This window comes from Castor canadensis, chromosome 3 (genome assembly GCF_047511655.1).
Source record: "Castor canadensis chromosome 3, mCasCan1.hap1v2, whole genome shotgun sequence".
Classification (NCBI taxonomy): domain Eukaryota; kingdom Metazoa; phylum Chordata; class Mammalia; order Rodentia; family Castoridae; genus Castor; species Castor canadensis.
This window is the reverse complement of record NC_133388.1, coordinates 29,777,814-29,899,709: the sequence shown is the minus strand read 5'-3', so window position 1 is coordinate 29,899,709 and position 121,896 is coordinate 29,777,814. Positions and strand designations below refer to the sequence as shown.

Sequence of the window (121,896 nt, the reverse complement as noted above, 5' to 3'; positions counted from 1 at the left end):
CAATTGATTTTTCTTTCCCAGTATGGAAGAAACCATATTCATTTCAATATTCATTTTTTTCACTTGCATATTCATTTTTAATATTGGTCACCTGTAAATTTCTGTTTTTATCTCCTTTGAATTGGTTCTATCTCCCTCACCAGTTTCCTCATTAATGAATTAAATAGAATCTTCAGCATGTGTACATTCTTATTTCCTCAACTCTTGATTTTATGTTTTGATAATTATCTTTTCACAATCTCTTTGTATAGTTAATTCCCACCCTCTAACCTTGGCTCCTGGCAACAAAGATCCCACTCTCTCACCATAGGTTAGTTTTGTCTTTTCTAGAATTTCCTATCAAATGAAATCAGTTATGTATCCTTTTATGTAGACTTCTCTGTCTTAGCAAGTTTTTGAGATTCATCCATCTTAAAGATGTTGCAGAGATCAATAATTTGTTCCTAAGTAATACTGTACCGCATGGGCATATTAAATTTATTTAGTTTTGATGGTACTGGGTTTTGAATTCAGGGCCTCACACTTGCTGGGCAGGCACTCTACCACTTGAGCCACTCCATCAGCCTCCCTAAATTTGTTTATCCACCTACCTTGATGGCTTTGGGCTGTTTTGGGGGCTATTATGAAAAGTAGCTATGAAAGTACAAAGTGTACTTCTTTGTGTGGACATGACTTAATTTTGCTTGAGTAAATAAATACCTATGAGTAGAATTGCTTTCAAAACAACATTAAATTAGCTTTTTGTGTCTGTATCTACTGGCAACTTACGCAAACTGCAGTTGGGCCATATTTTTGCTCACACTTAATATTCTAATTCTTTTTAATTTTAGCCATTCTGGTGTGTGTGGGGAAATGGGAATTTATTGTAGTTTTCATGTTTCCTTGATGAGCAATTTTTCCTGTTCTAATTGGCCATTAGTATACCTCCTTTTTTCTTTGGTGGTACTGGGTTTGAGCTCAGGGCTTCACACTTGCTAGGCAGGTGCTCTACCACTTGAGCTACTCTGCCACCCCAGTATACATTTTTTTGTGAAGTATTTGCTCAAAATTTTTTATATTCTTATTGAGTTTATGGGAGATATGTGTGTGTGTGTGTGTGTGTGTGTGTGTGTGTATAAAGTCTTTAGCAACTGGGCACCAGTGGCTCACGCCTATAATCCTAGCTACTCAGGAGGCAAAGATCAGGAGGATTGCAGTTCGAAGCCAGCCCCGGCAAATAGTTCCGAGAGACCCTATCTTGAAAACCCTTCACGAAAATAGGGCTGGTGGAGTGGCTCAAGGTGAAGGTCATGAGTTCAAGCCCCAGTACCGCAAGAAAAGAAAAAAAAAAAGTCTTTAACAAATACATGTATTGTGACTATCTTATCTCAGTCTGACATTTGCTTCTTTTTGAGTGGTGGTGGTGTACTGGAGTTTAAACTCAGGGCTTCACACTTACTAGGCCTGTGCTATGCCTCCAGCCCTGGGATTTGGTTTTAAATCTTGACTTTAACTATGTTCAACTGACCAGTTTTTTCTCGTAAGTCATGTTTTCTTTGCTTTCTTTTTTTTTTGGGGGGGACTGGAGTTTGAACTCAAGGCTTCACGCTTACAAAGCAGGCACTCTACCACTTGAGCCACACCTCCAGTCCATTTTGCTCTGGTTTTTTTGGAGATGGGATCTCATGAACTGTTTGCCCAGGCTGGCCCTGAACCTTGATCCTCCTGAACTCAGCTTCCCAAGTAGCTAGGATTATAGGTGTGAGCCACTGGCACCCAGCAGTAAGTCATATTTTCTGTCTTAAGAAATCATTGCCTAATACAAAGTCAGATTTTCTATTTCCTTACAGATGTTTTTGGTTTTTGCAGTGCCAGGGACCAAACCCAGGGCTTGCACATGCTAGGCAAGTGCTCTACTACTGAGTTGCATCCCCCAGCCCTCCTGATTCCATTTTTATGTTCAGATCCATGACTTAATTATTGTGTATAGGGGTTGAAGGTCATTTCCCTGTGTATCTACTTGTTCCAGCACCACTAGCTGAAACTGCATTTCCTCCACTGAACTACCTTGGAACCTTTGTTGAAAATCAACTGGTCATATATGTGTGGGTCTAGTTGGACTCTGTTTTGTTTTACTGATCCACAAGACCACGCTAATGCCAAGGGCACCCTGTCATGATTGTTGTAACTTTCTACAAAATCATCAGGTAGTCAAAATTGTTTTGAATATTCTAAGTTCTTGGCATTTCCATATAAATTTTATCAACTTGCCAATGTCTATTAAAAAAGCATGCTAGTGGTTATCTTTTTCAGTCCTTAAAGCTCTTCAGTGGCTTCCCCTGCAGTAAGAGAAAACACCTCTGACCTGTGGAGCCAGGTGGCTGGCCTCTCTCTTGTTGCTACCTTATCACCTTACCACTCTCCCCTTGCTTGCTGAGCTTGCTAGCTCTTCACTGGAACTTCCGTTCAGAACACCATTTCCTCAGACAAGTTTTCTCTGTCACCTCTGTGTAAACCAGAGACTGGGTACAATCTCTTATTACTCATTTCACTTTTCCTCCACTGCCCTTAGCAGCTTATAAGAGGATATGCATGTTCCTGTGCTTGTTTACTAGACAACAGGAAACACATCTATTTACTCATTACTGTTATTGGTAATGTTGGGTGCACTTGCTGGCACAGAGACAGCACTCAATATTTACTGGTTGAATGAGTCAAGGCAGATGTATCTTTCTGAATATTTTATTAGAGCAAAACAATATTTGCATGGGAATGATTCTCAAGTCTCAAGAAGTTCCCCTTTAGCTCTTCACATGCATTCTCAAAACTGATACACCTACTCCAATCCACTATTTATAGCTTCACAGTCATCCAGTATAAAATAAAATAAATCATCTTGCAAAAAGGGTAAAAGAGTGACATTTTAACACATTTCTAAACTTTAAAAAATGCTTTTATTTACACTTCCCCTTCTCTCACTTTCCCAGAATATATGAAACTATAGCAATGGAAAGGGGTTATCAACACAGCACACCTTGCAAATTCCAGTTTACAGTAACTTGGTCAGTGGGAAAATACAGACCAATAAAGTAAGACAGCTCTCTTTCCCCCTTCTCTTATTGTTAGCTGCCTTTATACAGAGAGGAATCATCAAGACCGTGTGGGCATGCTGGCAGTACTGTCAGGGTTATTTCTAGTGTCCTGTGAAGAACCAGCAAGGAAGCTTTCACCAATTCCAACTCTTGGCTAATCAATCCCTGGTGAAGACAGGTCACCACTCCACCCTAGTTGGTAATAGGTCTCCCAATAGCTTGGAAGGCCTACACCAAGCAACCATGCTTTACATAAGAAACCTGGAAATTGTGTTGGAAAATGCAGACTTTGAGTTGGCTACAATTCTCCTTATGCATGGAAGGATTTACTTATTCATGCAGATGGCAACAATGCAGACACTGAGAAAAAACATCAGGGTACTGCCCTTGTTTGCACCTTTCATTCAACCTGCCCTCAAATGCTCTAACAGAACTGAGCTTTGGGTATTGCTTAAGAATACAGTAAACTGCAGTGTAAGATCCACTGTATTCTTTAGGGTCAGTTTATTATAATTCATCATACCACAAAGAATAATAGTTTAAGGCCATTTATCATGTGTCCTATATAGTAAACAAAGCCTTTTCCACAGCAACCCACACCAAGCCACCCCCGAAGGATGAACTGTGAATGTGAAACCTCCAGACTCACCAGAGAAGACAAGAATAATTATTTGCATTAGCTAGCTCTGTTTCCTCCCTAGCAGAGATTCAATCTATAGCAAAAAGCTACAGATTCTGTTTGGAAAACAGTCACTGGAAATGACAAAAGGGTTTTGCATACAAATAAAGCAAAAACTCGTTGGCAGGGCTTCCATGTCTTCTGTGTGATCAGGGAGGAAGCAAGCCCTCTAATTCTATCTGGCTGGACACAGGGTAATTGGCTAGGAGCCCGAGCACACATTTCATGTGGATAAAGTAGAGGAGGAAAGGGCAAGCTATTCTCTACATGGAAGGCATTCTGATTAACCTGCTTAATGGATTAAGATGCCAGCTGGGCACTGAACTTCTGTGTTAAGCAGGTAGCAGCAATCGATAGGTTCTGAGAACGAAAAAACAAAACAAATAACTATATTCTCTGCTAAGCAGATGAGGAATCCTTGATTTTTCATACCCTTCTTTTCACAACCCTAGACTAAGTTGATTTTACCTCTGTGAAACACTCAGTAATTCTTGATCTTCATGTGTTTAGGCAGTTAGAAAGGAAAACTACTACTTTCTCTTTTTCTAACCACACACTTGAAGCAAACAGACATTAAAATACATTGTAGCTTACTTAAAACACCAGGAGAGAAGGGTACCTTGAGAATTGTGTCATAGCAATTCTTTTCTTTTTGGTTTGTTTTTGAGACAGGGTCTTCCTATGTACAGCCCAGGCTGGCCTTGAACCCAAGATCCTCCTGCCTTAGCCTCTTGAGTGCTTGGGATTACAGGTGTGTACCAACACACCTGGCTCACAGGAATTCTTTATTTAGACTTTTCTAGGTGGTTTTGCCATAATGCTACAAATCTTTACAAAATAATGAGACTTCTTTCTTCACTGATTTAGAAAAGACAAAATCAGGGAGGTAATGGAAGATAATCATAATTTTTCCTCTCCTATTAAGTCAGAAAAACTCTAACCATTCTTCCTCCTGGTTTTCACTAATAGGTGTATTATACACTAGATAATTCAGCTGGACTGTACCATTTATGAGAAACTTAGATACAGGCTGCCTTAATTAAGCAGGGAAGAAATGAATTATTCTGCCTTTTTCTGAAATGTACAGCTGAGTGTACAAGGACACCAGGCTGAATTACTGATCCCAAAAACCCAGCACTATCATATTTCAGTTTTCTTCAGAGCTGGACTTCTAAAAAAAATCAAGGACTGGAAGATACATACGGAAACAAAGGCCAAATGAAGGAGGGAGAAATACAGAGGGACAAATCACTGAATGTTCAACTCCCTGACCTCTGAAAGGGGCACTGGGCAAACACAAAACCCTAAGTATTTGTGTAGGATATTTCTGTTCGTCTCCCTGGCTACTTGAGGAAGAAGCTTGTTTTGATCATTTGAAATCCTGACCCAATCATGATAGTTTAAGGTACTGACTAAAGGACAAAGATGGCTAGCTTTTTCAAATAAACAGTACTTATGGGTTCCAGAGACTCGAACCTTTTTTTCTAAGGGACTTTTTTTTTTTAAATCTAAAGCAAAGAAAAAAAGTGGTAAAAAGTGCTCCAAAGTCCCTGTTGTGCTAAGTTAAAGCTTTTAAAATAAATATAGGAGAAACTGCCATTAATACTTGATCTACTCTTTGTGATTTTGATGTCTCCTAGCTATGCATTTCATGGCTTCTGATGTGATCTGCTGAAAGAAGTCTTATAAACATGAAATGAATAAAGGCAATGCCAAATAAAAAGAAGGATGAGCAAAAGTATAAGGATTAGTCACAACCCTATCTACTGACTCGTTATCAGCTTCAGTAGCAATGGTTAACTGACATCTGTTGGAATCCCTCAGGTCATATTATACTTTGGACTAAACAATACTTGTATATCCCAGGTTTCTATTCATTCTCAATGACTATATTTATATACACTTCTATTTCCCCAAGAACGTGGACAAATAATACCTATGATATGACAGGACCCTAGATGTATATTACAGTTTTAAGAAGAGACAAACAGCCATATATAAAGTATATATAACATTTTGTCCTTTAACATGCACAGATCCTTAATAGATCACAAGCATTTTGTCTCTTTGAAATAAATTTGTTACTTCATTACATTTATCCTGAAATAACTCTGCACTAGCAAAAGTGATATATATCATACATATAATGATCAATCTATATATAAATTTTTGAATGCCCATACTAACTGACATTTTTATTTGCAGTGAGTTCATGCAAGCCAAAATGAAAGAAGAGCAGGTAAGTTCAATACTTAAAGTTTGTGACTTATATAAACCCTACACCTACTCCATTAAATAGCAACTGCAGTGCAAAAGTGACCTGGTATTGTAGTGGATTCTACAGCAGGGAACTAAATGTGCAGGAAAGATTAGCAGTGTACTTGAGTTTATAGGACTTAGTTACCACAATGTTTTAATTTAACTTGTGAGTGCTAAATATAGTTCTTGCATTTCTCCTTCGTTCTTTTATTTGCCCTTTTCAGTTCTGTAATTAAAAATTGACAAAAACTTGAAATATCTCAAGGGCTTAAAGCTCTCAGATGCTGAGAGTGATCAAAGCTAAGTTATACTCAGGACATGAAAACAAAACTTCACAAACAACAATACTGCTTATATCCTCTATTCCATGTATCTATGCAGATATACCACAACTGATGACAAGATGCCCAGGATATTAGGATTGGGAGTTTTTACAAAGAAAAGGAACAAGTAGACATGTGCAAAACCACTTTCACACAGTTTTTTTTTTCATTCTGTTCCCAATCCTTTCCCTGTAATATTTGATGCTACTAAAAGACAAGTTGATCATGGTTTTTAAAGTTAAATGTTGTCTTTACTTAAACTTTGGTCAAAAGAAAAACTAAGAACTTTAAAATGGTGATCTTCAGATATATTCTTTGGTCAAGCAGTACAAAGTTCTCTGAAAGAAGTTTCTTTGCCTGGTTATAGTATGAAAACAGAGTTAAAACAAAGGATATCATTCCAGTTTAGGAAAGAAGTATGTGATCAACATTTCTCACAAAAAAAAAAAAAAAAGAAAAAAATATATAATGTAAGCACAGGAAGAACCTACTCCAGATGCTAAGTTAAAATGCCTTAGTATAAACCAGGTGCTGGTGGTTCATGCCTATAATCCTAACTACTCAAGAGGATGGTATTTCAAAGCCAGCTCAGGCAAATAGTTTGTGAGACCCTATCGAAAAAAACCCATCACAAAAAAAAAAAAAAAGGGCTAGTGGAGTGGCTCAAGGGGTAGGCCCTAAGTTCAAACCCCAGTTACACACACACACACACACACACACACACACACACACACACACACAGAGCTTAGGACACCAAGAGTAGAAGAACTAGCATTCAGAAGAGTAATGTTTAAGTGGTCAGCTTCTGAAAGGGCTAAGTTAATAACTTTCATGCTGAAACAGGAACATGGTAAATGTTTTCTGAGCAGATTGACCAACATTCTCTTTTACCAAGTTAAATCCTAATCTGGATTCAGACCCAGTGAGAGGCTGTTGTAATTTTGAAAAGTAGAGAACAGTGAGAAATCCAACCCCAGCCATTCTGTAAGTCAGTGATTTATCCCACACTGCCCCTGTCTCTCCCCCTCCAGGAGTGCCTGTTACTTATAGAGCAGATTTAACACTGACTGGTAATGGTGACAGGTATGCTGCTTCACCACCAAGGTCTGAGCAGGATGGGATGTAGGTGCTTCTAAAACAGTGAGTTTTAAGCAGGAGTTTGGAAGAATCAAGGTTAGTGCTTGGGAAGAACTGTAATTTGGACATATCCTCAGACTGTGACCACATAAAGAAGTATTTGACAGTGAAGGAAGAAATCTTTTGGTGACAGAACAAAAAATGGAATAAAACCAAAGCTTTGGGAGGTCCTTGGTCAGGGAGCGTTATACAGTAAGTCTTTCAGCATTGTTACCATTTACTGTTTTTCTTAAAAGGCTAAAATTAATACTAATGGGAGAATACTTTGGTTGATAAATTGACTGGTAAAATAAGGATTTCAAGTTGGGCAACCTCTGAGACCTGGATGGGAAGTAAGCAAAAGGCACTTGCTCGCTAGGGAGCATCTCGAGGCTAGAGATGAAAATGCCTGTGTGCTTAGCCAGACAGGCTGGGGTCAGTGTGATTTCCCGAGTAGAATAGTTATAAAATAAAACGTTTTTTAATGGACAAAATAAGTCACCTCATTTTTTAAAGGTGAGACTTAGCAAATGAAGGATGTGAAGCAGGTTTTTTTTGTTTTTTTTTTTACTATTTACAAAATGCCATTTAGAGTGGAGGTGACCACCTTCAGTAGTTGAGGAAATGTCCTTCACATGAGGTGGTTGAAGAAGTGTGGTTCCTGGAACTGGCTCAGAAAGGCCACACACTGCCCGGGATGGGAAAGTCCCTCTAGGGAGCACCAGAAAGGCTCAGTCTTCTGTCTCTTCATATGTAGTCTCATCAAAGGGCCTGTCCAGTAGAGGCACCAACCGATGACGGGAATACTTCAGCTGCAGCAGGTCCCCAACTTCATCTATTTCCTTTAAAGCCTAAAATGCACAAAGCAAGGCAGAGGTCAGTCTGGGCCAGCAGGAAGCAGATATGCCTGATGCTTTATTGGGCTGAAACATCATGGCAAGATTCTCTGATGATGGCATGTGTGCATGTACGCAGATCAGACTTCATACAGCTGTAAGAAGAACTGCTTCTGAATAAGGCTTCAGGCTGATCATGACCAATGGGCTATGCAAGTAGCCAAGATACAGGATAAAGGGTATAATTCACCAAAGAATGAGTGATATGTTTGGTAGAAAAGGGAACATGTTGCTTGAGTGTGTGGCTCTCTGAATCTTCCTGACATTACACCAACCTGATCAGTCTTCTATTTGTAATCCTGTTTGAAAATGTACATCTTATATTTCAGAATTGATTATGAGTGTAAAGACATATTCACCTGTTCTTAAATTTAATGTGTAAATATCAATGTTTGGAGAGAGAGAGAGAAAAAAAAAAAAAGAACTGGATGTGAATACACTGTCAGACAGTGGTGGCTTTGAGAAGAAATTTAATTGAAAACTTCATATAGAAACAAGCTGAATTTCAGCTGGAAGAACCCATTATCCATTTATTCCCCTAACTCTGGTATAGGATTTATTCATTTAAAACAAAAGTCCATATGACTTATTAAGATCACAGAAGAAAGGACATTTATGAACTAGATGAGCCTAATTTTTTTTTAATCAATGTAAAAAAGAAAATGATTATAGAGATAGAAAGCGAGCCTATAGTGGCCCAAGGGGGCCTAGATTATGAGTTCTTAGATTATGAGTTCTTTTGATCTCATACTAAATATTTCAGCTAACTTTTTTTGTTTGTTTTTTGAGATGGGGGTCTCACTATGTTGCCCAGACTGGTCTTGGGGAGTCCTGGGCTCCTGAGTCGTTTGGACTATAGGCATGTGCCTGGTTCAGACAATTAAATTATATTTATTGATGGCTCTTTTGTGGAATTATTTGATTAGATTAGGAACACATGTTAGTGGTCATTATATGTATCACCATTTATTAACAAATAGTTTACACTGAACTTCTGGATCACAGGATAAGATGGGCTCCTGGGGGGGAATATATTAATTATAGGGTTGAATAAGGAAATATTCTAGGCTGGAGCCGTGGCTCAAAAGGTAGAGTACCTGCCCAGCAAATGTGAAGCTCTGACTTCAAACCCCTGTACCATCACAAAAAAGATGAAAGAAATATTCTAGGATAGCTGCCCTCACTCCAGCCAATATCCTTACTGTCTCCATTTCTCAAAACAATAACTTTATTGAGATATAATTCATATTCTACAATTTACCTTTTTAAAAGTATACATTTCAGTGCTTTGTAGTATATTCCCAGAGTTGCATGACTTTCACCACTAATTGTACAGTATTTTTATTACCCCAGAAAGAAACTTTGAACTCATTATATCACTCTTCACTCCTCCCTTCCTTCAGGTCTGGCAACTACCAATCTATTTTCTGAGCCGATGGAGTTGCCTATTTCTGGACATTTCTTATAAATGAGATCATGAAATATGTGGTCTGTGTTGGGCTTTGTTCAGTGCGTACTGTTTTCAGTGTTTCTCTGTGATGCAGGGTCACCACTTCATTCAGCACCTAGTTATTCTAGCACCATTTGCTGAAGAAACTGTTCTTTGGTCATTGGTCCTGGCTTTCTTGTTGAAAATCAGTTGACCACAGACGCTTGTTGGGTCTATTCTGAATTCACAGTTTTATTTCATTGGTTTAAATGGTTTTTTTTTTTGTTTGTTTTGCAGTACTGGGGTTTGAACTCAGGGCCTTCACCTTGAGCCACTCCACCAGCCCTGTTTTTGTGAAGGGTTTTTCAAGATAGGGTCTTGCAGAACTATTTGCCTGGGCTGGCTTTAAACCACAATTCTCCTGATCTCCGCCTCCTGAGTAGCTAGGTTTACAGGCCTGAGTCATTGGCACCCAGCTAAATGTCTATTCTTATGGTAGTACCCCGCTCTTAATTACTATAGTTTTTTAATGAGTTTTGCAATTGAGAAGTATAATTCTTCCAATTTTGATTTTTTGCTTTTCAATACTGTTTTGGCTCTTTGAGGCCCTTCTAGTTCCAAACAAATTTGATGATCAGCTTTTCCATTTCTGCAAAAAAGATCACCTGAACTTTGAAAGGGATTGCACTGGATTCTGTAGATCACTGAACTGACATCTTAACAATAAATCTCTTAATCCACGAATATGAGCTGTCCTTCCATTTATTTAATTCTTCAGCCATGCTTTGTAGCTTTCAGTAAATAAATCTTTATAAATGTACAATGTGTAAATGTAATTTTTCTTTGCTTATAAGTGTAAATTTAACCAGTGCACAAGTGAAAGACTTCGTGGGTTAAATTTATTTTTAGGTATAAACACTGCCTATAATGACACAGGTATTTTGAAAAAAGCATATTAAGCTCCTAAATATTCAAATAGAGTACAATGGAAAGAAAAGCTGAAACCACTGAATTAAAAAGAAAAAAACCTGTAGAAATTCATCAGTAAAATTTCTGAAAAATGGGAAAACATACTGAAATATATCAGAAGCCAGGAGAAGTGGCTCATGCCTGTAAATCCAGTTACTTAGGAGGTAGAGACTGGGAAGATCAAGGTTTGAGGTTAGTGAGACCCTCTCATAACAAAGCTGGATGTGGTGGGGCACATATGTAATCCCAGTTACATGGGGAGGCATCGGTAGGAGGATCTCAGTTCAAGGCTGGCCCAGGCAAAAGTGAGACTCTACCTGAAAACTAAAAAAGCAAAAAGGGCTGAGTGTGTGGCTCAAGAAGCAGAAAGTTTGCCTAGCAAGCTCAAGTCCCTGAGTTCAAATCCCAGTACCACAAAGTAAAAGAGCAAAAGCAAAGACCAAAAATATTTGAAAGGAATAATTAAAATAGAGAAAAAGAAAAGGATATGCTATCAGTAAACTGAATGAATTTGGTAATGTTAGAATGTGATTTAAGAACACACTCAAAGCCAGATGTGGTAGAACACTCCTATAATCTCAACAGTCAGGAGGCTGAGGCTGAAGGATTGTTGAGTTTGAGGCCAGCCTGGACTAAATAGCAAGACTCTGTCCCTACCCACAGAAACAAAAAATACAGTCATACACAATATCATGCCTATAGTTAACAATACTATAGTACTGTACTGTGCACTTAAAAATTGAGATTTGATCTCAAATTAAGTGTTTTACCACAATTAATAAAAAAATTTAAAGGAAGAATCTATTTATTTATTATTTATTTATAGACAGGGTCTTGATATGTATTTATGTATCTATCCATCTATAGACAGTGTCTTTATATGTAGCCATGCCAGACTCAAATCACTGATCCTCTGGTCTCATGGCCCAGCCTCCTTAGTGCTGGGATTATAGATCTGTATTATTTTTTTTGGTCATACTGGGGTTTGAACTCTGCCTCACGCTTGCTAGACAGGTTCTCTACCACTTAAACCACTCTGGCAGTCCTTTTTTGTGTTGGGTTTTTTCTTTTATTTTTTTGGTGGTATTGGGGTTTGAACTCAGGGCCTATACCTTGAGTTACTCCACCAGTACTTTTCTGTGATGGGTTTTTTTGAGATAGGATTTTGAGAACTATGTGCCTGGGGCTGGCTTTGAACCTCAATCCTTCTGATCTCTGCCTCCTGAGTAGTTAACATTATAGGCGTGAGCCCCCAGTGCCTGGCTGTGTTGGGTATTTTCAAGATATAGTCTCGAGAACTATTTGCCTGGGCTGGCTTTGAACAAAGATCCTCGTGCTCTCTGCCTCCCAAGTGGCTAGGATTACAGGCATGGGCCACTGGCGACTGGCTTGATGGCAGTTTTAAGTAGCACTGTGCACTTTTCTGTCTTATCACCAAATATTCTAGGTGCTCAAAGAACATCAGGATAAATGATGATTCATTTTATCTGATATTACAGCCCCTTTTTGTGAGTTTTTATTTTTGGTAGTACTAGAGCTTGAACTTTAGGGCCTTACCTTGCTAGGCAGGAGCTCTACCACTTGAACCATGTCCCCAGCTCAGCCTCTTTTTTGTAGAAGGCATATGAATCCCAAAGTGAGAAGTGTCTACTTACTGTATCAAGTATTTCTCTGGTATGAGCTGCTGACAGGCAAAACCTGGCTCTGGACTCAATAATTGGGGTAGCAGGAAATCCCACCACAACTACACCAATGTTCCGCTTCAGCATCTCCCGTCCAAAGGCGCTGCAAAGGGAAACCGAAGAAACCAGGAATTGTAACAAAGCACACAATACATGATTTTGCTGCCCCAAATGATTTAAACTCTGTGATGGGATATCGGAGATTTCTAATGGGAGTGCCCTCTGTCTTCTGAAGTTAAAACCAACAGTTCACAGAAACAGTTTATTCAGTACTACAATGGTCTTCTCCCGTATGGTTTCCTTCACAATTGTGAAGGAATATAATTGGTGGAGACCAATTTTAATAGTTTCCCTGAAGGGAATTGTAAACATAGCCTTAAAAATTGTCCCTGATGTCAGGCATGGTGGTACAAGTCTGTAATCTTGGCTACTCAGAAGGTAGAGGCAGGTGGATTGCAAGTTCAAGGTCAGCCCCAACAAAGATAGCAGTGAGAGCCTGTCTCAAAAGTGAAATGAAAACCCGAAGGGTTAGATGTGTAGCTCAAGTGATAGTATGTGTACCTAGCATACGCAAGGCCCTGGGTTCAATCCCTAGCTTGAAAGAAAGGGAAGTTAGGGAGGAAGAAAAAAGAAAAGAAAAAAAAAAATTACTGGGTCCCAGAGGGCTCACACCTGTAATCCTAGCTATTCAGGAGGCAGAGATCAGGAGGATCGAGGTTCAAAGCCAGTTCAGGCAAATAGTTCTTAAGACCCTATCTTGAAAAAAACCCATCACAAAAATAGGGCTGGTGGAGTGGCTCAAGGTGTAGGACCTGAGTTCAAACCCCAGTACCACAAAAAAAAAAAAAAAAAAGAAAGAAAGAAAAAGAGTTCCCGTTATGCAGTAAGTGGTTCAGAAGCTTCAAAATGAAACTGAGTTAAAATCTTAGTCCTCAAAACAATAAGCATGGCAATTTAAAAAAATCTTAAGATTTTAAGGACAGAGAATTTGCTATAATGTGGACATTTTCTGCTGGCAGAGTGGCTGACTAGCAATGGCCCTCCAGATCAGGCATTTCTTTACTGACTTGGGGGTAAAGATGCTTTTGGTCTTTGTCAGACCACCTGGTACCCTGGCTTTACCTGACTACCCAGACTATACAATTCTTTTTTAACAAACACTTTGCCCCAAGCCAGCTGTTCTGTGGCCTTACTCCACATCTGTATCTTGTTTATGGCATTACTCTACATCTGAATCTTGACTAAATAACAAATTTTCTTTTAATTTTGTTTACCAAATCATGCTGTTTTGTGTCTTTTCTTAAGTTGCTCTACCATATTTCTTTTTTACTTTTCCCTTGATTTGTTTACAGTACTTATTTAGGAATAAAAATTCCTGCACATTTGGTACTATATTAATGGCAGTCTTTTCAGCCTCTTCCCACTCTCCCTAGTACCAGGTTTTCCTGTGTCAGGATGGGGCCAAGTACCCTGTATCAGTGGCTCAAGTTCCCAAACTGTTGAGTGCTTTACACCAATTCTTCTCCTTCCTCTCTAGATCTTTACTTAACAAAAAACGCACACCATCACTTTCACATGGGTACACAGATTAGATAGTTCTCTCTAAAGAAAAGGTCTTGACCAAGTCTTCCAGATCTGATAACTTTCAAGTTTATCTATGACAATTCCATTGAAAGAAGAATAAAGAAAATCTCCCACCACCTACTTTGGAAGCCATAATGCCAACTGCCCAATGACTTGGTGTTAAAAACCAATCTTCTCGGCCTGGCTCACACCTATAATCCTAGCTACTCAGGAGGATCTCGGTTGGAATCCAGCCCAGGAAAATAGTTCCGAAAGACCCTATCTTGAAAAACCCTTCACAAAAATAGGGCTGGTGGAGTGGCTCAAGATGAAGGCCCTGAGTTCAAACTTCAGTACTGCAAAACAAAAAAACAATCTTCTCTTTCGCCTTAGTGAAATTCTTTTTCACTATCTTTGGGATCACCATTATTTCCAGGCTCCCCAATTTAATTTCCCATATTCACTTCAACAAACATTTACTGGGTGTCCTCTGAGTGCCAGGACACTCTTCTGAGTGTGGTGGACACTGGAGCGTTGAAGATGAGTAAAAATATTTGCTTCTTTAATGAGCCCAATCAAGCCTAAGAAATAATTCTTATTCAATCTCCTATTTGAGATTCAGCTCAAACCTCACTCATCACAAAGGTGCCTTGGACTGGGGCGTACATCAAGCGGCAGAGCACTAGTCCAGCAAGGGCAAGGTCCTGAATTCAATCTCCAGTATCAAAAAAGAAAGAAAAGAGATTTGGATATATTAAAAAAAAAAATAGTGTGCCTTCAGCACTTGGGAGGCTGAGGCTGAGGCAGAAGAATTGCTTGAGCCCAGGAGTTTGAGAGTAGTGTGGTCAATGTAGTTAGATCCCATTTCAAAAAAGGAATGCAAAACAAAACCCCCAATAAACAAACAAGAAAAGATAAGCCTTTTTTTTAACTGATCCTACACTAAATGATCACTATTCTACAACTCGGGTACAAATTTGCATACAAATTATATTTGTTCAATATAATTACTCAATATAATTATTGTTCATTTGCTCTTTAAAGAGTCTTCTGATTTCACCTGGATTTCTCAAACACATTGAAAGCTATTCCAGGGCAAGGCCCTCCACTATGCATGCCATGAACAAACCAAAGAAGCTGGCATAATTAGGACACCTGGTAAATATTCAGTAATGTGTCCTGCTGCAAGTTCTCTGACCTTGTGGCCCACTGCTCCCCGCTGCTCTTGGTCCTCCAGCTCCAGTCACCATGTGGCTGTTCTTCCCGACTAAGCATGTTCCTGCATGTGGCCTTTGCACAGATGCTTCTGTCTCCAAATGGCTGACTCTCAGCTCCTTCCTATCTCTGCTCAGACTTCATCCTCCCTTCCCACTGAGGCTTTCCCTGATGCACTATTTCATACTGTTATCTGCCCACCCACCAGACACTCGCAATCCCTATATAGTCTGTTTTGTTTTTTTCCCACAGCTTCTAGCATACTACATAAGTTACTTATGTTTATCTGACTCTTGCCCCCCTAGAATGTAAGCTCCACAAAGAGAGATATTTGTGTTTTGTTCACTGAACTATCTCAAGCACCTGGAACTCAAATATTTGTTTAATGAAAGAATAACAAGTTAACACATCTTGCAATATGGAATCCACTATGTCAACTATGGCATATCTAGCAAATAAAGGTCAACACAATGAGGGTAGGACAATTTTTCCCAAGGAAATATGTAACCCACAGTCTCATACCATAGATGCTTGAGTCTGATGAGAGAGCAAAAGTTTGTGAGCTGTAACAAAACCTACCCGATTTTGGCTGGCATGTAGAGCATCAAAGGCACCACTGGAGAGTCTTCATTTCCATAGATGATAAAGCCCATTTCCTTCAGGCGTCTCCTAAAATACCGGGTGTTTTCAGCTAACTGCTGCACACACTCTTTGCCTAGAAAATTGTGGAGAAAGAGAACAAAATAATACTAAGAAACATGCAGTGGGGGAAAAAAAGGACAGCAATCTCCTCTATCTCTAATCTCTCTCATCAGGCCTACATTTTGTTTCTTCCATTCCAACAAAAATATTTTTGCATAGTAAACTGAATGAAATATAAATAAAAATAAATGTCTTACTTTTTATTCTGATAGCAGGTTTTTTTGTTGTTGTTAGTGTTTTGGGTGCTGGGAATCTAACCCAGAACCTCATGTATACTAAGCAAGTGCTCTACCACTAAGCTACACTCCCAGTCTAATAGCAAATTTTATACTAACATAAAAAATATAAAAGTTTAATGACTCTCGTTTCCATGGATGGCACGATAATATTCCCAAAGAATTTCAGCCATACCACCCCATTTAGCATTCCACAAACCATTCACAGTAGGTAGGTTATCTTCATTTTTTAGGTTAGAAAATCATTGTGTTATATTCTCCACCCACCTTTATATTATTTATAGCAGGAAGGTAAATCTGGTCTAGTACTTCATCATAGCTGGAAGCGGGAGTCTCTTCTAAAAGTAGAGTAAGCATGTATTGATATTTCTTGGGAGAAATTAAGGTATGGGCTCATCAGTTCTCAACAAATTTAAATATAAAACACTTTAAGCCTGCTCTTATTCTTTACAAGATGTATGGCCTAACTTAAGTGGAGTTCACAGTAATTACGCTAATCTCACAAAGGTGGTGACTTGCTTACAGCCACACAATAGGAAGGGGTACAGCTGAGAATACAATCTAGGTATCCAAGCTTTAAACTCATCCCCATAACTATGCTGCAAATAATTTTACATGGAAGCCAAGAGGTAGAGTCATTTTGATCTCAAAAATCCCCTTTTAAGAGTTTAATTTTTTTATTACTATTGCCTTTAAACGCTTACCAGACAGCAATAGCCTATTTGTGCATTAAACTCAAATGTTTGTTTAATGAAAGAATAACAAGTTAACACGTTAACACATCTTGCAATATGGAACAATGTGAAACCATATTTCAATCCTTTTTTTGGGTGGTACTGGGGTTTGAAGTCAGGGCCTCATGCTTGCTAGGCAGATGCTCTAGTACTTGAGTCACTCTGCCAGCCCTTTTTTGTGTTGGGTATTTTTGAGATAGGGTCTTGTGAACTATTTGCTGTGGCTGGCTTCGAATATCGATCCTCTTGATCTTTGCCTTTTGAGTAGACAGGTCTGAGCCATTAGTGCCTTGCCAATTTAATCCTATTTTGTTCATTTTCCCTAAAACATTAAAATTTACAGCAATGCTGTTGGACTTGGGTCACATGACAAGAGGAGAGCACATACGGGAGGTATGGGGATAGATAGAAAACCCAAAACATGAACACATTTGATGTCCCCACTCCAGAGGAACTGATACAGAAACCCTAAAGTGACAGAGGTCAACATGAGAAGGGGATCAGGAACCAGTGTAAAGAACAACTTGGGTTGTAACACATTTGTACATGAAAGCAATGCTAGGAATATCTTTGTATAGCTATCCTTAACTCAACTAGCAAAAACGCTTTGTCTTTCTTATTACTGCTTATGTCTTCTCTTCAACAAAATTAGAGATAAGTGAGGGGGATTGGGGGACAGAGGGTGGGAGATGGGGGGAGAAATGACCCAAACAATGTACGCACATGTGAATAAATGAATAAAAACATTAAAATTTATGATTCTCTGTTTGCTAACTGGCCTAAATATCTGGCCAAGTGTTGACAGTAGGTTAGGTCAATCTATATACAGATGCCTAAAACAATTGCTCTGTTATGCAGAGCAAGGAGGTAAATTCAAAAGATTAGCTTGCAAAGCACTAAGCACTGTTTTGTGGTTTTCTCAGCAACGAATACAAGTAATTTTCTTATGTATATTAGAAAGTCAGCAAATTCCTATTTTTAAAATCCAAGCAGAATACATTTAACAAATTAATCAGATACAGATGACTAACAAACATCCTTAGAATCAGAACACTAGCATATTCATCATTCGTGAGAAGTTACACTGTACATTGGCCACAAATAATCCCAAATTAATACTTTTTAATTGTATTGTAATTATATTGTACATAGTTTAAGGAACATCACTTAAGTTATGCCAAATATCTTACAAAGAATAAGAGCAGACTTAATTAAAATGTTTTACATTTAAGTGTGTTGAGAATTGAAGCTGATACCTTAATTCCTCCCAAGAAGTATCAATACCATGCTTACTCTACTTTGAGAAAAGACTCTCATTTCCAGCTATGATGGAGTACCAGACCAGATATGCCTTTCTGCTGTGAACAATATAAAGCTGGGCAGAGTATACAGCACAATGATTTTCTGACAATGGGCCCCAAGCAATATAGGACATGATGCCTGGGAGAATGAAAACTAAGGGTGAGCCTCCAGGTTACTCCATGCTACCTAGAGACAGGTTCCAGACTGCTGCTTAGGGAAGGGAGACTCAGTCTTGTTTAAGGGAAGTTGAGATCAGAGCTGGGGTGGGGGCAAGTAGTTAGACTTTGTTGGGCAGTCAGTGTACAGAAGAGGGAGGTGCAAAGAGTGCATGCTGGGCATCTGCAGAGGGCTGGGGAAAGATCCAACAGTAAGCAGGGCAATTTCTGGCACTCATGCAGAGTTCAGAATAGTTTGTGTTTTCATCCACCAAAAGGGGGACACCTTATAATGCACCCAAGAGAGTCCCCAGAAGAGCATCACCTTACTAGCCTAACTAAATTAACCCTACAGTAAAAATTGGGCTTGACCTACCCTAACAAATCTCAAAGCAAGTCTCAAAAGGATACAATTGATTCCAAGAACAAAGTTCAAAATTACCTATAGAAATATAACAAAACACAGCATTCCAACAATGTAAAATTTACAATGCACGAGAAAATTTCAGGCATTCAAAGAAACAGGAAAATATGACCTTATAACCAGGGGAAAAGTCAATCAATAGCAACAGACCAGAAATGGCAGGTTGCTAACAGAAAAGGATATAAAAATACTATTATAATTATACACTGTATGTTCAAAAAGGTAGAGGTGCTGAGTATGGTAATCCTAGTACGAGGAAGGCTAAGGCAGGAGGATTGTGAGTTCAAGGCCAGCCTGGACTACATAGCAAATCCCAGGCCAACTGGGGCTACATAGCAAGATCCTGCCTCAAACAACAACAAAAAAGGTAGAGGAAACATGATGAGGAAAGAAAAGAAATATATAGAAAGGAGTAATAATCGATATATAAAACAATGCTGATGAATCCAAAAGTATACAAAATGAAATAAACCAGACACACAAAAAATAATATTCTGTATGAATCAATATGAAATCCTAAAAAAGACATAATTGTAGTGACAGAAAGCAGATCAGTAGGTGCCAGGGAGTGGGAAGGAGATTCACAGCAAATGGACATAGGGAGACGTTTGAAGATGATGAAAATATTCTCTACCTTGATTATGGCATGGATATAAGACTGTATATATTTGTCAAAACTCATGGAATCATATAGTTAAAATTGATGAATTTATTATGTATATAAATAATATGCCATTAAAGCTGGTTTAAAACATCGACATACTTGCATATTAGTATATATTAGCTGTTTACTGTATCTGCTACCTTTTTCTTATTATAAGCCTATAAGCCTAATTATCACAAATCAACTAGTCTCAGTTAAGAATTTTTTTCCATTTCAAAGAAATCAAGAAAAATTATCTAGCAAAAAAGTTAAGTCTAGATCTTAACTTTTTCAATCCATTCACCATCATCTAGTCTCTAATAAGAGTTCCAGAAGAACATACATGAAAAATAATATTCATATACACGTGAAAATACTGAGGACAGGTACTTAAAAATCTCCAACTCATATATCCTTACTGTTGCTGAATAGTATTCTAGGGTGAGGATATACCACAATTTTGTTTATTCATTTATGTTTTGATGGACCTAAGAGTTGAGATTATCAATCTTCATTTTGGCAGCTATAAAGTTCACATAAAAAGGAACTGTCTCCTACATATATATTTAAACATTCCAGTTACATCTACATAAGAGAAGAATTACTACAGTTACTAATTAGCACCTCATTTTCATTTATTCCTAACTGCTTTACATTGATGGCAAAGAATGTACTATTTATACTTTACATAAAAAGAAACAGGCCCAGAGATGTCAAATTACTTTCTTCAAGATCTTTTATTCAGCAGGAGGCAGATCAAGTTCTTCTGACACCAGACCAGCGTTTTTTTGTTCCCCATACCACACAAAGAAATTATCTATTTTTCAAAATTTAAAGTGTAACCATTTATTGGGTAACAATACTCATGCTTTATTTTGTACCCAGCACTTGCCGGCAAATGCAGGGGTAGTGATGAATAAATGGGTAAAGATGCCTAAGGAGATTGTGAGATAAGTAAAAAGTAGGTGTTCTAAACTATTTATTTTGAACAGCAAAACTGTTATCATCACTGATGAGTAGAGGAATAAAGGCTGAGTGGAAAAGTGAAGACCAATGCTGGAGAAGCAAGTCAACTAGTTTTTGACAGATCAGAAATAAAGTGGTCTGATTTATCCTTCAAATCTATGAGGTTAAGCCAACAAACTGTCACTATTTTGCCCTTTAACAGGCCATTTCTTATGACTTGATCCAATAATTTCAAAGAAACTAACAGGAAAATAAAGTAATCAAATAAATGTAGCCACATCAGTAAGCTCCAGCATGCACACATGTTGTTCTCTCTTATTCTTGAATTGACACTGAATGTTAACATTTAACATAGACAGCACAGTTACCCATTTTAAATTAAATACCATGTGAAATACCAGTTATTTCAAGTAAGCCAATTACTATTTAAGTCTAATCTGCTGGCTCAGTTTTAAGGGATTTTCTTACTGCAGAATTTGAGCAATATCTGGTCTATCACAGACTGAAGTGGAGAAGAAAGTTCATTATTGCTAAAATAATTACTAACTCTTAAAAGGTTTTTATCCTTGTCTCAAAGAAAGAACACATATGGTAACATAAGAAGTTCAAATTCTTCCTACTTTTCAAAAACAAATCTTTACTATTAAGGGTAATAAAAAACATAAATACAATTTGGAGAAAAAAATCTGTACCGATTCTCCTGAATTTTACAAATGAATCTCATTTGTGGCTGTACTTCTGAATTTCTTCAGTACGGTTTGTTAGAATAAAGCTATTTTTAGAACCTTTAACTATAAAATATCTACAGCTTGGCATGGAAGAGAGAGAAAAAACTAAATGTGTGCATTTAATTCCTTAGAGAATTTAGTAGAACTTATTTAGGCCACTTTTAGTCCTCAATTTCTTTGCAATAAATTTTGTGCTCATGATGGAAATAACAAATATGAAGCATCAGTGAGTTAGATTTCATTCTTTTAAACACTTAGAAAGCCTAAAAAGAATAGAGGGTTGAGATGGAAGGAATATCACAATTATCTACCTCCTAGTAACCACTAGATGTTGATAATCTTAAATCACTTTTCCAAAATAGAATGAGACTTATAGAACTCTAAAAACTTTATTCAACATACATGCATGCATACATACATACATACATACAGTCCTGGGGATTGAACCCAGAGCCCCATATATGCTAAACAAACCCTCTACTGACCTACACCTCCAGCTGCACAGAAGTCAAATAGATTTTGAAGTTATATCAACTTAATTTTCACCATTTTAAAAAGGAGTATTTTTTAAATCAAGTCTTAATACAGATTTCTCAGGATTCTCAGCTATGCAATCTTTATGTTGGAAGGAACTACTGTATTATTATTCACATAAACTTCATAAGCCCACCAGACAAGGATTATTACTCATTACAGATAGCTACACGTTTTCTGAAGTCTCAAGACTGGGTAAGACAACAGCACAAAGCCAGGGTCATAAAGGCAGCACTGGTCTAATTATACAGTTATGCTTTGAAGAATATAGCGTGTCATCACCTGCTCAAAAAGCAATATGATTTTCAAATTAGTTATTATATAACTTATAACCAATACAATGTGTTTGACTCTACAGCTTCAAAAAAGAAGATTTCTGGTATTAGCTGTAATCTTTCAAAATAAAGGGCTAGGGCTCAAGGTGTGGCTCCAGCGGAAGAACACCTGCTTCACAAGCTTGAAGCACTGCGTTCAAACTCCAATCCCACCACCAAACAAAGCAAGATTGGAAGGAGGGGCTCAAATACAAAGGATGCTCAGGCAGAGTTGATACCCTAACTCACATTATACTACATTGCACAGTTCCTAATGGTCTGAGATTTCTCTGAGTGTATGCTGGTATAATCTCCCTTCTGGGAAAAATAAAACAATTGCTATTCCTCAGACTTACACTTTCCAACTAATTATAGTGGGCTGGAAGAATCTAAAGTTGATGAACATCCCTACCCACATTTTCTTCTTAAAGGTTGTAACCTCAGAGAAGAAAAAAAAAAAGAAGGATTTTCTTAGTTGAGGGTCCCTCAAATAGAACAGGTAACTCCAAGGATGGTTTCAGTTAGTTTTTAGCATTAAATTAAAGGGGCATGTAAAACAGAGAAAAACACTACTTGTCATCTTGCTCTAAATTATACTATTGAAAACATTATATCGTAAATATTTTATATATCTTATACTTAATATTTTATGCTTAAGAACTGAATTTAACTGCTTAATTATCTGTCCTGAAGTTCCAATTTTTGCTATTTGGAAGTCTGCTTTTTCTAATATGTTACTTTGGTTGGATTATACTGCACAGAGAAAAGCAATACATTTTATTGCTGTGGTTTTCCTCTTCAGTTCTGTATGTGTGTGTGTGTATGTGTCTGGGGTTTGAACTCAGTGATTCGTGCCAGAAGCATTTTTTTTAATGCCTTTGCAAGAACATTTTAAATCAGAACATGACCAAGTATATTCTCCACTGACAGAAGAAATAAATTTAGATATTCTCAAAATTTCCTCCACCTATGTTAAGAATGTGTATCCATGGAAATGTAAACAGAGCTTAATTCTTAAAGACAAGTAAAACAACAGGTAAGTCAAAGCACATGCAAATTAGGTTTTCAAAGGCTATTACCACAGGGATTATGGAAACTCTTAGTACCAATTCCCTTTAAGGCAAAAGAAGTAAGCATAAACACAATAAATGTTTGTTCCCTTTCTTTTTTTCCAGCAAAGCAACTTCTGATAAGAGAGAGATTATATTTTGCTTTACATCTCTAACTCCTACCATGTCAGCTACTAACCTGTCTACCTCCTGAGAAGATGCTGCTATAAAGTTTACCATAAACGAAGGGAAGAATATTGAAATTAATTTAGCACTCTCTAGCATTTGTGGCACTACAGCTAACTCCAATCTTAGGACAACACCTCAGTTTCTTCTTGCCTGGAAGTATCTTGGAGGAATCAGGTGTAACTGAACTGTTGCTATTATATCAGTTCTAGAAATAGTAAATAATCTGTGTAGTATAAAATCTCAGATGCAATCAAGAGGACACTTTCAGAAGAGACAAGTAAATTGGGCTAAGAAAATTTCACATTCTTTTTGTGCTGGACACTTAAACTACAGCATCTTTCATATACCATATCACTATTTTTTTTTTTTAAATAAAGGTCAGCCTGAGCTGACCTTTAACTCCTGATCCTCTTGCCTCAGCACCACCCCCAACCCAGTGGTGGGATTACAGATGTGCACCACATATCCAGCACATACCAATAATTTCTGAGAGGAATAATACACTTAACAACCTTTTCCACCTCTCTCTTTTAGAAGCAAGGCAATTTTAAGAGTTATTTTATAGCTAAAAACTAACCTGATGCCCACAGAATTTAAGTAATTTAGAGTGGGGGGACCAAATCCCCATTTTTCTGGTTTCAAAGACTGGACTCTTAATCATGACTCACTGATCTACTCCAGCTCTGGTATTGAATAGGACTGATGAAAAGGAATGTTAGCTCACACTACCTCTACCACATCACACAAATGCCACTACACCATGTCTCCATTCTCTGACTCTATCTACTCCATTTGTTCAGTGTTGCTGGGAAAGAGGCAGCATCACCAGACTTTCTTTTTGTCTTGCATTCTCCATTCCAACTTGTACTCTAAAATATTTGCCATATCCCATCTTCTACAGGAGCACCCTATAAAGTTTCAGATAAACCATGTCCAGTGTTTCTCAATAAGGCTGCTACTAGCATTTAGGGGAGAACAACTTCTGGTTGTTAAAACTGTCCAGTGTCCTGCAGAACATTTAGAATCGCTGGCTCATATGCAATAAATGCCAATAGCACCTCCTCACAATCAATCCTGTGACAAACAACTCACCCTAGACTTTTCCATATGCTTCTTAGAAAGATGGTACTGTCCACGGTTGGTTGACAACTGCTATTCGCCCTAAAGGTTGTTTTCTCATATGCACCATGGGTTTCTTTTCTCTTTAACCTTAAACCTGAATTGGAGACTTACTGCCACTCATTAGCTGTAAGACCAGGATATATTTTTACCTCTTTAGATTCAATGATCATATTTGCTCTAGAAGAAGACATAAATGTGGGGCAGTCTGATACTTAGAATACCTAACTACATGTGAGAAAATCCAAGAAAAAATATGAGCTAATTGACTAATGGTATATCTAAAAGGCAATACTTTATGACTAGGTAAAGCCTCTCTTTTTTAAAAACTTTTTTGGGTGCTGGGGCTTAAACCCAGGACCTTATACATGCTAGGTACCCTTATCACTGATTTAAACTCCAGCCCTGGAGCATCTCTTCAGGAGGTGCTGGCAGTTTTCTACATTTCTTTCTGGAATTTTATTTTGGTTACATTATTTTGTTACAAATTATAACTCAGATAATAACTTTTATTTCCCCATTACTCAAATTTTTGTTGACATAATCTACACTCCATAAAATTCATCCTTATGAAGTTAGGGACATTTTTTTGGCAGTACTGTTTTTGCTTGTTTTTAGTGGTACTATGGCTTGGAATTGGACCTCATGCTTGCTAGGCAGGTGCTCTAACACGAGCCATTCTATAAGCCATGTTTTAGTTATTTCTGAGTTAGGGTTTCACAAACTATTTTCCTAGGCTTGTCTCAAACCACAGTCCTCCAGATCTCTGCCTCCTGAATAGTCAGGATTATAAGCACGAGTCACTGCATTCAGCAAGTTTTTAATATACTTGGTTATGTAACCATCACTACTACCTAATTCATCTTCACTGAAAGAAACTCTATGCATTACTAGTCACTCTCATTCCCCTCTTGCCAATACCTTTGCCTTGCTGTACCTACAATTTGCCTATTCTGGACATTTCAAATAAAAAGAATCATATAATATTATCTTTTGTGTCTGCCATCTTTCACTTAGCATAATGTTTTTAAGGTCCATTACATTGTAGCATTCATCAGGAATTCATTCTTTTCTTGTGGTGAAATATTAGGTATATAGACATTCCACTTTATTTATTCACTCATTAGCTGATGCACATTTAGGGTGATGCACAGTAAGGCTATGCTGCTATGAACATTCATGTACAAGTTGTTGTTTGGACATATGTTTATAATTCTGCTGAGTATATAACTTAGGAATGGATGTACTTTTTGACAACCTAGAAACTGTTTTTTTCAAATGGCTATACCAGTTTTAATTCCTACAACAATACAGGAGGGTTCCAATTTCTCTCATCCTCACCATCTTGTTATTGTCTATCTTTTTTATGTTAACCATGCTAGTAACTGTGCTTTAGTAACCATCCAAGTAACTGTTAGTATCTTGTTTTTTTGGGGGTGGTACTAGGGTTTGAATTGAGGGCCTCCCACTTGCTAGACAGGTACTCTTGTCACTTGAGCTATTCCTCCAGCCCAATATCTTATGTTTTTTTTTTTTTCTTCTTCTTCTTTAGCTGACACAGAAGAGATGGTTTATGGTACACGCATCACATTCGGCCACAACTGAGAACAGAACTAGTCCAGAATGCCACAGGTCCAGGGCAAAGGACCAACAGGACAATTTGGTTATGAGCAAGGAGGGTAATAGGCTCTCAGAGCTGGTCTTGGTGATCGGATGGCCATGGAAGCTCCAGATCCACTGAGACAAATTCTAGACAGAAGCATGCAGTCCAACAACTTGTACCAGCGTCCCCTCCCGGCCTCCGGCATTCCTTATTCCTGCTCTTCTGGCCTCTGTGGTTGCACAAGCTGTTTACTTGGACCTCTGCCTCATCTTTCTTCTTTTGCACTTCAGTCTGTGCATTCACTTCTTTCTCCACTTGGCTCTCATTGTGCAGAGGTGTTTAGGAAGTTGGCACTAGGGCTGAGAGTATCTTATGGTTTTGAGTTGCACTTCCCTAATGATTAATAGGTTCAATTCTTCTCTCCTATGCTTATTTACCAACTGTGTATCTTCTTTGGAGAAATGTCTATCCAAATCATTTACCAACTGTATATCTTCTTTGGAGAAATGTCTACCCAAATCCATTGTCCATTTTTAAACTGGATTATTTGACCTTTTATTGAATTATATAAGCTCTTTACATATCCCGAGAACTACACATTTATCAGATACGTGATCTGCAAAATCTCCTCCCATTCTCTTCACTTTCTTAATTGGGTGTCCTTTGAAGTACAAAAGCTTTACATTTATCTATCCAATTTAGCTATTTTTTCCTTGGTTGTTTGTTCTTTTTGGTATCAAAACAGAAAAACCACTGTCTAGTCCACAGTGATGGAGACTTTTTTCCTGGGGTGGAATTTACTAAATATTCATTCTCAAAATGTTGTGTTGGAAAGGTAGGACAAAAGAAAGAAATAGATAAATATATGGTTGATTATTTGGAGTAAAAGTAAGTAATACTTCTTTTCTCTATTTCTACCTTTAATTTCCCCTAGTAGAAATTTGTTCTAGAGTTGGATGCAGTGGCACACATGCCTAATCCCAGCTACTAAGGAGGTGGAAAATGGGAGGACAGAGGTTCAAGGCCAGTTCTTGACAAAAAGTTGGTGAGATCCCAGTCCATCCCATTCCATTCTATCTTAACCAACAAGCCAGGTGAGGTGGTGCACCTGTAATCCCAACTATGTAAGAAACACAGGAATATGACGGTTCAAGGCTGGCCCCAAGGAAAAAACAAAAAACCTTATAAAAAAAATAATGACAGCAGAAAATGGCGGGGGATCTAGGGATGTGGTTCGACTGGAAGAGTACCTGCCTAGCAAGCACAAGACTCTGAGTTCAAACCCTAGTACCACCAAAGGAAAAAAAAAAAAAGAAAAAAAAGGAAAGACAAAAGAAGGGGGTGGGGGCAGGGAGTAGAAATGACCCAAGCGTTGTATGCACATATGAATAATAAAACAATAAAAAAATTAAATTAAATTAAAGTCAAGGAAAAAGAAAAAAGAAATTTGTTTTAAAAGTAGTTGGAGGAAGACTGGGTGTGGTGGTGTACACCTGAAATGCCAGCATTTAGGAGGCTAAGGCAGGAGGATCATGAGCTTGAAGTCAGCTTGAGCTACATAGTGAGACCCTGTCTCAATAAACAAAAAATAGTTGGAGGGGGTAGAGGTATAGATCAGTGGTAAAGCACATCCTTAGTATGCATGAGACCCCAGCACTGAGGTGAGGGGGAAGAAGAATGGAGAAAACTAATATAGTAGAATACCAGAAGTAAAAATAGTGGTTATCTCTGGCAAGGAGCAATGGACTGGGAAGAGACAGTCTGAGATACTTCTGGGAGAACGGAAATGTTCTACTCTGTGATCTGGATGGGAAGTTTGATGGTAGATACTTATTTATAGGATGTTACACCTAAGATTCTCAATACTGCAATAAGAATTGGAATATTTGGAAAAGCACCTGAAGTTAAAAACAAAACAGAAACACCTAGAATGGAGGTTAAATCTGATCTCTCTATTTGTAATCTTAAATATAGTCAATTATTACTTAATAATCACCTTTTTTACTAGAAACAAAACAAAAAACCTGAAGCAACTGAATATTCTAGATATGGGCTTAGATTTAGTCTTTGTGCTTAAGATAAACCTGAAAAAAAACTTTGGTGCTGGGTTTTCTAAGAGTGTGTAAGACAGGGGCAATATTACAAAAATAGTACTTCAGAGTTAAAGCCCTTGTCCTGAGGCAGGAAATGAAAACATAAAGGGGCTGGCCCTTCTTTTCTTTCCCCTTTCACTTTTAGAACAATCCTATGAATGATACACAGATCAGACAATACTGGCTATTAAATTTATTTTCTATCTGTGCATCTACTTTCATTCCATAATGACATCCTAGTATTAGGTTTTTCTTCTGCATACTCTGACAAGAGGGAGAGGCTGATGGAAGGCTGGCATAAAGAATTAGTAACTTAACACAAACCTGCTTTAGAATGCCTTTTAGGAGAGTGATGGGACAATACAATTGAAATTGTAAGAGTGGAATGAGGTACAAAACTAGCAAAGAAAAAGTTAAAATGACACGTGTACAGTGAACAAATGTTTCATGTTTACTGAAAAGGTCAACTGGGCATTACAAAAAATTAAAACAACTCTGGGTGAGCATAGTATCTGCGTATAACAAAAGGCCACCTGAAACAGGTTTTGTAGGAAAAATATGCTCTCTAGGATGACTGGAACCTGAAATTCAAACACCAAATATGGCAATAGCGACAATGTAATAATTTCTCAAAAATAACACCTTTTATTGAATTACAGCCTTAGCTTCCATTTTAAAATGGGTGAAGCTGAGCAGGGATGTGCACACAGGGAGACAATATGAGGAAGGCTGAACTTGTACCAGGGCTTAGGATGTTCCTGAACTTAAGTAAACGTTAGGTAAACAGGACATTCTTTACATGTACAGCATATCCTTCAATAGTGAGAACTGCAAGGAATTCTTGACTCTGCTTATTCAGGAAATCAGATTTCCAAAAATAACTTTTACTTCTTCCAAGAAAGGGAAAGAGGATTAGGCAAGTAAACATTTAGATTTGATACCAAAAGTAACAAAAACTACTTCCAAGTCTCTGAAGTTTTCTAGTACCCACAGAAAGCCAACTGAATTTTGTATTCTCATTATAACTGTAATCTCTTTCTTTTACAGATAACTATGCATGCCTACAAAACTCAACAGAACATGTAAATTTGTTCCACTTCATATTATTTACTCCATATAATGAAATAATTCATCAAACTTGGTAATGTCAATTAAAGACAAAGTGCTCAATTCAGGTATGGAGGAACATGCCTGTAATCTCAGCACTTGGGAGGCTGAAGCAGAAGGATCAAGAATTTGAGGTCAGCCTGGGGTACATAGCAAGACCCTGTCTCAAAAGAAAAAAAAAAAAACACCACAAAACAAAAAAGTGCTTATTTTTGAGAAAGATTACAAGTTTGTATTAATAAGGTCACCAAATAAGAGTTAAAAGAAACTGTACACATACAGTTGCAAATATGCTTCAAGATTTCTGAGAGAAACTTAAAAACACCAAAAAAGTTGAACTTGCAAGTTTTAGAGCCTCAGGGAACTATTTTTTTATTTTCAGTACTGGGGTTTGAACTCGGGTCTTCACCTTGAGCCACTCCACCAGCACTTTTTTGTGATTTTTTTAAAATAAATTTTTTATTAGGATATATTCATTATACGGGGGAATTCATAGTGACAATTCCGATTAGACTTATTTTGTACATTTACATTGCCCCATCGTCTCTGCCCCCATAAGTCCTCCCCACCCCACTTAAAGCAATTGAAGAGGTTTCTTAGTTCTGTTTCATATAGGTATATGAAGTCCATCTACCATATACTGTCACCTTAATCTCCTTTCTTCACCCTCCCCTTCTCATTAGTACCCTCCCCCCACACACACTGTACCTATTTTACAGTCCTGGTTTTTGCTATTAATATTTAAGTTGATGTTCAAAGGGGTGTCTCAATGTATGCCCACTGTGGGTGTACTCTAATTTGGTCCATTCAACCCCTTCCATTATTCTCCCTTACTCCTTTACTTTCCATCTTCTATTTTTCAACAGCTTTCAATTCATGTCCTTATATCCTCTATCTTCACATCTTATGTTATGCGGTATTACTAATACTCTTTTGATGGGTTTTTTTCAAGATAGGGTTTCAAGAAGTATTTGTCCGGGGTTGGCTTTAAACCATGATCTCTGCCTCCTGAGTAGCTAAGATTACAAGAGGCGTGAGCCACCAGCAAGCGGAGGAACTCTGACTCATAAGGTATAAAACTATTAAAACAAATAAACAGGAATCTTGTAGCTAAAATTAAACCATAAAAATTTTCAATTATTTGAGAACATATGTGCTCAAATACAAAGAAGTAGTATCACTGTTATACAAAGGCAAAAATCTCACCAAGAAGCCTACTCAGAAAGTGGAGAATATTTGTGTGGCGGGGAAGCAAACATCATTAGACACATTTATCCTTAGTACCCACTATGTGCCAGACACTGTTAGAAGCTCTGAATATATTATAGCAAAAAAAGGAGACCAAATCTGCCTGTAGAGGGCTTAATTCCACTATGGGAGATAGACAACAAATAAAGAGAAATACCTAACTGAAGTGGTGTTTCAGAAAACACTTATATCAAGGGATGGTGAAGTGGCTCAAGTGGTAAGATGACCTGCCTAGCAAATCTGAGGCCTTGAGTTCAAACCTCAGTTCTGCAAAAAAAGAAAAAAAAAAGATATGAGAAAAGACTTAAATTAGTCAAGTGCTATTTCTATTAACTGCAAGGTCCAGAAACAAAAAGCACACCTGGCATCTCCAAGATCTAAGTAAGTGTAGTTGGAGTGAGACAGTGAAGGAGCAGAACGGGACAGAGGTCCGAAGAGGGCCAGATCACTGAGGCGTCCAGGTCTTTGCTATGTGGTATGGGAAGCTCCTAGGAGAATCTTAAACAGAAGACTGATATGGTAAGTAAATATAAAAATGATAAAATAAAAGGAGAGAAAAAAAGACTGATAAGATTTCCTATCAGGATCACAGTGAGTGTTATATTTAGAGTAGACTCAAAGGTTGAATCAGAGATCACAAGAGAGAAGATGGTGGCTTAGAACAGGATGATACTAAAAGGTAAAAAGTGGATTGAGGCCAGATTTCAAAGGCAGACCAAGTGCTACAAACCTTTGGAGCTCAAAGTATATACTATACAAATATTTAATAAATGAATGAATCCTGAATTGAAGGGAATAGACCAACATGGACTACAGCATTCAGGAAAGGTACCAGTGTTATGGTTTGAATCTGAACTGTCCTCCCTGCAAAGGGCCTTTTATTTTTTGGTGGTACTGGGGCTTGAACTCAGGGCCTACAACTTGAGCCACTCCACCAGCCCTTTTTTGTGATGGGTTTTTTTGAGATAGGGTCTCTCAAACTATTTGCCTGGGCTGGCTTTGAACCATGACTTCCTATTTTAACCTCTCAAGTAGCTAGGATTACAGATGTGAGTTACCATACTTGGCCCAGATCATTTTTTGCTTGACAGAACCCAGAGCCCTCTACTATTATAACTGGCAATTAAATCCAGGGGAAAGTGGACAGAAGTCTAGGTCAAGTAAATAACAGTGGGGATACAGAGAAGTGGACAAGTTCAAAGACAGTAAGCAGGCACAATACATAGGCACTGGCGATTAAATACAGGGAACAAAGAGAAAATATGATAGGAACCTCATGAATAGTGATGCCACTACGCTGAGGAAACAAGCAGAAAAGGCTACAACTTTAGCGATTAAAAAACTCAAATTGGGGAAAGCAAATATTTTCGGAGTCCAGAAGTTTGAAAGACTATTGCTTCCAACTTTAAACTGACATACTAAAAATTAACTATTATTTGGAATGATGAAAAGGTGGCCACATTTAGGCAAAACTTGGGGCAGTTAAGGTTAACACAATTTATTTTAAAAAAAATTACTTTTTTCTATTTAAACAAAAGACAAGTGATAAATTGTGAAACAACAAACCAGCAAATGAATAAAAACAAATCTCTTTTAGAGCTATAAGTTTCTCTCCAACATTTGCTCACAGTGGTAAAAATGAAAGACTACTAATAAAAATTCTTATGGACAATTTTCTGCAACTTAGATGAAAACCATGCAAGTCAGTAAATACAATTTTTAAAATATTTTTGTTATTTTCTACTGATGTTTATATATTTCTAATCTTTAAAAACTTTAATGAGTAGAAGTGTGGCTCAAGGAGTAGAGTGCCTGCCTAGCAAGCACAAAGCCCTGAGTTCAAACCCCAGCACCCCCAAAATCAAACAAACGAACACACAAACAAAAACGCTAAAGGAAGCTAGGTATGGTGTTTACACCTGCAACCCCAGCACTGAGGATAGGAAGTAGGAAGATTGTGATTTAGAGGTCAACGTAGATTCTATAGGGAGACACTACCTCAAAACCAAAACACCAGGGCTGAGGTTGTAGGTGAGTGTTAGAGCGCTTACCTACCACATGCAAATCAACCAAACAAAAAACACTAAAGAAACCAAAGAGCACTGTGAAAGAAGGACAGAAGTAAAATAATAATAACAGTTAGTGAAAATTTTCTTTTGCAAGTTTTAGAACATACCTCTACTTTGTTCTTCATTAATTTGCTCTTGTTTATAAGTTTCTACTACTGTTTTATGCCTTTCATGTGTGGTCTTGTATCATCAAAACAAACTGCTTTAAGGACAATGTGTTGTTTTTATTTTCCTAGTCCCTTCTGCAAGAATGCACAGCAGATATATTCAACTTGAAATATTCTGAGAAAATGAAAACCCTTCTATGTATTAAAACTGACTTAAATTACAAAGCAGAATTACCTACATTCAATTACACTATGGCAAATAATAAACTAGAATATTTGTAAACATCTAGTACACAAAAAGCATTCTGTATAGACATAAGAGTTCAAATCATGATGCTACCACTTTTGGACAGGTGACTTAATCTGTTTCTTTAATCTCTTTGCATCCCCATTTTGTAAGAGGGAGAATGTTTCATACTTGTTCTGGGAATTCAAGTAATTCAAGGAAAAGCATTTAGAACAGTGCTCAGTATATAGGAAAACATACAACAAATGGTCATTATTATTTCCCTCACTTGTATATTCTTCCCTTAAAATTACACCATTCATATCTTCTACCTCACACTACACACTGACCTTTGACTGAGCCTTAACTCTCAAAGACAATCTGAAGGACTATCTGACTTATCCCCTTCCACCCCATATCTCTTCCCATTCACAATATAGACCAGGCGCAGGGCCTAGGCTGAGGTGCATATGGGGTAGGTTTACTTTCCCTCCTCTTCCTATACAGTCAGTGTAAGAACACACACCAGGAGGCATGTCCTTGTGATTTCTAGTTCTCCTTTTTCTAATTCTTTGGCACACCCTTAATTTTAACATGTAACACACGGACACAGCCAACTTGACTAACATATATTCACGTATTTAATTTTCTGACACTCTGATTTACAATTTATAAATAAACTTCACATATTTTACCCTCAACCATGCTACCTTTCCAAAGCTAGTTTTAACCAGTTTCCTTTATTCTTCAATTTAGACCATCTCTACCATCACTTCATCCATTAATTATCATCCAGGGAGACAAACTACCTTTGTAAGTGGAGTATTTGGGATGGTAAGCACATGCATTCCTTTCCTGAAAATGACCCATCACCATAACATAGATGGGACCTAAGTATCTGGAATAGGCACAGAGAGATGCTTGCAGTAAGGTCATTTTAAAAGCTGAAGTCATGAGAAAGATACTTTGAACATAATCAAAGCAGATGAGAGATAGACAGATAGAAACACTAATAATTCCACTGTCTTCTGAAGTTTCATTTATTAGTCCCAGTGTGGTTTTTGCTGGTATATGTGGCTGTGACCAACTAAAACTCTCTGAACCTAGTTTCCTCATATGTAAAAGGGGGTTGAAGATAAGGTTGTTTTAAGAAAATGAGGTGGTCAGACGTGGTACCTCAAGCCTGTAATCCTAGTTACTTGGATGTAGAGACTGGGAGGATTGTGATTCGAGGTCAGCCTGGACAAAAAGTTTGCAAGACCCTATCTCAATCAATAAAAGTTGGGTGGGGTGGCATGTGCCCATCACTCTAGCTACACAGGAAGCATAAACAGGAGGATAGAGGTCAGGCTGACCTTGATTTAAAGAGACTCTATCTCAAAAATAACCAAAGCAAAAACAGGCTGGGGGGGGTGCCTCAAGTGGTACAGCACCTGCCCAACAGATGCAAGGCCCTGAGTTCACCCTCAGTACCACCACAAAAAAAAAAAAAAAAAGAGAGAGAGAGAGATAATGCGTGGAAATCACTTAATAAAATGTCTAATGCATGTTTAAAAATTATCTTTGTTATTTTACATTTATATGTGTAAGATCATTTATGTAGCCATTTTTGAGCACTAGCTAGCTTTGAGCTCCACAATCTTCCTGCCTCAGCCTGAGGGCTGAGATTATAGGCATCCGCCCAGCTAACATAATTATTTTTACTTTCAATTTTTGTTATTTTACCAGTGTAATAAGGCCTACAAATTATCTTATGGCCTTATTCTAACTTCAAATTGGGGGGAAAACCCCCAGGAATATGTGGGTATATATTTTTTGGTTTCTAAGGCAAAAGGTAAAAGATCCTGAAGAAAAGAGAAAAGGCAAGTCAACAGAGGACAGTTTTTTCTAACTCTAAAGCTCAGTCATATATCAAAAAGGAGAGAAGAAAAATTAATAACCTAAGACAAAATACAGAAGGATCTAAGAAGTATTAAGAAAAACGTTACACGTTAGTACTATGAAACTGTTGCTTATGCTTCAAATTCAATGTGAGTCAATGCCCTGTATAGCTATCCTTATCTCAACCAGTAAAAACCCTTGTTCCTTCCTATTATTGCTTATAATCTCTCTACAACAAAATTAGAAATAAGGGCAAAATAGTTTCTGCTGGGTATTGGGGGGGGGGAGGGAGGGGGAGAGTGGGTGGTAAGGGAGGGGGGTGGGGGCAGGGGGGAGAAATGAACCAAGCCTTGTATGCACATATGAATAATAAAAGAAAAAAAAATCAATGTTTTACATTAAGAACATTTTGTTACTGTCATTTTTCATAGCTGGCATATGGCAAACAGTCAATGTATGATTCCTGAATAAATGGCTTTTGGGTTTTTTTTTTTTGATGCTGGGATTGAAGCCAGGACTTCTCTCATGGTAAAGCATACATTCTACCACTGGAGAATACCCTCAGCTTCATGAATGAAATCCTTAGTGTGGCTTGAGCTAATAAAACTCAGAAAACAATAGATGAGGTAGTAAGAAGGTCCCTCTGAATATACTTTGAAAATCAAATATTAAATAAAGGAATACTATCCCCTAAAAAAAGGCTAAAAAACATAAAAGTATAATGGGAATAATTCAAATCTGCTAATAATATTAATTCAACAACATATTCCCAGGTAACTGTGGATGTGGGAAAAGGGGAAGATGCAGCAAGAATGGCGATGAGCAGATAATTAAGAAATGGTCTCCATATGAATTTGAAATAATTTTATTTTTTAAAAAGCACATTTATCAGGCTGGCAGTGTGGCTCAAGTGGTAGAGCATCAGCCTAGCAGGTGTGAGCCCCTGAGTTCAAATCTCAGTACTGCCAAAAAAAAAAGCAGATTTATGTTATTGTCAACGTTTAATTTTGACATAAGTTCAAATATATCAGCTCCATGAGAGGGAAAATGACTGATATATATTTGGTGGCATATACATATAATCTCTTCATAGGGCCAAAAACATGTATAACATACAAAATTCAAGATTAAATACAAGTATAAATGCACTGAAAAATTATATTTACAAAATGTTTCAAGTATACAGAACAAATCAATTTGACCAAAAGCAGCATATTCATCTATGAAAAGTAACCCCTCCCTGGCAATGCCTCTTGATGGCCTACTTTTTTTTTTTCCAATTCCAGTTTAACTTAGAAATGCAGATTCTATGTACAAGGACTGGATGGTCTGGATATTCATGCAGACTTCATTTAGGAGGGGTGTGGTTCATGTGGAAATGTGTCCTAACATAATCCCCAGGGAGATTACTTTCAGAAAGAAACAAGTGACTACCTCTCCTGATCCTTTGTAGTCCTGACATGCTGTTGGTGTAAGAGGCATTCAAATTGCTTTTGCTGAAAAGCACTGACTCATTACTTGGGCACACATTAAAAATAGGAGAAGTCTGGCATCCCTGCCTCCATTTTGTATCTGTCTTTTCATTAAGACATTCTTTTTGTAGTCACTTTGTAATCACCTTGGATTCCAGAAAGAATAAAACTGATAACATCTTTATGACAAGGGACTGAAACTTCCCATAAGGAACAGTGGAGGCTTGCAGGACAGACCACCCCTCCAAATGAGGACAATTGCCTACAATGATGGGCTATACCCTGGAGGAGTAATCATCACATGGGAACCAGATTGCTCCCCTCAAGTGATGACAGCAGTAACATCTTCTCTGAAATCCTACTGGGAACCCTTGGACAGAGATAATGGTCAACCAGCACACATCAGTGACTGGGACTGTTTAACAATGCACACCTTTGTTCCCTGCCCCTAGATCTTTTGTCTACTTAAAGCTATAGCTCATGTCTGTACCCTGAAGATGGCTGAAGATGAGCTGAGTGCTTACTCTGCCTCTTCCCACAGCATGTCCCAAGCCATGTAATAAACCTCCTTTCTCTGCCTTCACCCTGCCTCTTTATTTGGCATTGAGGAGCAGGTGACCAGACTTGGCATATAGAATCTCAGGAGTTTGGGCCTAGAGTCCAAAGCTCGTGTTTCATTGGCAATGCCTGTTTCTTAGATCTACTACTCTTACAAGAATTGGTCAATACTCCTAGGCTGCAGTGACATTTATGATGTCTTATGCAACAGTATTAGACTTTAATTCTATTTTCTCACTAATCACTGTTAGCTACGGCCTCAACTATTTCCTTGAAGAAACCTTCAGAAGTGTGCACTTGAACACAGCATAATCCATTCTTTATTTCTATAAATAGTTCTATCACTTGCACAAATTTGTTAGTCATTGCATATGTATCAAAACTGTGCCAGAGGTTGGTGGAGTGGCTTGTGTGGTACAGCACTTACCTAGCAAGTATGTAAGGAAGGAGCTGAGTTCAAACCCCAGTACCACAGGAAAAAAAAAACAAAACTGAGCGAGAACATAAAGTACATGATGGAAAGAGAAGCTAGTCTGAGTATACCAATACCTGCTTCAGAATAGAGAAACAGCCTAATGCCCAAAAGCATGGGTGTTGTTATAGAGTAACTCCCAGAACAAAAGCCTAAGAGGACAACTGGCTAGACCCACCTCTCACTAGCAAACCACTCTTGAAAAATTTGAGAAAAATTAGCAAAGAATAATAATAGAATGTTTTGTTTTGTTTTATAAAGAAAAATGCTCCAGAAAAGAATTATCACGGTAACACATCAGCATTATATGGGGTGTTAGCATGAGGCATGTATATAAAATGCAGGAACAATACTCAATACTTCACTTGCTACAATGACAGTTAAGAGTCCCAATTTTAAGAGAGCTTATATATTTAACACTTGGTCAGGAAGTGCTAGTTTCTCCACGTATGGGGAATTCATAGCTGACTATACTCTCACAATGTGCTTTCCTTCTGTTTTGTTATTCTTTTTTTTTTCTTTTGTTATTCATATGTGCATACAAGGCTTGGGTCATTTCTCCCCCCTGCCCCCACCCCCTCCCTTACCACCCACCTGTTTTGTTATTCTTAAGCACAACTAAATGCTGGGAGGGAGAGAGGGAGGTCCCAGTGCTGGAATTACATGCATGCACCACCGTGTCTGGCCGTCTAAAAACATCTAACAGCATCAAATGGAGAAGGAGGTAGGTAGGAAAGAGAACAGAATATGTAATGAAGAAAAAAATCAACAAAGCTATTTTAAAAACCAAAGTATATTGGTATTTGAAGTTATCTGTTCTTTTTTCTCCATACTATCTCAGAGAAAGAAAAATGAAGAATCTTATCTAAAAATCTTAGTCAATACAAAAACAAAAGAAATGTTAACTAAAAGACAGCAGAGACTGCTGTTAATAAGACATTCCCCACCCCTTAAGGCCCAGATGAATTCATTAAAAAATCTTTCTTAGGTTCTTAAGAGAACCAAAGAAAAAGGAAATAAAAGTGTTTTCCACAGGCTCCTTACAAGCCAAGATATTTTAGTGCCCCATTGGAAGACTCTCATAAAAGGGATATTTATAAGAGGCTCGGGGGAAGCAATAGCTCCATAATCTTGTAACACTGAAGCAAAGGAATGGGACTCAGGCTTACCATCTCAGAGACACAAACCCCAATTTTGCTAGATTGGCAACAAGCTTCAAAGAGCTCAGTTTGGGCCACTTTTGGGCTAATGAACATCAAAGCAGTAGATCTGCTTCTCCATGCCCTGGAAGACCTTTCCAAAGTAGCACCTTGGTCTTCTATCTCCACATTAGAATGACAGCAGCTTTTGCTAACACTTGAGCACTGCACAGTAAATTCCTCCCACAAGCAGGGTTTATCACTCCCTCCCTAGTAGTGCCTTAATCCTTTAATTCATTTCAATGCCAAAAATTAGGATTTCCTGAGATTGCCACAGGATGTGCAACAAGCAGCAGAGACCAAGGCTTAACGTTGTTGATTCAATATAATCAAAAGTTTAAAAGAATGGTTGCTAATGCACAGCCAGAAAGAGAGGACCTAAACAAAAGGAAGAAAAAAGGCCAGTGCCTTTGAAAAATTAAGGATCTGAGTTTTAAGTGGTACCAATTTAAAGTTTTTATTTATTTATTTTTATTACTATTATCTTTTACAGTGCTGGAGACAGAACCCAGGGCCTCTAACATACTAGGAAAGTCTCTACCAGTGAGCTACATTCCAAGCCCAGGACAGATAGCCTTAATTTGTCCAAAGACTATTATATATTCCAGCCCCACCAGAGGGGCTGTGCATGCTGTGGTCAAGCATTTACCTATACAAGCAGAAAGCTACCAAATAAAGGCAATCACTGGAAATGGTTTGCTTGGATTTAAGCTAATAGTTTCAGAAGCAGAAGGCGAGACAGCAAGTTAGTTTACAAACTGATTAATATGAACATTTAAAATTAAAACCTACAGACAAAGCTATTTGAAGGTTATGTATGAAAGGATTTGGGATTATGAGTTAATAAACTATAAAAAAATATAAGGAACCAAAAAAATGGAAAACAAAACAAAAAATAATAATTTCAAGCAGTCTCTTGAATACTGACCAGGTCTCCTTCCCCTAGTTGTTTTCTAATTTTCCCACCTATTCCACTGATTCATCCAGCAAGGGGGTCATCAGCTATTCAGAAGGAAGCATTAGGACCCCAGGCATTTAGACTTCCACAAATGATGAAAACTGTCAACCTTAGCTTCTCTACTGAACTCTTGTTCCACAAGTCAAACATTTCCCTCATTTCTTGCCCTCCCATTTCTGTTCCTTTCCAACTGCCAGCAATCAGTAGAGTTGCTTTTGGTTCTCTTTGATGTAAATAAGCTTTAAATATTCCTACATATTTTATTTTTGAGGCTATTGTGAATGTGATTGTTTTACTGATTTCTTTCTCAACATGTTTTTCCTTTTTTTTGTGATACTAGGGATTTTTTTTTGATACTAGCCTTGAGAGAGCCACACCCCCAGTCCCTTTCTCAGAATATTTGTTATTGATGTGTAGAAACGCTGCTGACTTTTTATATGTTGATTTTGTATCCAGCTACTTTGCTGAAAGTGTTTTGCTTTTTGACTAGGTTGTTCTTTAAAACGAATGGAATGGTTCTCCTGGATTCAGTGGTCTGGGGGGAGCAGGTGAGAATCCTCATTTTTAACAAGCTTCACAGCAGTGGTGCCCAAGGTGCTTCCAGTGAACATCTGGGATGCTTTCAAATAATACCATGTGGGAGATCTCACTCCCAAATACTTAATAGGTCTGCACAAGACCTCTACAATTGGACTAATTTTAAAATTTTTCTTCACATGTGGACAAGGTTAAGAACCCCATACTAAAAATGCCTCTTGGGCTGGCAGAATAACTCAAGTGGTAGAGTACCTTCCTAGCAGCAAGTGGTAGTGGTGGTGGTGGGGTGTGTGGGGGAGGTAAGTTTAATCTACAGCACTGCCAAAAAAACAAAAACAAAAATCTCTAATGCTGGAAGTCCATGGATAGTTTGCACACAGGGGCTTAAGAGTCCACCTTGATGAGGTCCTTCTGAAGCTCTGACGAAGATTCCTCTTGGACCAAGCTGGAGTCAAAAGCTGTCCTGAGACATCTGCCTAGATCAGACTGTGGGTTTCCCTCTGTCCTTACAGAGTCCAGTTTGAGTAAGAATCTTGATAAATCACTTTAGAGAAAAACCCCTACAATTGGTATCTTACCACCCTTGATATCTTATCTCCTGGCCTGCTTCCATCAAGAATTCTGAAGGCAAGGAGCTCCTTTAACCCTAGTGTTTCCTTTTAGTAATTTTCCACCCACTGACTTGCGACCTGCTAATTGGCCATAAACCCCACTTGTCCTTGTTAAAAGTCAGAAATGAGCCCCATCTCGCTCTCATCTTGTGCAAGACCCCATTATACTGGCCCCTCTATCTATCACCATGGCCAACTCTTGGATACAGTCTTTACTGTATTTAAGAAGTGTCATGGGGCTGGAGTAGCTCAGTGGTAGAGTACTTCCCTAGCATGGGCAAGGCCATGTGATTGATCTCCAGCACTGCAAAAATTTAAAAAAAAAAAGGAAATGTCATGAATAGTTTTTTCTCTCTAACATCTCATTCCACTGTGAAAGTAGATGGCAGGGAAATACAAATTAAGAAACTGAGATAATCAGAAAAACCATAGTGAACAATTTAAAAAAAAAAAACACAAAAAACTCAATCCCCTTTTCTGAAAGCTGGCCTATCTGGCAAAATGTCAGAAGTGTATTTATCAGGTTCTTAATTGAGAGTAGAGTCCATCTATCTTGTTCTTGCTTATAGATGTTAAGTATGTGTGTAGCAATAAACAGCTATAAAGCTGCAGAACAGCTGTGTTCAAATTCCTTGGACAAAGCCTTTAACGCCAATCATGCTAAGGCCTGCAAAGTCAGATTTGTTCTTCAACAAGAGAGACTGGGCCATAAAGGCCACCGATCAGTAGCAGTATGCCTCAGTTCAACAGTAACTGAACACAGAAAATCACAGGGGAAAACAATCTTTAAAAATAAATTTCATTATGAAATAAAAGTAAAGCAATTCAACTACTTCAATGATAAAAAAGAGAGAAAAATCTGATTAGATAATTAAGAGTTTCCTCATATCATGTGACCACATCTGCAAAAGAGGGGCATCTAGTTCAGGACTCCTAACCTGTCCCAGAGGAATACACTCAAAATCCTAATTTATGTTCTGTACTAAGAACAATGTTCTACTCAAAGGCCAGGCTACATTTGTTCAAAGGTTAGCTTCTAGCCTGCTGCTTGTGGGCATCTTAATATTTAGCTTCAAACTAAATGAAACAAGACACAAAAAGGAGTTTCTTAATTGAAAGAAACTTTTTATGGGCACTTGGATTTAGAAGAATGAGATGAGAGCAGAATAGACTGCAAAAGCTCTTAAGTGTTCAGAAGAGATTTCTGAACAGAGAGGGAGGTAAAGGGGTTGCTGATCCATGGAGAAGAAATAGATAGACAAATGATCAAAAACACTATTCTTTGTCAGGCTGATTACTCACAGAGAAACCTAGCTATTCTTTGGAAAATTAGCAGATCAGAAATAAGAAAATTAGAAATAGATTATAAAATAGTCTGTTTTTTAAAAATGTTAAGTATTGTTAATGCAACTTCAGAAGTAGAAATGGATGGAGTTGGAAAAGCCACATGCTATTTGTAGGCAGGTATCAAGAAAACTTGTCTCACACGTGAGCTTAAAAATTTCTCCACCTGTACAGTGGTCTTATTGCTGGCTGATTTCAAAAGCCACTGGTTAGAAGGCCCTTTGTGCTACACAATGAAGAAGCTAATATATAAAAAGGAATTTTTTTCTTTTTGATTGCTGGTAAATTACCAGAGTGACAATGTCCAGAGAAATTTCACTTATGTAGAAAGTTCGATAAGGGATATAAGATCTGATTTTGCTTCAGATAATAAGCTAGCTTTAAGCTTAAGGTTTCTGCAGGGTGAGTGATTGAGAAGGTTGTCAGGGAGAAGCACGAAATCTTGAAAAGAGGAAGCTCAGCAAAGGAGGAATTTTTCTATGATCGGTAGACCAGTTCTTTCAGGGAATCTTACCCAACCACCACACAGTACGTTTTTCAAAGCAAGTATTAAATCTTGTTCAACTCTATGTCCCTCATATGGCATACCCACCATAGGGTAAAGGGTAGTTGCCTGATAACAGGTTTGACAAATGTTGAAACAAATATTTCTTTAATGGCAGTGCTCTGGGCAGTAAGTGTTTTAACAACTAATCAAAAGCTGCAAAAACAGCTTGGGTCCCTACTTGGGTCCACGAATTAACTGAAAGCAGGACAAAAGTTTGGTATCCAGCTTCCACTTTGTATCTGTCTTCTTGCCTCTGAGCCATTCTCTCCTTCACAAGCTTTGCAGCCATCAGAACTCAAGAAGGACAGGACTGATAGATAAACATCCTGTGACAGTAGACAAAGCTCAGCCCTGCCAGGCTCCACCTGATCACTCTGAGACAATGAGCTGCCAGACCACCTGTAGCTGCCACCTATGATCACCCACCTGCAACTGGAACTGTTTAATAGTTAGTTATGCATACTACCACCTCACTCCCAATTCTTCCTCCTCTATTTAAACGTAAAGCAAATGTCTGTAAGGGGAAGATGGGTTGAAATGCTTACTTCTTCCCATGGTGTTCCAGGGAATCTTTCTTTGACCTCCACCATTACTTATCTATTTGACATATTGGGGGAGTGGCCATGAAATAGATGAGGAGACAAGAAAATTATATTATTTTAATAAATACTGAAAGGGCCAGACTCAGACAGTGGAACAAGGAAGTGAAACCTGAAAAGCCAGAACAGCTAGCCCTCTCCCATCTCCTTTTAGATGTTAAGTTACAAGAACAGGGAGACTTAAAGGGGCTACTTGCATGACCTTCCTCTTTGAGGTGTTACCAAGCTGCTAGACTAGCTGTGTTTTGGGTGGCCCTAGGTAACATCTCCGTATTTTAAAATAATAAACAGTATTCATTTTGAGCATTCAGAACCATTGTCTAAACATTCTGATAATGTGTATCCCCCAGCTCAGAAAACCTAAGACCACAGATACAAACCACCATTTTGAGTATTTACTCCTATTTCCTGCATGGGGAATGGGAAATAGTTTCCCCCCAAAACCATTTCTCCCTACTTTATTCTGTTATACTAAAATAAATCCTTGCTAAAACTTCTACCTTGTGAAACTCTTTGTTATGAGACACCTTGAAATGCTTTTCATGTTTGTGGATCTCAAGAATCTGTGATTTTGTGGGAAACTTCATGTAGTTTTGATTTGATTTCTTTATGGCCAGAGATGGTGAGCATTTTTTCATGTGTTTTTTGGCCATTTGGACTTCCTCCACTGAAAAAGTTCCCTTTAGTTCAGTTGTCCCAACCGGAGATGGTCATATATCCTCCAAAAAGCATGGTGGACCCTCCAACTCTGCATCTCATGCCTTCTGCTCATCTGGTAACAGCCAGACCTGATTTATGAAACCTAAGAGTTTGGGTCTGGGGCCTAAAACTCCTGTAACAGTGTCAAGACAAGAGGAGCCTGACCTGATATCAGGGATATGCTGCTCAAATGCACTGAAGGTAAGAATAATACTACACCAGAAAATTTAGTTTTTATTTAGATGAATTTCTAATGATGAGATAACAAATTAAAGAAGAATAAAGAAGAAAAAAAAAAAGCAGAGGCCAAAAACATTCTAGGGCTCAGAAAGCAGACTGTTTGGAGGGAGGGTTAAAAACTGTCAGCCACTGAAAAGAAAAGAGTATTTCTCTTAGAATCCTTCCTTCCAAGACTGTTTGTTCAACAGTTCTGCGCCCCCTCCCCACAAGCATAGGAATCCTGAGCTACTTCTTTAAAGAGTGTCTCCAGTCTCCTAAATTAGTTGTTGACAGTTCTCAGATTCTAGAGGTGATCATTTAACACCTCATTAGTAGTCTATTACTGGAATTAATTCAAATGGGCCAAACCTAATTATAATTAAACCTTAGTCTACTCAAGTATTCCTTTTTTTTCCTCTACATCAATAACCAAATGAGGACAATTCCTTTCAAAACTAAGTACAAAAAACCAGTTCCCTATATAGACAGTGATTTCTGTCATCACAAATTTATCTATTAAAATGTACCTAATCTAGTTTATTCTGGTTCATGATTTGGCCATTTTGGTTTAACGTTCAACTTTAAGAACCCCTCATATTTTAATAATTCTGGATTACGTATGCATCCATTCAACATTTAGGAATTAGAGGGGGAAGGAAAGGAGTAAGGGATGCTTAGGAAGTGGATCTTCCCTTGCCTCCTGTAGCTCTCCTGAGAGCTCAACTGCTCACCACAGATTAGCCCATCTTCCCACAAAAAAGGTGAAGATATTTATTAATAATTAGCTGCATACTATTTGTGTGTATACCTTACTTTCAATCTCATTTCAAGCAGGATTTATTTCCATGTAAGTATTTAATATACTCTGCAACCTAATAAGTTTTAATTATAAAAGTAATATATTCACATGGTAAAGTACAGTTTTGTTTTTGTGGCAGTGGAGTTTGACCTAAGGGCTTTGAGCTTGCTAGGCAGGCGTTCTACTACTTAAGCCATGCCTTCAGTCCCTGAACTACAGTTCTAATAATATTAAATAAAGAACAGATACTTATTAAATAGAGAATATTATTAAGTAAGGAATAGGTATTTTCTCCTCTTCCCCCAGCTACCTCCATTTCCATTCCCCAAAAGTAGCAGCAGGTTCTGTATCTGGCTTTTCTGGTAGTTACGGTTACAATGTTGAAAACCTCTGCTTCTTGTTCCAACAATACTAGATGGTTTTTAGGTAAGAATGTCATATTTTTATTACATTCCATGTTTCCTCTATGAACCACCACCAATTCTGTGATATTACAATTTTTAATTTTTCTAGTGGCATCTGGAGGAGTGGCTCAAGTGGAAGAGCGCCTGCCTAGCAAACACGATGTCCTGAGTTCAAACCCCAATACTGTCAAAAAAAAAAAAGGAAAAAAATCCACCAAATTTTTCTAGTGGCTAGCTTACCTTCATAAATTTAAAAACTTAAACACCAAAGTTGATTTTAAACTTTAGATAAAATCTATTGTTTCTTGCCAGGTAATCTAGCTACTCAGGAGGCGAAGATCAGGAGGTTAACAGTTTGAAGCCAACCCCAGGCAAATCATTTGAGAGACTCTACCTCAAAAATACCCATCACAAAAAGGGCTGGTGGAGTGGCAATCTAGAGCACTGTAGAAACAATTTGGATGACTAAAGATGTCCACGAATGTCACTGCAAGGTATATATGCCCTAAAGAATCTCTCATACACATAAAGGAGACATGTAAGAAGATCACTGTTAACGGTATTATGTAACATTTAAAAGTAGCTAACAACCTAAACAGTTGTTGTGGTTGTGTTAATACTGTGTGGAAAATTATACAACAGTGAATGAGACTCTCACACTCAATATGGATAACTCAAACAGATGATACAAAGCAAATAAAGCAAGGTGCAGTAAGATTTGCACATAACTAATTTATGTAACATTTAAAAAGAAACAATACTGACAGCCCTCATTGTTGGAATTCAGTTTGTCCCTACGTGTGCGTTAATAAGAGTATAAATTTTCAGAACCTGTATGACATTACTAAAAATAGAAAAAACTATAACGTGTTCCTGGTTCATCCAAAAATTCCAGTCCTGCTGGGGGCATTGCTCAAGTGTTAGAGTGCTCGAGTGTAAAGCCCTGAGTTCAAACCCCAGTACTGACAAAAAGAGTACAGAACAAAAACTTCAAATGCCCCCCGCCACCCCGCAATTGCCTAAAACATTATTTAAATATCTATGTAACAACCCACCATGAGTTTCTGAAAAATATAAAACATCTAAAATACTAACTACCTATTTTAAACCCCCCAAAATCGAGAACACTTGCATGTATTACTCAGTGACTGGGTACAGTATGGAATCCATTATAATTCCCACTTGTGCATTCACAGGTCTCACCAAGCTTTAGCACTGCATTTCCTTCAAATGTAGAGACTTAGTTAGATTCACCACTTTCTTCACAGGGGTTTCCACTCGTTACAGGACATTTTCAGCAATTATGCGGGGAAGATGAGTGAGATATGGCACAACAAATTCAAAGAGCTCAAGCTGACAAAAGACATGGCCCCTTCAGGAAGAGCTGAAATATGTCTCAAGTGTCCTACACAGCCTTTTCCCCAGAGTCATGCATAACTGACATTGGTATGCTTATGAAAGCTTATGACAATGGGATTTTGATTTGGATAATTAAATCTCATAAGCATTTCTGCAAATTATTATAGCAAGTACAGTAAGCCTTCCAACAGTAAGGAATACTTAACACTATGCACTATTTATAGACAGATACATAAGAAAAGCTTAAAAACACAGGGAATAAATGAGTAAGAGAAACAGGATCAGGAAAAGATAATGGAAGAGTCTTCTAGATCTTCATTTCTTTTCAAAAAGTAGGATAAATAGGGTGAAACATTAACATTATAAAATACAGGTACAGGGTACATTAGTTTTCCCACCTTTTCATGAACTCTGAAGCACCAATAAAATTCTTAACCTAATGAAATAGGCACAAGTTTACCAATATTAAAGAACCCACAAAAACTACTCAAGAATTTGAACTTGAAATTACACAGGGTCAGGGAACTAGAATGTGTTTTTTGTTTTTTGTTTTTTTTTTTAACGTAAACACAACACCCTTAAAAAACTGCCTCCTGTGAGAACTTCTACCCTCCACATAGCCTCTGCCCTCACCTTGTGAAATAATCCTGTGGTTTTTATCTTCTGGTGGTATTAGGGTCTGAACTCAGGCTTTGCTTTTGCTAGACAGGTACTCTACAGCTTGAGTTACATCTGCAACCCTTACCTTCTGTTTTAACAGAGAAACCAAGCAGCCACCAGAAGTTTATCACACTAATTAAAAGTTTTAGGAAATAATTTTTGAAATGCATTATTTAAAAGCTTGTAGAATACTTTAAAAATAGCTACAAATTCTCTCCCACTGGGGAAATGGTATCTTAATTCTCCATCCCTTTCAATCTGGCCTGGCCTTAGAGACTAGCTTGTTAACAACAGAATAGAAAAGGCCATGGAGTTTCAGCTTGGCTCTCTGGAATGCCTGCTCTCTAAAAGTGCCCTTTCTGGATATCCAGCTACCATGTTACATGGAGAGGACACATGAAAGTGCTCTGGTCAGCAGTCATGGCTGAATCTGGCTTACAAGTCATGCCAGCCAAGATGACATGTAAGTGAAGAAGTCCCAGATAATCCCAGCCCCCAACCATCTGAGTCTTCTCAGAACCTGAGTCTTCCAAGCTAGCCCCAGACACTGTGGAGCAGATAAGCTATCCCTGCCGTGCCTTGACCACAGAACCTGTGAGCATAATGAGATAGTTGTTGTGTCATGCCACTAAGCTTCAGCAGTGACTAGAGAGGCAAAAACTGGAAGCCAGTACTAAACCAAGCCTTTATCTAATTACCATATTTCAATTTCTCACCAGAGAGCTTCAATGGGTACAGATAAGTCATTTATCCAGACATAATGCATCACACAAATCCATGCTCTAGGACAGGGTGAAGAAATTATGCAACATTAACTTCCATAGGTATTGGCCTTTTCCTAGTCACCTAAATCTTTGTTTTGAGCCAAATAAGGTGAAGTACCTGTGAAGTAACTCAGTAAACAACAGTTCAACCATTTTGTGTCTGTTTCTCTCTATATCTATGTACATATGTCTATACATTCACATTTATCTCAGATTGAAGCATACTCTTTCCAATAATACCATATCAAAAAGGAGATAAAGTTGCAGCCATTGTTAACAGAGAGCTACTTGTAAGACTCCAATGCTATATGTGCAACATTAATGATATGAAGAAATAAATTCACAAAACTGACATTGCTCACACTTAGCTATTTCCAAAAATCTCTCCTTAGAGATCACAATGATCTATGCTGGATCAGAAACAATACTAAGATGATTTAAGAAAACCATTTTAATCAAAATCAGGCATACTATTATTTTATTCTTATTTTTCAATGCAAATCAAATCAACTCTACAATAAGTATTACAAACTCTAGAGTAGAGAGCTCAAGGCTGATAATGTAAAATTTTTCCTAAGAGCCAAGCTGACTATAGACGCATTAAAAGAGCAACAAGCAAAATTAAATGCATGTACCTTACTGGAAATGGAAATACTTTTTAAAGAAACAGCAACAAAATTTCAATTGCCCTCCTTCTATTATAATTGGTCTGCAGTCAACACTGCCCTCTGGTGATGCAAAATAAAAGTCAAAGTATGTAGTTTGGATACAAATCCCACCAAAGAAAAACATTTCAGATGACCTTCATTAACTACTTTTTTTTTCCTCAGTCTTTTAAATCAAGGATACTTATTCATACAAATAGCAGTTCTTAAATATGCTATTAATGAAACATCACTACATGGTGAATTACAACTTCATATGAAATTATACAATTCAAGAAAGACCTTGAAGGCCTATTTCCTACAAGAGGGCATGTATGAGAATAAGAGGAGAACCTCACTATCTGTAAATAAGAAAATTCCACAGGAAGGAAGCCAGTGTAGTTCTCAGAGTGTATGTATTTAACACACTGAGAAGTATCCATGGAAACCAGAGCCACACAAGCCTGCAGCCCTGTCCATCAGGAAGCCTGACTCCTTATGTTAGGAAAAAAAGCTCAACAAAAAAAGAGTACATTTGGCTGCTAAGTAGCTTAGGAAATGATTCATGAAAAAAAAAAAAAGACTCACCAAGGCTGGTGCCATCCTGCCCCATGATGCACTTCATGGAGGTGATGACCTGCTCCACTACAGGTGGTGACAGGGATGTGGCATACACGGCACTGTGAGAATGTGAACGCAGGTAGTCTATCAGCTCCTGAGGAGTCATAGAGGAAGGTGATTAGACACAATTCTTCAATTTACTGGCAAGGTCAGTGCCTTCCTTCCAGGGGCTAGGTCCTCCCTTCCATAGCTGGAACAGGGACACTAATCTGAGATGCAAAGTCAACCAAAATGGTCAATGCCTACAACTGGGTCAGAAACTTGGCTGTTTTGTTTGTTAAACTAACATTAAAGCATCTCGCTATATTTGTAGAACACATTATTTAATGCCACAAATTAATGTACAAAGCTGAATTAACAGTGTTGGATTGCTTTTTCAAATACAATGATTTATTTCTGAGTATTACAGAAAATGTCATCAGCATCTCACATCATGCCTGCAAAACCCATCATGAGACCCATAAAAAATAATACAGTTTTCTTAAGCTGGGGGTGTCTATTGCTAGCTATGTTCAAGGCCCTGAATCCATATCACCAAATAAAATAAAAATCCTGTCTGTCAATTACAATTTTGGAAACAACTGATTGCATATCCCTATTCTATAGTGTCTTTTAACATCACTTAAATCATTAAGTAAAATGTGCACACTGGAAGCTTATGTATTACCAGGCATGGCTGTACACAACTATAATCCCAGATTTGGGAGGTTGAAGCTAGAGGATCACCAGTTGAGGTCAGCCTAGACTACCTAGTGAAACCCTGTCTGAAAAATCAAAATGAAGCTTATGTACCAAAACCAAATAAAGAGACACAAAATATGGCTATAAAATACACACAAAATATAGCTACAAAATAGTCTATTACTTCTAAAATACTAAAAATTGTACTAAAAACCCCAGACACAAATTTTTTTTTCATTTTTCTTTTATTATTCATATGTGCATACAAGGATTGGTTCATTTCTCCCCACTGCCCCCACCCCCTCCCTTACCACCCACTCCGCCCCCCCCCCCCCCCCCCGCAATACCCAGCAGAAACTATTTTGCCCTTATTTCTAATTTTGTTGTAGAGAGAGTATAAGCAATAATAGGAAGGAACAAGGGTTTTTGCTGGTTGAGATAAGGATAGCTATACAGGGCATTGACTCACATTGATTTCCTGTGCGTGGGTGTTACCTTCTAGGTTAATTCTTTTTGATCTAACCTTTTCTCTAGTACCTGTTTCCCTTTTCCTATTGGCCTCAGTTGCTTTAAGGTATCTGCTTTAGTTTCTCTGCGTTAAGGGCAACAAATGCTAGCTAGTTTTTTAGGTGCCAGACACAAATTTTATACCTAAATGATCTCCCAGAAAATGACCTTCCTATCCTTTTACTCATAGCAGCAAATATTACCAAATTCAGTTGCCTTTCCAAAGTGAGCCTAGTTTCATTAACAAAAAAGATAAAAATTGGGACTAAAATCTATCAAACCTGATTAAAACCACTGAAAATGGTTTTCTCCAAAAGGCAATCAATTATTAAGACAATGACTGTTCTTTAAGACTCCCAAGGTTGACTTTTAAGGAGGAATTTAGAGCATTTACAAACATCTACTATGTGCCACTTACAAATACTTGACTTTCAAAAAAATTTTTATAATGTTGCAGTGAGATTTTTACACACACACACATAATGATGAGGATCAAATCCAGGGTATGATACTATGCTAGGCACGCATTCCACCACTGAGCTAAATCCCTAGCCCAAGGTTTTGTACAAAACAGTTTTATGGAGATATAAAACACATACCATTATATTCATCTTTTTAGAGTGGACAAGTCAATGACTTTTAGCATATTCGGAGTTGTGTAATGTTATTTTAGAAGATTTTCATAACCCTAAAAGGAAACCATTAGCAGTCACTTTCCATTTCCCCCATCTTCTCAGCCCCTGGCAACTACTTTTAGTTTCTATGCTGATTCTGGAAATCACATATGTGACCTTTTGTGACTGACTTCTTTCACTTAACATAATGCTTTCAAAATGCATCTGTGTTGTGGTACAGATACATATTATTTTTTAAGCCCTTACTACAATACTACAAGTTAGATATCTATATTTTACTGACAAGAAAACTAAAAGGTTAAATGCTTTCCCCTGAAGTATCACAAGGCAGGTAGAGAAATATTCAAACACAGGCCTCTGTGTTCACCATGTCTCCCATGCCACATTAATTCTTAGCTGCCTCAGAGTTCACTATATAATTTACAACTGAAAAATACAATGCTTTAGGATACCCTAGAGCTAGCACAATCTTTTCTCTTCCCGTTTCTACATTTATTCACAACATGTGTGAGCCCAAGGGAGAGAAACTGTCTTTTATTCCCATTGGCTCCATGATAACCCTATTAACTTTTGAAATTGTCAGCGCAACTCAAACCCTACAGAAGACTGTGGCAAACAGAAAACGCCACTGTGTATTCTTCACAAAAGAGGGTATTCTATATTTCAGACGAGAATGTAGTTTAGAAAGAAGCCCAAATAAGAAAACAAACAACAATGAACAGAACCAGCCTTTAGCCCAGTGAGGGAACATCAGAGTCACTCCCCCCAGGCAGCTAAAGCAGGAAGCCCACTGGCACTAGGAGCTTGAGCCACAAACAAAGATCTCTGTATGCAGTTGGCAGGGCCCATCTGCTAGACTGTTACCAAGTCCCCCAGTCTCTTTTCACCTCTAATTGCCCATTTGGTGGCCAGTTTACCTTCTTGCCTCCAATGTATCCTCCAGATGCACCGAAGCTCTTGGTGAAAGTTCCCATCATCACATCTACATCCTCAGGATCCAGGCCAAAGTAGTCTACCACGCCTCTACCTGAAGGGCCAAGGGCCCCAATGCTGTGAGCCTCATCAAGATACAAGTATGCTTTGTATTTCTTCTTGAGGGCAATCACTTCAGGAAGGCGGACAATAGATCCCTCCATGCTGGCAAAACAGGTCAAAAAAAAACCCTGAGACTTTTTAATTCTCAAAATTAGCAATTGGCCATTTTATTATTATTAATATATTATTGCTTTTCAAATTGTCTGACAACTCCTTCTGTGGTTTTAGACTAACAAAGTTAGATAATGCCATGGCTATGCAGAAGTCCAGGGGAAAGGAGATTGGATCTTTTAAGACATGTGGCACAATATAACTGATCTTATTTCACAACAGAAAAAATTAAGGTCACAGCAGATTCCTCTAAAGCTTGTAAATTATAGGCAACATTAGACTTTGTATCACATTATACATGTAAATAAAATTGCACATAAGAATAAAAATATTAGGGAGTAAAACAGTATGTTTTAAGGATGACAAAAGTTAATCAAGGGAAAGTATTTCTTAAAATTAAAATGTAATTTTTTTTTGAGCTGGATTTTGCCACGTAGTCTTGGCTGGCCTCTAATTTGGGATCCTCCTGCTTCAACCTCTCAAGGTTTGGGATTATGAGAGTGCACCACCACACCCAGCTTTGTAATTTGTCTTACCATATTAGAATCCACATTCTTGCTGGGCGCTGGTGGCTCATGCCTATAATCCTAGCTACTCAGGAGGCAGAGATCAGTAGGATCACAGTTTGAAGCCAGTCCAGGCTGAGTAAGACCCTATCTCGAAAACACCCAAAACAAAAAACAGTGCTGGTTGGTGGAGTGGTTTAAGTGGTAGAGCTCCTGCTTAACAAGCATGAGACCCTGGGTTTAAACCCCAGTACCACCAAAAAAAAAGAGGTTCCATATTCTTGTGCAAGTTCTACAGACAGTATAAAAACAAACAACCCAAATAGAAGCGGAGGGGGGTGACTGTTTAGTATACAGACAAAAAACCTATTGTGTTTCAGTGCCAAATCTACTTTGGGTATTTTAACAAGTCATAAACACTGTCTCCTTAGTTTCCAAAGAGGGCTAGTCTAGTATTCCCTTCAGCTTAAAATTTCTATGACTTCTTGAGCCCAAATCACAAAGATAAAAATAATAAAGAATTACCTATATATTCCTTCCACAAGAATTAGAATTTTCTTCCAGGGCCTTCTTGTCCGAGGCTGACCATAAACAATGGCATCTTTCAATAGCTTCTCTAGGCTTTGCATATCTACAGCGCACAATGAAGAATCGAGTTACAAAAGTATCTTCCTCTTTCCTAACTTTATTCCCAAAATGGAAATATACATTTCCTATTCAAGGAAGTATCTCAGATAGCAAAAAGACATTAACATAATTAGAGATGAGCAGAAAAAATAAGGCAAAATGGGTGAATTATTACCACTATCAGTTGAAATCTAAATGTGACAAATGTTCAAAACTATCAATATGATTAAATGGCAGTGGCAGCTGATAGCTTCAGTTGGTAGCTTATGAAATGATCACTGATTTGTGTTAAATACCTTGCCATTTGGTTAGCTTTTTTGTGTTTTTAGAATTAAACTTTATCTCTAGTCCCAGTGAATCTTTCAGAAACAAATAAAGACTGAAAAAGAATGTGAGTAAGCCATCACAAATGTATGTGCCTCCTAAAAAACAAATATGAGAAGAACAAACCTCAAAATGCATGCTCTATTTCCTTCCCTGGGATGTGCTTGTTAATTAGCCTTCCCTTGGTAATGTGTTAAAAGTACAGTCTGGAGCACGTGTGAGTCTGTGTTAAGCAATTTTGGTAATCAGTTAAAGACTGTTCCCTGTTTGACTTCATCAGCTGTGCATACATAAGTTCCTGGGGCTCTGCTAGTCCTTAAGGTGGTCAACAGGCCTCAGAAACAACTTGATTGGTTTTACCACTAATGAGAAGCATACTTTTACCACTAATGAGGAGCATGTCTTTTCTAAAGACAAATGCTTGGAAGACCACTGCTCTTACTGCTGGAGACTTCATATTTAAAATACTTGGTCTGAAATGAAGCTCTTAAAAATCTCTCAAAAATCTAAGCACCATTAAGTCTCATGAGTATTTAATACCTCATCATAAAATTTGATTTTGAAATTTTTATTGTTCATCATTCAAAGGGGGAGTCACAAAATTACATTATTTTGTCCTTTTCATAGTAGGACTTTGATCAGGAGCAATAAGGTAATAAAAATGCATTAACACAAACATAAATAAGGTAGCTAAAGGTTGCAATTGTGTTACACCTTCCATTATTTGCAACAAAACAATCTGCACACTGCCTGACAGGAGACAGGAGTAGCTTCTCACAGCAGTAAACCTGCCCTAATCCAAGCCTCCAATTTGCTGCAGACAACAGTGTGTGGCAATCAGCAGGAGACAAGTAAAACTATACTTATTATTTTAGTTTCCTATGTTTGTATACTGAAAGGAGGCAAAAAGAAACACTGGTTCAAAATTTTAGGAGAAAGGAAATATCTATAAGCAGAATGATATACCAAATTACCTTCTTAGAAAAAAAAATTCAATCTCTCTCATCTTAGTTCCCCAAATTCCTTAAATTTAAAATGTACCACAAAACTCTGAGAAGAAAGCATAAGAGAATAATCCTATGATCTTAGTGTGAGGAAGACATTAAGTAAAATATAAAAATTATAAAAGACAATTAATTTTGACACATAAGCTTTTTTTGTTTTTGTTTTGGTAGGGTGGTTCTGGGGTTTGAACTCTGGAGGCAAGCATTCTATTGCTTGAGCCAGACCTCCAGACATTTTTGCCTTCATTATTTTGGATTTAAAATGACTCATAATAATCTATTTGGCCAGTGTGCAGAGGCGGTCATTGTCATGTTATTTGTGTAATACAACATGGAAAAGTATTAACATTTTTTCACTCTTTCCTAATAGACTAATCAGATGATTATCCAAACATGTGAGTATAGTGCTGTTTCTAGTAGAAAAGTTTAGAAACAACTTAAGGTCCAAACTGAGTGACTGATTAGCTTATGGTACATCTAGACACTGACTGCCACAATGACATTAAGAGACAAGGTAGAGTCATAGGTATTGACAACCTACATTCACAATGTATTGGTTTTTCTATTTTTTTTTTTTAAGTTACAAGCTGGACACTGGTGGCTCACACCTGTAATCCTAGTTATTTGGGAGGCTGAGATAGGGAGGATCACAGTTCCAGACCAGCCCCAGCAACTACTTCAAGAGAACCCAACTCAAAATAACCAGGGAAAAATGGACTGGAGTTGTGACTCAAGTAGTAGAGTGCCTGCTTTGTAAATACAAAGAAAGCCCTGGAGTTAAACCCATCCCACCAAAAAAAAAAAAAAAAAGTTACAAAATAAGATGTCAGTTGCATAAACAAAACACTTACATTCTCATTGTAAAACATGTTAGGCAACACAAAGGAAAAAAATAGAAAGTTTTTACCACCCATAGTTCTTCCCTCTGGAGGTACAGACTTTTTAACATTTGGTGTATATTCTTCTAGACTTTTGTCTATACATACACACATTTTGAAAAAAAGATATTAAACATAGAGTCTGGTGATCTTCTCTCCCTATGTTTGAGTGTTTTGACTATGAAAATTTCTTGTTGTAATATAATAAGTGAATAGTAGGCTGATTTTTATTTTATTAGGTATAGAGCAACTTTTTATATACATACTGTATTTATAGTTACTACTTTATAAATTGGCCATTTTCAAACTGACCTCTTTTTACCACTTATTATAAGAGCCCTTTATGTTAACTGTCCCTTTTCTATATCGTACTTTTTTAAAATTTATTTTTAGTATCACGCTGTGTGATTAAAATGTTTATGTGAGCCAGGTGTCTGTAGTTCACACCTGTAATCCTAGCCTCTTGGGAGGCTGAGATTGGGAGGATCACAGTTTGAGGCCAGCCTGAACCAGAAGAACATCTCAAATGTTCTGCTTTGGCTTCATTTGTACTTTCAGTTACTTATGAAACTACTGTTACTATCACCACCATCCTAAAGAATATTAAAACAATAAGGCCAGTGGTTAATTCTGCAACAAACTTACTGTTGTGCTTGAAGATTCGAATGGTTGCTCCTGACAGTCTGGCTCCTAGGACCAGCGATGCATGGTTCAGTTCATCACTCAGAATCAAGCAACCCTGCAAAATTACAAGCACAAAAAGTAAGATGATGAAAGAAAAAGGTTTGGTTAGGCAAATTTCAAAATGCTATAATCACTAACAGTTATACCTATTAAGGAAATCTTGAACAGCAGCAAAGTGATCAGTTTTAAGAATAATGTTCATGATAATCTTTTTGACAAAGACACCTTAGAAGTAAATGTAAAATCCTAGTCTATTTAATATCTTCAATTCAGATACATAGCAACAGGTCCTCATTTAAACCTAAAATCTAATACCTCCAACATTCTTTGAAAGGTCTGAGTTTAATTTGACAGAATTACATTTGAATTTTGATATAATGCACTGTTTACTTGTGGGAAATGGCAGCTGCGGGGGTAATGCCTATAGAAGTAGTGCATTATCTCTTTTACTACTAACAATATCCAGAGTCCAGTGTGAATCCTACTTATAAAACCCATATCAGTTTTTATTGTTAAGATAACAGCTACATAATTACAATATAGTGTGTAGGTCTCAGTTTTGCCCTTAAAAATCTCTGAAAAAGCTTTAACACATAAACATGGGTTTCTGCTAAGACAAGAAAAGGCTGATACTGTTGGTTATTTTTTTCCCAGTTCTTACTCTTCCATCCCTCAGGGGCCATTCAACCTGTAAGATAGGAACTCAGAAAAACAGGTTTTTCTCTGTCAAAAATGGCCTCCATAGGGCTGGGGGTATAGCTCAGTGTAGAGTGCTTGCTTAGCATGTACAAGGCCCTGGGTTCAACCACTAGTACTACACATGCACACACAAAAATAATAAAGTTTCATATGAAAAATGGCCTCAAAATATCTGATTAGATGAAAAAATAAAGTAAGGTGCAGAAGGTATATAACATGCTCCTATGAGAAGGAAAGGCATACATATCTAACTCTATTTACTATAGAATATTCTTAGGATACTTAAGAAACATAGTCAGTGTTAAATCTTTACTGTAAGCATAGTTTGTATTATTAAGATAACAGCTAATAATTAAAATATACATAAAGGAAAGTATCAGGCATCAATATGAACTCCTGACTTCTTGAAATAAATATATATATACACAGACATATATATATGTTAGATATACATAACTGTACACGCACATATTAGTGTGTGTGTATGCAGGAGTCAGTATACATATATCCATTTTATAAGTGTATATACTGAGGCGCAAGAATGAAACTCTGTAGCAATAAACGCACTTGATTCCCAGAACTTGGTTTCTAGTGACTTTTTTTTTTGGTTTCAGGGTCTCTTTATATACCTCTAGGCTGGCCTAGACCTCACTATGTATCACAGGCTGGTCTTGCACTTATGACCCTCCTGCCTTAGGTTCCCAAGTGTTGGGATTTACAGGTGTGTACCACCATGCCTAGAAGAATTGATTTCTAAACACCAATCTCCAATAATAAGAACCAGGGCTGATTGGTGAGCTGGCTTATTTCAGTGCAAGGCAAGGAAAAATACAAGATAAGCCTGGAGCATCTTATGTCAGAAAGCAAGAAAACACTTTAAAAAATAATTTTTTTAAATTACTGGGCGCCAGTAGCTCATGCCTATAATCCTAGCTACTCAGGAGGCAGAGTTCAGGAAGACTGCAGTTTGAAGCCAGCCCAGCCAAAGAGTCTGCGAGACCCTATCTTGAAAAAAGCCATCACAAAATAAGGGCTGGTGGAGTGGCTCAAGGTGTAGGCCAAGTTCAAACCCCAGTACCGCTAAAAAAATAAATAAATAAATTACATTATTACATATTCAAAGGACACAGATGCCTACCTTACTGAACTCTTAATGGACAAAACAGAAACAACTTGAGCAGCAAAAAAAAAAAAAAAAAAGGAATCACATTGTGATTATTACCCAAATAATGAAATATTCATCAATCTGTATTGATAAAATAAGGGAGAAGCAGTAACTCTTCCTTCCACAAAAATTGCAATGAATAGAAGGAATGAGAGTAAGAAAAATCACTACAAGAATAATAAAGTAATAACTGCCTTAGGCAAGATCCACACATATATACTCAAGTTACGGGGTGAAATTTAATGAGGAATGCTATTTAAAATAAATATTCCTAGGTCTGAAATCTTTGTTTATATTAATATAGTCACTTCAAATTTCTGTGGATTTTTGTTTGTATACTGTATCTCTTTTACTTTTTTCTTTTTTGAGTGCTGGTGATTGGACGTAGGACCTTGTCCATGCTAGGTTAAGTACCCTGCCAATGAAAGCGGCATCCCCAGCAGTTCAGTTAGTTGGCTGGTAGTCTGTTCATTCATTACTCATTTATTTATTTGAGACAGGGTCTCTCTATGTTGCCCAGGTTGGTCTCAAATTCAAGAGGATTCACGAATCCTCTTGCCCCATCCTACCAAGCAGTGAAGATTACAGAAGTATGCCTATGACAGGCTTCATACTTTTACTCTATGTCTTTAAAATAGGTTCTTATTTTATAGTAGGAAACCTACTTAATTTAACCTAAACTGTTAAACTCTGTCTTCTACCTGAATGTATAAACCATTTACATCTAATATAATATTGTTGTATTTTAATCTTGCATCTTACTATTTGCCCCATCTGTCCCTTACAGAACACCATATAGTTTTATAACTGAGTTAAACTAATCCATTTACAAATGACACTTTGAGGACCAGAAAAGTTATCTGACATGCTCATAGTCATACAGCTAAGTTTAACCATATAATCAACAAACAAACAGGCAAAAATTCAAGTCACCTGCTCAAGTTAATTCACTTTTTAAATATCAATGTGGAAATGAAAATAAAAACCCTCATAGGTTCTTTCAAATCGATAGTACCAATGTGCTAAAATGTAATTTACTAAGTGTCTTATTTCTTCCCTCTTCAACTGCTCTTTACAAGCTCTACCCACAGGATGAGTAAATATGGATATATCTGTGTGTACATACTGTACTTACATATAATTTGCCTATAGACTCATGTAACTGTGCCTTTTCTTATTTTTCTACTTAAGAAAAAGCATGCCCCCAGCCCTAGAAAAAAACAGCTATTCAATAACTTTTTGAACGAAACCTTTCTTTCATAATTTTAGTCTTTTAGGAGTTTGTATTTATCAGAATCCCTTCTAAACTGTATATGAAAAGAAGAGGGCAAGAGTCATCTAATGGAAGACGTAAGGATCATGGGTTCTAGCAAGAAAGCTCCAACTGATAATGAGGCTTCATAGGATGTACTTGTCCAAAAAATCTGTGGCAGAAATACCTGTACAAAATGTTTGATCTAAAGTTAACAATAGCCCTTGGCTGGATCTGAATGCTTTTCAAAAGAAGATATGCATGAGGGAGCTGCCATAAACGACACAGTGTCTTACTTTGCCAACAAGAGCAGGAATGTTCATTGAATTTGTAGCAAATCCCATGCCATATGCCATAGCAGCTTCTACTCCCAAGAATCTTGCTACAAGTTTTTCTAGTTCTTCATGCTTGTCCAGGTTTCCTGAGTAGAGAAGTTAATTAACAAAGTCAGTATCACAAAATTCTGAATTTAAGAATTATTCACCACTTTATAAAAAGAAACTGATCCATGCATTGTGGCCTTTTCCAATTTAGTTCTACAGTGAACTCAGCATTATGAAGAGTGGTAGTTTACAAAGAAGGCAAGAATTGATGAATTCAGATTTACCACCTGTGGTGAAAGAGTTTTGTTAAGTTTCATGTTTGCACATGCCAGTTCCAGTTCTAGGCCCTAAGAAGCCTAACAAAATTTGCTTCTACACTTTTAAACTCACCTGTCATGCAAAACAATGTAACTCGACTGTTGAACAGTGAAGAGAGGCAGAGGCAGGTACTGGAGGATAAGAAGAGAGGAGCAGAGGCAGGACCTCAACTAGCCCTTAGTAGTTCTACCCCTGTTGAGGTGCCAGATGTAAGTTAAGCCATCCTGGACACTGTATTCTCAGACATAATGACCCACGTGATACCACATATATCAAGCCTTCCTCAAATTGCAGAATAAAAACAAATATACTTGCGCTTTTTGGTGGGACTGGGATTTGAACTCAGGGCTTCGCACTTACAAAGTAGGCACTCTACCACTTGAGCCACACCTCCAGTCCATTTTGCTCTGGTTATTTTGGAAATGGGGTCTTGAAAACTGGCTGGTCTTAAACCATCCTCCTCCCAATCTCAGCCTCCCAAGTATCTAGGATTACAGGTATGGCTCACTGGCGTCCAGCTCATTTCTGTTGTTTTAAATCACTAAGCTTTGGAATGGTTTGTTATGCAGCAAAAGATAAGCAAAAATTTGAGCACCTTCTCTCACTTTGACTTCAATGATAAATTTGTACTGTGATTTTTCTTTTTTTTTTTTTTTGGTGGTACTGAGGTTTGAATTCAGAGTTTCCTCCTTGCTAGGCAGATACTCTACCACTTGAGTCACTCCACCAATCCTTTTTTGTGTTGGGTATTTTCCAGATAGGGTGTTGTGAACTATTTGCTCAGGTTGACCTAGAACCTCAATCCTCCTGATCTCTACCTCCTGAGTAGTAGGATTACAGGCGTGAGCCACGGACACCTGGTTATACAGTGATTTTTACATTGGTATTCAAATGCTTAAGGAGTGAACAAATTTGGAGAGAGAAAAGATACTGAGAAAGATGCTGAACTTGAGTGCTGTGCCCTTAAGGCTTTATCAAGTCACTTACAACGTCTCGTTTCTTATCTGTTCAATACCAACAATACTTTGCACTACCTACCTCATGACACTGCTTTAAGGATCAAGAGAGAATATGTTCAAGCACTTAAATTTTAAAAATTTAGACTGCAGGTAGAGTGCCTGCTTTACAAGTGTGAGGCCCTGAGTTCAAACCCCAGTACCTCCACCTCCAAAAACAGTAATTTCAAAAAGGGGAGAGGAAGGGGGCAGGGGGGAAGAGATGGCCCAAACAATGTATGCACATATGAATAAATGAATAAATAACCCCCCCAAAAAAAGATTTAAAAGTGCCATAAAGATAGAAGGAATGCTTACTCTATGTGATCACTGTATAACACTCCCTTAACTGTATCATTAGGTCTAACAGCCTATGAGTTCTCAAGCATCAGCTAGAAACTGTTTTAAAGACAGGCCATTGAAATGTTATACTCCCATTTTCCTGTTGAAAGGCATCACAAAACAAGCAAGAGAACAAGAAATAAAAACCTAAAACTCTTATTTTAAATTAATTAGTAAATAACTATAATCCTCAACACAATTAATGACAACAGAAAATATAAAGAGAGCATTATGGGGTGAATTATGTTCCACTAAAAAGATATTTTGAGGGGCTGGGAAAGCATTTGCTTAGCACATTCAAGGCTTGAGATTCAATTTCCAGCACCCAAACAACAGTAGCAACAGCAACAAAAATAGATAAAAGTCCTAAAATCCTGTACTTCAAAAGTGACCTTTGGAAACAGGATCTTGACAGAGGTAATCAATATAAAATAAGATCAGTAGATAGTATTAATGTCTTTATAAAAAGGGGAAATTTGAACACAGAAATATATATGTGCAGAGGAGACACAGAAGACAATGTGTGACACACAAAAAGACAGCTATATGACCACAAGGAATACTAAGGATTGCTGACAAACATAGTAAGGAAGGAAGGATTCTCCTCTAGGGCTGTCAGACTAAGCACTACCCTACTGGCCCTTAACTCCATACTTCTAGGCTCCAGAACTACTGGAGTATAAACTGTTGTTTGAAGTCACCCAGCTTCTCATCCTTTGTTGTGGTAGCCTTAGGGAACCTAATACAGATGGTCGATGACTTAGGAGTTAGAAGGTCTTATCTATGGCCTTACAAAATAGACAATGATTCAATGAAAATAAAGCAAATTCATTGTATCAAACGCTGAAGAAGTTTAAAAGCTAGAGGCAATAGGAATCAAAGTAAACAGGTGGGCTACAAACAAAATGCTTGAAAGAAGATGCAAAAAACATAAAGCTGAGTGTGATGGTGTACACCTGTACTCCCAGCACTCAGTAGGCTAAAAAGACACAAGTTGCCAGCTTGGGCTGCGTAATGAGACCCTGTCTCTAAAAACCAAATAAAAAACAAAAGACAAAAAACACAACTCTTTCTGCTGGTTGGATTGTAAAATGGTGCAGCAGCATTTCCTCAAAAAGTTAACCATATGGCCTAGCAATTCCACACTTAAGTATATACCCAAGAGAAAGGAAAACATATGTCATACAAAAACTTGTACAGTCTTAGCCAAAAAGTATAAACAACTCAAATGTTCATCAAGAGATAAACAGATAAAGAAGATGTGGTCTACTCATACAACAGATTATTATTCAGTCATAAAATGGAATGAAATACTGATGTACACTATGAAGTACTAACGTGTGCTACAACATGGATGAATTTTATAAACATGCCAAATGAAAGAAGCCAAACACTAAAGCCCACAATATTATATCCATTTAAATGAAATATCCCAAACAGGCAAATACATAAAGACACAAAGTAGACTACTGGTTGTCAGCGACTTGAGTGACTGCTCATGGATAAAGGATTTCTTTCAGGGAAATAAAAATGTTCTAAAATTAGACCATGGTGATGAATAAAGTAAAGTATACAACTTAAATGGACAAATTATATGGCATATTAGTAGTAGCTTCACAAAATTATTAGAAGAGAAATAAAAAGTAACACAGGCTCTATCCCATTTCTACCTCTATCCAAACAACCAAGAAGTTTTGCCTTCTCTCATTAAAATATATTATTCTGAACTTGGGGACATCAGATATAAAAGTGTATATATAAGTGCCTTGCTGAAAATGGTGACGAAGAGAAAATTTTCCTAGATAGAATGTGCATACTAAGTTTCTCAGAAAAAGAAAAATGAAAAGAAGACAGGGACAAAAGAAAATCAGAGGATAAACGAGGGGCTTATAGTGGTGTTTCTGAAAGTGAGAGCTGAGAAATGCTTAAGAAGAAAGTATCACAGAATCAAAGGATGTAATTCTTCAATTTGTAAAGATCCACCAAGCACCAAAACAGCACAATTAGTGGAGGGAAAAAAAAAAAAAAAGACTCATACCAAGGCACAATGGAATTCATGTTGCACTCAAGGGAAAGATGTCTTAAAAGCTTCCAGAGGACTGGGATGTAGCTCAGTGGTACAGCGCTTGCCTAGCATGAACGAGGCCCTGAGTTTGATCCCAGCACCAAAAAAAGAAAAGACAAAAAAAAAAAGCTTCCAGAATGACTATGCAAAAAAGAGAAAAGCAATGGTTGCACTCATTACTGCAAGAAGGGGAACTGTGAGCCTGGACCATGTGAGTAGGAAGCAGATTTTTCATTATGTACCTTTTATTACTTTTAGGATCATTATGTTTATGTATTTTTAGGTATGTTTATATATTATCTACTCCTAGTACAGGTTTTCTAAACAATAAAACCTTTTGGATAGAAGGTATGAGAGAAGGAATGACATGCACAAAAATGGAAATCAGAACAGCATTATCCTTCTGACCAGCTCCTCTGGAGCAAGAAAGCAACTCATACTTCTCGGTGAAAATATGTTCAACCCAGAATTTGGTAGCACCAGAATTATTAAAGAATTTAGTATATCAAAGACATCTTCCAATATTCAAATTCCAAAAAAAATTATCTTTCCTGCATTCCCAGGAAAGTACTGGAGAATGTGCTCTACCAGTATGAGGGAGTATATCAACGAAGAAGAAGATATGTCATACGGGAAGGAATCCAAATTAGAGACAAGGAAAGGAAATTCCTACGCTGACCCCTCCCTACCACCCAAAAGACCCCAAGAACCAGAATGCACAGTATAGCAATCCTGGAAAGCAACCAGTCCAAACTGAAGCAGGAGGCAGTATAGAACTGCACTAAGAAAATATTTAACGGCATCCAGTAGAGTATATAAAAAAGAATAGGGTTTTCAAGGTTCTTCCTCCTAAAAGTTGTCTGATAGTCTTTAAGCATTTAAGATGGGGCAAAGATCCAACCTGCTTTTTAAGCATGAAGCCCTGAGTTCTAAAACCCCAGACCCACAAAGAAAAAAAAAAAAAGATGAAGCCAAAGTTAAAACTTACTTTTAATTTTTAGAGTAAGTAAAATACAAGTCGCACTGCTTCTTACGCTCAGATACCACAATAGACTATCTAAGGATCCTTACGATAACTTAAAATGTGTTTGAAAGAAACAGGGCAGAGAACCTATAAAAATATAGGAAAAAGCCTAAACAAAATTCAATATATTCTCTCTTAAGAGTTCACTTTTAGCTGGGCGCTGGTGGTTCCGGACTATAATCCTAGCTACTCAGGAAGCAGAGATCAGGAGGATCTTGGTTCAAAGCAAGCCTAGGGAAAGAGTTCGTGAGACCCTATCTGAAAGATATTCAAAACAATAGGGCTGGTAGAGAGCTCAAGAGGTAGAGCACCTGTGTAGCAAGTATGAGGCCCTTCGTTCAAAAAACACTAGCAACAAAAATGAAGTATTGAAGATCAGCGGCTTGTACATATGGTTTGAGTTCAAATAATACAGGATATGAAAAATTGTACAATTCTGTTTTTACTTTTTCATTTCACTTTAAATTTAATGAGTTGGCAAAGTTGCTATGTTAGATTAAATTAGATGCAAATCCTTTTTTATTCTTTGCATTGAAAGGTAGAATCTAATTACCACAGCCCTTCAACCTGGGCTGGTCTTAATGACTGGATTTGACCAATAGAAAGAGCATTAAGTGATACTCTGGAAATGCAAGTCTAGGACATAAAAAGTCTTCCAGCTTTCATTCAGGTATCCTTGCATGCTTACTCTGGGGAAAGCCTGCTGAGACCATTGAGCCCACTATTCTGTGAAGAAGTCCAAAGTAGTGACACAGAGAACCAACACAGAGTTCCATCCATTGCAGCCCAGATGAAACACATGAAAGAAAACTTTTAGAGGTTCAACTATACAGGCACCATTGACTACAACCCTGTGAGGGACTCTGCATGAACCACCCAACAGCACTTGCCAGTCCCTAGTCCTGTGAGATAATGAATAGTTGATTTAACATAATGAATCTGATGGCTCATCAGTTCTCTAAGAGAGAATGGAAGAATTTGAGATCCTTTGAATTAAAATAAACATCTTCATACAACAACTGTTAGTCTTTTACATTTTACAGACTTCTAACAATACAAAGGGTTTACATTTATTGAGTACGTTTATTTTATTCTCAAAACATCTGTAAGGCAGGAATTATTAGTCCCAATTTACTAATATGAAAACAGATTAACCCCCATAGTACCAATGTGCTAATAAGTGGCACTTCTAACCATAATTTGCAAAAGTCAATAAAGCCAACATTAAAGTTATAAATGAAACAAATATGGAACTTTTCTAGGGACATTATGTTATATGTAAAATATTGCGAAACATATCTTAAAATGTGTTGCAAGCATTAAAATCACCCACCACTTCAGAAAAAGAAAGCATTTTCACCTGATGTAAGGTACATGGCATGACAAAGTGGGTAGTTAATACTCTAGCACTGTAGCAGTATTTCTCACTTTTTTGGGGGAGGCGCAATACTGGAGTTTGAACTCAGGGCTTCCCACTTGCTAGGCAGGCACTCTACCCCTAGAGCCAAGCTCTAGCCCTAATATTACTCACTCTTGAGTTTAAAAATCCAAATTAAAGGTTGGGGACATAGCTCAGTGGTACAGCACTTGCCTAGCATGCGCAAGACCCTAAGCGCCACAAAAAAAAAAAAAAAAAAAAAAGTCAAAAGTACCTGCAGTGAGCTTTTTCTCTCACTCCTGGTTATTACTGAACCTAACTATGCAGAAAGGACACAGGATAGACAGACAGAAAATTGGGTCCAGGTGTGTTGGGCGCTCAGGTGGAGATGCACAACCCTCATTGCTTCTTTTCTCTATCATTCTCTTCATTTACTCTGTTGCTATCTTTATTCCTTAAGGCCTTACTCCTTTACAGTTCTTTAAAATCTTGCTTCACTATTCTTTAAAACCTCTTTCCTTAGACTCGATCTGTCCCATGTTTTCTCTTAACTGTTCTTTAACATAATCTCTTTTAAAGTCTTTGCCCCCAGACTTGCACTGTCCCACGTTCACTTTTTAGCTTTCTTAAAGCCTTGGACTCGGACTTGCTAGCAATTCCCCCTTAGCAATTCTCCTTTAGCAATTCTTCGGCAAATTCTTTTCCCTTCAGCAATCCTCCCTTCAATTCATTTTCTCCCTTGCAATTCATTCGCTCTTCAGCAATCCTTTTACCTTCAGAAATTCTTTTCCTTTCCAAAGCCTCCCTTCATCCAAAAGCAAAAAGCAAAAGCCTCAGCCTTCTTCAAGGAGTTTTTTATACCTAGTGATAATCAGGGAGGTGGAGCGCTCAGGGAGGGGTGTGACATTGTAACAATAGAAAGTTATAGTCTACCTCTCAGATCTACCTCTCTGACCTTAAACAACTTAGGAAAAGCAGAGGGGGGTGACATTGTAACAATAGAAACCTATAGTCTACCTCTCAGATCTACCTCTCTGACCTTAAACAACTTAGGAAAAGCAGAGGGGGGTGACATTGTAACAATAGAAACCTGCAGTCTACCTCTCTGATCTATACCTCTCTGAACTAAATTTAGGAAAAGCAGCTGTTTTATATTTTATTCTTGCCTCATTCTATGGTGGGGCTGTGCCGAACTCAGCCTACAGAACACTAGGTACAGCTGTGCTAATAACCTCACAGGTTTCTCATAATCCTCTCTCCACAAGTAGCAGTTAGCCAAACACAGTTTACACTTACCAATTTCCTGCCGAGTGCTACACACTCCAGCTCCATATTTCTCTAGGACTTTGGCAGCTGCTTCTTGACATGATCCACTGTTCCGTGCAAATCCAAGATAGTTGTAGGAACCCATGTTTATAACACCTTTAATTATATTTCCTGTGTACCTGTGTTTAACAGCATAAAGCTTAATGAAATTCAAAAGCAAATCTAATGCTTAGGTGTGATATACATTGGCAACACAAAGAAGCACTATGTACAAGAAATAGAACATGATCTTCTATGTGAAAAGAAGCTCAAACTTGCTACCAACTCAGGAAGTGGAAGGTACAATAAAATACCAATTCTCATTTATTAATAGTGATAAAGATTTAAAAACTATTGCTAGTTAGTGTTGGCCAGGACAGACTCATAAACTAGATAAGAATATCAGTCATCATTCTTGTTCTCTCTAGAGGTGACCTGCTTTCAGTCTATTGAAGGTATATTCCTTTCCTAACAAACTTGATTATCACTTTCACTTTAAAAAAAGAATACTGGCAACACAGCCCACCTTACTCATGGATTTATTACATGCAGTTTTGATCAAGCATAATCGAAAAATACTATTTTTTTAAAATCAAAAGAAATTTTAAGATTGAAAATTTTTAATTCCTGTCAGACCTTACAAAGCTCAACTGATACCCAGAGGCTCTCAGTCAGTCTACATTATAGGTCACTTGGGTTTAAATTAAGTGCAATCTTTTGTTTCCCTGCCCTTTATTTTGTGAAAATGTGCCTCCCAAAAAAACAAATGGTGCTCAAAAAGCAAGCAAGGTAGGGCTGGAAGCTTGGCTCAAGCAGTAGAGCATCTGCCTAGCTAGGGTGAAGCCCTGAGTTCAAACCTCAGTACCACCACCAAAAAAAAAAAAAAAAAGAGAGAGAAAGATAAAAGTTAAAGTGAACGTGCTTAATTTAAGTGATAAAGTGAATGTTTTAGATTTCTCGAAAGGCAACATGTCTTTAGCGGAAGTTGGGCCAGTGTTATAGGAAAAATGAATCAAACACTGCAGAAGAATGCTGAACTCTGTACGTCTAAAGAATTCATAGGTCTTCCTCAATGGTAATCTGCTTTGAACCACAGACCCCTGGATGCCAAGGGTCTCCTATACCTTCTTTTGGAGGTGATTTGGCAGTACTTATCCACTGAAAGACAATAAATATCCTGACTTGGCAATTGCTACATGTGAGCACATACACATGAGGATCCTTTATGAGCCACTGCACAATTTGCCTTGGCTGTTGCCTAGGCCGAGGGACCAGTAACATTCCATATGGCGGAAGCTGAGTCAGTCTGCCTGGGCTCCTGAGTAAGGAAGAACATCATGACTCAGATAGTTGGTGGTTCCCATTAACCTAAGGTGGACAAAAAATAAACTGCCATTGCTTTAATTCCCTGGAATTTGGGGCTTATTAACACAGGACTCAGGTGGTACATCTATACTGTAGAATACTATGTAACCACTACAAACAACGAACTTACTGTGAATATGCACATGAGAATGGTATTACCACTAAGCCAGCAAACTGTAAAATAATTTATATAATATGATCCCATTTTAGTCTATTAAAAAAACAAAAACTACCTTTGTGTAACCCCAGAAAATACCCTATATTTACACATACTCCCCCAGAAAACACCTAGGAGAATAATACAAAAATAAAATCACACAACAGTCACTTCTGGAGAGTGAAGAAAGATTTGTGGGGTTGGATTCGCAGGACAAGGCTTAGTTGTCATTGAAGACTTTCAGGTTATCTGTATAATTTGCTTTTTTTTTTAATGGCAAAGAAATCATGTAATAATTATTCAATCTAAACAAAAAATGTTAAGAATATAAACTTTTTGAGTTTTCTGCAGTACTAGGGATTAAAGCCAGGGCTTGGCTCATGCTAGGCAAGGACTCTACCACTTGAGCCATGCACCAGCTCTTTTTGTTTGCATTTTGTGTTTAAGATAGGGTCTCATTAACTTAGCTTAGACTGGTCTTGAATTTGAGAGCCTCCTGCCCCTGCCTCTCAAGTAGCTGAAATTTCAGGCATGTGCTACCATGTCTGCCCAAGAATAAAAACAGCTTTTAAAACTAGTCAATCTATTTAAGTAAAATCACTCTGTTTACTCAAACATTAGAAAAATCAAAATATTCAACAATAAGTTCAGATACTATACCCAATTCTAGCAAGTGGCATGATAGAAAGGATTGTTTTTCCTTTCTGAAAAAATAAATCAAACTTTATTATCAGCTATAATCCAATACAGGATCAAATGTAACTGAAAAACGTATTTTAAAAATATAAATAGGGCTGGACATGGTGGCTCATCCCTGTAATCCAAGCTATGCGAAAGGCAGAGATGGGACGATTTGGGCAAAAATGTGAGACCCTATCTGAAAAATAAACTAAGGCAAAAAAAAAAAAAGGGGGGGGGATGGGGGCATGTCCCTGAGTTCGAACTCCAGTACTGGGGGGAAAAAAAAAATCAGTATGCGCCGTGGATATAGTTTAGTGGGAAAATACTTGCCTACCATGCAAGAGGCCCTAAGTTTAATCTTAAACCCTAAACAAACAAACAAACAAACCCAATAACAATGAACAATATAAAAGGAAACTAATCATAATGCATTGTGATTAGCAGCTACTATTCCTGTTTTGAGAGAATAAAACAAGAGAATACTCATTTGCAGTATCTTCTCAAATAAAGGAATACTTCTGTTGTTGTCATGAAATAATTTCCCAAACATGACTCACTTGAATGACCAGTTATAGTCATGAGACTGTCTCTCCATGATGTCTACCCTGGCTCCAGGCACACTACAGATCGGTCGATTCCAGTTGTCTCTTATCCTCATGTAGAGGTTCCTTGTATAGAAGTTTTCAAAGTCCTGATACAATGACACAAAGTCCTGCCAAAAAATGTTGAAATATTTTAAATTTAACTGAATTAGTTTAAAAAACAAATTTTATAACCTCCCTTTTTCATACTGCAGAGCACTTGAAGATGAAAGGTAAATTATCTTTAGTCAACTAATATATTAAGAAACCTTTTGGCGAGACATCAATTCTCTGTTTGTTTTAACACAACTCTTGTTAATCAAGGAAAAGTCACTTAATAGCTGACCTATATTACATGGTTTCAAGTAACTTATTCCATGATGAATGTAGAACCAATGAATTTAATAGAGTTGTCCTCATAAAAAAAAAATCTAGTTATATAATTTTGTCCCTTCCTAACAATCTCAAAAAGACTTTTTCCACCTCTGTACCCCTTCCAATAATATATTGGGGGAAATGCCATAAAATTCATTATAATTCCAGTTTCAAACAAGAAAATACTTCTAAAATTAAGACTCTACCTTCTGCATATTTTCAAGGATCAAAATAAAACAAATACAAAGAAGAAATGACAAGAGTAAGTTATAGGAAGTCATCAACCTTGAGTCTTTTCCTCTTGAATAGGAATTATGAAAAGAAAATACATTCTGAAAATGAAGGGATGACATTAAACTAAAATTTAAGTCTGTAAAAAAATCAAGTGGCATTGGTGAATGCATAATATTATGCCCAATATCCTATAACCCCCATGCTCAGAACACATGTGACCACCAGATCACATGAGATCCACTCAACCCTCAACTCTCAAAGTCAAAGAGTAAACCAATGGGCACAGGAGGCAGAGATCAGTAGGATAGTTGTTAGAGGCCCTCCTGGACAAAAAGTTAATGAGATCCCCATCTCAACCAATAGCTGGGCACAGTAGTATGTACCTGTCATCCCAGCTACAGGGAAGCAAACAGCAGTATTACAGTCCAGGCTGGCTGGGCATAAATATGAGACCCAATTCAAAAACAACTAAAGCAAAAAGGGCAAGGGGCATAGCTCAAGTAGTAGAGTGCCTGCCAAGTAAGTATAAACCTGAGTTAAACCCTCAACACCACCAAAAACAAAAACAAAAACAAAAACAAAACATAATTAGTTTACTACTGTCAGCACATCACTAAACTTACCGCTCTCAGATCTGGACTTGGTGCCAATCTAAATGAATCTGTTAAACAAGCTCTAATAACAAATATTTTAAAAGCTTTAGCCTCATTCTGTAAAAAATGTTCATTGCTAAAAAGACTACGTAAAATTCTAAAATCAACAACCTTCTATGAACAAGTAGGGTTCTAAGGTGCCTACTAAGTAAGCCTCAGACTAGCTAAAATGTCCTTAAATAGAGCTGAGCAGAGTCAGAAAGTATACTGAGAATCTGCATTTAGTACCTGTATCATCTCTCATAGTTAGTTCTAACATTACCTTTCCTTAGGAAAGAAAGTATCCACTGGAAATTTATCACTTAAATAACTTGTCCCTGTTTTGTGTTTTTTTTTTTTTTTTTTTTGGTGGTACTGGGGTTTGAACTCACACTTGCTAGGCAGGCGCTCTACCCACTTGAGCCACTCCACCAGCCCTGTTTTGAGTTTGGCGTTTTCAAGATAGGGTCTTTCTTGTGAACTATTTGCCCAGAGCTAGCTTTAAACCATGACCCTCCTGATCTCTGCCTCCTGAGTAGCTAGGATTATAGGCATAAGCCACCAGCAACCTGACTTGTCACTTTTGATAGTCTCTTTCAGATAAGAACAAAGACATCCAAATTGTAATTAAAGATTTTTTTGTCTATTATTCACCATGCATTTATTTCCCAAAGGAAAAAGCAAGAAAGTAGTCCCAACCCATTTCAACTCATATCAAATAGAATAACAGTACTAACTCTTCTATGAAACCATAATATTGATAATCTCATTTCTTTATAATGAAAGGATAGTTTCACTCAGTCATTTTCTAAACAGTGAACATTGATGTTCAAGATATGAACTCAGATACTTGAAAGAACTATTTCCTCATGGACAAATTCTTATTCATAACAAAGAAATATAGACAGACAGACAGAAAGATAGATAGACAGACCAATCCAGTATCACACTATGGAATATGTCTGTCATTGTGTGGATATTAGCTAATTTCCCCAGTTGTCTATGTGCTCAGTGGCACATCACCTGGCTATAAAGTTTCTGCCTTTAAGCAGAGAATTATTTGTCATCAGATGAGCTAAAACTCAAACCGCTAGCTTTAGGATAATCATTGTCCAAAGGAATCTCTGCTTCAGGGTCCTCTTGGCCCACAGATTAATTATATACTTGGTGCTGCCATGTCAGGTCCAACAGTCATTTCAGGCCTCAGTTTCCCCAGCATCCTAGAATTCCTGCCTTATGGGTCACTACTTTGTCTCTGAGTATACCAACCAAATTAAGTTTCTGTCCATGCTCTCCAATCATGTCTGCTCTTCTCCTATCCCCTACCCTAAACCTCAACCTTAGCCAACTGTGAAGATTGTGAACCCAAACCTGTCTGACAGGGTAAGGGACAGACTTGCATGAATTTCTGCTCAGTGTGTGCTGGGTTGCCTAACTTAGGGTGGAGGCCCACACCCTTCTGCAGAAGTAAATTTTGCCTTGCCCATCAACTTTTAAGCATCAGTCTGATTTGTGATCATGGGAACATCACAGTATTTCTAACACTCGAAGGGTTCTCAAACCCCAAGACAGAGAAGTGGCTGCAGGCCAGAATAAAGCAGAGCTTCATGTTTCAGGTTTGGTTAGGAGGGACGGAATGGTTTCCAACCTCCTAAACAGAAAACTGTTACTCCATGGTCAAGGATCACCATCTCCTTACACCTACAATGAGAAGAAAACTAAGTCCCTGAGATGAGACAACACTAGTACAGAGTAAACGAGAATAAACTGCTGCAGAAAGTAATATTAGAAACTAAAAGCAGGTAGGACAGAATGGTAGAAGAGACTCAAGCCAAAATTTTAGTTTTCCTTTTACTCACTAGCTCAGTGAGGTTTGGTAAAGAGAGCTGAGGGGAAGCTAACCAAACTCTCTACAGCTTAGCAATGAAGGAAAAGGACAAGAGAGAAGTCACTATCGGGGATTCCAGTTCTAAGCAATGCGAGTATCTATGTCTAAAAACATCTTGTACCCACCCTTTAAATATTCTAGGACTACACTAAAATAGGAGACTTATTTTTTCATTCATTCATCCAAATATTTTTTAGTGACTACTTGATATATATTGAATTCTTTGCCAGACCTTCAGGATATATTCAAGAACAAAGTGTTTCTCTGTGCAAACACCCTGATCATTCTAACCCTACTCCCCCATAAGCCTCCCACCCCTTTCCTCCTCTGAGCTTAGTCATTATGAAACAATTTTAGTCAGTACGAACCATAGTCAGTCACAATGCTCAGTCACTAGACAAACATTTACAAAGCAGTTCCTTCCAGGCATGAAGCTGGTGTAAGGGATAAAATGAAATTTTATCCTACTCCTTAGGATCTCTTAGTGTAGTAGAGAGGCACATAAATGCACACAATATAATACGTACTATAAAGGGATGCTTGCCAAGGGGCAGAGAATACTTAACTGGTAGGTGAGTAGCAATGATAGAATTGAATTCAAGTAGCCTTAAGGATGTACTCTTCATGGACAGTCTTCTTTTTTTTTTTTAATGTTTTATTACTCATATGTGCATACAAGGCTTGGGTCATTTCTCCCCCTGCCCCCACCCCCTCCCTTACCACCCACTCCGCCCCTTCCCTCTCCCGCCCACCCCCTCAATACCCGGCAGAAACTATTTTGCCCTTATTTCTAATTTTGTTGAAGAGAGAGTATAAGCAATAATAGGAAGGAACAAGAGTTTTTGCTGGTTGAGATAAGGATAGCTATACAGGGAGTTGACTCACATTAATTTCCTGTGTATGTGTGTTACCTTCTAGGTTAATTCTTTTTTATCTAACCTTTTCTCTAGTTCCTGGTCCCCTTTTCCTATTAGCCTCAGTTGTTTTTTTTTTTTTAATTTTCATTTTTCTTTTATTATTCATATGTGCATACAAGGCTTGGTTCATTTCTCCCCCCTGCCCCCACCCCCTCCCTTACCACCCACTCCGCCCCCTCCCTCTCCCCCCATCTCAATACCCAGCAGAAACTATTTTGCCCTTATTTCTAATTTTGTTGTAGAGAGAGTATAAGCAATAATAGGAAGGAACAAGGGTTTTTGCTGGTTGAGATAAGGATAGCTATACAGGGCATTGACTCACATTGATTTCCTGTGCGTGGGTGTTACCTTCTAGGTTAATTCTTTTTGATCTAACCTTTTCTCTAGTACCTGTTCCCCTTTTCCTATTGGCCTCAGTTGCTTTAAGGTATCTGCTTTAGTTTCTCTGCGTTAAGGGCAACAAATGCTAGCTAATTTTTTAGGTGTCTTACCTATCCTCACCCCTCCCTTGTGTGCTCTCGCTTTTATCATGTGCTCAAAGTCCAATCCCATTGTTGTGTTTGCCCTTGATCTAATGTCCATATATGAGGGAGAACATACGATTTGTGGTCTTTTGGGCCAGGCTAACCTCACTCAGAATGATGTTCTCCAATCTCATCCATTTACCAGAGAATGATAACATTTCGTTCTTCTTCATGGCTGCATAAAATTCCATTGTGTATAGATATCACATTTTCTTAAATGGATAGTCTTCTTGAAGCCCTTCACAAAGCACAAATATGTAGAGAAAAACAGTATCTACTTGAGCCGGGCACTGGTGGCTCATGATAATCCTAGCTACTAGGAGACAGAGATCAGGAGGATAGTGGTTTGAAGCCAGCCTGGACAAATAGTTTGTTGAGACCTTGTCTCGAAAAGACTCATTACAAAAAAGGGCTGGTGGAGTGGCTCAATGTGTAGGCCCTGAGTTCAAACACCAGTACCACAAGAAAAGGAAAAACAATAGCTACTTGAGACTACATGCTAGATTGTTGGTTCTGAAGTACTCATCAATTAAGCAATTTCTTTACTCAAGAGAAAAATTTTAAATTCATGGATCACTGAAGACATTACCAAAAGTAGTCTGCAGTCATCTCAATAACTAGTCAATAAATATCCTTTAGTAAGCCTATTGAAGGTGAGCCTTCTAAAAAACATCCCATTTTGTTTAAAATAAATAGGTACCACCTTTTCTAGTGTTTACGCAGGCATTTCTTGTAAGCACAGGAAAAAGGATGGGTGCTACCACTTTCAGAGAGAAGTCAATTTTCTAACACCTATCTGTATTTGTTAAGTGCTCATAATATAGATGTCCACATACTTCTATATGATTATGATAAAGAGGATGAATAATTACAATAGCAGCAAGAGTTTCCACCTGTTATTTATGATATAAAGGCACTTGCCAAGTGTTTTACATATATGTAACTATCTATGTAAGTGAATACTGCTGCACCCTCTTCCAGAAAGTATTATTTCTCCCATTTTCAGAAAGGCTAAATAGCCCTTCCAGTTAGGGAACTGGTTGGTCCAAGACAGAGGCAGGATGTGAAATGGGCTTTCTAATTCCAGACTACAATCCTAATCCCAATGCTGCACTGCCTCTTGTTCTATGATGCTGTCTGTACGGACAGACAGTTACACACACACACACATACACATACACACACATGCACAGGCAAAATAGAAAGCTAAACCCTGTATTCCTCAGATACTCTTGTGAGTGGGTTGTGGATTTGATGTAGATCTACCAGGGAGAACTTTACACAGGTCTGAAGGCAAAGCTACTTTTTTGCCCCAGGCATAGAAAGCTCACTCTAGCAGACCTTTGCTGAAACTATCAGCTAGTTTCCATGCTCTGTGGCCTTGATGGCAGATACTTGCAGCCGGTGAAGTTTCCTAACTTGGAGTGGTAGCTTAGTTGAGGGAGGGAGGCCCTGACCTCCCTACTCCAGTCCTCCACACTGTTATAAATGCTTAATTTATTTTTTTACTAAATGACCTACAGTGAAACTTGACTATTTCAACAGCACATTTGCTGTAATTACTGTTAAGAAATATAGTTAATAAATTATCGGTATGTTTTTGATTAAAATAATAAAATTCAAATTTACTTAAGTCATATACATTAGATTAAGCTAAAATTCTAGCAGCATTCCAAATTAACTCTATTAATGGGGGTGCTACAACAAATTTCAATACAAATTATGAAAATTGCTTTTAACAATTTTAAATGTTCCCCAAAGGCCTATATGTTAAAAGTTTGGTGGCCAACCTGAGGTACTACTGGGAGGTGCTGAAATCTTAGGAAGTGGGGCCTAACAGTAGAAAGTTAAGTCACTGGGGATGTGTTCTTGAAGAGGATATTGAGACCCTGGTCCCTACCCTCTCTTTGCTTCCCAGCTGCCATGATCTGAGCAGCTTTACTCTACCACACCTCCCCATGATGTTTTGCTTTGTCACATGTCCAAAAGCAATGGAGCAAACAGACAACGGACTGAGCCTGGTCATGAGCCAAAGTAATCAGCTCCTTCTGTAAAACTGTTTGTCTCAGGTATTTTTGTCACCTTAAAGGAAAGCTAAGACACAAATCTCAATATATCAAAGGACAAAATTTCTCTCAAACATGAGTATTTGAGGCAAACAATACTGCCTTGATGTTGGGATAGAAAGATTAGAAAACATGCTCAGAAATGTTTCCATGCTTCCCATCATCAAAATTGCTTAAAGTTCTCTCCTTGACCCATTGTGCCAGTGCAGGGGATGAAAATGAGATAAATAAACCAACTCTAGCAGTCAATACTTGATCCTTAGAAAACAAATGTATATTGGAATCATCAAACAGTTTTAGTTCTATTCAAATTGGCTAAGTAAAGAAAAATAGACTGGGGGCTGCAGGTGTGGTTCAAGTGGTAGAGTGAGTGCCTAGCAAGTGCAAGGTCCCGAGTTCAAACCCCTGTACTGCAAAAATCAAACACAAACAGTAACAAACCCAGCGTGGAGCAAATAAAAATCTATGAAATGATAGTAAAATGTATTCAGACCACTACATACTGCTTTTAAATGGCATTCTTATTTTAAAAACAACATTCTCACTGAGGCAACTGGACAGCCATAGGCAATTTTTAAAAATCATTCTTGACCTAAACCTCACACTGTATAAAACAGTTAACTGAAAAGGATCACAGAACTAAATGTAAAATGTAACACTCTCAACAAACAAACAAAAAAACCCCTTAATATGTTGTTGGTAGGAATGTTGTTGTAGGAATGTTTTCCAAAGTGGAAAAGAGTGGTGGTGTCTCAAAAAGGTAAATGCCGAGTGTCCTCATGATCCAGCAATTCTACAAAGAACTGAATTAAAGACATTCAGACAAATTCCTGCTCATGAGTGTTCACAATAGCACTATTCATAATAGCCAAAAAGTGGTAACAAATTGTGGTATCTAGGTTGGCAGAGTGGCTTAAGTGGTAGAGCACCTGGCTACCAAGCTCAAGGCCATGAGTTCAACCACAAGGACCACAAAAACAAAACAAAACCAACCACCAACAACAAAACAACAAAAAAACCCCCACACAATGGAACTAGTACTCACTGATAAAAATTCATGAAGCACAGGTTAATGTGCTTACCCAAAATGCTTGGGACCAGAAGTGTTTCAAACTTCAGAGTTTTTGGATTCTGTAATATTTTCACAGACTTTACTGGTTAAGCATCCCTAATGCAAAACACTCCAGGCATTTTAGATGTCAGATTTTCAGATCAAAGATGCTCAAACCTGTACTGTTACAAGCTACAGTAAATGTAACAATGGGTGAACCTTGAAAATATTATGCTAAGAGAAAGAAGTCAGACACAAAAGGCTTATGATTCCATTTGCATGAAATATCAAGAATAGTTAAAACTGCATGCAGAGACAGAAAGCAGGTTAGTGACTGCCAGAAATGGCAGAGAAAGAGTAATGGGGAGTGATTGCTTAATGGATATGGGTCTTCTTTGGTGGTGATACAGGGTTTGGAACTAAACAGAAGAGATGGTTAGACATTTTAAATGTAGCAAATACCACTGAATGTATAATTAAAAATAGTTCCTTTTATGTTATGTCAATTAAAAAATGAAGCAAAAAAAACCCCCAAAAAACAAAACTAAATCTCTATTTGAAATTTCTTAATGAAGGAAGAAATAATTCAACCTAAACTTCAATCTACCCATACCTTTCCAAGAAAATAAAAAGGGCCCTATTATTTTTATTGCTCTGCCTCTCCCTCTGTATCAGAGAAAGATCCAGGCATATATTAAACAATTTCTTGGCTTTTTCTTTTTTATTAGCATATATTAATTGTACAATTGTCTTATTTCCATATATGCATATGATGTACTTTGATTAAATTCATCCCCTCTATTTTAAACACAGTTTGAACCACTGGCACTAATCCATGGCAGTCCATGATACACATGTAACACATAGTGCTGCTAAGGACACAGACATGAATCTCACCCACACACAAGGCAAATGAGCAAGAGCATATAAGCATATAAATGAGCCTAGTACCGAAAATAAGTATCAAAAAATGAAATACAGACCAAGCACCTATGGCTCACACCTGTAATCCTAGCTACACAGGAGGCAGAGATCAGGAGGATTGCAAGACCCTATCTTGAAAAAACCCACCACAAAAAAGGGCTGATGGTGTGGTTCAAGGTGTAGGCCCTGAGTTCAAACCCCAGTACCACAAAAAAAAAAAAAAAAAAAAAGATACAGGCCAGTTTAGTAGTACACCCCAGCTACTATGTAGGCACAGGCACAAACAAAAGGATAAAGTGCTTGCCTAATGTGTAGAAGGCCTTAGGCAAAGGGAAGGAAGGGAATAAGGGAGGGAGGCCACAAAATAGGGGAAGATAGCTGTAAAATATCTTCTAAAATATATTAAGGTTACCTGTAACCCATTAAGAAAAATACAGAAATCCAAGAGAAAAACAGGCAAAAAGATTTGAACAAAAGATTTTCACTTCATGAAATCAACACTTTTAATGGTCATTAAACATAGAAAAAGGTATCCGGAGCCGAGTATAGTGTTTCATGCATGTAATCCCAGCACTCAGAAGGCTAAGACAGGAAGTTCATGAGTTTGAGGCAGCATGGACTACAGAGAAATACTGCCTCAAACAAAACAACAACCAAAAAAAGGTATTTGCCTTCATTGAGCAATACAGAACTGTAAATTAAAACACAATGAGATTACTAGTACAAATATACCAACTGAACTGGCAAAAATTTTAAATTCTGAAAATACCAAGTGTTGGTAAAGATATAGAACAATGAGTTGGGTACAATGGCTCACATCTATAATCCCAGCTACTTGAGAGGTAGAGATAGAAGCATCACAGTTTGAGGCCAGCAAGGGGGTATGTGTGACCCTATTTAAAAAACAAGCAGCTGGAGCAGAGGGATGAGGTAGAGAGATGGTGGGGGCAAATCTAACCAATGTACAATTAAGCATATTCAGAAATGTCACCACAAATCCCCCCTGCATAACTAATGTATGCTAATAAAAATGCTTTCGGCAGGGAAGGGAAGCTGTCTGGGTTCCAGTGGCTTACACCTGTCATCCTAGCTACTTGGGAGGCTGAGATTGGGGAGGTAGAGGTTTGAGGATAGCCCAAGCAAATAGTTTGAGAGACCCTCCCCTCCCCATCTCCAAAATAACCAGAGCAAAATGGACTGGAGGCATGGCTCAAGCCATAGAGTGCCTGCTTTGCAAACGAGAAGCCTTGGGTTCAAACCCCAGGTACACCAAAAAATAAATAAAACAAGCTGGATATGGTGGTACATGCCTGTAAGGCATAAACAGGAAGATGACGGTCTAAGGTTGGCCCCAGAGAAAAGCAAGATGCTATCTGAAAAATAACTAAAGCAAAACAGGCTGGGGACATGGCTCAAGTGGTAGAGCTTTGCCCAGCAAGAGTGAGGCCCTGAGTTCAAGCCCTAGTATTGCAAAAAAAGAAAAAGAAAAAACCCCAAAAAACAAAAACAAAGATATGGAACAATGAGAATTCTCAAACACAGCTGGTCGGTGTATCAATCAGTACAATCACTTTGGAAAACAAACTGGCACTATCAAGTGAAATTAAAGACATGTATACTCTATAACCCAGTAATTGCAAGCCTGAAGAAACCCATATACACAGGCCTAGGAAACAGATACACCAAAATGTTTATAACAGCTTTATTAGTCTCTTACCAAAACAAAAAAACAAAGAGAGAAATTTCAACTTCCATCAATGTTAAAATGAATAAATGGTGATATACTAACAAATAGATATTACATAGCAATGGAAACAAGTAGAGATTCACAACAAATGCCTGAAGCCTATGCTGAGTAAACAATAAAGCATAAAAACAATAAAGCACAAATAAATATATATAAAGTTCAAAAGTGGGCCTAGAAAAATTTTATTGTTTACCAATGCATACATAGGTGACAAAACCCTAAAGAAGTTGGGAGAGTGGGGCAAAGGGAGACAGTAAGATCTGGGAGGGCAGTGATGGCAACTATTGCTACTTAGGTGCTGATCTCACAGGTGCATATTCATAGTAGTGTTCCTTATTCTCCACATTTACCTCTCACTGATATTTCTAGATGAGTGCTGCCCACATTTTTATATTGACTATGTATAACTAGTAAGAAGGTTAAAAGATAATGGAAACAATGTTCTGATTAAATAAATTCTAAACTTTCTGTAGAAAAGGGAAAAACTTTCTATAACATACATACACTTATTCTGAAAGCTTCACATAACAGATTCTGGTAAATGCCTTATCCTAGGAAAAATGTGCATCTACATTTACCTAGCCACATGACAAGAAAACTTACTTTGATGGTACTAGAACACTTATTTATATGGAAAAAACCAAGGTGCTTTCAAAATCTCAGCCACCAAACTCAAGGCTACTCATCTGATAATCTCTTAAGACATGCTAACTTACTCCAAAGGCATCAATTAGGAGGATGGGGGGGTGGGGGAATGACCCAGACATTGTATGTACATATGAATAAAAGAAAAAAAAAAAGGAGGTTCACTGTTCAAGGCCAGCCCAAGGTGGCCCATGTCAACAAACAAGCTGGGCATGGTGGTACACATCTGTAATTCCCTGAAAGGCCAAGGTAGGAGGATGATGATCTGTGATCCAAGGCTGGTGTGGGCAAAAAAAAAAAAAAAAATGAGTTGGGGCCATGGCTTAATTAGTAAAGTGCCTGCCCCTAACAAGTACAAGGCCCAGAGTTCAAACCCCAATACCAGCTAAATAAATGAATACTAATGCTGTCTACAGGTGTGATAAAGCTGCTGAAAGATTAAGACAATTGACAAGATTAAATATTGTACTGCATAAAAAACATACAGTGAAAAAATTTCTTGACTCTATGAATTTTTATTAGGGCAGTGTTTTTTCTGTAATAGGACAAAGTAACTTTATGTGATACATATAGCAGAAAAATGACAAAACTGTTTCAAAAATTAAACCAAAAATTTAAAAATCCCACTGGGAGCATGGCTCACGTGGCATAGCACCTGCCTAGCAAGCATGAGGCCTTGTTAGGTTCAAACTCTAGTACCACAAAATAAATAAATAAAATTAAAAATCCCAAATAATTCCCACCAGAAGTGAGAAGAAGTACTGAAAATGGAGACATCCTTCAGTTAAAAATTATTTTATAGCTATAAGTATTTATTTTAAAAAACCAATAATACTATCTTTGCTTCTACTTAATTTTTTTTAAAAGTAGGTAAAACAACTTGTCAAAAGGTTACTAGACTATTGGCTTTAACTCTTTCAATCAGGGTCAAGAATTTTCCTGACTGTTCTCACCAAAGTCATGCTACTGTTTGTTCTTTCCTGTCTCTAACATTACAGACAGGAAACTGCTTCCTTACTGCTTCCTTGCTGCTTCTGCGCTGTCCATAAGGGTACAGAGTATAATTTCAGGGTAAAGCTACCTATCTTCCCTAGCTCTAAAACTGAGTCACTTGCGGTTTGTGTGTGTGTGTCCCAACATACACACCCTGACCATGAACATTTCAAGAATGGAAACTTTTCATGATTATCATTTGCCACCACTCACATCACTATCACTTTCCTCAGTGTCGAGTATACTCTTCTAGGCACTAGGTATAGAGAGGCAAACAAAAAAAAATAATAATCCCTGCCTTTGTGGAATTTATATTTTGATTGGAGATGTAAATGTAGAAAACAGAAAGCATATCAGATAGTGAAAAATATAAATGGAAAACAATACAAGCACTGAAAGTAGATGTATGATGCTGGAGTCATGCTGTAATTTAATAGGGTAGCATGGGTAGAAGAGAAGACAAAAAGGGAGTGAGGGAACTATCTGGAGGAAGAACTTCCCTGGCAGGATGAACAGCAAGCACAATGGCAATGAGGCAGGAGTGCGTTTAGACTGCTCAAGAAATGGCAAAGTGTCCAGCAGCAGATGAGAGGTCAAGCAGTAGGAGACAGCATCTGAGTGGAAATGCAGTTTGGGAAGAAGTAGCTGAATCTGCAGGTGCTGATGGGCCACACGGTATGTGGCAGAAAGAACAATCGTGGGCATCCAAAGTTCTGAGCTTAAGTAAGTGGCAGAAGACAGCTGTCATTCATGGAGACAGGATATCAGCTCAGTTTCAGACATGTAAAGCTTCAGGTGCCTATGTGTAGATGTCCAATGGGCAACTCCATACAAGGCCCTATATTTCAGTGGGTCAGTGAATGATAGAGATAAAAAATGGGAACTTATGAGCGTACAGAGGAACTGAAAATGTTCATCTAAGGATAAAGTCTGGGCCACACCAACACCTAGAAGTCGGGCAGATGAGGAGGATTCAGCAAAACAGAATGAGAAAAAATAGCCAAAAAGGAAGAAAACACAGGCAATTATTACATACTGGGAGCCAAAGCCAACAAAATGCCTCTAGAAGACAGAATGATCAACTGTGTCAAATAATGCTGATAGGTATCAAAGTAAAGACTGACAAAGGACTCTAGGATCTTGCAACACCAGAGTCATGGTGGCCCTGAGATGAACTATTTTAGCTGACATGGAAAGACAAAAACCTGACTGGAGTAGACTAAGCAGTGAGTGGGAAGCAAGTTACTGGAAACAGCAACAATGCCAGGAAGTTTTTCTCTAAAAGAAAGAATGACCCAGGAGCCAGTGGTTCCCGCCTATAATCATAGCTACTTAGGAGGCAGAGATCAACCAGCCTGGACAAATAGTTCACAAGACCCTATCTTGAAAATCCCCAACACAAAAAGCACTGCCGGAGTGGCTGAAGCAGTAGAGCACCTGCCTACAAGAGTAAGACCCTGAGTTCAAACCCCAGTACCACCAAAAACAAACAAACAAAGGAATGGAAGGAGCAGCAAGGGAAAGCAGCATTCTGAGAAGGCTTTAAGATGGGAGAAATATGCCAGGCATGGCAGTACACATCTGGAATCCCAGCACCTAGGAGGCTGAGGAAAGAGGATTACAGATTCAAGGATGAGACCCTGTCTCAAAATAAATAAATTAAATAACATGCCTAAGTGCTAAGGGGAATGGTGCAGAGAGGAAGACTACTGTAGCAGGAGCCAAGTCGGGTGTGTATTACACAGGAGTGACAGAGGACTGGCCAGTCATCACGTTACCTCTAACAAGCCCTATTGGATGGCTGGATTCAAGAAGAGTCAGTCACATTTTACATTATTAGTTTTTGCTTCCAAAACTGATACAGCATTTTCAAGATGCTTTAGGGAAAAATATAAATAGAACTATAAGATAGCTTAAAGTCTAAGGAAATTTCCTAACTAGAATCTAAAAACTGCTGAGGGCTGAGGGGCAGTACAGAGAATCTACAAACTCTACTATGATTTTTAAATTTTATTTCTCCATTTGGATACTTTTTCTTTTTTGCTAAAGTTATTTTTCAAGTAGGGTCTCACGTTGTTGCCAGGGCTCGCCTCACACCATGATACTCCTACCTATGGCCTTCCAGGTAGCTGGGATTTCAGGCACACACCACTACACTGGACTTTTTGGTTAAGATGGAGGGGAGGGGTGTCTCACTAACTTTTTGCTCAGACAGGCCTCAAACTGCAGTCCTCTCAATCCCCTCCAGAGCAGCTGGGATTAGAGGCATAAGTCACTGCATCCAGTCTCATTATCAATAAGCATTTTAAAATCATTTTACCACTTTAATATCCCAATGGCACCAAATTTAATCTTGGAACAATTCAGAAAATGAAATAAGAACCAGTTATTTAAACTCTTACATTCCCAGCTAATAGTAAAACACAGTTTCAAGCTGCTATATGCAAAGAAAATCTGAGTTAAAAGATTGAAGCCTAACCAGGCGGTGGTGGCTCATGCCTGAAATTCTACCTACTTGGGAGGCAGAGATCAGGATTGTGGTTCAAAGTCAGTCCAGGGCAAGTAGTTCACGAACCCCTCTCAAAAAAAAAAAAAAAAAAGAAATCACAGAAAAAGGGTTGGTAGAATGGCTCAAGGTGTAGGTCCTAAGTTCAAACTCCAGTACTGAAAGAAAAAAAAAAAAAAAAACCACACCTAAAAAACCTAAAGCAAAAGGGGCTGGAGGCATAACTCAAGTGGTAGAGCACCCTCTAAGTTCAAACCCCAGTTCTGCCAAAAACCAAAAAAGCTACATAGTTGCTCCAAACAAAAAACTTCAATAGATGATAGGGAAACTTTTGCAAACTTAATACTGGCAGCAATGGAGAAGAATAGAGTACTAAATGTACTGCAAAATTCTTTTAAAAATTTTATTTTGGGCATAGCTTCTTACCAGTGAGAAGCCCCTAGGATAAATAAAAACAGGGTAGTAAATAAAAAGGAGTCCATATGATGGAATATTATTTAGCAATAAAAAAGGAAGTACTGATCATGCTACAACATAGATGAACCTCAAAAACATTATGCAAAGTGAAACGGGCCACATAAAAGATTACACTTGTATATGAAATGTCCAGAATAGATCAGTAGTTTCCTGGCAGGTGGGTAAGGAAGCAATAACTGCTAATGGATACAGAGTTTCTGGAGAAAAGAAAATATTATAAAATTAGATATGGTATTTACTAAAAGCCACCATATTGTACACTTTAAACAGGTGACCTTTAGGGTATATAAATTATACCTCAGTAAAGCTGTTTTTAAAAAGATGACTGCTGTCCAGGGCTCCACACAACACAAAGTTTTGTTCTTTTTTAATGTGTAATGACCCACAGAACCAAAGACAGACCAATTGACTAATCCCCTAGCTTAATACACTAGGCAATTATACACTGTAATTGGGAGTTTCCAAAGATACTGCTAAAATGACAATTATCAGAATATTCATATTAAGCTACTTTTTTTGGAGGGGGACAGTACTGAGATTTGAACTCAGGGCCTTGCATTTGTTAGGTAAGTGTTCTACCACTTGAGCCACACCTTCTGCTTAAGCTATTTTTTTGAAGGAGATCAAGAATAAAATCCTTCCAGGAACTCTAATTAATATATTTCAATCAATTTCCTTCTTTTGTACCTTGAAAATTGAATGTATCAGGATATGCATTCATAATATCCCTTCCCCCCCCATTTCTGACTATCTGATCATGAACATGCTATGGAGGCAAAATGTTAGTTTTCAATTTAGCACACCATACTTTACACCTTAGATTTCTAGGTATTTCCTATCTGTATATTAGAACATTTTTATTAATTCAAACCTTTCCTATGTCTATTACATACATGTTTCTGGACTACTAGCATCAACTCACATAAAAAAAACTATGAACTGGGAAAAAATATTCTTGTTCAAAACACCACTACAGAGGATCAAATGATAAAGAATTCTAAGAATTTTATGCAATTCATTCAAAATAGAACAAACTCATGATCACTCGTCTTTGTTAGTGTGACCATGTAATCTAGGTGGACCCAAAGCAACACACTACTTTTCTCTATAAAAAACTAACACATACAGTTAAATCAGGCTCTCTTTTGTAATGGAATGAAGAAGAAGATCAGGATGTGGCTCTGGATACCACTCACTCAGTGAAAAGAGGAAGCAGCAATATATTTGCATTTTATATCCCAGGCAAACACTTTCCCTCACACCTTTCCAGTTTAACACTTAAATCTGCCTGCGCTTTCTACTACATCTCTATAGCATGAGGAAACAAATTTCTCATAAGACTTAATAATCCTTTTCTTTCTAAAAGCTGGATTTTATAAGAGAATAGCAGAATTTAACTGTTTAAAGTGCTGTTATTTACTGTGAAAATCCCATTGAAATGAATTTGAATAATTTAGTACAATTATCTCAACAAATGGTAGAGGTAAATGTCCATCCCACTGGCTCCCCCCCATTTCCTCTTATTACTCCTCCAAGGTTTACTTCCTAATTAACCCTACAATACTCAGATTATTTTTCTGTTCTACATTTTCATACAATCTAAGCACTATTTACTTGTACAATGGTTTTGGAGCCTGGCACCAGTAGCTCATGCCTGTAATCCTAGAGATCAGGCAGATCACAGCTCGAAGCCAGCCCAGGCAAGGCAAACATTTGAAGTGTTTGTTTCCTTGACAATATTAGAAACTGATTAAGAATAAATTCCGTGTTCTAATTTTCTCACATAATATTAAATACATACAAGTTGCCCTCAGTACTTAAACAGTTAACTCATCTTCTGAAACACGAAACAAGTTCAAAAGATAATGACTCATTTACAAAGTAACTCAGATGCCTCTTCATTATTTCACTCATTCATTCATTCACTCATTCATCACATTTTGAGTTCTAGCTGTGTAAGCCATAATCAACTCCCCTGCTCAAAAACTTTCCAGGACTCCTTATTGCCTGTCAAACTTCTTCATTTGACATTCAAATCACAATTCCTCATATATCCACATTTTCAAGTCTTCCCAAACATTCCTCATGCCTTTGCCTATGCTATAAAGTGTCAGCTACCATCAGTCACAACCATCACCAAATTAGTCTAGAGGAATGGATGACCTTGAGCTTGTGAACAAGTAAATGAAATACTGTTCAACACAATAAATGCATAGGAAGCTGTAACTGAGGGGTGTACAAAAATCAACATGTTTTGGATGCACTCTGGGTAGATGCACTCAGAGGTAGAGCAGAAGCAGAATCAAAGAAATTTAAAAATGTGTTCAAACCGTCAGTGGTGAAAATTATTTTTGCCTACTGGATTGAGTTCTGAATACACGGCTCTGCTTGCAATAGACATTCTTTAAAATAAACATTTTCTTAATGAAATTAACTCATACTCATTTTGATGTAATAAGCAGGATGCCCAAATTATGGTACTAGGGCTGCGAAGGGGTGCAAAATGGCTAAGATGAGAGAGAAGGACACCTGATCCTGAGTTCTCCCGGGTGTCAGAATTCTAAACCCTTACATACACTGACTGGTTTTGTTTTCCTAGTAGCTGACAATGCCTTTTATTCTCCAGGGACTTGCTGTGTTGCCCAGACTGGCCTGTGACTCCTGGGATCAAGCGATTTCCTGCCTCAGCCTCCCAAGCAGCTGGGACTATAGGGACATGCCACCATGCTCAGCCCTTTCTTGATATGTACTCTTTCCCTTTCTTCACTGGCTCCTCTCTCAGTGACCTTGGCATCCCCACACCTGTCTCTCTCCTCTAATGTTCCACAAGAGTGAGAGCTATGATGGACAATAAATGAAGCTAACATCTTAAGCCTTTCTCTAACTTGGTACATCTCCTGGCCTGGAAGACAACTTCTCCATAATTCACATTTCAAGAGCAAACAAGTTTGTTTTAGTTTTAGCAAAATCTGGCATTTTTAAACCCTGTCTCTATTTGTTTATTACAAATAGGTAATACATGTGTATTGTATAAAACTTTAAAACCATAAAAAAGTTCATTGAGAAAAGTGAAGAAGTGAAAGAGGTACTCCTCCTGGGAGAGAGCCACAATTATCTCTGTTTACCATTACTAAAACAAGATCCTTTGCTACTGTAAACAGACTGGCTAGGCCACATTTGGTTTTAGGGCTTGTTTGTTTAGGTAGAGGAGCTGATCTGCGAACCTGACAACTATGTATAATGTGTCCAGGAGAAAACACACCATGAGAACTCAATCTTTGCAGATGACTGTAAACACAATGTGGAACACAGTAGGAAACCTGAACAGAAAGAATGTAGCTTTGGCACTTCACACTCCTGTGGCCACATACCAGCTCTGATGCTAGGCATCTTCAGATACATTTTTAACTCCCTACCTCATGAAACAGTAGACCTAAATTCTTATAGTGACTAAATTAAAAATACGTTAAGTGGTTTGATTTTTCCATGCCTCCAACCATGCTTTCAGCTTTCTTTGTGCAACGTTTTCACAAAGTTTAACTACATTTGAAATATGTATTTTAATGTGCCCAAATTTCTAAGGAAAAAAGCTAGTTTTTTCTAAGATTTCTATAAAAGGATTCCATTTACAAAATCTAAGATGTAACAATTACCTTTTGTTCTTCTCTTTCTGTTGCATGGTGACACTTTTCAATTCTCCAATGCCTCAAGAAATCTCGAAGATATCCAAAGAGGGTGAGTACACCATACCCCACATATGTGAGCACAGCAACCAGCATGGGTGTTTCTTCAAAAGCCTCATTAAATGGTCTTTTATATAGTCCTCCATTTTCTGTAACATGATGAATCTGAAAGAGAAGTTAAAAATGCTTATTCCAATCACTGCAAGAGTTTAAACCCCAGTACCACCACATAAATAAATAAATAAATAAATAAGCAAAAAACAATCACTGCAAGAAAAAGATTTCTACTTAAAATCTAAGTCCTCAGAGATTTGTTGAATTATTCCTTGAGAATTATATAAGTAATAGTCCAATGAAACACTAGGATCTAAGCAGGGTATGCTTATTTTTTATTAAAAATAATGCATGAACAGTGTAAAAAGAAAAGAATAAGGAAGACTTACTAAACAATGCCTAAACCTGGTTTTTTATTACAATTTAATTTTCTGAAATAGATTTTAAAATGCTATGATTGAAGGGAGCATAACTTCCTTTGTTCTAATAAAGAAAATTTTTAAAATAAATAAGCAAAGAGAAAGCCTATTCTGAAAAATACTGTATTAGCTTACCACTGAAGTGACCAAAAGTTCCAACAATAAATTCAGTTTTAGAATATAAAAATATGTGTAAATGCCTTACTACCACACATTCTTAAAGCACCCAGCCATAGTATTTCAAGTAACAGTCAGCAGCAGGCCACTTTGGAAACACATGGTTCATATTAACCTTTGTCAGTGATAACACAAATTGTTATGCACAAAAGTGTGCTCCAGCAGTGTACAAAAGGGGAAAGATAGCTGAGTGCAGTGGTGCTGCCTATAGTTCCAGCTACTTGGGAGGCTGAGGCAGGTGGAAGGCTTGAACCTATGAGTTCACAGCTAACCTGGGGGAGGGAGGGAGGAGAAGAAAGGAAGGAAATTGTTTAATAAAAATTAAAAACAAAACAGAAGCTGTTAAATCTGGGCAAAGAATGAAAAGCAGTTTAAGATACATTAAAAAAATGTTTTTAAATCACTTATTCTGGTAATCTCTATACAGAACTACATCTGAAAATGCTTTGCCTTAAGAATCCTATATTTAATACCAGTGCCAAACTCTCCTCAACTATGAAATTTTTTAAACTACTCATCCTCAATTGTATACATTAAAAAGCCAGGAGAGTTACACAGCCCCATAGTCTCTAACTATAGACAGCCAATTTACGTGACAAAACTGCAATGGTTAAAGATATCCTCCTTTATTTCTAACATCCCTAAACAGCAAGACAAGTAAATTCATACTATAGGTTGGACTATCTAGGAAAAAGCCAGTCAAATCATTAATTAGCCTGTTGTTGTTGTTATGAATACAGGGTCAAATATATGGCCTTACATGTACTAGGCAAGTGCTCAACCACTAAGCTACATCCCCAGTCCATTTGTTTGCTTGTAAATACTGTGTGAGATTCTAAATAGCCTTATTTAAAATTAAACATATTGTAAAGAACTAAGGTTTAACTATAAAGTGACTTTTGAAATGTGGTTTAAATCAAACCACCAGTGACCCTCATCATGCAGGGGCAAAATGGACAGGCCAACTGATATGAAAACTTCTTAGGTAGAAAAGTCTTAGAACTCAGAGAGAACAAAATTATTTGATCTCTAAGTACTGATACTAAATTTTACCTCTCACATGATTCAATAACACTAAGAGTATTACCATCTTACATAATATTCCATGAGGAAAAGCACCTGGCCTGCTTTGTTCACTGTTTCACATCCGCCATCCAGGATAGCATTTATTGTTAACAAAGAGTTAACACTAAATAACATTTCCTTTTATTACTACTTAAAGTGACATCTCATAGGGGCACAATAAATATCTGTTCAATTAATAAAAACATGTATTATGCTCTTTCAGAACAAGTACTCTAGCAAAGAAGAGATTAAGTTAGAGTGATTACACAGGTAACTTTAGGCCATTTCTAGAGCTTAGATCTAATGTTTTTTAGTCTCAAGTTCACTGTAAACAAAACATGGGCTAAAATTCTTATAGTGTGTTTCAAATTCTAGGTTCACCAGGAGGGCTCTTAATAAGCCATTCAATCATTTTTAACTTGAGAGTTATACTATCAATGATGTAATCAAGAAAATACTAGTATATTACACTCCCTCCAGGTTGAAGAAACACACATGTCCATGAGAAACAAACAAGAATGTAACGCTATGTTAGTATTATACAAGATTTAGGCACTCTTGGTATTCACCAAGATACACTTGCTTCAACAGTAAAATTACTGTTCAAGAAAATAAAAAAGAAAAAAAAAAAAAGCTAAGAAAAGAAATTTGTTCAGTCAACAGTACAGGCATACCACTATAAAACAAGGGGAAAACAAAAAAAAATCAAACCAACAAGGCTATTTAATCTACATACCTATAGGCTGTCAACCATGTTCATTACGCACCTGAAAAGGCACTCTTAACCAAAGCAATAGTGGGAAAGTATAATCAAAAGATAAATTACATGTATAATATACCTGCTTATATATGCTTGAAAGCTGCCTGGAAGGAGACATAAGACTGGTGGCAGTGGGGGGGAGAGGGAGTGGGTGGAGTGGGTGGTAAGGGAGGGGGTGGGGGCATGGGGGAGAAATGACCCAAGCCTTGTATGCACATATGAATAATAAAACAATAAAAAAAAAAAAAGACTGGTGGCAGGAAGTGAAGTAGGGAAGAAGGGATACTTCTTACTTATATGTAAACCAGTTTGATTTTGATTTTCTTTCTTTTTTTACAGTGAATATATATTACTGACTTTTCATTTGTCATTTATTTTTAAAACACTGAAAGTGAGTTTTGCCACAGATTTTACTCACTATGGACAAAAACAGAGCAAAAAACAGTAATGGCCTATCATAACTTCAGGTCATCTCACACCTACAGCCCCTAGGGAATCCTCATCTATTTGTTAGTTCTCAAGTAGAACTTACATGCTAATGAGTACACTAGTATCTGTTGTAATCCCAAATTTCCTTCCAGAGCTCCAAATTTGTATTTCTACCTGCCTCCCATGTAATTCTTCTACATTCCACCGGTGCCTCAAACTCAAGGAGGCTAAAACTGAATGGTTTTTTTTTGGTGGTACTGGGGTTTGAACTCAGGGGCTCTATCTTTTGAACCAGTCCACCAGCCCCATTTTGTGTTAGGCATTTTCAAGATAGGGTCTTGAGAACTGTTTGCCTGGGCTGGCTTCTAACTGCCTCCCAAGTAGCTAGTATTACAGGAATGAGAAACCGGTGCCTGTCCTAAACTGAACTTCTTATCTCACCATCCTCACCCCTCTCTCAATTAAAACCTGATCCTCTTCTTCTATTACTTATTTTGATTGACCAGCATCATAATCCAGTCTACCCAGTCTCCCAAGTTTGGAGTCATCTTTAACTCTACCTTATTTTCTGGCTTCCAGCAGAACTAATAATGAATTTTAGTGCCTTACAAGATATTCTTGTTGGAAACCACGGAATTTTAAGAAGGCTTAAAATACTGCATATCTTGAGACAGGCACAGAATACACAATATACACAAGTTAAAATTCATGGAGCTATACACCTTCACAATAGAATAGCATATTTTATATAATAGCCTGGTATAGTGGACTAGCATGTTGTATTCTTCAAAAAAAAAATTCAATGTTTCTCCCTTCAACAGACTATTATAATATCCTTCCTCCCATTTGGTCTCCCTGCCACCAGGACTCTTCCCACACTCCACTATCTCCTCTCCAAACAATGTGATCAAGACACTTCCTTGCTCAAAAAATTTCAATGACTTTACAAGATAAAGTCTCAAGTCTCAACTCCCAGAGAACCAAAACTTAGTCTACACCATCATGGCACCAAAGTCAGTCTGCAGCCCCTCACGTTGCCATTATTTCCTCCTTCCTACCTCTGGGCTTCTGTTCCAGTCATGTCAAGCTTCTTGTCACAGTCTTGTTTTCTTGAACCACTTGTGTATTCAGTTGCAGTTATGATTTCTCTTTACCTTTTAACACTTAAGTGTGAATTTCTTAAAAACAGACATTCTCTTACACAACTTTTTCTTAACAGCATACCTGTCAAAATCAAGAATTTGATACAATACTAGTATCTAGTCTACAACTCTGTTGAGATTTTGCCAATTGTCCTTATGATGCACTTCACAGTAAAAGAAAATCTTGGCAGTGTTTAGTTTACATAAAGAGCTGACCTTCTAATAGAGAAGGCTTAGAGTCTAAAATTGTTAGAAAAATTAATTTGTGTCTTCTGTTATTATCTCTTATTTTGACAATAAATATCCTTGCTACTTTCTAAAAAAGAAAGGGCAAGAGAAATAAAGAGGAAAGAGTGCAAGAAAGACATAAAATAAAATAAAAGCCTGAAATAGGTATTTTGTACTGTTTCTTTAATATCAGGAAAACAAATAAGCAACTGAACAAGTAAGATTTAATAACACTGTAAAAATGACTGAAAAGGAATGATTCTGAATACAGCTTTCAAGAGTCCCATGAAAGCACTATGAACCATGCAATGATGCAATAATGACAACCTAATTATTAGGGAAAACAAAAGCAAACATTTCTGATACAAACACAGACCACATAAGCACGATTTCCTTAGGCAAAAGAACAAACTCCAGTTGAATGCTAAGATGACAGAACCTGCCTACCTGGTGGATCTTTGGAACTTATTTTAAAACTTGATGTCTAATATGAACCACCCACAATTCTTCAGCAATCAAAGAACTGTCATCAAGTCTTTTGCATTAAATGAACCCCATTCATTTCCAAGTAGTGTATTCTGTTGTTCCTTAAAATCAGTTCTGCTGAGTAGTCTTTTCTTGGAATTTTACTGACACGCACTAGCTTCTCCTACTGCATACCACACATACTAACGAGAATAGTTTGGAGCTTTGGGCAAATCACACAAGCTATGTCACTCTCTGAACATATGCTTCCAGAAGGTCCTCTTTTGACAGCAAGGAAAATTTGAAAAGTAGAGTCCACATTTTTTCTTACAATCAGGATAAATTCCCTATTTTTTGCCAATAATTTTCCTTATGTCTCATGCAGAATGGGCTGAAAAATGCTTCCAAAGCTAGTTGTAAAACACACTTCTAGTTAGACATGACCATTTTCCTATCAAAGTCCTTAATCTTCTTTAACAAATTGATTCTAAAATTCATGTAGGAAAGGGCCAAGAGGACCAAGGCAGTCTTGAAGATAAATGAGGTGGGAAGAATCACTTTTATTAGCTAATAAGAACAATTACAGAACTAAAGAGATTTGGGCATCTGGTTTCAAACAACAAAAAAGAGAATCAGATAAGAAGCCCAACAAAGTATACTGTAAGTATAGAATTTGACAATAGTGGTGTCACTACAAATTACTGGGGAATGGATTTCCTTTTTATTAACTGGTACTAAAAAAAGTGGCCTTTCCATGTGGAAAAAAAATAAAAAATAGATCCCCAGTTGATACCATTCTGTAAAAATCAATTCTAGGTTGCTAAATACTCAAACATAAAAACCAAAAAATTTAAAACTGTGGCGTGTATGATAAATCTTTATGACTGTGGAGTACAGAATGACTTTCCTAAAACCATGAAAACACAAAGGTTGAAAATTTTGATTGTGTAAAATTTCTGTATGCTACAGCAGAAAAAAGAATGTAAGACTTAGACTTAAGAGGAAAAAGTTAATAAAAGAAGCATAAAACTTCTACTCTAAACAGTACAAAGCAAAACATTACTCAAAGAAATTAAGGAAAATCTAAATAAAATGGAAAGATTTCTGATGTTCGGGGACTGGAAAACTTTAAGATGCAAAACCTCTTCAAGTTGACCTACAGATCAAAACAAAATACCAGTTTTGGGTTTTTTTTTGAGATTGACAAACTAATCGTAAATTTCATATGGAAATGTGAGAAACCCAGAATAGACAGACTCTTGAATAGGAAGAATAAAGTTGGAGCATACACTTCCCAATGTCAGAACTTACTACAAAACCACAGTAGTCAAGACAGTGTGGTAATGACAGAAGGAAAGACATATGGATCAATAGAATAGACTTCAGAGTTCAGAAATAAATACATTTATGATTTTTATAGGAATTTTTTTTTACAGGAATGCCAAGACAATTCATGGAAGAAAGAATGGCTTTTTCAAAAAGTAGTATAGGAGCCTTGTGCAATGGCTCACACCTGTAATCCTAGCTATTTGAGAGACTGAGATCAGGAGGATCTTGTTTTGAAGTCAGCCCAGGCAAAAAAAATCTCACAAGACCCCATATCAACCAATAGCTGGGTGTGATGGCACACCTGTCATCCCTAACTAGATGGGAGACTGGGAAGGAAGGCACAATCATGGTTCCAGGCCAACCCCAGCAAAAAAGTTTGCAAGACCCCATCTCTACAGAAAAAAAGATGGGCATGGTGGTACACACCTGTCATCCCAGCTAAGGCAGACGGTGTAAAATAGGAGGATTGAGGTCCAGGCTGGTCGGGGCAAGAGATTCTAACTCCAAAATAATCAAAACAAAAAGGGCTGGCAGTATGGCTCGAGAGGAAGACTGCCTGCCTACCAAGTGTGAATCCCTGAGTTCAAACCCTAGTACATAAAAAAAAAAAAAAAAAAAAGGATACAGGATAACTGGATACCCACTCCACATGCAAAAGAACTAATCTGGACCCTCTAGAAAGGAGCCAACGGTGTAGCTCAGTGGATGAGTGATTGAGGTCGATTCCAAGCTCCACAAAACAAAACAAAAAAACCCAGAAAACATCAAAATGCATTAGAAGACCTAATATAAGAGCTAAAACTATGGAAGAAAACACACATGTAAGGCTGGATGTAGTAGCACATGCCTAAATTCCTAACTACTCCAGAGGAAGAAATCAGGAGTATCATGGTTTGAGGCCAGTCTAGGCAAAAAATTAGGGAGACCCCTATCTAAACAAACAAGCCAGGAATGGTGATAATGTCTGTAATCCCAGCTACATGAGAGGCATAGGTAGGAGGATCAGGGTTCAAGGCAGAACCCCAGCAAAAAATAACAAAAACAAAAAAGAGCTCGGGTATGGCTCAAGTGATAGAGCACCTGCCTAGCAACAGCAAGGCCCTGAGAGCAATCCCTGGTACCACAAAAAAAAAAAAAGAAAAGAAAGAAAGAAAAAGAAAAACACATGCAAATTTTATGACCTTTGAATAAACAAAGTATAAACAATTAAAAGGAAAATTGATACAATGAACTACATTAAAATTAAAACTTGTGCATCCAAGGATGACACCAGGTGTAAGGGCACATACCTGTAATCAAAGTTAATGAGAAAGCACACGCAGGAGACTTGAGAGTTCCAGGCCAGAAAAAATTAGTTAGGGAGACCCTACCTCAGAAACAAAATGCAAAGTAAAGGGGCTCTGGGTGTGGCTCAAGTGGTAGAGCACTTACCTAGCATGTGCCAAAGCCCTGGGTTCAATGCCCAATACCAAGGGGAAAGAAATCAAAGAAAGAGTTGGCATGGTGGCGCATATCTATAATCCCAGCACTCAAGAGGAAGCTGAGGCAGGAGAATGGCAGCCTGGGCTATATTACAGATCATGTCTCAAAAAATAAACAAAAACAGCAAAAAAAAAAATTATAATCACGTAACACTGGTGAGATTACAGAATGACCCAAACCCTCTACAAAACAGTTTCTAAAATGTTCCTAGTTACCAGCAATTCTACTCCCAAGAGAAATGAAACAAACATACATTCTCGAAAAAACTTGTACATGAGGGGCTTAAGGGGTGAGGGCACCTGCCTAGCAAGCATGAGCACCTGAGTTCAAACTTCAGTATTGCCAAAAAATAAAAAATAAATAAACGACTAGGAATGGTAAACTTCAAATTTACAATGTGTGCCTCTGGGAAAGAAGGGAAATAGCATCTCCCCTGGGAGAACTTCTTAAAAGAATTGGAGAACTGTTTAAATATAAGTCAGATCACGACACTACCTTGAGTGGCTTCCTACCTTTGATAACAAAGTACAAAGTTTCTACAGGGCTTTCAAGGCCCTATATGTCCTGGCCCTCCCATTCCTTTCTAACTTCAGATACTGCCAGGTCCCTGCACTCCAGCCATGCAAGCACCATGCAAGCATGCCTTGCCAGGCTTTTTTTTGGTGGGACTGGGGTTTTGAACGCAAGGCTTCATGACTACAAATGCTCTACTGCATGAGTCACAGCTTCAGTTCATTTTGCTCTGGTTATTTTGGAGGTGGGAGCTCACGAACTATTCGTCCAGGCTGGCCTCAAACCTCGATCTTCCCATTCTCAGCCTCCCTAGTAGCTAGGATTATAGACATGACCCATTGGTGCCCATCTTGGTCAGAGCTTTCATAGCCCTTAACTCAACCTGGAAGCCTTTTTCCTCAGTCTCGTTCACTCCTTACCTCCTTGAGAATGGGTCCCTAAGCATCCTGTCTAAAATACTCTTTCCATAATCTTTCTGATTGTAGCACTTTTGCCTGAAGTGCTTATTAACTGTCTGCTTCTCTCACTGCAGTGTAAGATGCTGTACTTTAGTGCTTGGATCATGCCTAGCTCATACTAGGAACTCAATATCTATTACTAGTGTGAATGATGAATGTATGAAAACTTAAGTGTTTTCTTTTATTTTTTTTAAGCATAGCCCAGGCTGGCCTCAAACGCATGACCCTCCTGCCTCATCCTCTTCACCTCGTTGATTACCAGCGTGCACCACCACAACCAGCAAGTGTTTTCTTTAATGGAAAAAAATCTAAAGCAATAAGCTAATTGTTAAGTTTTATCAAGCTAGATACTGACCAAGCTAGATATAATAATGTATGTATATATACACATTATCAATCCTAGTACAGTTCATATGAACTTATTGGCTGACAAAAAATAGCTTACACAATATCTCTTCTTACACAAGAATTAGATGGAGGTGGGACATACGCACTAAAAGAAACCCAGAGCCTAATTTTTAGTGTTTCAAACAGCTAAAAATCAATAGGAGCCTACTGAATACTTTTATAAGTGAAGGGAGAAGCCTGTGAAAAAGAATAGCCAGAGGCCACTGATGACCTTAATACTCTGGAAATGGTTCAGACACACTGTGGGACACCGCTTCATCTCCTCATTAGCTCTTTTTTAAGGAGCAGCAAGGCCAGTCCTAACTTCTGCAGCCTCCTCCCCACTGTCTGTCTTTTTTTTTTTTTTTTTTGAAACCAAGTTTTATTGGAGAAGAGTTCTAATTCTGTTAAAGCCGCAGGCAAGTTCTTTTCAAAATTACAGTTCTAGGTCAAGCTGTGAAACCAGTGGTGCTACAAAGGAAGCAAAAACCTGTACTATTAGTTACCATACCTTTCTTTTCTCACACTGATTCAAAACGCCAAGAATCCAAGAATCAGAGCTGAGAAACCAGGCTGTGATCACTCTTTAGACTGCAGGAGACCTACCTGCGGCAGACCTGTGCATGCAGGGTAATATCTAGACTGTCACCTTTATCAGTTTGGTTTTCATATAGGCAAAGAAGCAGGTTATTTCATACAGCTAAGTTAGTTAGTATTAAACCTCACTTCCTCAAAACAGACATTTTCTTAGCAGAAGGCATTTTCCTAAGCAGAGGAAACTCTTATAACCATTCATCTCAACTCAAGTGCAGTTAATAATATGAATAGCAAAAAATAGCTGATAAAATGAGTAGCAAAAATGAGCACAGAAGATGAGCGTAAAGTAAAATTCTAATTTTAAACTACTGATTATTTTATAACAATTCGATTAAGATGAAGTACCTGTGAAATAATAAAAGGAAAACTTGATTCAAAGGAAATTTCAGGAACATGAGTAAATGGCAATACATGAAAAATGTAGAGAAAAGGTTGCAACTTTGATGTATGATTTCCTTGTGATTAGATAAATTGCTTACTCTACTTTTCTTGATTTTCTCATTTTATAAAGTGAAGAGAAAAAATGAGACAGCTTAGGAATCATGTGTAAAAGAAATGCTTGACTTGGTGCATTTTTCATCTTGCATTTTAAAATTTAAATCTCTTTAGGTAGTATTCTTTAAAATAGTTTCCTTACTCTTTTATTTCAAACATCATGTTTATATTGACATCCATTTTCTCTAAAAAAGAAAGAAAAAAAGAAAGAACTGCAAAATTATTCTTTTTTTTTTTTTTTCCTTTGATGGTGATACTGGAGTTTAAACTCAAGTCTTTACGCTTGGTAGGCAGGCACTCCACCACTTGCACCATACCCCAGCCAAGACTGCACAATTCTTAAGATGAGAATTAAGAACTGACAGACTTTTCAGTCTATCTGTATCACCAACATTCTTGAAATACAGAAGTCAAATATTTGTAAAGTAAGTGGAAAAAATGAAATATTTACAACAATTTTGAGTTTCTTAGTGGAATAGGGGCCTAGAGAAGTTTTGATGTCTGAAAATTAGTTTTGCAGTTTTGAAATGTTAAAAAATTAAACATGAGGTATCTTTACTCCTGGGCATGAGAAATTAAAGAAAGGGAAGATCAAGTTGTGACAGATTTCCTAAGTCTGAGAGAGTGGAACTAATGAGGTGAATCTGTAAACTACTGTACACTGTGCCTTCTTTCTTCCATCTTTCACAATCCCTCCTTCCTAAGAGAGGAGGTTTTGACAGATTGCTAAACATCATTTATTAAAAAAACAAAAAACAAAAAAACTTCAGAAACTAAAAAGTCAACATTGCTTCTGCCTTTTGCTCTCTTATGCTGCTATGGTGAGGGGCCAGATCCAAACATCTAGGTCATGCCAAACTGAAGGTTTAGATAGACTTGGTCTACAGTCGTGACCACAATGTCTCAAGGGTGGGATCCATGGTATGTTTATCATAGGCTTTATCTGCTAAGCATTGTGAGATATGTGGTTGACTTTAAGTTGCCTCTCCAGTCCAGAACTCTGGCTTCTTTAGCACTTGGTAAATGTCCTATGCAGAAAACATGCCCAGTATCTGGGACTCTTGTGGAATTCAGTCTACCATGCCAGCCCATATAGCTGTTGTAAGCTCTGCTGGTTTTTCTTTCTCTTGGTAGAGTTCTGCCAAGAGCAAACATAATGATCAATAATCCAGTCTCAACCTCTGCAAAGGAGCACAAGAGAAGAAGTAAAAGCCAGTCCTAACTTCTGCAGTTTCCTCCTGAAGACAGGAGAATATGTAACTGCAGTAGACAGCAGTTTCAGCTATCTACTGAAATTGAAAGGGCTCTTCCCTCTCTGAAACTATAACTCACCTAGTTCTCATTGCTTTGCAATGATAGGTGGTGCACACCTATAATCCCAGAACTCAGGGGGCTAAGGCAGGAGAATCAGAGGCTTGAGGTCAGCCTGGGCTATACAGTGAGACCCCATCTTAAAAAGAAAAAACAACAAACAACTTTTGGAGTAATTTACATAGTCTTATCTAGTTGTTACTGTGAAAGCAATGGTTTTTTATCTTTCCCTATTAAATCCAACCTAAAAGCAAAAATTTCAGTATTGGATTTTAATTCTTTGTTTTTGTTACTACAAATGTAGCATGAAAATAGTTGTTCAGACAAGATATTTCTCTGTGATGTAAGTTTGGAGGCAGATGGGCAGTCCTGAGTGGATAAGTTATTTGGGACCCAGGTGTCTTCCTTGTTCTGCCTTCTTTTAGGTTACTGTTTTTATTAGCATCTGCATGTGCAAACACATCTACATTCTAGGCCACAAGAAGAGGGAAAGAGAAGTGGAGGGAAAACACTTTCTGTTGTAAAGGATGCAATGCAATAGCGGTACACATCACTTCTGTTAACTTGTCATTGGCTTCAATTTCGTCACATGGCTAATCCTTGCTGCAAGAGAAATTGGGAAATGTAGACTGTAGCTGGGTGGCCACATGCCACCATGGAACCTGAGATTCTATTACTAAGATGAAGATAGGAGAATGTATATTAGAGGGCAGCTAGTGGTCTCTGTCACAATATGGTATGAAGAAAAACTCTAACTAGACTTTTTTCTCGAAACAGTCAATTTTCCTAAAGTCTTGTTAAATAATCTTATTTCGCCCCTTTAGTTTGTATTTTTTTCTTATCAGAAAAAGAGTTAGCCCTAGCCAGGCACTGATGGCTCATGCCTGTCATCCTACCTACTTGAGAGGCTTGAGATTCGGAAGATCATTGTTCAAGGCCAGTATGGGCAAATGGTTTGAGAGACCTCATCTCCAAAATAACTAGAGTAAAATACACTAGAAGTGTGGCTCTGAGTTCAAACACCAGTCCCACAAAAAAAAAAAAAATTAAAGTTAAAAAAAAGAAAAAGAAAAAGACTTGCCAGTGGTATGAGCTTATTTCTGTAGTCTGACAAACTTAGTAGACAAATACTGAATTTTGATTTGTGGCCTTCTGGCTTTTTTTGTGTGTGTGTGGACTGGGGTCTAGCTTTATATGTATTAATGAGAACTTGGCAAAAGGTTAGTTATAGCAGACAATTAAAACTGGTTCTCTCTCAATACAATGTAATACCTACTTATAATTGTGAACCAGGTAACCCTTACCCTAGATAATTTCCCAGAGAATTCCAAATGAACAAAATCAATAAAGTTGGAAACCAGTTTTTAAAATGTCTTGAAGCAGGCCAGGGATATAACTTAGTGGTAGAGCACTTGCCTAGCATGTGCAAAGCCCTGAATTTGATACCCCCCCACACACACAGCACTGAAGCCCTAAGAGCTTTTAACGCAGAATCTGTATCTTAACATTTTCAATTGAGAGTAATAAAAACAGATTATTAACTAAGCAAAAGGGTGATTTATTGAAAAGTCAGTGGGTATGTAAAAGAAGAGAGGAGGGAAAAGATAGCAAGCTCTTCTAACCTCAGTGGTAGGAGTCTACAATCTCCTGTATGTGGGGTTGTCCACTGCCCTCCAGCTCTCATCCCATCAAAAATTTAAATTCCCACAAGAGAGAATTAACTTGTGTTAATCAGTTATGGCTAAGGAAACCCAGTCACAAAGCACAGATGTGACCACCAAAGGTCCACCCTGCACATCAGGGAGTAGTCCCAGAAAAGGGAAATGGATGGAAACCAGGCTGCCTCTGCAGGGGTGTGATCTGTAAAACTAGAATGGCACGTGTGGAAGGGGCAGAGTGGAGCGGCTGGCATTATAGGCTCAGGACATGTTAGAGGTGTGAGAGCTCAGAAGAGGTAGAATTTGTGGCAGATCTTCACTGTACTTTGGCACCAACTGCCTCTATTACACCCTGATGCTTATCTAGATGACAAAGTGCTAGAGAGATTTGGGTGGCATGTTAGGGCAGTAATTCTCTACAGATATCTGTGCCCAGTGAGCACAGAATGCCATTCAAGTCATATGTTCCAGTCCATGTATACCTGAAGGTCTCCATTTTGAGATTTTTGATAGAAAAATGGTCATGTCAAACTATAAATGTGTTTTACAGCAAGCTTTGGAGCACTTTTGAGTCCATTCCATGTGGAAGAAAAAATGTGGACTCCCTACCTTTCAAACGTCCCCTACCGATAAGAAGATACTTCTGGAAACATACGCAAGGCATAGTTTGTGTGATTTGCCCAAAGTTCAAAACTATTATCTCTAGTATGTGTGGTATGCAGTAGAGAAAGGCTAGTGCATGTCAATAAAATACCAAGAAAAGACCAGCCTCTATACATGATTCTCAAGAGATGAAATCTATTGTCATCCCTAATATCTAACTTAAATTCTCAAAAATTTCCAGTGAATTTTGTATTGCCAAATGCAATGGTATAGTACAGTCAGACAAATCTGAATATAACCCAATAACTTTTGGCCCTGGGTCAGTTATTTAAGTGGTCTGACTTTAGTTTTCTTTTATTTTATTAAATGGGGATATACTTACTTAGAAAGGATCTTGTGAAAATAAGATAAAGAAGATAGTAGAGGCCAGTGAGGTAGCCTCCTAGATAGGTGTAATCCTAGCTACTTGAGAGGCAGAGATCAAAAGAATCTTGATTCCAGGCCTGCCTCGGCAAAAAGTTCCCAAGATCTCATCTCAACCAATGGCTAGGAGCAGGTGTGTTCACCTATCATCCCCAGCTATGCAGGGTAGCACAAACAGAATTATTGTCCAGGTCTGCATGGCAAGATCCTATCTCAAAAATAACCAATGCTGAGCAGAGTGGCTCAAGTGGTAGAGCACCTACCTAGCAAGCACGATGCCCTGAGTTCAACTTCCAGTACTGTGTAATCAATCAATCAATCAATCAATCAACCAAGGAAAATAGGACACAGCTTAGCACACATTAGCACTCAGTAAATAGTACCTATTGCTACTAATATCCTTGGTTTCTCACAGCCCAAAAATACTGCCTACTCTTCTTCATGAATCAGCCTCCATTTCCCTGGTCTTTTCTCATATCACTTCCTGTTATCACTTGCTCTAGAACGCCCAAATCTTTTTCAGCAGTGTACATGTTTTGTACGTGTGTGTCTACTTCCAGGAACATTATGATTCTCTAATATTACATCCTTAGTACCTCCTCTTCTAGCTTAATGCCCTTTTCTACCTACTAAAAGTTTAATGGTTTCAATTACCACCCATTTCTTCAACCTGCATCTCCTGAATTCCTTTTACATACCAGGCACAATGTAAATAGTAAAATCTCACTTTAGAGAATTACTAATTAGGCAGCAAGAGGATTACTTAGGTTAATTCAAAATAATCATATTTAACAGGTCACTTTACTCAATGGTTTCTAAATCTTGCCAGATGACAAAAATGGTTGCATACTTTCAATTCCAACCTCACTATGTATTATTTGGAATAAGGCTGGGTCATACCCATAGTCTCAGTACAACTGCATAACTCACTGTACTTAGAACTTATCAAAAAGCAGCACAATGATTCACAACAGACCATATGTAAAAAATGAACCCCTGTGGTATAAACACACAATGGAATACTATTTGGCCATAAAAAAAGAATGAAACCCTATCATTTGCAACAACATGGATGGAACTGGAAATCATTATGTTAAGTGAAATAAGTCAGGCACAGAAAGATAAGTACTGCATGACCTCACTCACATATGAATCTAAAAAAGTTGACCTCAGGGCTGAGATGTAGCTTGGTGGTACAGTGCTTGCCTAGCATGCGCAAGACCCTGGGTTCGATCCCAGCACCAAAAAAGAAAAAACAAAAAAAAAAAAAGTTGACCTCATATTGGTTGAGAATAGAATAGTGGTTACCAGAGGCCAGGAAGAGTAGGAGTGAGAGGTATGAGGAAAAGTTGATCAATAGGTACTAAATTACAGTTAGACAGGAGCAAGAAGTTTGACTATGCTACTGTACAACAGTAATGTATTAAACATTTCAATACAGTAATGTATTAAACATTTCAAAAAGCCAGAATAAAAGATTTTTAAAATTTTCACCATAAATGATAAATATTTGAGGAGACAGGTATCTTTGACCTGACTTATGCAAGGCCCTGAGATCAAACCCCAGAAACTGTCAAAACAAAACCACTAACAAGGGAGAAATGACCCAAACATTGTATGCACATATGAATAAAAAATAAATAAATATAATAAAAAATAAAATAAAAAACCGCTAACAATGTATATATATATATATATATATATATATATTGAAACACTGCATGGTCCCCATTAATGTGTACTTTTGTTTTTAATTTATCAGTTTAAAATTTAAAAAATGACTCCTCAACAGAAGGATTATCCATCCCAATATTTTAAAATCCTGAAGTAAACATGCATTATTCCTATAAACAGGGGTAAAATTATTTAAAAGAAAAGGAAAAATGGCTTCCTCAAGCTTCATAATGGATCTTTGAAGTGGTCTTAAAGATAGCAATTGTAACATAAAATTTCAGAGATTAACTAGGTCAAGAGCAATGGGCCAATTTTTTTTTTTTTTTTTGGTGAGTCTGGGTTTGAACTCAGGGCTTCACACTTGCATAGCAGGTGCTCTCTGCTTGAGCCACATCTGCAGTCCATAAAGGACCTTCTTAATCATTACAAACTACAAATTACATTATAGACGCCTTAGAAACTATTCAGAAGGCAACTGACTTTTGAGGCTTAGAACTATTTATCAAGTAAGACACACCCACTCAGCAAGCAAACACTGCCTCTATCCATCCCTCTCAATTGCATATTCTACCAATAACACTGGTTCTTTCTTTTGAAAACTAAATCTAATTGAAACAACCAATTAGCTGTCTTAGAGCACTACAAGCTTCCAGTGTACGTGGGCCCACCCTTTAAAGTAGGCAAGTCTGCCCTCCCTAGATATCCAAGTTTCAAAATACCATGTTAAAAACAGAGTTGTTTATGTATTTCCCAAGAATTCTTATTAAAGAAAATTCCTGAGTACCACAAATGACTGGAATCTTTCAGATTCAGCTAATAAAGATCAAATGTTTTTCCCCCTTAGAGTAAAATGCATTTCAAACAGAAATCATATCCCACAAGTTGTAAGTAGTAACATTATTTCTGATAATAATTTGAGGCCTTCAAGGTAGCTCATCAGGCCTTGTCAAACCTGAACAGGTACAATGGCTGTTCTTAGCTAATCTTCCTACTCCTGCTTCATAACCAACTTCTTCCTGCTCCCCACTACTATCACTTTAAATCCTCAGTTACTGTTTCCCTTCAGAGGAAACAAAAGCTATAGCTAGTTAGCAAACCACCCCTCATTAGTTATTTATTTGCTCCTTCTAAGTACAAGCAGCAGGACCAAGACTATTTTCTTTGTACTTACTATTTAACATCACTTGGGCTCCAGTGCCTCCTTAAAAATAGAATCAATCCTATTTATTCTGCCAACTAGAAGATTATCATCCTTCTAATAGCTCATTAAAATTACTCCCAAGGAGAGGAAAGTTAAATTCAAAATTGTCTCAAAGGCAGATAATTTCTCCCCATTCATACCTGTTAATTGATGAAGAAAAGTAAAATGTGTGCCCAAAGTTCTAAAAAGTGCTGTTAACAAGGAGTTATACAAGCTAACAAATAAACAATTTTTTTCAGGTACAACCCAAATATGGCATTTATTTAATCAAATGTTAAAGACATGGAAACTCTTAGTAATTAAGATCACTGAATAATGCAACTTGCTGTGGAGAAAATTTGCTACAAATCCTCTGGAACCATTTGCCAAGATTGTTTTTAATGAAGTCCTACAAAGAGATTAAGGATCTGAATTACATAAACCCCTAAAGGTTCTTTCCAATTCTGTCAAAATTTCCCTAAGGTAATTGTCATCCTTTATGTCAAATAAAGGCTGACCCTCCTCCCACTCATTTGAATGCTTTACTGTTCAACTGCTACTCTTGTGAAAACCGAATCTACTGCCATCAGGAAACACTAAGGTAACCTCTGATTGCTTCATAACTCCTTCCTACCACTGCATCTATGTAATCAAACTCAATCCCAATCAAAGAGTTGTTCTTTTAACATATGCATTCATCCCTTTATACTCAGAAACATACTCCAGGGTGTGTGGAAATACAGAGGGGCTGTTCCTTCTTGAGATTAAAAAAAAAGAAAGAAAAGAAAAAAGTCTTAGAAGTTCCTAACTTCTATTCATTAAAAGACAAAAGTTGGGATATGTGAGGAAACTAATTCACATCTCAACATGTTAAACACAGTATTTTTGCAAAAGCAGGACACACACCTGCATGCCTAACATCTTAAGTATTTTTAGGGGTGGGACGTAATTGGCAACATTTTCCCCAATATGAAGGAAAAGACAGGTAAAGGTTGGAGCACTAGCACATCTCTTTAAATTCAACTTACCAAAAGCAACTTTTAAAGTATTTTAAAGATACTCTATTGGTCTCACTAAGTTACCAAGATCTTATTCCTCTGTAAGAACGTACAGATATACAGATCTGGTCTTTATTTTAAAATAAATTGTGAAAATGGTTTTCTAGAAGGGATACTGGCGTCTTTAGCCCATTCCATTAGACCATTTTTTCCAAACACCACCAATATGCCTTAAGTGAAATTGTTCACAAAAATATACTTTTTAAAAAAATCAGCCAGATTTTTTTTTTTTTTTTTTGGTGGGTATGGTGGTGAAATAGGGTCTTGCTAAGTAGCCCAAGCTAGCCTTGAACTTTTGATCTTCCTGCTTCAGTCTCCTGGGTGCTGAGATTACAGTCGTGTACCAGATTACAATCACAGATTTTTTAATTTAACTTTAGTAACTTGATATTTCTTTCATTTTATAAGTTGGCAAACAATGAAGAAATACCATGCCTACAAATCCTAAATTGTTAAGACTGCAGGAGGGAGGAACTTGATTTACTATTTAATCAGAATATAACTCCTAGTGACTAAAAAGCACACTCAAATGCAAAACACCTCTAACATGTGACCAGCGTTCTCTTGACTTTTTCCTCTTAAAAACCATATTCATCTGGTATTTTCTAACTCCCACTGTCAAATTTCCCTGTTACATTCTATACCATCATAATTTTGTCTTATTAGTGACTGACAGTGCTAGGAAAACAACAAATTCTTCCACCACTTACAAGGAGCTGATTCTTGTCACATCCTCTCACACAATCATTTCTTAAACAGTGAAAACTAACCTTCTGAGTAGGTGCATTTCTTTGCCTTTGACACCTTACAAGTTCAGTGGAGGTAAATCCTGTTTATGTATTCCCACTCTCCCAACACTCATAGTCTTAGTATCTCAACCTGACCTGAGGAAAGGCTTTACTTTTTGTTTACCAAACAGTAAGAGGCCCATCTATCACAACTACTGATGAGATGAGAAGACTACCAGATATTTATGTTAAAGCCTAATTAAGACCACCATCCTATCAAAACTGCACCAGTCACACTCCTGCTCAAAGGCAACCTGATAACTTAAAAATAACTTCCTTCACATCTGAACAAGACTTCTAAGTATTAAAGTCGACTAAAATGATCACAACACGCTGGCTAGCAACATTCATCTTGCATCTTTTTAACCAACTCATCATTAACATCACATTTCTGCAGCACACACAGTTCAGAGAACTGGGAAAGTATTGCCTTGAATCCAGAACTTTTCAGAAATATTTCAGGACCGCCTGGACTTGGCTGATGATTCCACCTTGATTAACGAGCGTAGACCTCATCAGAAGGTACCACCGGGTTAAACAAAGCCCTGTGTGACAGGCACGCCTGTCCACAGGAGTGGACCACCGCCTAGACCAAGCTGGAGAGTGGGGCCGGGGACTCCCCACGGGCAGAGCCGGAAGGGGACAACGCTGTCGGGGCGGCGGGCCAGGTTCAATGCCAGATCGGAGGTCCAACGCGCTGCTTGGGGAGGGGTCAGGAGTGTGCAAGACAGCCTGGGTGTTTCCACCCGACGTCACCTCCTAACTTCCTCTGCCTCTTAAGGACCCAAGGATGGTCTTCCCTGGAGGACTGCAGGGCTCCGGGAGGAAGCAGCGACCCGAGGGGCTTGGAGAGAAAACATCACTAGCCCTTGAGAAGGTCCTGCAGGGTCCGAGGGGTCACTCACTGCCTCCACTGGGGAGCGGATGGCACTTCTGGCGGGACCAGACACGGAAGGAAGGAAGGAAGCCCGGGCTTTGAGCAGCGCCCACACCTCCTGGGGCAGGCTCGCCGAGATGCGGAGCCTTCGACGCGGGGAGGTCAGGCCCGCGCCTGGACACCGCGGCCAGCACACCTGAGCCGCGCCCAGCTGCCACACGGTCACTGCGACCTCGTCCCGCCCTGCCGCCCCCTCTGCCAGCCCGAGCGACAGCTCGCGGGGTCCCAGCCCACCCTTCCCGGTCCGGCCCGGCCCTGCCCGGCCCCGCCGCTCGCTCCCGTCGTACCTGGCCGGCAGCGGCTGCGGCGGCGGCGGCGGCGGCGGCGGCGGCGCTGCTCCTCACGTACCCGTTTCGCACTTCCCCGTTCGCCACGCACCCGTTCGCCCTTACCGGGCGGCGGCAGCAGCAGCCTCCGGGCCCCGGCCGCATCGTCCCGGCAGCACTAGGCGCAAGGGAGGTTCTGTAAGCAGGGGCGGCGGCGCCAAGTCCCGCTCCGCACCGCACCCACCTCCCCGAAACCGGAAATGGCTGCAGCGCCGCCGCCAATTCCCGGTCGGGCCGTCACACAGAGGCGGGGCCCCCTCGAAAGGACGCGGCTCGCCCAAGGCTCGGTGGTGAAGGGGGACACGGGGCGGCGCCGAGCCGGCGGGGGCGAGAGCCATAGGGTGGCTGACCAATCCGAGGGAGGAAGAGGCGGACCCCATGTTATTCCTGGCCAATCACGGACAAGAGCGAAGCGGCTTGCGGGTGTAGAGGGGGCTTCTCTGGATGGACTCGTGATCCTGGCACCTGATTGGAGACCCAAGCCAGTTCGTGGGTTGGGCTTTGCTGCTTAATGGTCCAGACTGAGGAGGAGGCGGAGTCCAGAAAAAAATAGCCAATTAGAGTGTAAGGAACGAAACAGGGGCTGAGCCTCGATCTCTAGAGCGGGTGCCCTGTTCACTAGGACAGGTGGTGTCCTCTCTGCCCTTGCTTCCTGGTTAGTTCTCCGAGTGAATCCAAGCCTAACTCAGGCAGCTCCTTTATCTCATTAGCAAATTCCTCCGTGGGTGTTAATTGATAATCTCTTACCATTCTTCCATGTGCTGCACACATAAACACATTTCTTAAGTAATAATTCAGATATCTCTTTATGTGCGCATCATGTTTGTCCCTGTCAGGGTTTGCAGTACAATTAATTTCCTTTAAATACTTTACTTGAAAGTCAGGCAGCCTGATCTAGTTTTAACTCTATCCATAACTGGAGGCTAAAACTTGAGGATTTAACTACAGCCAAATTCTTTGAAATGGAATTAATAATTCCTGCTTCATTGACTTATTGCAAGAATCACATTATTACTAAAGTATTGTGCACCTATCAAAATACCGGGCCCAGACTAGGTGCATAATAAATATTATTTTCTCACTCTTTTAGTCTTCCTAGAGTGGTTAGAAAGAAAGAAAATTGAACTACATTATAGCAAGAGACTTGGTTTCCCATAAAGAATCTAGAGCCATAATTAAGAGTTACCCGTCTGGGTTTGAACCCTGACTGCCTCACTGGTGGAGTGACCTCTGTGTGTCTTTCCCTGTTCAGTGGGGATAATAACAGTTGTCATGAGGATCTAATGGGTTAATACCTGTAATGTATTTCGTACGGAACCCAGCAATTAGTTAGCATTCATTACGTGTTGGTTATTATTAATTATTAATTGCTCAATACCCTGTGGCAGTTGATACTTTTCCCTCATACTCCCCTGGAGCATTGGAAGCCTGTGGACAAGTTTCCATACCTTGATTTAGGAGCTGAGCAGTCTAACAGTAGGTGGGCACCTATCCTCCTTAAGTCAACAAACATCATTATCCCAAAGTGAACATAAGTCTACAGATGAAGCTAAGTAGAAGTTTATGCCTCATGGAGCTTACTCATGTAAGTGAGAGACAAGACATGAATATAAAGAAAACAATAAAGGACAGGTCCACCATTGGAGCGATCTGGCAACAGGAGTTCTGATGCCACTGGATAACAGTGGCCAAATTTCCGTAGGTGAAGTTTTCAGGGCAGGAATATGGTTGAAAGCAGGACTTACGGATTCAATGGAAGTTTGATGGTGGGCTGAATGAATCTGGAAAAGGCTTGGGAGGAAGACATGGGATGAGCTGGTTTTTGAAGAATGAGCAAAACTTGGAGAGTTTGAGCTGAGAAGAAAGGGGAGATTGCTCTGAAGCAAGGCAACCTGCAGAAGCTCAAGTGCAGAGGCTGGAAAGGCCTGAACTGAAGTCTGGGAGGAGTAAAGATGCCTGCCTCCCCACCGAGGACAGGACACCGTAATGCTCTTTATCTTGTTCTGCCACTGACTCACCACTTGTGGCCTTGAACAAGTCATGAACACTCAGCCCTGGTTTCCTCACTCACCTTATGAAGTTAATACCTGCACTACCTTTGAGAGCATCCATGATATACAAAGGATCAGATTACCCCATATGCTATTGCTAAATTACAAAAAGGATGCCTTATTGGGAAACACCCCAGGTCCCATGCAAACAACCTCAGCCAGATGCATAGATTGCTTCATCGTCATCATTCACCAGAGTTCATATGCAAAGTTCTATGGTAGGCACAAGAAACACAATTCTCCTCCTTCAAGATTGCACAAGTCACTTAAGTATGAAGTCTTTCTTGAACTTCAACCTTCCTACAAAATTAGTCGCTTTCTCCTCTGTGAACTTCATACTCCACCTGTGTAAACCTGTCTCATCGCTTTGAAATTCTTCATTTTGAGGGGAAGTTATGCAGTGCTTAGAAGTAAGACTTTTGTTGTCAAATATACCAAGATACCCAGCTCCAGCACTTACAAACCTTGAGACTTAGGCAAAGCAGTCTAACTTCTCTGGCTCTATTCCTTTATCTGTAAAATGGGACATATGTATCTCATGGAGTTGTTATGAGAATTAAAGAGGCATTTAAGGGTGGCCACTGGTAGCTCATACCGATAATCCTAGCTACTCAGGGGGCAGAGATCAGGAGGATCACAATTCCAAGCCAGACCCTAGTTCGGGAGACACTATCTCAAAAAAAACCCATCACTAAAAAGGACTGGCAGAGTGGCTCAAAATGGTAGAGTGCCTGCCTAGCAAGCATGAGGCCCTGAGTTCAAGAAGAAAAGAAAAGAAGCAGTTAGTATTCCAGATCTGTTACATAATACTTACTGCGTGTTGACAATTATTAACTGAATAAACTAGTCATTTGTTCAATGAATGTATCTTTGGGTTCCCAGCACCTAGTTACTAGAAGGTCAGTGCAGCTATCTTGGTTCTTGCATTGGTGGGACAAGATTTCTGGCAAGATGTGAAGCAGAGTGAAAGTAAAAGCGAAGTTTATGAAGAATAGAAAGGCACTATTGGAGATGAAAGTGGGTTGTCTCAGAAAGAGAGGTTGAGAATGATAACCACTTTTACACTGGGCATAGGTTTTTATTGAAGTTTAAGGGGCTTGGTGGGATTGACATGAAAGTTGTGAAAGAATTAATCACACCTCAAGAATCCTTCTGTGCTTGTGATTACCCATGACCACCTAAGAAAAACCCACAAAGGTGGGAAGAAAATTTTAAAGTACAGTGAGATTATAATGGCATGATAATGGGCAAAAGGCAACTCTTAGTCAAAGTAGCTCACCATCAGCAGATTAGACTAGAACCTGTTTCACTTTGAACCAGGTGCAGGGGGACATAATGGTGAGTATATATTCTAGAGCAAAGTTAAACTTGAAGAGGCATCTGGCCTTCTCCTTGTTAGTCTCCTCCCTACTGGTCATATAGGGGTTTCTTTTATGTTTTGCAGGTGTTTCACAAGCATGTGGAGCCAAAAGTCTGTGTCTAAAAAAGTTTAACTTGCAGCGTGTAAGCAAGCAGACCATGAGAGAGAGAGAGTGGGGCCCCTAGCACATAGGCACTGAACCAAGGTCTCTCCATTTTGGAGTTCCCTTTGCATATCACCATTCATGTCTAGCTGCTACCTATCACTAGGATGTGCCTGGCACATAGCAAGTACTCAATAAATATTTGATGAATGAGTAAATGGATGAATGAATTAAATTCCAGCTCTGTCTTTCTGAGTCTTCTATCACATGGAGACTGTTAATTAATGTTTTTTTGGTTACAGATAACATAAGCCAATATTAGAAAACTTATGAAAGGTAAATTTATTAGAATACTCCTGAAGATAAGGAAGTGTTGGAACTCAGGGCAAAATCCCAAACCCCAGCATCAGAAAATTGCAGCTTTCTTCTTAGCATCAAACACTTTTGATGCTTAGCTCTTGGCAACTTGCAACTTTCACATTCCCTAGGTAAAACTTCAAAACTCTCAAGAAAGAGAATTCTGATTGGCCCAGCTTTAGGTGAAATGGGTAAATGTGACCAGTCTACAATGATCACAGCATAAGGTCAAGCTGCTAAACGTGAGGAATTCAGTAAAGAGAAGGAAGGAACAACCTCATCTAAAACCATTGCAAGAAGATAGATGCTGCAAATGACAAGGACAAACACCAATAGTTTGGGATGACCATTAAAGGAGGAGGCTTGTGGAATAGCCACAAGGATTGCTGCCTCAGAAGAGAAATAGAGTAAAAGAAATCAGGCAGTTTAACTAGAGGAGCAGCCAGCTAGCACTATTACTGTAGGCTCTTGGTTACATGTAGTCAAGTCAATGCTGGCTGACTGACACAGAATAGAATTCACTGGAAGGTTATCAGCAGCTCAGAGACCTAACTGAGGGCTAGAGGACCAGGCTTAAAAAAAAGTCAGGAGCCAGAAGTGTGGTTTTTGGGCAGCAAAAACCACAGCAAGGGGTTGGTAGAAGCTCTCTGGAGATCATACTATGGTCAAAATAAGTGACTCTCCCCAGCTTTTCCATCCTTGGGTCACTTGGTCAAGAATCAAGGCCTTACATAGAGCATCTGATTGGCCCAGTTTAGGTTCCACTGGTCCAGACAGGCACAGAAGGGTGCAGGCTTTTTCACCTGTCCTGGTAGAGGGTCAGGGCTCACCAAAATTCATCTTCCCTAGAGGAGGACATGAAATGAGGAGAGCTGATTTCCTGATTTCCTATTAGGAGATATGGCTCAAGTACCTGCAAGCAGGAAGTCCTGTGTTGAAACTCCAGTAATGCCAAAAAAAAGGTGTGTGTGTGTATGGGGTTATCAGGGAACCTAATAGAAAAAGGGAATGGACACTGGCAGGCAAAATGACCAATGTCTACTAGATCAGTAAGACTGTAGAAGAAGACTGGGTGTCAACGACTCACATTTCTGCCTAGGAGGCAGAGATCAGGAGGATCACAGTTCTAGTTCAAAGCCATTCTCGGTTACTAGATCCTACCATGAAAATGCTCAACACAAAAAAGGGCTGGCAGAGTAGCTCAAGCAATAGAATAACTGCCTAACAAGTGTGAGACCTTGAGTTCAAACCCCAGTACAAACAAAAACAAAAACAAAAAACAACAACCCTTCAGAAGAATCACAGGGTAGAAAGAGACCTTTAGGAGACATCTGCTTCTGCACACAAACCAGAGCTGGACAACTAAGAGCTGTGATCTGGTGGGTTCTGATTCTGAGAGCTTCACTTGGTCTTTCCTTTCCATGCTCTATTCATTCAATTTTCTACTTGGTCATTCATTCAACAACTTTTTTTTTGGCTGGACATCATGTTAGGTGCCACAAATACAATGACAAACAGAAAGAGCAGGGTCTCTGACCTCTTGGAGCTTTCAGTCTCGATTTACAAGAAATAGCTCTGCTATTTCCCTTTCCATTATAGCTAACTTAATACAACCAGGCTGAGAGACTACTGCTGTCCCTGAGTTTCTGACCTCACTTTTGCAGAAAAATTTTGGACAATGTTTTGAGACAATTTTCAGTGGCAATATCACAAAATGGACAAGAGTTTAAAATTGCATTATTATTATTGGGAGGGCCAAGCTATTTAAAGGAATGATTGCATGAAACACAAAGCTTTAAGAAGAATAATGAGGTGACTCACACCTGTAATCCTAGCTAGAGGCAGAGATCAGGAGGATCGTGGTTCAAAACCAGCCCTGGCAAATAGTTCACAAGACCTTATCTCGTAATACTCAACACAAAAAAGGGCTGGTGGAGTGACTCAAGTGGTAGAGTGCCTAGCAAGCATAAGGTCCTGAGTTCAAACTTAACTACCGTCAAAAGAGAGAGAAAAAAAAAAGAACTGGGGATGTAGCTCAGTGGTTGAGTGTTTGCCTAGACTGCATGAGGCATTGGATTCAATCCTCAGTATTGCAAAGAGAATGGCTCCTTTTTACACCTACAAGATACCTGCTGAGCATCCAATAGAGTGATTTTAATACATGCCTAACAAGGCATTTGCAAGAAGAGCTCTGAGGGAAGACAGATGAGCATTCCAGGAATAGGCAAATCTCTGCCCTTGTGTTTCTTCTGCTCTAGAAGCTTCCTACAAAACACCACACCCCATCCCACACTGCCACCCTGAACTTCCTGTGGGCACTCATCCAGCGGAATGTCGCAATCGGCTGAGGTTCAGCTTCAGGAAGAGGACTTTTGCTTCTGGCTCCAGGAAGGAGAAGAAGGGGGTGGTGATACTGATAACAATCACAATCACTAAGTGGTAATGTCAGTTAGGATTCTGAGTTGCAAGTTTTGAGGCTCAGTTTTGAAAGTCAAATTGTACTAAGCATAAAGGAAAACTTACTGGTTCATATAACCAAAAAGACCAAGGGTGGATCGGACTGAATCCAGGTGGTACAATGATGTCACCAGGAGTCTCTCTCCAGCATTTGTTTGGTGTCCCTGTCCCATTGGCTGTTACTATGTGATAACATGGCTTGTGGCAGGCAAGCTTTTGTAACTTTTGTAACCAGCAGCTTTGAAACCTCAGCATTTTTAAATTGAAAAAAGAAAAAAAATAAAAAAAAGAAAAACATGAATTAGATAGTACATTTTTCCTAGGTAATATAGCATGGGTCTTCTATGAGGTGATAGAATTTGCATATTTAAATAGTATAGCTTTAAGATAAAGCTGCCATTTCTTCTCCATTTCATCATAGAATCCTTCAAAGATTTTCCTATCTCTACCCTCACTCTCTTTATATTTACTTGACAATGCTACATATTCCTAGATAATATAACTACTTCCTTTAAAATGATCCTTTGGGGATCTACTCTGTGCCTTCAAAAATTTCCTAACATTTGCTCACATTTTTTTCCAGTCTTGTACCACCTGCAAACCCAATTGTTTCTAATGCCTGGTATCTGGAGAGTCATTTTAACCTATGCCTCGAAGAATGTTTTCTGTTGTTTATGCTCCTTGGGGTGACTCCAAAGCCACATAAAAGGCTCTCTCAATAGATGTCTGAAAAGTACAGGAATCAGATCAGGAATCAGTGAGGATGTGTCAGAGGAGAAATCGTAGCAGCTCAGGAGGCAGAGATCAGGAGGATTGAAGTTTGAAGGCAAGTCAGGCAAATAGTTTGTGAGAATCTGTCTCAGAAATACCCTATATAGAAAAGAGCTGGCAGAGTGGCTTAAGTGGTAGAGCACCTGCTTAGCAAGTGTGAGGCACTGAGTTCAAACCCCAGTACCACCACCACCACCAAAAATAACAAAAAACTAGCTTGCATTCTCTCTTTGTCTGGCTTCTTTCATTCCACATAGTATTTTGAGATTCATCCATGTGGTCGCTTATGTTTTTGTTTCTTTTTGCTGTTTTCTCTCTCTTTCCTTTTTGTATGGATGAACAACAGTTTGTCCATTAGCCTATTGATGGACATTTGGATTGTTCCTAATTTGGGGTAGAACAAAGTTGCTCTAAATCTGTGCACACAGATCTTTGTAAGGACAGACACTTTCATTTCTCTTGGTTAAATATCTAGGAGTGGAGTTTCTTTTTTTTTCAAAATAAGTTTTCCCATTTAAAAAACAACATATTTAACATTGGGAAGTTTAGATTTTAATGTAAGCCAAAAAAAGAGTAAAACACTAATGATCTATACTGATGTATATCCTTGCAGGAATGCTAAGCAGGAAAAAAGAACAGTGAAAGAAAGATGGGAGAACAATTTTGGGGGAAATGAAGAGAATGAATAGTCATCAAGAAACAAAACAGCCTACATTGGCCAGGCAGCATATCTTTTCTCTTACTCCTGGAGCAGGGTCCTATGGCAGTAGTCCCATTCTGCAGTCCCATAATGAGATATAGCACCCAATATGAGCCATTTTAGGGTCCAGGTATTTGTGTACTTGTCGTATTTGTCTTCTCATGCACCAAGTAGAAGTGGTGTAACATGCTTGGTTTATGCATCTCTTCATGTATTTGTATCTAAAATAATCAGATCCAGAAATCCTGCGTTCATGTGTCAAATGGTTCAATCCACTTTTTAAAATAATGTATCTATTTGTAGCCATAATTTAATATCTAAGGCTGGGGGCATGGCTCAAGTGGTAAAATACTTGACCAGCAAGCACAAAGTCCTGAATTCAAACCCCAACTCTACCAAAAAGAAAAAACTTAATCTTGGTAACAGAGTGGAACTACAAGTTGGTTTTAGTAACCAGAAGCAATTAATTTAATATACCATGTTAATAAAGATGAAAACTACAGAGTCATTTTAATAGACACACAAAAAAGTCTTTGGCAAAATCTAACACTTTTTCAAGATAAAAGCATGCCACAAACTAGAAATAGAACAGAATTTCCTCAACCTGTACAGAGCATTTATAAAACATATACACCTAAAAGTATCCTAAATGGTGAAAGACTGGATGCTTTTTCCCCCTAAATTCAAAAACAAGACAAGAATTTCAGCTTTCACCACTCTTTTCAACATTGTACTGGAACTTCTAGCTGGGACAATTAGAAAAGAAAGTGAAATAAAAAGGATCCAGATTAGAAAGGAAGAATTAAAAGAACTTCTACTCACAGCTGACTAATAAACAAGCTAAACAGGTTGCAGTATACAAGATTTGTAGACAAAAGTCAGGCACATTTTTATGGGCTATAGATAAATATTCTGAAAATGAACTTAAGAAGACAATTCCTTATAAGAATTGGAAAAAAAGAAGAAGAAAATAATTCCATTAACACTATCATGAAAAGTAATAAAATGCTTAAAAGACTAACAACAGAAGTGTAGAATTAATATAATAAAACTATAGACTATTGTTGAAAAAAAAGGAGGGCTGAGGATTTATATCAGTGATAAGAGTGCTTGCCTAGCATGTTCAAGGCCCTGACTTCAAACTCCAGCACTGCAATTAAATAAAGAAACAAACAAACAAAAAAAAACCCAAATAAATAGGGATTTAAATAATGGAAAAATAGCCCAGGTTCAGAGTACTAGTAAGGTGGCATTGCTTCCCAAATTGATGTACAGATTAAATGCAATCTCTATCCAAATTCATCTGGTTTGTTTTTTTTTTTTCGAAGTAGTGCGACTTGAACTCAGGGCCTACACCTTGAGCAACTCCACCAGGCTTATTATTATTTGTGTGTGTGTGTGTGTGTGTGTGTGTGTGTGTGTGTGAAGGGTTTTTCAAGATAGGGTCTTACAAAGTATTTGCCCAGGCTGGCTTCGAACCGCGATCCTCCTGATTTCTGCCTCCTGAGTAGCTAGGATTAAAGATGTGAGCCACTGGTGCCCAGCTCATCTGTTTTATTGGTTTTTTTTTTTGTTGTTTTTTTGCGCTATTGCTGATCCTAAAATTCATATGGAAGCTGGGCACTAGCTATTCTTATTTTGCTCTTCTTTTTTCTTTGGAGATAGAGTCTCATGAACTATTTGTCCTGGCTGAGCTCCTATCACAATTCTCCCAATCTCAGCCTCCCAAGTAACTAAGATTACAGGTGTTAACCACCTGAGCCCAGCAGTCAAAACAATTTTGACAAAGAACAAAGAGGATGCATATGTCCCTATTTCAAAACTCACTATACAGCTGAAGTAATCAAGACAGTATGCTACTGTCATACAGATACACACATAGATCAAAGTAATACAATTGAGCAGGGTCAGAGGCTTACACCTGTAATCCTAGCTATTCAGGAGGCAGAGATCAGGAGGATCACGGTTCAAAGCCAGCCTAGCAAACAGTTCTCAAGACCTTATCTCAAAAAAACCTATCGCAAGAAAGACTGGTGGAATAGGTCAAGGTGTAGGTCCTGAGTTCAAATACCAGTACTGAAAAAAAAAAGTAATACAATTGTGAATTTAGAAACAAACCCTAACATGTATAATCAATTGACTTTTTCAGGAAGAGTGTCAGCGCAATTCAAAGGGGGAATGAATGGACTTGTCAATAAATGGTGCTGGAAAACTGGATATCTACATACAAAAGAAAATTGAAGTTGGACCTCTCTCTCACACCATATACAAAAATTGAGTCACAATAGATGGAAGACCTAAATTTAAGAGCTAAAACTAAATCCTTAGAAGAAAACAGTGTAAATATTCATGACTGTGGATTACACAATATTTTTAAACATGACAAAAAGCATAAATAACCAAAGTAAAAATAGACAAACCAGAAGTGATGGCACTCACTTGTAGTCCTGGCTACTCAAGAAGTTGAGGCAGGAGAACCACCTCAAGTTCAAGACCAGCCCAGGCAACTTAGTGAGACCCCCCCCATCTCACAAACAACAACAACAAAAAGATGTACTGGACTTCATTAAAATTAAGCACTTTTGTTCTTTAAAGGACATCAGAAAGTAAAATGGTAACCCAACAAATGGGAGAAAATTATTGCAAATTGTATATCCAGAATATACAAAGAACTCTAATAATAATAATAATAATAATAATAATAATAAATCTGATACTGAAATAGCACAAGATTTGAATAGACATTATTCTAAGGAAGATATACAAATGGAAAATAAGCCTATGACAAAATGCTCAACATTATTAAGTTGTTAGGGAAATGCAAATCAAAACCATAATGAAGGACTAGGGGTGTGGCTCAAGTGGAAGGAAGAGCACCTGCCTATCAAGTGGGAGGCCCTGCATTCAAACCACAGTATTACAAAAATAAACAAACAAAAGGAAAACAAACAAACAAAAAACCCACCTTGAACTCTTGTTTGTGTGTGTGTGTGTTGGTGTACATGCTTGTAATTCCAGCTACTCTCCAGGGAAGAGAATATGTTCTGAAAATTTGTGTAGGTTTGAGTGTTAGGTAACACTCAAAAGTGTTACCAGATGGGTGGTCTCTCGAAACTCTGGTCAGAAGATGTCAGGTACTTGCATCCTGTGAGAAGAATGGATATGAAAATGTAGTGAGAGTGATAACCAAGTTTATTGAAGGTGAAAGTAAGGTACCTCAAAAAGCTGTGGTGGCCCTGGCCAGGTGGGATAGAAGAAGATCTGGTTTTGTTTCAAAGGGCTATCACAAGGGCAAACAGCCCAAAAATTCTGCGCAGTCTTTGCAGGATGGGCTAGGGTGATTGACAGGCTTGATTGACAAGGTCTTGTCATACAACATGGGGCACCCAAAGTTCTGAACCAAGTGAGAAATAAAGACCACATGGCCAAAGGGCCATCAACAAACAGCATGATTCCCAGGCATGCACCTTGCGAGTTGCCCAGCACTTGCTCTAGTGCTCACATGCACTTATGCTTACTCTTAGGTATTTTAATTACATGTATACAAGAGGCAATCAAGGGTGGAATTTTTCCATGGCTTCCTCTCTATAACTGCAGAGGATTTATAATAGAAAAGCTGTGCAACTGCTAAGATTTTATAGTTGAAAAGAAATTTATAACTGGGAAGAGCAACACTGGGCTGAAAGAGAGAAGGTCTATCACATGGTCTGAAAGTCCCATGGCTTCTTTCCCTATTTCCTAGTCTGCCTTAAAAGGGCCCAATAAACAACACTCTGCTCCTCACCAAAGTTCTGAACCAAGTGAGAAATAAAGACCACATGGCCAAAGGGCCATCAACAGATAGCATGATTCCCAGGCATGCATCCTGTGAGTTGCCCAGCACTTGCTCTAGTGCTCTGCTATCTTCAAATTCTTAGCACTTTTTATTTTGTGCTGGGTCCCTAACATCACTTGACAAGATGTAGCCCTTATTACTCTTTTATGTGATCTGGGAGAATGTGTTTTCATGTGAAAGACAATTCTGGATCTGCAATCTAGACTTGGGAGCCGCCTACCTATAAGAAAGTTTGAGTCTGCAATGTGTACACATTCTGCTCTCCCACTGTCTTGGTGGAGAGGGAAAACGATAGAGACAGTACCATTGACAGATCACCCTTACTTAGGGGAAACATGTCCACACTGGCCAGGACCCTGCTCTACCTTCTGGGGAGGGAAGTAAGAGGTAGAGCAAGAGGTCAAGAGTGATTAGGTGAATGGCAAACCGAATTCAACAACACGTCAAAAAGATTATTCACCACGACCAAGTAGGCTTCATCCCAGGGATGCAGGGGTGGTTCAACATACGAAAATCAATAAACATAATAAACCACATTAACAGAAGCAAAGACAAAAACCACTTAATCATCTCAATAGATGCAGAAAAAGCCTTTGATAAGATCCAACACCATTTCATGATAAAAGCTCTAAGAAACTAGGAATAGAAGGAAAGTACCTCAACATTATAAAAGCTATATATGACAAACCTACAGCCAGCATTATACTTAACTGAGAAAAACTGAAACCATTCCCTCTAAAATCAGGAGCCAGACAAGGATGCCCACTATCTCCACTCCTATTCAACATAGTACTGGAATTCCTAGCCAGAGCAATTAGGCAAGAAGAAGGAATAAAAGGAATATAAATAGGTAAAGAAACTGTCAAAATATCCCTATTTGCAGACGACATGATCCTATACCTTAAAGACCCAAAAAACTCTACTCAGAAGCTTCTAGACATCATCAATAGCTATAGCAAGGTAGCAGGATATAAAATCAACATAGAAAAATCATTAGCATTTCTATACACTAACAATGAGCAAACGGAAAAAGAATGTATGAAAACAATTCCATTTACAATAGCCTCAAAAAAAATCAAATACCTAGGTGTAAACCTAACAACAGATGTGAAAGACCTCTACAAGGAAAACTATACACTTCTGAAGAAAGAGACTGAGGAAGACTATAGAAAGTGGAGAGATCTCCCATGCTCATGGATTGGTGGAATCAACATAGTAAAAATGTCGATACTCCCTAAAGTAATCTACATGTTTAATGCAATTCCCATCAAAATTCCAATGACATTCATTAAAGAGATTGAAAAATCTACCGTGAAATTTATATGGAAACACAGGAAGCCACGAATAGCCAAGGCAATACTCAGTCAAAAGAACAATGCAGGAGGCATCACAATACCTGACTTCAAACTATATTACAAAGCAGTAGCAATAAAAACAGCATGGTACTGGCACAAAAACAGACATGAAGACCAGTGGAACAGAATAGAGGACCCAGATATGAAGCCACACAACTACAACCAACTTGTCTTTGACAAAGGAGCTAAAAATATACGATGGAGAAATAGCAGCCTCTTCAACAAAAACTGCTGGGAAAACTGGTTAGCAGTCTGCAAAAACTGAAACTAGATCCATGTATATCACCCTATACCAAGATTAACTCAAAATGGATCAAGGATCTTAATATCAGACCACAAACTCTAAAGTTGATACAGGAAAGCGTAGGAAATACTCTGGAGTTAGTAGGTATAGGTAAGAACTTTCTCAACGAAACCCCAGCAGCACAGCAACTAAGAGATAGCATAGATAAATGGGACCTCATAAAACTAAAAAGCTTCTGTTCATCAAAAGAAATGGTCTCTAAACTGAAGAGAACACCCACAGAGTGGGAGAAAATATTTGCCAA

General features: G+C 38.2%; 1 protein-coding gene and 1 pseudogene across 3 annotated transcripts; both read right to left on the bottom strand.

Annotated features, from left to right (window-relative positions):
• Positions 1-2,705: 2,705 nt before the first annotated feature.
• Positions 2,706-119,177, bottom strand: Sptlc2 (serine palmitoyltransferase long chain base subunit 2). Of its 3 annotated transcripts, none has more exons than XM_074067454.1 (12): positions 119,124-119,177; positions 88,372-88,566; positions 69,716-69,870; positions 66,947-67,095; positions 59,502-59,626; positions 56,051-56,144; positions 53,098-53,203; positions 51,838-52,057; positions 49,065-49,191; positions 15,782-15,917; positions 12,398-12,527; positions 2,706-8,299 (listed from the first exon to the last, which is right to left on the bottom strand). In XM_074067454.1, exons 1-12 carry the CDS (start codon positions 119,160-119,162, stop codon positions 8,180-8,182), a joined length of 1,596 nt encoding a protein of 531 aa, XP_073923555.1. In that variant the 5' UTR covers positions 119,163-119,177; the 3' UTR covers positions 2,706-8,179. The 3 variants fall into 3 exon arrangements, with proteins under 3 accessions (XP_073923555.1, XP_020017797.2, XP_073923556.1); XM_020162208.2 differs by lacking the exon at positions 119,124-119,177 and adding an exon at positions 108,321-108,660; XM_074067455.1 differs by lacking the exons at positions 2,706-8,299; positions 12,398-12,527; positions 15,782-15,917; positions 119,124-119,177 and adding exons at positions 16,360-16,478; positions 108,321-108,664.
• Positions 33,166-33,285, bottom strand: LOC141422283 (small nucleolar RNA SNORA51; annotated as a pseudogene).
• Positions 119,178-121,896: the final 2,719 nt, after the last annotated feature.

What these genes read in the sequence shown, in the direction of transcription:
- Sptlc2 (XM_020162208.2), bottom strand. Translation starts at nt 108,464, where the DNA reads ATGCGGCCGGGGCCCGGAGGCTGCTGCTGCCGCCGCCCGGTAAGGGCG. An exon ending in TAGCACTCGGCAGGAAATTG is followed by an intron (nt 59,627 to 66,946) that starts GTAAGTGTAAAC and finishes TTCTCTACTCAG; the next exon opens with GAAACCTGGACAAGCATGAA. An exon ending in CTTGTGGAAGGAATATATAG is followed by an intron (nt 52,058 to 53,097) that starts GTAATTCTTTAT and finishes CTGTTTTGCCAG; the next exon opens with CATGGAGGGATCTATTGTCC.